This window comes from Cavia porcellus, unplaced genomic scaffold (genome assembly GCF_034190915.1).
Source record: "Cavia porcellus strain 051 isolate PalLab524CR breed Dunkin Hartley unplaced genomic scaffold, mCavPor4.1 scaffold_1, whole genome shotgun sequence".
In the NCBI taxonomy this organism is placed as follows: domain Eukaryota; kingdom Metazoa; phylum Chordata; class Mammalia; order Rodentia; family Caviidae; genus Cavia; species Cavia porcellus.
In genome coordinates, this window is record NW_026947484.1 from 212,257,386 (window position 1) to 212,379,281 (window position 121,896).

The 121,896-nt window shown below is 37.9% G+C and overlaps 1 protein-coding gene and 1 long non-coding RNA gene across 5 annotated transcripts; one reads left to right on the plus strand and one right to left on the minus strand.

Moving 5' to 3' along the window:
* Positions 1 to 13,285: 13,285 nt before the first annotated feature.
* Socs5 (suppressor of cytokine signaling 5) lies at positions 13,286 to 75,476 on the minus strand. Of its 4 annotated transcripts, none has more exons than XM_005005063.3 (2): positions 75,279 to 75,476; positions 13,286 to 16,366 (listed from the first exon to the last, which is right to left on the minus strand). In XM_005005063.3, exon 2 carries the CDS (start codon positions 16,352 to 16,354, stop codon positions 14,744 to 14,746), a length of 1,611 nt encoding a protein of 536 aa, XP_005005120.1. In that variant the 5' UTR covers positions 16,355 to 16,366; positions 75,279 to 75,476; the 3' UTR covers positions 13,286 to 14,743. The 4 variants fall into 4 exon arrangements, with proteins under 4 accessions (XP_005005120.1, XP_023422138.1, XP_005005119.1 ...); XM_023566370.2 differs by having other exon boundaries at positions 75,223 to 75,475; XM_005005062.3 differs by lacking the exon at positions 75,279 to 75,476 and adding an exon at positions 74,658 to 74,973.
* Positions 75,477 to 75,560: 84 nt separating this feature from the next.
* Positions 75,561 to 115,931, plus strand: LOC111757735 (uncharacterized). Its single transcript, XR_010040457.1, has 4 exons — positions 75,561 to 76,355; positions 90,405 to 90,825; positions 110,255 to 110,297; positions 114,170 to 115,931. It is a non-coding gene; the product is annotated as an uncharacterized LOC111757735 (long non-coding RNA).
* The last annotated feature ends 5,965 nt before the right edge of the window (positions 115,932 to 121,896 follow it).

Here is a 121,896-nt window from a genome sequence, read left to right on the forward strand (position 1 = left end):
CTGGGGTCCTGTATGCCTCATACATCTGAGTATCTTTACCTTTTGCTAAATTAGGAAAATTCTCCTGGATTATTTCTGTGAGTAGCTTTTGTAGTTCACTTGTTTGTGTCCCTACTTCTTCTTTTATGTTCTTAATCCTTAAGTTATGGATCCTCTTATCATCTTCTTGTCTTTGTATTATTGCTGTTTGTTTCTTTGTTATTTTTAAGAAGTTTTTCATTTCATTCTCCCATATCACAAGTCTGCCCTCCAGTTCAGATAGTCTGTCCTTAGTTTCTTTCAAGCTGTTATGCCAGTCTTCGATAGACTTCTTAGTATCTTGGTAGTCCCTTTGAACCTGCTTCACGTATTCTATGCTTTCTCTGTTTTCTCCATCAAACAATTCTCCCCTTTTTTTCTGTTCTTCCATTCCACCACCTGTTTTTTCTTGGGTGGTACTTAGCATTTCTCTAACTATTTTGCCTACTTCTAGCTTCAGGTCGTTGATAACTTCATTCCTGAATTGGTCTATGAGGCTCTCTATATGGCGCCTTATGTGTATTGGTGCGGTGTCTGCTATTGCCTGATTCTCAGAATTGGGGGCCGAGGAGCCTTTCTTGTTGCTGCCTCTTCCCATGCTGCCTCTTCTTCTCTGTTCCTTATATAAGTAAGCTTATATAAGAGGCCCAGCTTCTCTCCCAGTCAGCCACAGCCTGATCGAATTGCGCCAGTTAAGTGTTCCAGCTCACCGCTGCGCACCAGGGAGTTACGGACCAGGCAGCCTACGCGTCTCCCCTCCCGGCCACCGTCAGGCTCTGGGATCTGGGTTGGGACAGCCTACGGGATCCGCCAGCAGCGTCACGCAGGCCAGGCACTTTTCACCAATCCCGCCCGAGAGGGGAATGTGTGGCTGGAGTCGCCACCGCGCCCTGCTCCAGCAGGACTGCTCCGGCCCAGAAAGTCCGCTGGAGTCAAACTGTGGCTCAAACTGTGGCTGAGTGTCAGCCTCTCTCACTCACCTCGCCACAAGTCAGAACATGCCTCCCTGCCCGTCCTGTTTTCGACTCCGTTCGCAGACGCCCGCTCCCAGAGTTTCCGCGCGTCTCTCTCCTTGCCGAGCCGATGTAGAGGCAGCCAGCCACCGCGCGGCGGGAAACCCAAATCGCGGCTTCCAATGGCGCGGGGTCCAGCCTCGGCAGCAAGGCTTTTCTGTTCCTGTTTTAGCACCAGGACTGCATTCCAAGTTGGTTTCTCTCAGCCGAGTTCGTTCCTGAGTCAGCAGAGCATAACTCCACCAGCTTATGTCTCTTTAGTCCGCACCATACCTGGCTTCTGAGCCTAGTTTTTCAGAGAGCCTCCGGCAGTTGCTGTTATCTGTCCTCCATGTTCTCCCGGAAGTCCAGCTTTGCCTTTTCTATGAAACCCTTAAATCGCTTCCTGAATCCTAAATCCTATTTGTATCTCTCAAAATCTTCATTCAAGAATTTGATTATTTTTGAGGCAATATTTATACTTTTTCTTAAACTCTTTATTTCATGTAATGTCTTTCTGAAATGTCTTGCAAAAATTATAATTAAACGAGTAGTAATATGCACCATTTCTATTCCACAAAGTACCTAGATATATCAGATGTATGATATGTATTCATGCATTTCCAGTATAAGAAATGTTCAAAATGTAAAGATTTTAAATTCCAACCATATATATCACTTCTAGCTCCTACAGTTTCCTCTTTAAAGAAAAATAAGCAATCCTAAAATGATCTGGAGAAGCAAGTAGGAATCTAAATTCACTTATTTATCAAACAGCACAACAGCTAACTTATGCATTTTAATGAGGACTCAATGGGTTTCCAGAGTCACCCTGCAATGGAGGAAAGGATAAATGGATCCAAGTTAGTAGCCATGGCTCTTGACCTGTTAACTCTGGGAGTTAGCAAGTCTTCATTTGAAGCATCAGCAACTCCTGAAATTTAATTTTCAGTTTAAGGAGCATCAAATAAAGAAAATGTGATATACTCTCTCTTGGCATATTTAAAATAACTTAAACTTATTTAGAAGAGACAGTCCCTAGATCAGTGATCCATCAGTGATCCATACAGACCATTCTGGATCTGTATGAACTTCTTGGGCGGAAGGTGAGATCAAGACTATTTTATGTGAAGATAAAGACATTATTAATTTACTTTTTTCATGTTTATCTCTGCGAAGTACATAGTGGGGTTTTCCAAAGGCCACACTACATCTGATAGATAACACTGCCCTGCTGGCAACTTAAAGAACATGTGTTTTGTGTACTTTGGGTTCCCAGAATTTTTTAAAGTTGTAGGTGCACTTTCAGAGGTTAACTTATTTTTTCTTAGTAACTTGACTCTATTCTTATTATTCATTTTACCAATATGATTTCTGTAACCTCCTTTGCCCAGTGTGTCATTATTTTGAAATTCCAGTTTTTACACTGAAATAGCATCTATTTGAAACTCAATGAGAAACATGCATAGTGACTTTTGATATTTTGAATTTTTAAAAAACTTAAAAATCTGTCAAAAATTCTTCTTATAATTGGGTATTTTATTGGAAAATAGAAATTTTTATTGCATATTTTATCTTTATGGAATGCTTGCTTAAAAACAAGAGATAGAAAGATTAACTTTCTCAATTTACCCCTACACCACCTAAGATGATGAAACAAAAGATCAGATTTCCCTGAATCATACAATGGGAGTTAACTTTAAAGAAACTGGGTGAAGAAATGAAAATACAATGAAAGTTATCTTTTTCCCATTTCTATGATGCTAATAATTAATTCCCTTTATTGTATCATACGCAATGAACAACTCCAACTTATCATTTTGAGACTTACCAGAGTTTAAAGTAGAAGGAATTTAAATGTTATGATGATTGTTTTGTTTTTAGTGAGGATCAAACTGAAGGTCTCATACATGCTAGGCAAACACCCTACAACTGAGCTATATCCCAGCCTTTTAAAGGTTGAGACAGTCTGGTTAATTGCCTAGACAGTCAATTGTTACTTAAACTCATGATCCTCTTGCCTTAACCTCCTGCATACTGGGATTATAGATAGACACCTCACATCTCACTGTAATGGTGCATTAAACTGAAAGTTGCTTCAGGGTTACAACCTCGAAGGGAAAAAAGATACTGCATCTCACAGAGTGAGTGACCTATTTCATTGACTGGAGAAGTAGACATGCTTGAGCTCATATAAGTGTTGTTGCTGAAATTTGCTGGATAAAAATTAGTGAAATAAACAAGTGTTATTTCTCCAAAACATGGTAGCTTGTCAAATTTCAGATTTCACTGTAAATATGAAGACTAAGTTAATTTATCACTAATAGATTTGCTCCTGTGTTTCAAAACTGAAGACATCTACAGATATGGCTGAATGTGCTGTTCTACTTCTATTTGTCCATATTAATCCCAATTAATCACTAATGTCCTTTTATTATAGGAAACTGTCAAAGTGTTGAATAACCTTTTGAAATTTCATGGTTTACTGTGACAGAACAGAGCCAAACTTTGCATTAATGGTGCGTAGACAATGGTGGACAAAATTGGTGCCTCAGCATCAACCAAAGCAGTGTACTGGATATTACTACTATATTGCTTGCTTCTATGCCTTGGCAAAAACGAAGAGATCCTTGATGGGTTGGGGGTGGAGGGTGGGGTGGAGGTGTATCTTTAGCTGTTGAACTCAGCAGTAGAGCATAACATATGTAAAGTCCTGGGTTCAATTCCCAGCAACTGCTACAAAAACAAAAGTCCTTGACACAGCAGTAAAAATTACTGATTTCATTAAATTTCAACCCTTGAGTACACATCTTTTAAAATTTCTGTACTACAAAATAGGAAGTTGGCATAAAGCATCTTGGTTGCATCCTGAAGTATAATGGCTAATTCAAAGCAAAGTACTTTTGTGATTTTGAACTATAAGTTGGAGTAGCTACTTTTTAATACAAAGCCATTTTTATCTGAAGGAATGAATGAAAAACTATGGTCATTCAGACTTGGGTATCTGGAAGACATTTTCTTCAAAAGTCCACTTTAAAAAAACTGCCAGTATTGGTTGCTATTGATACAATTTGAGTTTTCATGCAATACTTAGAATTTTGGAAAACTTTTATCCAATATTATAATAAGGATGAGATCAGTAGTATTATTATCAAATTGAATTTAAATTTTATACTGGAATGAGTAAAAATCTGGAAGACTGCTTAACTCAGTGAACCAGTAGTTTCCAAATGACCTATTTATGATGGTACAAAAATTTAATTCAGTATACAAAACAGACCAATGGATTTTAATACGATTTTTTAGAGTTCATTGATAGGGCTTCAGATTCTATTTTGCAAACAGCCCTAAAGAGACTACAAATTGCCAAGTTTTGCTGTAGTATGACTAAGGCATATCCATAATTATTTAAAAAGGATATTAAAATACGACTCTCCTTTTCCAACATGTGTATGTAAAGGCAGGGTTTTCTTCATATTTTTTAACCAAAGCAACATACTGGAGCAGATTGAATGCAGAGGCAGATGAAAATATCCAGCTGTCTTTCATTAAGCCAGATACTTTGTCGTTAAAATGACAAAGATTCAAACGACACTGCTTTTCTCACTAAACTTTGTTTTATAGAAATTTTCTCCCACAAAGGGCTTATTTATGTTAATGCATAATGGGTTTACTGTGATTTTGTAAAAAATTAACAAGTATATATTTTCTAATTTGTGACTTCATTTCTCATATGGTAAATATCAATAGATAAAGCCACAAATGTTTTCTGGGCCATTAACAACTTTATAGAGTAACATGGGATTTTTGAGACTAAAGCATTTAAAAAATGTTGCTGTTAAACTGATCGGAACCCAGAAAAGTTGGGAAACTGGCTAAAGTGACCTGAGGTCTGCATCAGTTAATGCAGGGAAGAGAATCTGCCTAATTTCACAGACAACGAGAAACAGGCACAGGTAAGAGGCCCCACAACCACACACCTGAATGTCAGGCTGGTTCTTGCCCTTTCTGGGAGGAGTCATTTAACAGACATAGATTTCTTGGTAAGCATGGAGATATTTTTTTCCAAAGAGTGGGGTTGGAAAATCTCAAACATATTTTCTTAACCACTTGATACACTTAAAAAAACTCAAATTCAGTATATTTGAGGGCATTAGATGTTATGCTTTCATCCCACAAAATATCCATAGAATCAAAAATTGTATAAAGTTTTTAGACCTAAGGGAACCATAGAGCAAACTGATAGATTGAGTGATTAAAAAAACAGATTTACCTCTTTCCTCAAACATCTTTGGTTTGATTCCATATTAGCTTTCTTGAAATGAAAGAATCAAATGACCTAAGGTAGAACTAAATGTGCTCTCTGGAGGCCATAGTGTGATTTGGGGTGCCTTCCCTCAACCTCCCTCCTTAAGCTGACGGAATGGGGAGAAATGTGTCCCTGCACAGAGAAGCAAGCCCCTCCACACAGCCTGGCCCATGCAATCCCAGAATTCAGAAATGACCAAAATCGAAACACTAATTCCTCTTGATTTGTCAGTATTTGGGTGTTCAGAGTTTAATGGAGTTTTCAAAATGTTCTGTTAGGAACTTTCTAGTGCAAGTACCAAGGACAAGACTCAAAACTGCCTGGTAGGATGGAAGCACTACTCTGGCGAAAAGGAAACATTCACAAGTAACCCCTCTGGGGGCTTTTACCTATGCTCCACTGCTCCTTTGTCTCTGGGAGGAAAACACAATCAGTGTTCTTCTTATGAAATCTAATCGTAAACAGCTTTTTAGTTTCAGATACAGCGTACTTCCAATTTTAATGAAAAATCTTACTGTGCACTCCTTTAAATATCATTTTTTTTAGCACTTACAGTATTTTATCTTAAAGTGCAAGCTTTTAGATTCACCTTTTTTTTTGCTAGACAGCTGTGACATGTTTAAAAGAAGATGATCTAAATATAGTGCTAAAAATATCTGATCTTACTACCAGGAAAGCATTTTGATTTCACACACGCACATGCACACGCACATGCACACACATACAGAGTTATGGTTGAGATGCCCAATGAATAAATAGTAAATGGTATATTAATAGATGATAAGAAAGCTCAGCTACCCAGTTTATACTACACTTCTACCCTTTCTGGAAAAAAAAAAGATAGAACAAATAAATGCTGGCACAAAGGAATCAATGGTTGAAGAAACAGAAAGGAACATGGTTGCTGTAAATATGTACAATATTCTGGTCTCCGTTATTTTCAAGACCAAAGCAGGCTTCAAGTAAGGTATCTGACAGCTGAATTGCCAGAGGAAATGAGGCAAATGAAGTGCACGCTGTAAGACTGGAGAGAAGTGATTTCTATCTTTAAATACAGGAAGTCAGGTGGTTCTGCAAACTGCAGAGCAGTAAATCTGATATAATCCTGGGTAACGTTCTGGGCTGGAGTACTAACTATAAAGCCTGAGAGAATTTGGAAGAGAAAGTGTAATCTTCAGGAGTCAACATAGGTTTACCAAGAGCAATTCATGTCAGATTAACTTCACCTTTTTTATAGAATGAAACAAATAAATGGATGATTATGGAAATATTAGATTTTTGAAGCACATACAGTAAGATTTTCATGACTTTTGGGCTAGAATGAAGAAAAATACAAGTGGATTTGTAGTTCATGAATTTAGCAAATACTAAATACCTACTCTGTATTTATGCACTATCCTAGGCACTGAGGTCAAACAGCAAACAAGAAAGAAAGGCCCTTGGTTCTCAGTTTCCCAAGGAGTCAAAACCCAAGAGCCCAAATATAATACAAATTATAAAAACTAGAAAGAAAACAAAGCAAGGCACAGTGACAGAATGCGGGAGCGGGGTGTGTGTGTGTGTGTGTGTGTGTGTGTGTGTGTGTGTGTGTTCTCCTTTAATGGGCATGATCAGGAATCCCTGGAGAGGTACAAAGAATAAGAAGAATCTGTCGTGGTGTGAGCAAGAGTGGGGTGATGACAATTTCTGGAGGTGGTAGCATGAAAAACGCCCTGAGGCGGGAAAGAGTTAGTGTCGGAGCACTTGAAAACGCAGATGAATGACAAGAAAGCCATGAGAAAGAGGGAGACCTGATAAATGGCATGAGTACTCCCTGAATAACAAAATGAAGACTCTAAATTAAGGAATAGTCTAGCAGCTTATTCTTTTGATGCTTTTACCAATGATTTAGAATCCACTTTTGTCAGTTATTTAAAGTCTACTGTCATCTTGAAATACACCAAAAGAACAAAAAATGTAATTTGGCTGACAAAATTAGGATCTCAAAAGCATAGTACAGTAGGTAAAAGCTTAGGTTCTAGTCTCAGACCTATGTTCAAATCTAGCTCTGACATTCTCTCTGCTCTTGCACAAATTACTTAATCTGTGAAAGCCAGGTATCAAAGACAAATAGAGGACCACACCCAGCTAGCTAAGGTAACTCTTGCATATAACCCTCCTTGTGCACAGGTTACATATGGTTTATTTCCTGGCCCAGGGAAGTATGCGGGCAGCTTCCCCCCTACATTTGTTTCAGGTACATTGGCCAGCTTCTGACAAAATCACTTCTTTATGGACCAAATGCAGACTTTACATTTCTTTTGTTTATATCACCAATAAACTATACTGTCTCTCAGCTTATTCAAAGGATTAAGAAATTTAGCATAGCCAAATTTTAGAAAATATTTTAGCCTTTAGTTTTGTTATCACTGCTAGGAGAGAAACTGCTAAGGCAACATCTTCAAGACACAATTTACAAATTTCTATCATTCACAGTGTTGGGACTACCACACCAAAATTTTCTCTTTCTATAATGCTATTAAAATTCAATACTGTTGGGTTGGGAATTTAGCTCAGTGGCATAAGTGCCTGCCTGACAAGTGTGAGGCTGTGAGTTCGATTTCCCTCCCAGTATAAAAAAAAATCAATACTGTCTTAATTATATCCAAAGGCACCTAAAAGATTTATAAAATTAGGTGATAAATCTTTATAAAGTATTTTAGGCAAATTTTTACAAATGACCTAAAGTGTTAAAGCACAATAACTTTTGTATATTTTAAAACAGATGACTAAAGATCAGTCAGAATGATACATTTACAGTATACTGTTAAAAACTTTGGGTTTCTAGTTAGAAAGGGATAGTCAGAAAATGAAATGTTAGTCAGTGATGCTATATATTTCTGAATGTAATGCTACCTACTAAACAAAATCTCAAATCAGTTTTTACTTACTGAAGTTGAGAAATGAGAAAAACTGCAATTATATTAGCATTCGAGGTGTTAAATTTAGTAACTGCCTCTTTAAATTTTGTTAACTTTTCATATCACTTTTGTCAAATAATTTTTTTTATGCTGCTTTAGATTTGGCCAAATTCTATTTTCTCTATGTAAATATAGCTATTTGATTCAGTATTAATTTTTTGCATTAAAAGGTACCTTTCAAAGACATTGCTTTATTTTAAATTTTATTTATGTAGTTTTTTTGAGACAAGGTTTCACTATGGGATTCAGGGTAGCCTTGAACTCACTTCATAGCTCAGGCTGGGTTTGAACTCATCACATCCCTCCTGCCTCCGGGTCCTGAGAGCTGGGGATTACATGCATGTGCCACCATGCCTGTATGTTTTATTTTAAAACTAAATGGATATTCAGCTTGGCTTACGATTTGATACAACATGAAGAAATGATGACATATGTAAGTATAAATCTTGGTCAACAATCACTTGCTTTTCCTTTCCCAAAACTGTTTTTTTTTTTTTTTTCAACTTTCCCAACGATGTTTAATTCTAGTGTTCTGTCTGCTCTAGGTGAATTTTACAGGTTTTTCTGATTTCGTTCTCTCTTGATTATATTTTATCTTATAGCAACTAGCGTAATTTTCCCTTCCTTAAGAACCTTTTACAACTGGGGTTGGGGATTTAGCTCAGTGGCATGAGCACCTGCCTTGCAAGCAGGCAGTCGTGAGTTTGATCCCCGGTACCGATAAAAAGGAAAAAAAAAAGTGTAAAAAAAAGAACCTTTCACCTCAGTCCAGCATACTTAAGTGCTTAAAGGGGCCCCCATCTCAATCCCGCCCTTCCTTGGTTCCTTTTGTCCCAGTGTTTTCTGCTAAACCCAACTCTTAAGGCATTCTTGGGATGAAGTAATTTCCGGACCTTTTTCTTGACTCTGCTGTCACTTCTGTCTCTCCATATCACAAATGAAAAGTTAATTACTTTTAATCTATTTCCATAAATTACACCTTCACGCTGTTGTTTGCGGCCCCACCAGTTTTTTTGGAGATTAGAGTCCTCATCTTCCACTGAAATTTTACTGAAAACAAACAAAACAACAAACAAACAAAAAAACAGGTGCCTTAAAAAAAAAAAAAGACAGTGATGAAGTCCACAATAATCAGGCCTTTCTGCTTCATTTAATCATGAGCTCCTGGCCCCAGGACCTAAGAAAGACAGGCCCATGCAGCTTCAGGAAACGCCCTTTTTGGAGCCTGTGCGTGTAAACTGTCTAAAGTGACTCAAAGCCTATTCTTCTCCGTACCTATCATCTAATTAGGTAATCTTCACTAAATTTGATCCTTCATCTATTAAAAAGACAGGGAGAGTAACTGAGGGAATATACTGCAACCCAGTTATTTACAACAGCACTGGAAGATTTAAAAATGGGTGTTGGAAGGGGCAGAGTATGGGTAGCAGAGAAAATGACATGATAGCCTTTAAGTAGATTTCCTAGTCTTTTCTAAATATTCCATTATGAGCTTCTATTTACTCTATGAACATTCATGCTAAAGATACACAAGCAAATCTGACATGGAAAGTGTAACAACCAAATTTGACATGGGTAATTTAAAAATTCAGTGTAAGGTCTATGATTTATTTTCAGCATTTTGAAAGGCACATCCTTAACTCAGGAGACTTTTAAAAAACCGGATGTAGAACCTTGAATCGACAGACTGAGGCAAATGTTGCCTTAGTATTTTCCCCAAAGGTATACTTAACCCCATGCCAAATCCCTAGCTGTTGCCATCCTGTCCATGGAACTCCACACATTTTATTTCCTGAACTTCACTCCTACATTCAACTGCATCTTCACAATCTCCAGTGGGATAAATGAGATTCTAAACATATGCAAGGCAGGATTTGATTCATACCCACCTTCTAACTTGATCTCTCACTGCTTTTCTGAAATCTCAGTCAATGGTATCATTTTTTGCCCACATCAAAAACTGTAGTCACTGTTTTTGCCTTCTCTTCTTCAGATCAAATTCACCACCAAATCCTGTCAGCTTTGCCACAAAAAATGTTCTGACCCTGACATCCTCCCCATGACCACCATGCTAGTCCAGGCTCCTAGAATCTCTCACTTGAATGGCTGCCAAGTCTTTCTTATTTTACCTCGCTGCCATCCTCCAACTACCAAAGGAATACAAAGCAGACCAAGTCACTCCCTTGTTTAAAACCCTCTAATGCCTCCCACTATCCTTGAAGTTCTTTGCTGTGGACTCATAGCCTTTACCAGTCTCCACGACTTCATCACCTACCATTCCTCACCACACTCACTGGATTCAGCTTACTGGCAGGTTCCTTTCCAGCCTGTAAATTTGTTCCTGTTTTGAGAATTTTGGGTTGTTGTTCTCATTAGTTGGAAAGCTTAATTCTTTTATTTTGGTGAAACTGGCTCATTCTCCAGTGATGCTAGAGATTATGCTTCTGTTCTATCACCATAGCTTGCCCTATGTTATTGTTTGTGAGATTTTGTATTTTCTTGCAGTTATTACTAACACACAAGCTCCAGAAGGCTAAATAGCTTTCTCTTGTACACCACCTCTTACCCTTTACAGTGACTGGCATATGGGTCTCAGTAAACATTTGTTAAAGGAATGGCTGAAAATCTACCCAATCAAGATTCCCAGATATGAAAACAAGTTGTCCCAATGTTACAACAGAAACTTTCAAATCCTCACCCCAACAACCAATTTCCACAAAAAAAAAAAAAAAAACCAACCAAACCAAAAAACCTCCTACCTCAAATCTCCTTAAAAAGTCTGTTTCTCCTTTCAAAAGTCTGTTCTGTATCAGTGATTGCAAAAGTAAGAAGCAAAAGCTGGGCCTCTTACACATGCATTTATTTATGTGCACCCACCAAGCAGAATCATCTCTGGAAACTTCTCTCATCTCTAACTAGGCCCTTTGTGTGCATTTTTACCAAATTCCAAGGGACAGAGCAGGTGCTAGAGCAGAGTAAACAGATGACCTGGCACGGTTTGTCCTTTGCTAATACTCTGTGATGGGTGTGATTCTTCATCTTTTAAGATTCTGGCTCAGTCTTGGGCTCTTCACCGCTATCAAAAGCAACTTTTGCTCTTTGCTATAAATATCAGAGTAAAAGGCCAGTCTCCATAAGACTCACCAGATCAGTGTTTAGTGTCAGGCAGTAAATGAAGCTTTGGGATGAAAATGAACAATTAGAAGATTAAAATGTCAAATAAAAATGTACATAAACTTTGGACTTTGTCAAAATAAAGCTTGGGATCCAAGGATCACTTTTTGTAGTTCAAATCATTCTAAATCTTATAAAACCTTCCAAAAGACCGTAAGAACACAGACTTGTTTGTGAAAAATGATGATTTGTGCTCAATTTTTTGTCTAAGAAATATAAATTTAATTATGATTCTTAAAATTGTAAACCAAGTTGTTTTGATTTCTGATTAGCCAGAAAAAAAAAAAATACGCTGCTATGCACATTCATGTGAAAAAAAATACTGATGAACTTTCTACATGGTGACTGTATTATAAATTAGACTATAGTAGCAAAGCTAAACTTTAGAGCAGATAAAAAAGTCTGAATGGTCCAATATTCCTCAGATAACTGCTACTGAATGAGGCCTCTAAATGATTTTTATAGCACACGGTATATTTTCTAAAGTAATGTTAACACCATATACGAATATATGTATACATGTATATATATATTAACATACAGATACATGTATACACCCCAATGTGGGGAAGACGGAAACGAAGGGGAAGAGGATGATGGAGGGGATGGAGGAAGGGAAAAGTGTGTGGATAAAGGAAAGGAAAGAATAAATGAATGAAACTGGGTATAAATTAAAATAATCCTTATTTGGGTTATTTCACTATACAACATGTCTCAACTTCTAAGTAATTTCCTGGTTTGTAATAAAATGCAAACAGACCACAAAAACACATTTAGTTGACAGGCTACAATGGGATTCATAAAAGACACAGTGAATATAGACTTAGGTGTACTCCCATGCTGGTGATTTTTTTTTTTTTAAATGTAAGTCACTAATATTTTAAGAAAAAAATGTGAAACAAAAGCCATATATTAATATTACATGCAAGTTGAAACGTGACTTTTAGCAGTGTATACAAGCTTACATAAACTCAAATAGGTACACATTTAAAACAATTTCCATTTAACATACGAAATTTCCGAAATACACAAAAGCACTAATACTATCTATAAAACTAAAGTTAGAACATCAATTTGCTACAAGAATATAAGAACATCAACTGTTTTCTTCAAGTTACCTCTTCAAAACACCATTTGGTTGCATATATAGTCCTTTCCCAATAATCAGTATGGGACTTTTTTTCTCAAGAGGTTTATTTTCCAGGTACATTGTAAGCTCAAGAAAACGAACTCAACAATTATGCAGTATAATTATGTCATAACAACTGAATTGCACATAATGCTTTAAAGTAGGTTTGGATGAAGTTCTCAAACACTTTGGTATATATTCTTTAGGGACTTCTACTAGAAATAACAAATTTTAGGTACTTCAATCCCCATTTGCACTAAAGTGGATAATCTTTGGTTACAAAGTTCTACATTTTGGGCATTTATTATCAATAAAATGGTCCCAAGCCAATAAATAGTGCTGATGTATTATTAGTTCACAAGACTTCATTTAACCTGTTTCTAATGCAGCTATAAATACTCATTTACTGTATCACTGGTAGTTTCAATTTTTCACTTACAAGCAGAGAAGTCAACACTGTTTAATCATTTCTCTGTGAAGTTTCTGTTATAAACTGTACAGTAATTTTCAGTAACTATACTGCTCCACAGTGTATGTGATTATTAGAAAAGCATTAAATTTAACTAGCTTATTCTGGTAAGTTAATATTAGACTACAGGTAAATCTGCATTAAATACAGTAGGTTGTCAGATAATGCTTATTTTAAACCCCGAACCATTCTATGTACAGGAGAAACTGTTGCAAATGTATAAAACAGCAGATATACAAGGAGAACACCAAACATACTTTATTAGCACAAAAAAGCAGCCATAACAAGGCACAGCAAGCAGAAACATACATTAGCAGTCAAAGAGTTAGTGTTGCATACAAATATAGCTTTTCTCTTTTGTAGCCTTGGCAATAGCCAGAGGGATATAAAATGACCTTCTGTAGCAACTGGGAAGGAAACTAAGGACACTCGCCAGCGGTACAGAGCACATTAACAAAAGGACACAATGGATTAGGCTACTGTAGTGCAAATGTCTACGACAGAACTGACGGTTCAGTTCAATACTAAGCAAACACTAGAACTTGGTAGTACTTCCCAAAGCGCTCACTCAAGTTGTATTACATACTATTCTAAGTGACAAAAAGGTGCTAAGTAAATTATTTACAGATACAATGGTTGTACAGTACCTTTAAATCCACAATTTAGGTTTCAGATTTTTCCATGAAGAATTAACTGCACTGAAGTTCTATAAATTATACTTAAACAATTTTGCTCTAAGTTTACAACAAAGACAAATACTGCCATCCAAATTATTAATTATAGTTTAATATTAATCTCAACATCAGCAACCATTGTAGTTACTACTCTCTGATTTGCTGGGGCAATTTCTACTCTTATTTTCTTCATGGTTCATAAACTCATTTTGGGCACAGGAAGCGATCCAATTTAATGAAACAATGTTTAGACTGCACATGTCAACATAAAAAAAATCACACACAGTACTACAAATGCAGCAGCTATCCAAATGCCTGTTTTAAGTTAAAGCACTCATTGGAAACAACTGATACCTAGGATCTTTAAATAAAATTCTACTACTACGCTTTTAAGTCTGAAATTTTAAGAATGACTATTTAGAAAACTTGGTTTACTTAACAGTACCTTTCGAAGAAGGGAAAAGGAGGCTGACTATAAACTATATCAACACATAAGTGAACTGCACTATGCCCTTGTGGCCAGAAAGTTGCATTTTTTTTTTCCTAAAAGGAAGGCAGTCTTTTATGTTTTTGGACTTCCAAAGCTTGGATTATAATAACTACAAACATCACTAACTTTTGGAAGGTTATAGAAAAATTCCTAGAAAAAATAATTTCAAATATTAGTCACACTGTTGGAATACTCATCCAATATTAATAATTTGTTCTTTAGTAAGAAATAGAATTCTTCATAGCAAATGCCCAGAGTTGCCTCACTAACTTACTATAGCCATTAAAAATCAAACTGTTAGCTAACCCGGCAAATGTTTTTCATAGCTTCACTAAACACCTGCAGCTCTATACTGTTGTTTCGATAGGCACCACATTTGTCTGAGTAACAGCAGACTGCATCTGACAGAGACTAATAACTAAACTTACAGACTGTATGAGAAAACCTAGCACTGCTACTGTGCTTCTGAAAAGTGTACTGATGCACATGAAAGCAAGGCTAGTTAATGCCCTTTGGGGACAGAAGAGTTTACTTTGCCTTGACTGGTTCTCGTTCTAACCAGCGAACCCTAACCTTTTGTTTATAATGATACTCTTTTAAAAAATCCTGTAAGATTGATGGGAGAGGGAGCCCATCAATTCCATCGTATGTAGTGCACCTGCAGATGACTGCTCGGCAGATGTACTGCAGACTAAAAGGAAAGGTCCTATTCAGAGAGATAGTGAGCAACGGTTCGAAAAACATGCAAGAACTGGGATCTTTATAATGTTCTAGAAGTCCTGTTACAGTGGAAGAGTGAAACACACATGGGTCATGGGCATCAAAACTGAAGTTGTGATTCCACTGTTCAATTCGAGCGTGCAGGGATCTGTTGTAGCGGCGGAAGCTCACAGAAAAGAGGTAGTCCTCCTGTGCAGAGTCCCTGAGCAAAAATGTCCCTTCGGGTTTCCCTTCCAGAAGGGCTTCTGCTTCATATCGATCCATCACTCCCCAATAACAGGGATTCCCTGTAATCTGAAGCAAATCCGGCACAAGGCAGTGTATGTAATCAATCTGTGTATGAACCTTCCAAGCTCCCTGTCTGCTAACATGGGCATGGCTGTCTCCAGACACCTGGCGCTGCTTCTGCCTCCGTGACTGCAAACACAGAGTGGTTGTGTCCTCTTCTGAGTCACAAGTAGCTTGTGGAACTGCAGAACTATCCCCACTCATCTCCGTCATCCCAGGAGCTAATTTTGGTCCCAGTTTATATAAGGGATTAACCTGTGCAGTAGCTTCAAATGTGTGTATTTGTGCATTTGGAGGGGGATCCACCCCTTCTTCAATACTCAGTCGTCTTCTTTCTCTAAGCCTGTCTTCTTCATCTTCTGTAGAAACCAAGGATGGATCAAATGTATCAAAAAAGGCTGAATGTGGGCTCACAGGAGCTGTATGCTGCTTAATCAAATGCCATTTTTGGGCTAAATCCGAGCCAGCAGGAAAAGGGCATTTCTCGAGCATTAATTCAGAAAGATGTATTTTTCTTTTATTGGAAAAGAGGGGCTTTGATTGCTTGCTGTAAGTTCTCATGGGAAAACACAACCCCACAGTGTCTTGCAGCCTCTGTCGCAGAGAGCGGCTCCCAATGGTTCTGCTGGAGACACCATCCATGTCGTGCACTGAGCTCACTCCATAACGCCTCTCTCGTCTTTGCAGTCCACTTCGAGTTCTACTAAATTTTTTATCACTATCTAAAGAACTCTGGGTCTTTGTGGAACAGGAATGCTTTTTCTTCCCACCCCAAGGGGCATGTCGAGAGTAGGAATCTCTTCGTGTGAGTCTTGTTCCTGGGGTGACACATGAATCACTATCTTTCTCAATACTTATTTCAACAATTTGAGGGATTTCGGTAGCACAGTTTTGGTTTCTCCTTGAAGAATTCTTTGAAGGACTTAATCCAAGCTGTAAGGCAACATTTTCTCTTAAGGAACTGTTTTGCTGCTGAGGAGCTGAGTCTCCCAGACTAATGTTTTTCTCTTTGATAGACAAACATCTGTTGGAGCTCATGTCCACATTTTCACTATGGCTTCCTCCCTCGTGACTGAAAAGATTTTGACATCTGTATTTGAAGGTATTCCACATTTTCCCCACTTTATCCATTGATTATAAGATCTAGAGATGAAACAGAGAAAGGAGAAAAGTTAATCAAAATGGCCATCTGAAGACAAAAGGCAAGGCTGGCTCTCTCCCCTTTCCACTGGGAATTTCAGTGACGTATAGGAACTCAAGTGGTGTTCCAAGCATTCTGGGTGGTAGTACTAAAGCCACTAGGCCCTGTTAGTGACATGGACCATTACCCAACTGTCCTCACTTTCCACTTCCTTGCAGAAGGAATACTCAAAACTCAGGTGAAAGAAAAGAATCCCTCAATTCAACTCTAGTTTCTTTTCTCCAGGGATCAAGTTAATTTCAAAATATTGGTTTTTGCTTACTTATTTTGAATAAATGAAATGTCTCAAGTTATTTCAAAGGAAAACTATATACTGTTGACACAATTATATTCAACTTCTCCAAAGTTGTAATGGTTAGGATGTTTGTGTTACACATTAAAATTAATTCAAAACCCAAATAATAATTTTCTCAACTTCACTTATCAACTCCTTCCCCAGCATTCTCAAGTTAACAGATTAAAACACTTTATCTTCCCTCCTCACTACATAATATCAAATTTTATTCATGATTTTGAAGAAGTGGTCTGAATGGCAAGGAAACTAGGAGGAAAACAAAGAGTATCACATTTAGGTTTAAATGACAAGTGCCTTTAAGCTTTCCAACTGTTAATCCTGGAAGACTGACACTAGAATATTAGGGAAAATAAAAGCTATGATACTGATTACCAAAACAAAAGCAAGAAGCAATGCAACTTGGCGTCCTTATTCTTGCTACTTAAAAGAAAAAACCTGAAAGCACTCTGTGGTACATAAAGAAGACTGTATCAATAGGCATCCAAGTAGAAACAGAAAGGCTAAACTTCAAATTCAACTTGTGACATCATGATAGTGGAGAAACCTTTAAGGAACACACATTCACTTTCCTTCTCCCCTCCTCCCTGTCTATAGTCTAGGCTGCTCTTGAATGACAAACTTCTTGAGTGGCAGGATTATAGGAGTGCACCACAACTCCTAGCAGAGAAACTTATAACAGTGTCTACCTTGTCATTTAATGAATATGGTGATTTTAACATTTTTCAGAATTTTTCTGTTCCTTCTCCACAACTGAAGACGGGTCTTGGAAAATGATCGTTTTCTTACAGTAGTGTCTCTTCAGAGCTGATACCCCATAATTTTGATAAATTTTTGTTACAAATACATTCTCAAGACAATGACAAAAGTTGAGAATACAGAATAAGCTTTTCTTACTCTGAACATACTTAACCCATCATTCTTCCATTTCTGAAGCAGTCCTGGAAGCCCTCATTATGACTGTCTTCAATTGTTCTGTCATAGCTGCCTTGATATCCTGAACTAAAAACACTGACATGATCATCTGACTTTGGGGAAGAGTCAAAGTCACACATAGCACATTTGATGAATAAGATGGATGAGGATACCATGATGTTTTTATAAGCCGGCTGCTAATTCAACAAATGGCAACTGGCAGCAGCATTCACCACACACACACACACACACACACACACACACACACACACACACACACGCAAGCGCGCACATGCGTGTGTGTATATGTATATATATTTAAAATAACTTTTAAAAATCACACCATGCAAAGACATGATAGTGGACTTCCAGGACTGCTTCAGAAATGGCAAGAATGTTTGAAGTGAGGTAGAGTATTCTGAAGGGGATTAATACCAATGTATTTTTTAGTGCAATACATTTTTAAAAATTTAAGCAATCTATTTTGATCACCCGTTGTTTATTTTCCCACTAGTTTCTCAGAAATGGGGCTCTTGGATTAACAACATTCTTCAACTAATGACAATACCAACAGAGAATTTACATCTATGACACCATGAATGTACTTTCAGATGATTTATTCTTTATTAAAAGTATAGTGTTAGGCACATGGGAGGTTTGAATATATTTCAATAAAAATATATTAGGTGCAACCATTAAATTTCATTAAGCTCTTAGAACATCAGCTTTCTCCCCACTGCAAAAATGTTTTTTTGTAAGCTTTGAAGTTTACATTTTCTGTACTTAGGGTTTGCAAGAAAATGGACTTAACACAGAACACATAATTTATAAGATTATTTTATAATATTCACCCAAAAAATCAAGCAGAGGAGTGAAAGAGATCTGGTCACATGCTAGAGACCCAAAGAATCCAGCTGACGGCCTGGATCCCTCGGCAATGTCCTGCACGAGTCCAGCTGAGGACTTAAGAATCCAAGGCAGCGTCTTCCATGAGTTTAGCTGGAGGCCTAAAGCTCACAGTCATGTCTCACACAAGTCTGTATCAATGGGAAGGCCCAAAGGTCAGTGGTGGAAGCCAGAAAGTCTGTGTCAGTGGGATAAAGAATCTATGCCAGCAGACTGAGGGATCTGCAATGGAGCCAGGAAGCGATTTTCAAAGTAAGAACCAGAGCTTCGCTGAAGAGAACAGCAGCCATCCTCAGTGACAGCGAGGACCCAACTTCCTTCAATGATGAGAACTGAGTTCCCATCAGGAAAGCCAGTGTGATAAGCTTCTCCAGCAACAGCATGCCATCTTCCTCTCCAGTTCTTTTATGCTGTTGGCAACAATCCTTAGGTAGATGGGTCTACCATACCCAAAACCACACTGACTCAATTCAGTGCGATAGTCCAAGGTGACCATTAGTTAATTCACCACACATCTGAACTTTTTGTTATCATTTATTCTTTAAAATTTTTTTTTCACTTATTCTTGATAAATTAAGATTGGAGTTCCTTGCTTATAATTTGTAATATATACCCTAATTCCAACTATATTCTTGGTAGCTCCATTATCTCTGTAGATATACAGTACTCTTTTAATATCCTAGTTCCTTTCTATCCTAATTTCTTTAAAAATTTTATTTTATTTTTACCTGATCCATATATAGTTCAAAGGTCAAATACTACTACTAACTTCTAACAAAAAACTGCATCACTCACCATACACTCTTGATCCTTGATTTCCATTCTCTGGGATCCCAGAAAATTAAGTTGTTTTAGTTATTTTTTCTGGTAATTTTTTTCTAGACAGTGTACTTATTGCCATTAATTAATTGTTTTGGTTTAAGATAGTAATTTCAAACATGGAAGCTGTCAAAAAGACATATTAAGCGCCTGCCTTGCAAGCGCGTGGTCATGAGTTCGATCCCTGGTACTGATAAAAAAAAAGAAGACCTATTTTGGTTAAATTAGTATTTATGGTTATCATTATACCCATGTGAATGTTGTAGGAAGTTAAACTGCTTTCCTTTCCTGCACAGTCATTTGTTCTTCCCAGAACTACTGCCTCTTTTTTGCTTGCTTGGTGTTTCATCTACTGCATTCTTTCTCAAAGTCTTTTATAGAATTTTAAAACAGCTTTCAAATAGGTCAAACACTGCCTACACATAGCCCTGTCCTTTGGCTTCCCCTTCTCACTATTCTAGCAACTCCCCTTTCTTTTATCATAAAAATGTTCTAGTTAATCCTCATGTTTTTTTATTGTCAGAATAGAACACTAGGTGGGAAATAACTTATCCCCTAGATTTCAAGGCCCACCATCACACTATTTTCTAGCTTCTAGTGTAGCTGTCTATTGAAAGGTCTCAAGCAACACCATCTTCTAGTCTGGTATATGTGATCTGCTTTGATTTTCTGAAAAATTGGAACTTGTTTTCCTCTTAATGTGGGCCTTTTTCATTCACTACGCTGAATGCCCCTTGCATGTCCTCCCCACTGCTTTCTTCCTCCCCTTTCAAAGTCATTTTCCTGAGAGACTACATGTCTTTCACTGCTCTTCTGTTATCTTTTATTTTGTTTCCATTTTGCATTTCTCCTCTTTGGTACTTTCTGGTAGATTTTATTAGCCTGAATTTCCTACATTTTTATTGCTGTTATAATTTTTTCTATCACAATTTTAATTTTTACAACTGCTTTTCTGTTCTCTGAGGTTTTTTTGTTTGTTTGTTTGGTACTGGGAATAATCAAACTCATGACCACACGCTTAACAGGCAGGCGCTGGGCCACTGAACTATATTCTCCCCCTGCAATGTATATTTAAATAGCATCCTATTCTCATTTCTTAAACATTTTATTTCTGAGAGTGCAAACTCTTAAAATATTTTCATCCTTTTTTTCTAAAAAAACTTTAAATATTTGTTTCTTCTCAGCATCTTTTTTTTCCCTTGAATCCACAGTCCTCTTGCTTTTCATTTTGGAGGCTTTCCCTCTGATTCCCTAGCTGCTCATCAGCACTAAAATGTCCATTAGAAGCTCTGTCTGCATGGGTGGGGTTTGTCAACTGGCAGACTTTACTACAAAGCAGTGAAGCAATGAGTTAAGTTTTTGTATCAGGGGATCCTCTAGAGTCAACTTGTCTTGTGGCTCGTAAATTATCCCTGCATGAAAAGGTCTGATCTCCTATCTAGGTAATATATACCTGACTGCCACCCTGTGAGAACAGAGGAAAGGGAATGATGAGATTTTATCTTTGATGCCCAGATTTTCACTTATTCTTTGTTTTTCAAAAAATATCCTTATTTTCAAAGGACATCTCAACTTCAGCTATGACTCAACCTCTCTGATTAAAGTTTTCCCCTTTCTAGTTTTATCCAAAGTAAAGGTGGTCTCCTGGCTGCTCGGGGTAAAGGAGGATAAGATGTGGCAGCCTAACACAAACAGATTTCCAGCTATTCCTGCCCTTAGCTTCTTGGAACTGGCACCAGTTCGCGGCCCACTTTGAGTAGCTCTGGTCCAGTGCAGTACTGATCAGTACATGACTACTGATTGTAGAATTGTGGTGTGTGCCACATACTGAAATGGTAATAGCTTGAAAATAATTGGTTAAATCTATTGTTATAATTAATTTCACTTTCTTCATTTTACTTTTAAGTGTGGCTATAGAGAATTTTAAAGTATATCTATTTGCAGTTCAGATTGCATTTCTACTGGAACTGGAGTTGGCAAACTACAGTCTGAGGGATGAATTTGATCCATGGTCAGTTTTTATGCAAATCCAGCTAAAAACTGCTGGGTTTTGTTCTTTTCTTTTTTTTAAAAAAAACATGTTTAAAACAAAATAAACACCTCCTGCCCCCACATATCCACACACGAAGACTATTTGACACACACGAAGACTATTTGACAGCTGCAATGCCTAAGTATTTCCTATCTGGTTCTTTTCAGAAAAAGTTTACTGACTCTTGCCTACAATATGTAAGACAATAAGCTATATAGACCACTCTACACACTAGATGAACCATGGTCAAGATATGTAAAAGTTTTTCTTCTCCGTTTATAGATGTTGTAGCTCTCTGAAGATATTTTTTTCCCATATAGTGATTGATTGATTGATTTTTCTGATACCAGAAGTCAAACTCACAACCTTGCCCTTGCCAGGCAGTCACTTGTGCTGCTGAGCTAAACTCCTGGCCTGAAGTTATATCTCAAAAGTGACTGGTTTAGAAAGTGGCCAATCTAAAATGCTCATTTTATAAACTATAGCAACAAGCAGAACACAGAAGATATATGTACTTACCAGGACACCAAGGGCAGTTTGTAACACTGAACCCTTGGTTTGGTTTCACAAATACACCATGAAATTTGAGCTCTCTATTCCTAATCTGGAGTATGTTACCAGATTACATAGTGACACAATAATTTAAAGAAAGGCTATTATGCTTCCACACTTCTTGGTGAAAGTAGACTTTTCTTGACATAGCAATAGAATGTGGGCATGGTAACACTGCTGAAAAAATACTAACATGTATTCATAGAGTAAGTCACCTAAGAACCAAGAAGACATTTAACTGTAACATTTACAATGCCAGATTGAGGTTCTTTTGTTAAAGTCTTTAGAAATGTTATCTGAGGACAGAGCTGAAACCCTTTGAGATCTAAATTACAACTCACTTTATAACACACACAGTGCTAAAATATTGACTTTCAACTGAATTCATCCAAGAGTTCATTATTCATACAATCTTTCTTGTACCCCTTTCACCCTAGTACTGGGAACTGAACCCAAGGCCTGCACATTGAGCTACATCCCAGCCCTTTTTGTTTGTATTTTGAAACAGAGTCTCACTAAACTGCTCAGGCTGCGCTTGAAATTGCAATCCTTCAGCCTCAGTCTCAGGTGTGCTGTGCCACCACTCAGCTAATCTTTTGCATTTTTACACATGCTTAGCTATCTTTAAAACTAACTCATTTTCTAAAGTGTTATTCCTTTCCCCAAGGAATCATAATTTGAAATTGGGTTTATAACGCTTTTGTAAGTAGATGGCTTTTGCTGAAAGTCTGTATTTTTCAGGATAAACTATAAAACAAAATTAAGGAAAATCAGGTTAAATTCCATTACAATAACTTGCATGTACAAAAAAAAAATACAGCCAGTGGCCCTCTCAATGCCAGATACTATTAATGACAAAATTTCCACAAAATAAAATACATCATAATTTCTGAAAGTTCATTTCAATGAGATTTAATCAAGTTTTATGAGAAATTCACAAGTTTTAAAAGATAACACTGGACGGCAGAGCAAATAAAAATGAAGACTATGACCCAATTTAAATGTTCCCACTACCATTTAGTCTACTCAACTATCTAACCAGGATAATATCTTCCCAATATAAAGTCATTCAGTGTCAAACTCTGGTACAAGAGGCAATGTAGGAGACTCATGTATTAATTGATATTTTGGTGCCATTTCAATGTTTGGAAAAAGAATCCAGTATTAGTAATATTTAGATAACTCAAAACTCAAGGGATGCACAGCCATCATAGTTACATCCTTTTCAAAGAATATGAGAATAATCTTTTTCAAATATTACTTAATTTCAATAATTTATTAACTATACTGTGATATTTTCTATTTATCCAGTTGGATGGTTATTTATCCTTAATACTGCTAGTTAATAGCTTGAACAACATAAAATGGAATTACACAAAACTGCTATCTGGTGAGTAAAAAAGAGGTCATATAATTTGACCTGAAAGTTATACTAATATAATGTATGTAATGTATTAATAGTAGATAGTCCATGTAACTGTGCACTCAGAAAAATGTAGATCCCATGAATGTAATATACCTAGATATTTGTCTTTCTGCTGGTTGAGTTATATTTTCATTAAGTTCCAAACTGTTTATACCACTTATAATTATTTGATTTAATCAAATGTTAATTAACATGATATATGAAAGTGTGGGAATTTGATTAAGTTGAATGACTTTGAAATATTTAATGAAAATAGTTGAAAAAATGAAAAAAAAAAAAACATGACAGAGATCTATAAGAATTCTAAATTCAGGGGCTGGGGATTTAGCTCAGTGGCATAAGCGCCTGCCTTGTGAGCAGGCAGTCGTGAGTTCAATCCCCGGTACCGATAAAAAGGAAAAAGACCAAAAAAAAAAAAAAAAAAAAAAAGAATTCTAAATTCAGAATGTATCAGAACACTTTAAATTCTTGTTTTACCTGAAAAGCCCTAATTGGAATCGGGTATAGTTTCACAGGTATACTTTCTGCAACATAGGCAATCTAGATCTGCATGCAACTACTGGAACTCTGTAAAGAAAAGGCCTTGGCTTATTACTCAAAGAACTGACAAATAAACACACAATTATGTATATCCCTTTTTATAGTTAGACTTAGCAAACAACTGTCTGGGCTGTATCAGACACAAATGAGGTCTGTTGTATTCTCAACAACCATTTAAAATTTATAATAATGCCAAGAGTTAGTATAAAGTCCTAACATTAACAAAAAGGCATGATCTAGTTTGGAGTCTGAAATCTCTGAGGTGATATTTCAAAATTTTGTCCTGAAGAATAAGTAGAAATGAGTTAAGACAGTGTTCTATGGGCAAAGAGAAAGAACAGCACTTGCAAATGTCTTGAAGCCAGAAACCACAGGGCATGAACAATGGCTGAGTTAACCGAGTGTAGGAAGTAAGAAGAGTGCCCACGTGGAGTTCCACAGACAGCTCCTGTGATCTACAGTAAGAGAACAAAAACAGATGTTTATACTGCATTAAAAGACCATTGCAAAAGTCTTAATAAGAGCTCAATTAGGGTGATGAAAGACCAATATGAAATGTTTCAATGTCAAATCTGCAGGATCGATACAGAGTGGAACTATGGACTGAGAAAGAGGGAGTTTTCAAAAATCACATCTTGGACAAATTTCTGGCTTGAGCACATACATCAACAGAAATGCCAGTGCAGAGATAGGAAAAATAAAAGTCAGTGGTGAGGGGTTTGGAGAGTGTTAATTTCTGGAATTGTGCAGTTGAGGAAACATGGGAACACTGAAGGGAACATTTAGTCAACTGGTTTATGTTCTTAACAAAATACTATATAACAGAAACAATATACCACTAGCAGCAATACACATGATCTAAAAAACCTAATACTTAGAGAAAGAATAACAGAATATCCTTATTATTAATAAGCTTATCTTTTAAACAAGCAAAACCATTTAAATATACATAGTTAAAGATATACTACAGTGATACATGCATTCCTATGTTTATAGCAGCACAATGTATAATAGCTAAATCTTGGAACCAGTCTGTATATACGTCCCTCAACAGATGAATGGATAAAGAAAATGTATTTACACATAGGAGCACTATTCTGCCATAAAGAAAATCTTGAGGCATTTGTAGGAATATGAATGTACCTTGAGATCATGACCTTAAGTGTAACAAATCCATTACACAGGCCTCAGTATTGCAAGGTTTCTCTTGCAATGAAAGCATGAATAAAGAGGTAAATAAAAGGTAAGAGAAAGCAGACAGGTTAGATCTTTCTCAAAGGGCAAGAGGATGACGAGAAGGGAGGGGGAGGGAAAGAGGAATAAAAAAAGAAATTAAGGTACATATTCCATATGATGAATTATCATTATGTATACCTAAAATACATCAATACAATTTTTAAAAAAGGAATTAAGATGTGTTACATATATGTACCAACTCCATACAAAAAATGTAAACATTATATATTGCAAACATGTATCCAAAAGGGGATTAAAAGAAAGGATCAAGAGATGGATGGGGAAACGGAAAAAAGACAAAGGAGATGAAATAAGGAATTAAGATGTGTGGTGTACATTTACTAACTCCTCACAAGAAACAAACATTGTGCACTACACACATGTACTAATAAAATGATCTGGAAAAAATAAAAAGTATGATGATTTTTTTTTTTTTTTTTTTTTGGTAATGGGGATTGAATTCATGACCTCACACTTGCCAGGCAGGTGCTTATGCCTCTGAGCCAAATCCCCGGCCCTATGATGATTTTCTTAACAATTTAAAATATAAAATTCATTCTTAGTTCCTTGGTTGTATGAAAACACATGGTGGGCCATAGTTTGCCAGCTCCTGACACAGCAAAAAACCTTACCTTTACCAAAACTAATGTACACTCTATTCAACAGTCTGGGAACCCTTCTCTTACATGATCTTATGTGTGTGAAAGTAAAGGTATTTAGGTATTTAGGTGGTCACCAGAGCATAACAGGAGAAAGACTAGAAGCTGTTCCATACACATGATAGAAGAGTTAAAATACTATGCACATACAAAAGAATCTAACCTACTACCTAGAGAAATCCTACCACCCAGAGAAAAATCACTGGTATTTGGTGAATAACTTTCCCGATAGTCTGTTATAAAAAAATTGTGCATAATCATCTCTTCCACTTAAAAAAAATCCGTGTGTCTATATACTTATTTTTTTGTAAGCTTTGCCAGAGACGGGGTCAGACTAATTGTGGCTAGTATCTAGACATCCCCCTATGGATGTCTTACAGGTGGGGCTTTTCAGAGGTGGGTGGATTATTGGTTTGTGAATATGAGTTAAGGATGTATGATCACGTAGTCCACTGATTGGTTTGGCATAGTTCTGGGTATAGATGATGATAAAGCTTACCTTGGGTGTGGGTGGTATCACCCAAAAGGCTTGTAGTTTGGATGGGATAAAAGAGAAAGTGGGGCTTACAGCTTTGCTGCTTTCTGCCTGCCACACCATGAAACATTTCTCCTCTGTGATGCCCTCCAGAGTCATGCCATCCTGCTCTAGAGCCAGGTGACTATAGACTAAAACCTTAACAAACTGTGAGCTAAAACAAACCCGTCCTCCTGTAACTTTGGATGTCAGGTATTTTGTAACTGAGAAAAGTAACTCCGACAGACTAATAAAAAAATAGCCTGGTAATTATATTTTTGAAAATGATTAATATAGGCCAGGTGTGGTGGCACACATCTGTAATCCCAGCACTGGGGAGTCCACGGTGGGAGGATCTCCGTAAATTTGAAACCAGTTTAGGCTGCACAGTGAGTTCAAGGTCAGCCTGAAGTATGCAATGAGATCGTCTCCAAACAAACACCACCAATACAACAAAACCCCTCATATTAAAAGTGACAAAGGTAGCAGATGTCCACTCTAAAGAAAACTGTCCTATTCCATTTTTATTATAACAAAACAATACTCTGATGAAAAAAATCCAAAGTAAAAGGCATATGCTACTCAGAAATATGCTGGTATTGCAACTGTGATTAGGTTTTACAGCTTTTCTAGAATACCAGTTTTAAGGATTTTTTTTAAATTTTGAAGAGAATAAAACCATATGAAACAAAACAAAATAGAGTCAGTCAAAACAAAAGGACATAGTACATGACTTAAAAACAAAATATAAAGTGATCAATAATGGTTACCATAATGGCTCGTTATCTTCAAAAGAATTACTCATATCATATCAGGCATAATAAAATTGAACAAAACAATACAGAATAAAACCAATAAAAACAAAATACTGGAAACATTATAAGACTTCAAAAGAAGATAACAGTCAAACCACAATGGGTATCATAGTGAATCTTACTGTCTTCAAAGTAGTTGCCTGTACCCTCAGATTTGATACTATCAAACAAAACAGATTTGAATAAAATCAATCAAAACAAGACAGTGAAAGCAATACAGGGCTTCAAATCAAGTTAATAGGAAATAAAACATAGTTACCATAGTATATCCTGCTGTCTCTGGAATAGTTGTCTATGCCATCAAATCTAGTATAACTAGACAAACTAGAACAGAATAAAACCAAACTAAACAGAGTGATGGAAACAACATGGGTTTCAAATCATGATACAAGATTAACAAAGGCCACTGCCTTTCCTTTTTAGCAAATCCTCCCCTTTCACTTTCATAGGGTGCAATGTACATTTTGTATCCTAACTCCTTTAGCTTTTAAGTTAGGGAGGCAGCCCGCTATTCACCTAAGTGATTCTGAACCTTTTTTACCCCTGAGGATGATCTCAAGTTGTATCCATTTACCTACAAGAGCCTCAAAGTTTTCTTTCTTTATAGCTGAGTAGTTTTCCATTGTATAAAAGTGTCATGGCTTTCTAACCAATCTGCAGCTGATGGGCAAGCTACCCCCACTTTTTTCTGGTTCCCTGTCACATAGAGCATTGCTTTCTCATCTTTGACTTTCAGTCTCTAAACCCTCTTTCAGGTTAATTATGTTTCTTATATAGAGCATATTGATGGACCCTATCTCCTGATCCACTCTGCCTGTATTTCTTTTTATTGGTGTATCAAGGCCATCCGTATTAGTGACTATAGTCCTGATTAGTGATTATATTCACTGCCTCATCTCTGCCATGCTATTTTTCTGCTGTTGGTTGTCTACTTTTCTCTTTCATTCCACTGCCCCATTCAGTAGGCCCCCTCTGCCACTGTTCCTGAAACCATGGTCTTTTTTCTCTCTCTCTAGAATGTCCTTCAGTATTTTTTGTAGGGTTGGTTTGGTGGTTATTAACTCCCCCAGTTCTTCTTTGTCATGGAAGCATCTTATTTCTCCATTGATTTGAGAGATAGTTTTTCAGGGTACATCAATCTGGGTTGGAGGTTATTTTCTTTTAGCACTTGGAATATTTCACTCCACGCTCATCTTGATTTGATGGTTTGTGTTGAGAAGTCTGTCATGATTCTGATGGGTTTTCCTTTATAGGTAATCTGTTTCTTTTCTCTGACAGCTTTTAATGTTGTGTTCTTGTGTTGAATCTCTGGGATTTTGATTATTATATGTCAGAGTGTAGAACTATTGTGGTTATAGCTGGCTGAGGTTTTATATGCCTCATTTATCTGAGTATTATTTCCTTTTCCTATGCTTGGGAAGTTTTCTTTAATTATTTCTGTAAATTGCCTTTGTATTTTGTGTTTACCCCTGCTTCTTCACTCACATTTTTTATTCTTAAGTTATTCCTTTTGTCATCTTCTAGTCTTTTTTTTTTTTTTTTTTTTTTTTTTGGTACTTTGGAACTTATGACTGCACACTTGCAAGGCAGGTGCTAATGCCACTGAGCTAAATCCCCAGCCTGAGCCTTTGTACTGTTACGTCCTGGTTCTTTGTTATGTTTAAGAGATCTTTCCTTTTGTGATCACAAGCTGCAAACCTGTCTTCAAGGTTTGATGGTGTGTCTTTAGTTTCTTTTAAGTAGTTCTGCCAGCTTTCAATCAAGTTTTTAATTTCCTGGTAATCTCACTGAATCTGTTTCATGTACTCTAAATTATTTTTTATATTCATTAAAGGTTTCCCTTTTTCTGTGCTCCTCTATTCTTCCATCTGTGTCTTCTTTAGAGGCACTTAGCAATTCTTTCATTATGCTTTTTATATCTTCTTTTACCGTAATAGTATTTAAGTTCTTTTATAGCTTCATGGGGTTGTTTCTTTATTTCAGTTGTTGCTACTTCAGAAACTGCAGGTGTGCGACTCCCAACCTCTTCTGTGTTTACATCTCAAGGACCAGTATTGCTTGGGTTGGCGGTCAGAGACTGCCTTTTGCTTCTTCCTCTTGTCACGTCCCTGGTTTCTTCCACATAAGTGGGTAGTGGGGTTCCTGGCACTTCCTGTACTGGTTATAATTACTCTGAAGCGTGTTGGCTAGGTATTTCTGCTGTTTGTTGCTTTCTCCAGTCTTCTAGTGACTACCAGAGTGTAAGCAGGGTCATCTCAGGCTGACCTCTCCCTTTTGAGCTGGTCTTCACCATATTAGTGTGTGCTGGTGGGCAGGGATGGTTAGGCATAGCTTTAGGGAAACCTTGGCGGTGGCTATTGGACTGCGCACAGAGGCGGGACTCAGTCAAAGAATTTCTACCAGACTGCTTTGTGCTTATATGAAGCCATATGCAGCTCTGGTTCTGGGCTTATCCTGCCTGACTCCAAAATGGTGCCTGGCCAACTGCCCACTCCTGAAGGAGGACTGAGTACCCCGCACTTGCTGCCAGCCGGTGTAGTTCGCTGGTGCGCAGCTCCCCTCCACCACTGTGTCTCCCCTGCTCAGCCCTTCAGGCTTGCCGGCCACCCAGCTTCACTGTGACCATGCATCTCCAGATTCCAAAAGCGTTTCTTGCACAGTGGGACTGGTTCCAGTGAAAGCACCGCTGGCTACCGCCTTCTGTTTAAGTCTGTCTTTTTCTTTCTTTCTTTCTTTCTTTTCTCTGTGGGCTTCAGTTCTCACTTCAGTTTCTTCCTGGGTTGAGGGGACACACTTTTTTCCTTCTTGTTTTCTCCAGAATGCTATATTCCAGCATCTGGACTGTTTCTCTCAGACAGGCTGTTTACTCTGCTGCTTACTGTTCTGCCATCTTCCCAGACCCTCTTTCTAGAATACCAATTTTAAACACACCTCATTTGAAAGTTATTTTTCTCTCTGTACAGTAAAGGAAGTAATAGTAAGTGGTCAATTAAAAAAAAAAAAGCAAAAGGGAAGCATACACAGAAACAAAGAGCCACAGTGGTACATAAACTCTGTAATAATGTAAAAAAGACATTGTAATAATGTAAATGTGTAAATAATGTAAAAAAGACAATTTAAGGCCATTTTTCCAATAGAATGTAAGTACTTAATTCTATATTTTCACTTAAGATTTTAGTCACAATTCTAACGTTCAGTATTGGGTCATGGGTACCTGAGGCCTGGCTCAACTTTTCTTAGGTCCTAATACAGGGTCTGTGCTTTGCTCAGGACAACATACTGCAAAGGGCACAAGCAAGAAGGAATGACACTTTGGGGTAGATGGGAATGATTAAACCCAATATCACCATTTCATATAGTATTCCACAGATTTCTGAATATAAATTTGCATCATGGTATAAGAATGATAGTTATCTTGTACAGATCAGAAAGCGTGTAAACTGGCTCACAGGAAACATCTAAGTCAAAGGTTTTAAAAATTTCACCAGTATTATGTAGCATGTTAGCTTTGTGTGTGTGTGTGTGTGTGTGTGTGTGTGTGTGTGTGTGTGCACGCGTGCTGGGATTGAACCCAGGGTCTTCACACTGAGCTACATTCACCGCCCTTTTTATTATTTAAATTTTGAGACAGTGTCTTGTTTAGTTGGGATTCCCAAGTGGCCTAGGCTGGGCTCAAAGTTGTGATCCTTCTGCCTCAGCCCCACTGAATGCTGGGGTGATAAGTGCATATGCTGTCACATTCAGCTAGCTTTTTCTTCTTTTCAAAAATAACTTTCCCTTTCTATTTGTCTGAGTTATACCACAAATGTCTCTTCCTATACACAGTATCGGCCAGACTGAAAGTTCTGTCAATCATTTAAACCTCTAGATTAAACCTCTCTCAATTATTTTCTAGGAAATACTACAGAGGTGTCAGTGTTTCTTAGCAATGGAAACTACAGCACAAACTACAGACAGTTAACCAGTGTAGTAGTGACTTAAGTCCTGGAACACAGGCCTTACTTATTTGGGGGAGAGGGAGTCTTTAAAATTTACTCTATAAAACACAGCCACAATTTAAGTTTATTCTATAATATTATTCAGTAGAAAAGTGTAAAATCCTAAGATGTTATGCTTCATTTTCTATGGATAAAATATCTTAACATAGTAATTAACAAATATACCATTCACTGAAATGTTTATCTGACCAGCATTATTGGCAGACTGTGGGATATAATATAAATAACATTTGCTTTAGATTTAGTATGAACTAAAATCAAATTTAAGCACTCACTAGCTGTGAGACCTAAGCTTGAATCTTTCCATCTAAAAATAGAAACAATTGCGACCTCTTAGAAAGATAACATGATACCTACAAGACAAGTATAGCTCAAATACAGTATTTTTAAATATACAACCAATGTAAGGCAGGAAATTATATAGTGATAATAGCAAAAAGCAAAGTAGTTTGATGTCCGGGGAAGACTGTTGGTGAGTGGTCTTACCTTTATCTGCCACCTTTAGGGAAGCACGCAAAGCAACTTTCCTAAGCACTGTACCTGAACGTGCTGAGTACTGCAGCACTGCCTCTACAGGCCATGCTTCCCAGAGCGCCTGCCATCAAAGCTCCCCACAAATCTCTACACACAGAAAGGCAGTCACAACAAACGGAACAAACTAACAAAGCAAAACAACGCAGCCGAGGAACTTAGCGAACAGCTTAAATCCAAAAGTCTCTCTGACTTGGGAATGGTTAAACTAATTTACAAAATACAGTAAGCAAACATGATCTGGGCCATTTTATAACACCAGCAGTTTAAATAAGGTATCACAAGAAATACAAAGACTCTAAGGAATAAAAGTCTCTTTTTACCAAAAAATTCTTAGAATATATTTATTTACATTTACAAACTTCAGGACACTACTTTCTTCTGGCCAAATTTTAGGCCTAAAGAAAACAAACAAACTGTAAACAATTTTTCTTGTAATAAAATAAATCCAAGAAAAAAAAAAAGAAAAGAAAAGGGAAGGGAAAAGGTCAATTTCTCTTTTTTAAGCTAATTTCTCTATTATCATAAGGAAAAAGTTTCTCATAATTAGCCTATTCTTTGGAAAGAGATCAGAGAATGATACTGGCAGAGGTAAAAGCAAATAGATATTTTTAAGTCATTTAAGAAAATAAATGAAAATAAAAACACATTGGCCAAAATTGTAAGACTTCAAGTAATATACCTGTTTATTTTATGTATTATTACATAATATACAATTTTATTTTAAAATAGGACAAAAAAAGCATTAGTTTGTTAACGTAACTGAAATAAAACCTCACCTATCAAATGTGGAGAAACAAGTGACGTGTTTTAGAAATACTGTATTCACTTTAACAGGCACTCGATACCACAAGTGGAAAACATTCTAATAAAGTTCAAGCTCTCACCTGAGAATAGTAAAGGCCCTGGCTCTAAGCTTATTTACTCTAAATTGACCTGCAATTCAATTTTATTCTCTGGATACAAACTGCATCACAGCTAAGAAACTGAAAATTAGAAGGGGCTGGCTACAGAGAAGTGTTATGTACAGTACACTGACCTGAGCAAGTCAGGACCAAAGAAACCTATGCAGCATAATAGCCTGTGGCCACAAACCACACAGATCTGCACTTTAAGATGTAAAAACAGGGGGCACATGGAGACATAAAGATTTAAAAGATAAAAAGACTACTGTGAATAACTGTAAGCCAATACATTTTAAAACTAAAAAAATGGGTAGTTTTAGAAAAACATAAATTATCAAAACTGACCTGAGAATTAAAAAATATACCATAACCTTTAAAGATTTTGAATTGGTATTTAATAATCTTTGCAGAAGGAAGACACCAATCTAGACAAGTGTTCTAGGCAGAAGAAGCTTATCATCTAACAACTTTGACTTCTAATTACTGGTGCCACAACATGAGGTTAAGCAGGTGCAAATGCCAGGCATGTAAGGCAAGAAAAAGAGATAAAGGTAATTGGAAAAGAAGAAATAAAACTATTTATTTTGAAGTAGTATGACTGTCTACATAGAAAATCCAAAGAATTCTTAAAAAAAACCCACCCAATCTCTTGAATTGCACAATGTATCAGCTCAGAAGTGTCACTAGCTACGAGATCAGAACACAGAAATTATGTAACTTTATACCAACAACAAAAGTGGAAAGTGAAATTAAAAGAAAAACAAAGAATATGACCTGCAAGTATAAGGTGAAAGTTTGACAGGAAAATGTGCTAGTGCTCTTTAGAGTTACCACTTGCTGCTCCAGAACCACAGACCCAATTATCTCCACGGCCCCACCCTCCTCCAGAGCCAGCTTTCAGCATCACTTGCATAGACCAGCAGTATAAGGAGCCTACACAGTTTACCTTCTATTCTGGCTCCCCTCCAGAAGCTCTTCATAACAGTTACCTTAGGGTTTCAGGCATCAAAGAAAAAAAATTGAGAACTCTACTTTCTTCATAATTTTAACAACCATACAGAAAAGAAGCAAGAAGACAACAGTTGACAGAATTACAATTTAGAAACATGAAGATAATAGAAGTTACACTATCTGGAAAAATGTGACCCAATGATTCTTTTATGTAAGAGTCTTTCTCTAAAAGAAATCTGACTGGTTGCTCTTCTGAAGACTAAAACAAAGAAAACTCTCAGAAAACAAATTAATATTTCAAATGGTTAAAAATGTAAACAAACAACCAAAAAAGATTTGTGAGGAGTCTTTCACAGGAGACGTTAGAAGAGAATAAGCAAGGCTCTGTCCTAGCTAGTCCGGATAGTCCTTCCTCTACAAGCAACTGAACTGGCTCACCTCAAAGAGCTGTGAGTTATTTCATATGGAAATTTAAAAAGAAGGATAGACTTCAACAACTGACTCAAATCATTTAAGATACAACACAGCAAAACAGTGAATTCCAATCATTCTACTTTCCAATTAAAATTCTAACATGCAACAGAGTTATCCAGGCAGCCTCATGTTCTTTTTCTGTCTACTCAAGTGGTAATTTTGTTTTTTGCAGTACTGGGAATCGAACCCAGGGTCTTCACACTGAGCTACTTCCCTTACCCTTTTCAAAATTGTGAGACAGGATCTTGCTTAATAAATCACTGAAGTGCAGAGGTAGCACTCAATCTTTTAATCCTTCTGCCTCAGCCTCCCATAGTATTGGGATTACAGTTTTGCAAGATAATACCCACCTACTAGTCCTATTTCTGATCAGGTTCAAATTTAACATTTGATTTTAAAACTGTAAATTTAGTAGCTGGGTGTGCTGGAACATGCCAGTAACTGCAGCACTCAGGAGGTTGAGTGAGGAGGATCACAATGAGTTAGAGGCCATCCTAAACTACATAGTGAATTCAGGTCCAGCCTGAACTACATAGCAAGATTTTGTCTCTAAATATATAAATAAATACTAAATTTTTGTCAGCTACAAAAATACCTAATAGAAGCAAAACTATTCTTTGAACACAACCTTTCCCCTTCCTATCGCCCCATAAAGCAATTTTTTTTTTTTTTTGGGTACTAGGGATCAAACTCATGACCTTGTACTTGCCAGGAAGCCACTTGTGCCACTGAGCTAAACCCCTGGCCCAAAGCAAATTTTCTATTACAGTTTAAGGTACAGTTATTGCCCATAAACACAGCATACACCTAAGAGTTATTTTATAGGTAAAGAAAAGAATGGAAAAATTTTCAGAGATAAACTGAGCATCTTAATTAAGCCTCAGTATTTTTTAAAATGAAAAAAGAATAAAGACAATAATACAGAATTTCAAAATAGAATAGGGGATTAACAATGGTTAAAATGTTGTATATTGTTGTCTTCAAAGTTGTTGCTCATATTACCAGACATATGCATGAAACATTTCAAGTCCTAAAAACAACGACTTTCAACCCAGATCAAGGTACCCTGCAAAACTATCTTTTAATTCAAGTTCTTCCTTGATCATTTGTGTTGAGAGGTCTGTCATGATTCTAATGGGTTTTCCTTTATAGATGATCTGTTTCTTTTCTCTAACAGCTTGTAATATTTGATTCTTGTGCTGAATTTCTGGGATCTTGATTATTATATGTGTGGGTGTAGATTTATTTTGGTTATGGTAGTTAAGAGTTCTACATGTCTCACTTATCTGTATGTCAGATCCTTTCTTCATGCTTGGAAAGTTTTGTGCTATTACTTCTGTAAATAGTCTAATGTTACTTGTTTTGACTTCCGTTTCATTATTGACATCTGTCAGTCTTAAATTATTTGTCTTTGCATCATCTGGCAGCTGCTGAATTGTAATGGTTCCTTGTTATTTTTAAGAGATTTTTCCCTTTCACGATTGCTAGCTTCCTTCCTGTCTTTAAGGTCTGAAACTGTATCTTTAAGTTTGTTCAAGCAATTTTGCCAGCTTTCAATGGTGTTTTTAATTGCCTGCATATCTCTCTGAATCTGTTTCATGCATTCTAGTTCTTTCCTATACTGCTCATTCAAGAGTTCCTACGCTCCCTTTTTAAAAATCTGTCTTCTTTAGACATGTTCAGCAATTCTTTCACTATAGTTGTCATTTCTTCTTTACCTGAGACATTTCTGATCTAATTCCTTTTACAGTGTCCTGAAGTTGTTTCTTTACTTCAGTTGCTATCATTTCAGAACTTTCATGTGTGATTTCCAATTTCTTTCATGTCTGTGTCTCCTGGACTTATGTTGTATGGGCTGAAGATCTGAGATTGTATTTTGCTCCTTTGTCTTTGACATTTTCCAGGGTTCCTCTGAATGAACTAGTTATGGCATCCTGGGTGCTTCCAAGGTTGGCTGCCCATCCACAGTAGAGAGGAATAGGACAGGCACCTGGGTTTCTCTGAACCTAGGTTCCTGGGGAGGTGGTGGGATACAAGGTGGGCATCTTTTGACCCACACAGCTACACCAAAGCTTCTCTAGTGTGTTCCACAGCAGTTGTGTGGAAGTATGGCTGGCTGCTTTTTCCAACTTGTGCTGGCTTAATCCTCAGTATTTTTTGATAATCAAGAAGTAGCACTTCATGAAAATTCAAAAACTTTATATATGTTTGGCCAGATCTGAAATGAGGTTAGCAGTTCACACTACAACTGACTGAGGTATACCAGGTTTAAAAAAAAAAAAATCTGCTGTTTGCAGATATTAGAAACCCATGTACATGGGATAATTCTTCATCTTGTTAAATAACATACCCTCGAATTTTCCCTATGAAATGTCAGACTTCCTAAATACTTGGATCTAATGTGGATAACCACTTTATAACTGATTTTCCAAGTACTAATTAGGAGATTCAACTACATCTAAAAAAAAGAATCAGATTAAAAGCCTGATTATTACCTGACTGTTACCTTTATGAAGTTTAAGGAATATTCAACCATCCAAAAATATTTTCTATGTCCTATATAATTATGAAAGCATGTCACTGAAGATGCACATATAGTTTGTATTATTTTGGCTCCCTACACAATGTTTTACCAAAACTGTAACTTAATATTATGCCTTCAACTTTTGTTAAGAGTTTATAAAATACATAATCTTGTCATCCCATGTTTTATAAAAACACTATCAGACACATCATGCCACCCTGATATACACATGCAAATACATACACAAAATTCTCCTTGGTTTTGCTTCTAAATTTTTCCTCTCTAATATATCAACAACATAAACTAATTTGTTTCCTTTAAAATATAAAATGAGAAAAATGTAACTCACTGTGTTCCTTCTTTAAAATACTATAAACAACAGGAAAGCCAAATGGAAGGTCATAGTTTATAACTAATATACTTAAGGACCCTCTTTCCTAGTTCCTGTACAACTCTTAATTATCATACTACATGTTCACATTGGCCAAGATAAGTCTGCTAATCATCCTAATTTTCCTTTTTGCAATTGAACAGAAATAAGGTTAACGGTCAAGTTTTCTGATCTAAACAGCTATATTTCTGAGTCAGAAACTGAGTGACCGCAAATATTTTGCTAAGTGGAATGGGTGAGAATTTCAATGGATTATAAAAATAGACCAAACATCAAAAAAGTAGTGAATACAAAAAAACCACATGATTTATAAAAGATGAAAAGGTCTATTTAAAAAAAATGTGTTAGAAATAAAAAAGGAAATGGTCAAAAAGACTTAATGACACAAAATTTAAAGCTTCTGTATGTCAAAATGTACTATTAATAAAATTAAAAGATAATGATACTGAGTTAAACATGGGACAAAGTATTAATATATTTAATTTATAAGAAAAAGTAACATAAACCTCAATAGAAAGTAACAATAAACACACATCCAGAAAAAAAAAATCACGATGTATACTTGGCCAATAAGTACATGGGAAAAGGTTATTCTTGGAATTTATTTTTATTTTAAAGAGAGTAAAACCAAACACAAAAAAAACCAATCAAAACAAAACAGCATAAGTGATACAAGACCTCAAAACAGGATAACAGGAAATCAACAATTGCTATCATAATGCCTCTTGCTATTTTGAAAATAGCTGCCCATACCATCAGACACAATAACATCAAACAAAACAGAATAAAACCAAGCAAAAAAAAAAAAAAAGAATAAAAAAACCCAGTAAAACAGAGCAAAACAAAACCGTGAGAACAATTATGGGATTTCAGAAATAAGACAGAAGAAAATTCCCCCATAGCTTCTATATTGCATATTGCTATCCTCTTAAATAGATGCCCAGACTACTGGCTTTAGGCCTGTAAAGTCAATCCAACAAGACAAGCACTAAGTTGTTTTTGTACCTCAGTTGCTGTCAGTTCAGTCTGTTGGAATTTAGTAGAGATACTCAAAATGTGATATGTTTTTTCACTTATCAACTTGGTAAAATCTGACTTTGGCTTTATTTCTTTTACATTTTAATGGTACTTTCTAGCAAGGATAGTTGGAAAATAGTATTTTCATATACTGTGAAATTTAACCAATTGTGTCAACTTGAGTAAGAAATGCCCAACTAAATTGGATCAGAAAAGTTCTGGGTATTGCTGAAGGGATTTTCTCAAAACAGGAGATCTACCATGAATATGAGTAGTATCTATCAATAGATTTATCAAATGAATGGAATAAAGAGGAAGAGAAGAACAAAGGCTCCCCTTCTGTTTCTTCTGAGGAGCTCCAGTCTTCATCTTCACTTTTCTGGGGGGCAGGTACTGGGAATTGAACTCAGGACCTCACATTTGGTAGGCAGGCGCTGTGCCACTGAGCTATATCCATGGCCCTTCACCTTCACTTTGGACATCATCTTCTGGCTTCCAGTGCAGACTCTTTAGCCTCCAGCTTGGACCCTCTGGTCTCCTGATATGAACTTACAGGGGACACTATAGTGAGCTCTAGGCCTGTGACTAGATCCTCTGGACCTCTAGTGTCCTTTTGCACTCTTCCACACCTGACTCTATGGGCGGCCACTGTAAGTCAATCTTGTAAATTCTTATGTTTGTATATTATATTTTGCATTAAATTGTTTCTCTAGTGAGCACTGACTGATACTAACAGAAGAGCATAAATCCACATGACATTTCTAGGATATATGTATCAGAGATTTAGAACTACACATACTTTTTTATCCCAAGGTTTGATAATTAGAAATTTATTGCAAGAAAGTGAGTAGATAAAGATATAGATTTATATACAATAGACACCACAGCATAAGTTGTATTAGCAAAAAATTGGCAATAACTGTAGTTAAAAGAGGACTGGTTAAATTGAGGTACTTCCATGGGCTAGAATAATGAACATTAAAAGTCATGTATCTGCAGCATTTACTATATTGGAAATGTTCATGATATTAAATGAAAAAGTTATAAAATAATACACCTAAACTGACTTCAACACACACATTTTAGAAAGATTTTAGACAAGGAATACCACTGTATCTCTTGATAGTTTTTGATTACTATAATTTCTTTTCTTTCTTTACTGTGTTTTCCAAAACATATCAGTATTATTAATTTGTTACTTGGAAAAAAATGCTACTTAAGAAGCAGATCTTTAAATAAAGACCAATCTAATTTGGTATTATAAATCCTAAGTTATATGAAAGATGCAAAATAAAAAATAATGAAGTATTTAACTGTTAAAAGAAAAGGTAGAGCAACAGTGAGGTAAGAGACAAATAAATGAGGCATAAGAAGAATTCAATAAAACAATTTCAGAGAACTCTGATAAAGTCAGGCTGTCTCTCAAATAGTACTGGTGATTAGCAATAACACTGGATTGGCAAGTAGGAAATATCCTTTCCAAAACAGAGCAAATAATAGGTAATGTGTGTCCCTTTGTGCATAGAGACTATAGGTTAAGCAATAGAAATAGATTATATTATGCTATTAACCAGTACATTCCAGCTTAAACAGTGACACTTCCCAAAGTACAAATATACAAAAAGAAGAAAAGAGGGAAGCTATGGTCGGAATGATGGATATTCCATTGTGGTAAAAATGCTTCTGACTTGTTCATCTACACATCTGATAGGACTGCAACTCATATCAACCATTTATGAATACAACTCTTAACTTTACTCATTTATCATCTCTTCTGGTTGTAAGACTCTGTTACTCAGGTAGACATGTAGGTGTGTGTGGTGGGAGAGGACCCTGATGATAAAGATGAATTTGATAATAGAAGTAGGAATTCTCATAGGAATCCAAGAACAGTGGACCTGGTCCTTGAGGATACACGATTCTGAGAATCTAATCTAGTGCTCAGGCTGCCCTATGGAGTGGCCATAAGAGCCAGTGGACCCCCATTCTGGAACTCTGGTCATTACAAGGATTCAGTAACTCCATCTAATTCAGTTTTTGGCATCTGATTTGCCTCCAGCCACCAGCTGGTATTTGCTTCCAAGCTCTGTATTCTATTTTCTATTTCACAGGTGCTACTTTCCTATACCTTTCACTAATTCCTGGCTAATCTCTTTTTGAATCCTGTTTTCACCACTTAATTGGCATTGTTTTTGTGGTTTTTCTCACATACGATCATGTGTATACTTAGGGGAATCACCACTCCACCCTGTCCACCCTGAGTACATCCTGACAGGAAATTAAAAGAACATGAAATATGTATCTTTAGCCAATCATAAAGCCTATGGGACCCCAACTGGTAAAGCTCATTCCCAACTACATGAAACTTTCTCTGTGCTCATCCACTTGGCTGGCTAACAGCTGGGTGACGTATGACTGGTGTCTTTAATTTGGGTATTTATATACCAACCATTCAAGGCCAAGTCAGGTAATGTCATTAACATGTTGCTATGCTTGTACCACTGATGATACAAATGGATTTAATCACTTTAATCACTCTTTTTGGTAATAAAAATGAATAAGAATCATGTGATGGGACAGCCACACATGTATCACTGGTGGTTCAGGTTGTCAGGTAATGAGATTATGGATTATAGTTACATCATGGACATGGTACTGGCACAGAGCACAGCTGTCTCTCTATTCCCCTAGCAGGTGTCCTCTGGGACATGGCTTGAATAGAAGAGCTGAAATTATTCAGTGATAGCATTAGCAAGATGAATCAAGCAATATATAAAAATGATCAAATTAGATATAGTCTATAAATATAAGGTTGGATTAACATTAAAAAATAAATTAAACAATTTATGGATTAGCATTAGAAAATAAATTAAACAATTTACCATATTGATAAAAAATAAAAATATGCAACCACTCTTTGGAAAAAGCCCTTTACAAGACTCAGTATCCCTTTGTGATGAAAACTTTTAGCAACTGCTCATCTCATCCTTGATGAACCATTAAGATATTGACAAACCCTTGAGATATAAACATTCCTTAAAACAGGATGCCTTTTATCATTACTTCTATTCTACACTGCAATGAAGGTCCTCACCAACAGGATAAGAAACAAAAGGCATTCATTAACTTTATTCCTGTGTGTTTGAAAAGAAGAAAAAAAATCGACACTGTACCTAGATAGAATCACATATTTTAAAAATCCAAAATGACTTACACTTAAATTATAAAAATTAGCAAAAATCTGAAAAGTATGATGATTACAAATCAGTACGCAAAACATCCATTCTACTGATATGTTACCAACAAACAAAATGAAATGTAAAAAATATATATCATTTACCCCAAAATCCATGATATGGAGTGCCTAGGATAAATCTAAAAGATCTTTAAATTTTTGTAACGTGATCTGTAACGGAAAAAGGTAAGTAACACTATATTAAAATTAAGAACTTCTGTTCATCGACATCAACTTGGAAATATTTTCAATAAACATAATTGTTAAGAAAATAAAGACTTGCTTGGAATGGTGTGCACACCTGTAAGGACTCAGGAGGTGGGGGCAGGAGGATTGCAGCAAGTTCCAGGCCAGTCTGGGTTACAAAACAAGTTCAAGGCCAGTCTAGATTGCCTAGTAAAACCCTCTTCTTAGAAAAGAAAGAGAGAGAGAGAGAGAGAGAGAGAGAGAGAGAGAGAGAGAGAGAGAGAGAGAGAGAGAGAGAATAGACTAGCACACAGAAAATATGAAGTTTTCCTATAAAAATCAGAAAACAACAAAATGAGGAAATGGGTAAGGTTTTAATAGGTATTGCTAAAGAATAAATCAATATGAAAACAGGTTAATAGGTTCAACTTTCTCAATGAAGCCATGATGAGATACTGTTCTGTCCCAAGTAAGTACTTAAGTTTGTCAATACCATGTGGTAATCAGAATGTTCATATCCTGCTAGGGTGACTATAACCTAGTAGTACAACTGCTTTGAAAAACACTTTAGTATTATCAAAGAAATTTAAAGATAGCAGTTTCCTATGTCCCAGCAATTCCACATCTAAGTATAAATTCTTGAGATACTGGCTCCCATCTGCACCAAGAAAAATGTATCAGACTGGTCATAAATGAAGTTTTTGATATTGTAATACAGAAAAAAATACATGTATCATGGCATGTTTATACAATGAAACTATATATGCACACAATGGAAGAAAGAATATACATGAAAAAAACTGACATACACACCTATGTGTGTGCACATATGTACAAAAGAAAGATCATTCAGGGATGCACAAATAAGAGGTAAAATTTTACAAAGAAAGAGGGAAAAAAGATTTTTACCTAAGTATGAAAACAGTTACAAATGGGGGATGGTTTGAGAAATGGGATTCAACTGAGGACACATACATCAGGCTTTTTGGTACATCCCAAATGTTCTATTTCTTAATCTGGGTAGTAAATATGCTTTGTAACTACTCAAATTACATCTTTTTTCTTCTATTCCTGTTACATCTTAAAAGGGGGAAATAAATTAAGAAGTGGATACAGTGGAACAAACCTGTAACTCAAGCAATTCAGAAGGCTGAGGCTAGAAAAGTAGGTAAGTCTGAGATCAGCCCAGGCAACTTAGAGCCTGTCTCAGAAATAAAAAGTAAAAGGACCGGGATGTAGCTGAGTAAAGGTCCTGGGTTCAATCACCAGTACCACTAAAGGGGCGGGAGTGTCAAAAAAGCAGCATACAGAAAAGAAAGCAACAAACCAGAAAACAGCATTTGTTGCAGGCAACAGCAAAGTTCTCCTAAGATCACCTCAGGTGTCCTGGTAAATCCAAACAAAGGTTCATCCTTGTATTAGACTATTATTTCTATTACTTATATCATCACTGTAAGACACTACACCTTAGCTCAATTTCTCTTTCAATAATAACGAAAACAGCTTTCAGGCAATTTTTTTTACTTCACTCCATATGATCATAGACATTTTCATATCTACACAAAAAGCCATTTTGAGAGAAAGCAATAAATAGCTGGCACAGGAGATCTAATTAGATGTTTCACTAATAGAAAACATGAAACATTCAATTACAAGCCAGTAATGTTATAAAATCAAACAGTATCTTAATAGTTAATTCAGTAACTTTCAATAATATTTTAAAGAATATAAGTCTTGACAACAGTATTCTGCTATAATTATTTACTCTAATATGTCTTTCTTCATTAAAGCAATTTAAATTCTGCTCCTTTAACTGTACAGAGAAAAACCTGTTTTCTGGGTGTGCTTTATGAATTTCATATTAGGAGCAATGACCATGTGTTAAACTTCACATAAGGTACTGAAAACAAAAAAATGAAAACCATAGTCTCTGAGAAGTTCACAATGAAGTAGAGAGGCAAACCAGTTATAATGCAACCTAACTATGAATCTGCTAAAAGGCTGTGGGAAAGCAAAGCACAAAGCAAGTACCCTTAGCTGGGAAAGTGTGGCAGATTGACAGTGTGGCAGATTGATAGGTGTATTGTATACCTCCCCTTCCTCCATGTATTCCATAATAATATAATTAACTGGAACAAAGGCTACCCAGAATAAGACTGCATTTTTAAACCTTTTTTGGGATGCTAACTTCTGGCCAATGAGATGAAGCAGGTAGGTAGAGTGGAATCTTCAGTAAAGCTTTCTAAAAGATAGCAGTATATATCCCTTGTTTCTATTTTATTTCTTCCTGTATCTGCTGCCTAATATAAGGACACCTCAAAAAAATTTTTTTGGAGACACGATCTCACTAGTGCAGTTCAGGCTAGCCTTGAACTCAAGAGGATCCTCCTGCCTCTGTCTACCAAGTGCTAGGCTAGGATTACAAGCATTTGCTAACACACTCGGCCAAGACATCTCAATTTTACTTTTTTTTTCATTTTTTTATGTTAAAGAGAAAAAATAATGAAAACAAAAATACAAAATTTCAAAAACAAGATAATAGGAAATTGATGACAGTATATTGCGTATTGCTATCTTCAAAGTAGTTGCTCAGAATACAGGATATACACATGCATAACTGAGCAAACAATATAAGCACAAACTGCTCTCTTCAATAAACTAAGAGACATCAGTACTATAATTATCTTAGCTTTCTTTTTACATACTTATATACTTAAAACATTTGAAAGACAAAAAATAAAAATAATACAGAATTTCAAAATGAAATAATAGGAAATTAACACTAGTTAATACATTGTGTATTATCTTCAAAATAGTTGTTTCAATTACAAGATATAGACATGGAAAAAATGATCAGTCAAAAATGAAAGCAAATTGTTCTTTTTGATTAACCAACAGATTAGTAGTGTAGTTATCTAGTACACATATATATACACACACATATATATAATGTTTTCCTTTCCTCTAACAGTTGTTCTTTCCCTTTCATTTTCATGATATCTATTGTACATTTTGGATCTTACTCTTTCAGTTTTTATATACTAAGGAGACATTATAATATTTACACATGTGAGTTTGACTTATTTCACTTGTGAATTTGGTCTCAAGTTGTACCCATTTACCTATAAAAACCTCCTTTATCCTTCTTTATAGCTGAATAATACTCTATTATATAAAAATACCCCAGCTTTTTTTTAATTCATTTTGCAGTTGATGGGCATTTGGGTTGTTTCCAAGATTTAGCGGATACAAACTGTGCTGCTATAAACATGGGTGCTTATGTATTACTGTAGCATATTTTTAATTCTTCTGGGAAAATGCCAAGAAGGGGAATAGCTGGATTGAATGGGACTTTCAATCCTAGTTTTTTGAGGAATTTCCACAGTGATCTTACCAGCCTACACTCCCATCAACAGTGGAGAAGGGTTACTTTTTTCCCACAGCCCCACCAGCATTTGTCATTAGTTAATTTCTTGATGACAATCATTCTTTCTGGAGTGAGATGGAATCTCAAGTGTTTTGATTTCTTGAATGACCAGTGTTATTGAAAATTTCTTCATATATTTATTTACTATTTGTATTTCTTCATCTGAGAAGAGCATTTTCATCTCAGATACCTAATTTTGCTTTGGGTCTTTGAATTTTTTTTGGGGGGGGTCTGATTTTTTCCCCATTATTTATATGTTGTAGATGTAAGTCCTTTGTCTGAAGGACAACTGGTTAAATTTTTCCTTCTCTGTGTTGCCTTTTCACTCTGATTTCTTTTGATGTGCAAAAGCTTTAAATAAGAGGATGTCCAAGCTGTTAATTCTTTGAACTATTTCCTATGCAGTCTGGATTTTGTTCATTAACACTCTGCCTAAACCTATGTCTACTCTTACAGCAGATTTAGTGTTTCTGCTTAAAATTTACATCTTTGATCCACTTTGACTTCAGGTCAGTATATGGTGATAGATATAACTCTAGTTCTAATGTTTGGCATATTGAAATCCAGCTTTCCAGCACCATTTATTAAAGAGGCTATCTTCCTTCCAGTGAGCATGTTTGGCCCTCTGTCAAACATAAGGTGGTGGAGTGTCTTTGTAGTTGTGCCTGCATTCTTTAATCTGTTCCCACTCATGTTCAGGTCTATTTTTCTTGCTAGTACCATGATACTTTGTAGTATAATTTCAAGTCAGGGATGGTGACGCCTCCTGCCTTGCCTTTGTTGCCCCAATTGTCTTGCTATGCTATGTCTCTTTCACTTCCAAACATATTTTAGGAATGTTTTCTCTAGATCTGTGAGATATGCTAATGGAATTTTGATTGGGATTGCACTAAACTTATGGAACAGCTTTGGGAGTACAGCCATTTTTGCAATGTTGATTCTTACTATCCAAGAGCATAGGATATCTTTTCATTTTTGGATATCTTATTCAGTCTACTTTGTAGTTTTCAACATATACATCTTTCACATCCTCCACAGTTAGACTGATTCCTAAGTATTCCATTTTGGGGGGGATGCTGTTGAGAAAGGTGTTATTTTCCTAATTTCTCTGAGTTTGTGTGCAAGAATGCTAGACTTTTGAGTTGATTTTGTATCCAGCTGTGCTGCTGAATTTGCCTATTAACTCTAGTAGTCTTCTGGTGGTATTTTTGGGGTCTTCTATATGGAGTATCATATCATCTGCAAATAATGATAGTTTAACTTCTTCCTTTCCTATCTTTATTCCTTTTCTCTCTCTTGTCTAATTGCTCTGGCTATCATTTCCAGAACAATATTAATTAGGAGTGGTGATAATGGACATCCTTGTTTTGCTCCTGATTTTAGAGCGAAAGTTTTTAGGTTTTGACCATTTAATATGAAGTTAGCTGTTGGTTTGTGATAGATGGCTTTTATCAGGTTGAGGTAGAGACCATTTATTCCAATTTTTTGAAGCGTTTTTTATCATGAGGGATGGACTTTATCAAAAGCCTTTTCTGCTATTGAGATGCTCATTGTGATTTTTTTTTTTTTGGCTCTGTTGATGTGCTATACTACATTTACTGATTTGCATATACTGAACCATCCCTGCATTCATGGATGAATCCCACTTGGTCATGGTGTATAATCTTCTTAATGACTTGCTGCATTCTGTTTAACAATATTTTATTGTGAAGTTTTGTATCTATGTTCATTAAAGAGATTGGCCTGTAGCTCTTCTTTTTGGTTGGGTCTTTGTCTGGTTTTGGTATCAGAGTAATATTTGCCTCCAGGAATGAGTTAGGGACTAATGTTTCCCTTTCCATGTCATTAAAGAGTTTGAGAAATATGGGCGTTAAATCTTCTCTAAATTTTTTGTAGAATTCACCTGTGAATCATCAGTACTTGGACTTTTCTTTGCTGGTAAGTTTTTAATTACATTTTTAATTTCAGTAACTTAATCACCCACCCCAGCTCTTTAGTTTTGGGCTCTTCCCTTTCATGATATTTATTGTAGATAGGTGCAGGACACCCTGTAAAGTACCCAGGGGAAGGAGTGTAATATGCACTTGTAAGGACAGCATACATTGCAGTAAAGTCTAGATAGTGACAGTCCCAGAGCTGCAGCACTGTACAGGGTACTGTAGGTATCAAGTTAAGATGTCAGCTCCAGGTGCTAGAATCAGAGAAGGCTTAATGAGTGACTTGTATGGTAACCAGGCATTTTGCGCAACAGTGGGAGGAAGGTTTTGTGTCAGAAGCAGGCAAGTTAACAAATGCCATTCAGGGTATGAGAGGGCACAGCATCTCCTTGGAAATAAGATTTATAAGACACCAGAACACAAAGGAGAGCCAAGTCACCAAGGCAGTTTCCACAGGAATGTACACATGACATGCAGCCATGGAACTGAGGGTGGACATGTAAGGGCTGGGAAGAGGAAGAGGACATGTGGAAGGAGCAGAGGACACAAATGGAAAGGCAGAAAGGGAAGTGAAGTGCCAACATGGTAAGCGAGGCAGGATCAACACTGCTCTGCTGCATTCCCCGCCAAACCTCCTAATACTGGACAGAACTTATGAGATTCACACAAAAACTGAAAAAGGCAGGAGAGCAAATAACCAGTTCTAGAAAAGATGAAGTGACAGAGAATTGGTCCTGAGTCAGCAGAGCAAGTATCCCATAGCCAAGGGCCTCAGAGGTTCCCAAATGAGGCTCAGGAGATTCTAAATCAGGAAGAGTCACAGCCAGCACTGCAGGCAGATGGACAACCTGAAACTCTTCAGGACAATGATTTGCTGTAGCAGCTGAGTCAGAAGAGCTCAGAGGTAATCTGACAGGACCATGATGCCCAACTTCATGCCATGAAAGTCTCCACAGAGGTGAGTAGTGGAAGTGTTCATTTTCTCAGCCATCCTTTCGTGTCATGGGCTCACTATGATCGTGCCCATCTTGCTAGCCTCCAACACCTGGTACAGCTCAGCCATGAAGCCTTTCTGGATGGAGTAGGGCAGGAAGGGAAAGGGGAAATGGACGCCACCATCTTCTTGGGTTTTATCAGCCATGTTTCTTCTTCCTGCAAGGGAGGACTGCTGAGCTGGGTCCAGGCTGGAGAGAGATCCTGGGGACTGAAGGCTAAATTGCAACTGTGTACCTCCTCAGTGTCTCCTCAGAGTGGCATGGATCCAAGACATTTCAATTTTAGACCATGACAGTAAGCGTCAAGGCTGAGAGGTTTTGAAGCCATGTGCTAGGAATGACTTTTCTTACGACTTTTTGGAGCACAGCTGTCATATACCCTTTCACTGTAAACCCACATGATTCTCCACATATTCTGTAAGAGCTAAATATCCTAGTCACAAAAAAATCAAAATATATAGGGGGAAAGTCTTATTTCATGACAGAAAGTTACACTACTATTTTATTAAATGGTGAGATCTAGAAGAAACAATGTCTTGTATATGAAAAGACTGCAACTTCTGGGAGAGTTAGGAATATGGACAATATTGACAGCCATTTAACAAACGGCTGTCATATGTTGGCAACAGCTGAACAGTATTTTATCTATACTGCAGTAAGAACTCAGTACAGTATTTGATGAGTTGATCTCTATCTAAAGGAGGAAGAGAAAAGTCAGTACTATTAAAGGTTATTAAGAGCTTTAATTTTTAGCTAAGCAGGCAGTATTCTTTTATTGGTCTTTAGTGATCATGTTAGTTTTGTAAATTTTTTACTTTGTAATTTAAAAACTCAAAACAACCCAATGTCCTATCAGAAAAATAAAACAGTACCAACTACTACCTCACAGGAGAGACAAATTACAGCCAAACATGTGGTGCACACTTGTAACTCCAGCACTGAAGAGCTGAAGCAGGAGGATTTTGTAGTGAGTTAAAGGCCAGTCTGAATTACATAGTGAGAACCTTTTTTCAAAAATAATAAAAATAGGGTCAGGGCTTTAGCTCAGTATGGCACAATTGCCTGCCTGGCAAGTTCAAGGTCATGAGTTCAATCCCTGGTACCAATAATAGAAATAAAAATAAAAAAACCCAAATTACTGAGAAATCATATGGTGTCTGTGAATTCATAATCCATTACACTCTTTAAAACTTCTAAGATCAGAAAACTCATTTAAAAAACCTGCAATGTTCCCATTATTTTTGTCTCTAGCCTTCCCCAAATGTGCTATATATTTTTGGCTTTTAACAAATGTTACTGATCACATCCTATACACAGTGTGGGGTACTGGAGATTATTAACCGGAAACTGCAGGATGTTACATTTAACTTGATATTCTTGTTTTAAATTAGTTTTAGTGCACCTTTAGTATCTTCAATCAGATTATAAGTTTTATTAAATCATTTGCTAAGAAACACTTTGAGAAAATAATTTTTAAAGGACAGGATATATGGCTTTCTTAACTTAGACTTGTCACTCATACCATTTGTATATAAATATAGGTTTTTCTTGAAAGAATATATTTAACTCCTGAATTTCAGCTGGTATTCCTTTATCTCTTACAGTATTTACTTTTTTCTTATACAATATAATTGGGATTAAAAACAAGAAACTAGTAGGCAAAGAGACATTTGGTCCAAGTAAACATTTCTCAATGGATGTACATAAAGATGTTAGAACTTCAATGATGACTTACCACACCATTCTTAAACACTGTAAGAATAACACTAACAGTGAAATCAGCTGTTGTAAAGTTGGTTATAAATTTACCTGCTCAGTTACCATGATTCTGCCTTAAAATTGGGAAACAGAATTACAGTAATAATCATTACTATGAATACAGAGAGGTACAGTTGCCAGTAAGCAATGTTAGCTCTGACAATATTCTCAAGGTCAAACTTTGGAAAATACACACACATTTTTTTCTGACTTCACTAGACTCCAGATTGCGGGTTGACTCTATTTCACACTATATTCTACACTGTCAGCAAGGAATAGCAAATAAGTCAGTACTAGAAAATACAATTCTCTGTTCAAACTCTTCAGAGTCTCTATCCCTTTGAGTGATACAGTGTAATTTTTTTCAAGTGGTCAAGTGTAAATTCAGTCCCTGTCTAAATTTTATTGACAGAGTTTCTCTGTTCTTTCTTCTAAGTTTTAACTACATAAGAGGTTTTTTATTTATGGGTTGGGATTGTGTACTAGAGACTGAACCAAGGCTTTTACATTAAGCTATAGTCCTTTTTAGATTTTTTATTTTGAAACAAGACTCACTAAATTTTTTGAAGAAAAGTACAATTAGATAAAACAGGAGGAACAATTAGATAAAACAGGAGGAACTATGTTGGTTAGTTTTCTCTCATTGCTGAGACAAAATACACAATGTCTGAAATTAAGTAAGGAAAGGTGCTTGTAGAGTCCATATTCAGCTGGCTCCAAGGAAGGGTGGCGTGGCACAAGAGCAAACAGTTCAAGGCAACAGAAGACAGCAAAAGTGACAAGAGCAAAAAGGAAGGAACTTGGAGAGAAGACTCTGTCCTTTACATTGTATGTGGGTGTAGCACTCACACCCATAATCCCAGCATTGGACCATGAATCAATCACAAACACTAGAAACCTGCCCCCATAACTACATGAGGCTTTGGGGGGACATCTTGACACAAACCATAACAGGAACAATCTTTCAAACATGAACCACCTTCCAAACATGAACTACTTTATTCAACTGAATCTTAATCTCAAAGATACCCTAAAGTCTAGGGTCAACAATATTAATGTCCTGCAATTTAAAATACAAGGTACTATTTAATATAGTAGTTAAAAGGCTAAAAAGATTTATTGGCCAGAAACTATGTCTATTTTTAACTTCTTTACACATTCATACATTTTAATACATAGTATTTATAGATTTTTGACTACTGTTCCTTGAGTACAACAGAAAAGTGCAAATTTCATTGTGTCAGTGATCTAAGTAAAAAATTAGCACAACTAAGTTACTTTAGCTTATTAGCTTTGCTCAGAAACTAAGTAGCTAGTGCTTGTAAGTCAGAAGGCAGAGAGAGAGAAATGATTCTCAAAATTGGTACAGATTAGGATAACACAAGGGTTATCAAAACAAATTACTGGGCCCCATTCCCAGAATTCCTGATTTAGTAGATCTAAAGTGTGGCCAGAGACTGTGTATTTCTAAAATGTTCCCAGGTTGATTTTGGTAATACTAGTAGCTCTGAGATCACACTGTAGCAAAGCTTTTAAATCAGAAATTCCTATGTTCTAATACCTGCTTTTCACCTAATATTTATATTCTCTGGATATGGCTGGAAAGGTGATAGTTGTTAGACACTTAAACAATATACATAAAGTTACAAGTTATGGTAAGCACCAATAGCTACATATATTGGTTAACTATTGTAAATGAATAACATACTTAACAGTACATACTGCTCCAGAACAAAGTACCAAAGTACTTGCAGTGATCCTCTTGCCTCAGCTTCCCGAGTGCCAGGATTACAGGCATGTATCACCAAGTCTGGAACAGCACAATTCTTAACCTAAATAGTATTACTATAAACTTTAAAAATTGAAGTAAGAGAAGGATAGCCATTTATCTCAAATTGTTCAGTGGCAGGGGACACACAGGACAAACTGAAAAGAAAAAGGCACTGCAGGCTCTGAAAACCAAACTGACACTGAAATCACAAACCACAGAAATCTTGTAACTTGCAGGCTAGACCCAACAAAGCTGACTGACTGCTCAAATGAATATGAGCATTCCACTTAAAACTTAAGCAAAACTCAAGAGTTTCAAAATTAATATTGAAACTATCTAAAATGTAACCTAAGACAATATGGCATTTAAGGAAGCAGGAAAATCTCAACATGCAGGGAACCAAAAACAGCAATACTGAGAGGACACAATAATGCATTATCTAACAAAGACATTAAAGCAGCTATTAAAATAATACTCCAAGAAGGGAGAATACTTTTGAAATACCTTGCTGTCATCAGGGTTTACAAGAACAAGACAATACAGGGCCCATAATTTATAGTATTATTTATAGTGGTCACCAAGAAGTCAAAAACAAAGAAAGTGCAGGAAATCTGAACACACTTAAAGATGTAGAGAACCCAGTTGAGGGCCTGAATCCTATGGCAATATCCCTCCTACAACATCTAATCTGAAGACCTATAGTCCATGACAATGCCTCCCATGAGTCCAACTGGAGGCCTAGAGCCTACAACAATGATTCATGGAATCTATTTCACGGATTTGTTCTTGGAAAGCTCCAAGGACAGCAATGGAAGTTAGAAAGTCTATGCCAGCAAGGTAAAGGATCTGTCTCAGTAGTTTGAGGGTTCCACACAAGAGCCAGGAAGCAACGCTCAAAGTAAGAACCAGAGCTCTCCCAAAAAGTACCACTGCCATCCTCAGTGATGAGGTCCCGACCTCTTCTAACGATGAGAACAGCCAAGTTCATATCAGAAAGCTAGGGTGACAAGCTTCTCCTGGAGAGTGAAGAGCACACATCTTCCCCTCTGGAGCCAGGAGGTGATGCTCAAAGTAAGGACCAGAACTCCCCCAAAGGGAACCTCAATCATTTTCAGCGATAAAATCCGGAGCTCCTCTGGTGGTAACAGATGAGTTCCTATCAGGAAAGTCAGCATGACAATCTCCTCCAGGAGAACCAACAGCTCCACACAGTAACACTTAGGCCCACAATGCTATGTTTCCTCTCCAGGTCTCCTTTTTATGCTGGCAACTTTCCTCAGGTGTATCATCTACACTTAGCACCACACTGATTCAGTTCAGCTGGTGTTTAAATTGACCACCAATTTTTAATCCACCAGAGTATCTAATACAGAACTTCCCTCTTACCTGTAAGGTCTATATCCTGAGACCTCCATTAAATGCCTAAACCTGCATTAGTACCAAATTTCATGCACAATCACTGCAACAGTCAGTCTGAGATAATTATTAAGTGACTAATCAGTGAACAGTGTATGCTGCGTAAGATTTCAACACATTACTAAGAATGACACGATTTAAAACTTATAAACTATGTGTTTATCAAGTTTCCCATTTGTATTTTTTCAGCATATCAATGGCCTGTGGGTAAGTGAAACCATGGAAAGCAAAGTCATGGATAAGTGAGGACTACTGCAGAAACAAGCAAATTTTACAGCTGAAAAACAGTAACTGAAATTAAACACTGGCTGAGCTTAGTAAACAAAATGGAGGTGACAAAAGAAAGTAAACTTGAAGATAGACTGATGAAAATCATCTAGATTGAAAGCAGAAAAAAAAAAATGAACACAGCCTCAAAGACCACTGGGATATCAAAGGTCTAATAGTTGAGTTTTAGTATCCTGAAAAGAGTAAAAAAATGTAAATAATGGCTAAGATTTGGTAAAAGGCACAAGCATATCAGATTCTAGAAACTCAGGAAAATCAAACAGAATAAAACCAAAGAAATGTATGCCCAGACATATTGTGAAAAATAAAGACAAAAAATTTGAAAGTAGCAAGAAAAAATAAAAGTTACACATTACTCATAGGGGAGTAGCAGTTTGAATTAACTGTAAATTCCTTACTATAACCCATGGAGTCAAGAAGGAAATGGCACATTTTTAAAGGGCTCAAAGTCAAGAACTAACAACTCAAATTCTCTATAGCAAATGACAACAGCCTTTAGGAATGAGCTAAAATAAATATACTCTCCAGGAAAGATAAAAAAGAAGAGAATTTACCATCAACAGATCTGTGATAAAGGAATTACTAAAGGACAGAAAGGAAATGATATAACAGAAAAATGGAACACCAGTAATGAAGGAAGAACAATGAAATGGTAACCATCTGGGTAAATGCAATAAAGTATTTCACTTTAGAATTTGTACATCTAGCAGTTGGAAGCAAATTGCCAATACGGCATTCCATGTATTAAATATATAAGGTAATACAGCAAAAGGAAAGAGGTAAAGGAACATTTAAGATCTTAAGATTTCCACGTAAGTTGAAAAATGCTTTTAAGTAGAAGAATATAAATATGTATACTATAGCCCCTACCGCAATCACACACACACACACACACACACACACACACACACACAGAGTAATGAGATACGGATTTTTAAACCCACAATAAGTACAATTAAAATGAAATATGCAGTAAAGCCTTGCAATAACCCAAAAGAAGGTAGGAAAGAGAAAGAAAGAAGGAAACAATACACAAAATGAACAGACAGCAAATAACAAAATGGTAGAGCTAAATTTATGCATATATGTAATTATATTAAATGCAAATAAACTAAAACACCAAAGAAAAAGTTAGATTTTTAAAAAGAACAACTCAATTATATGTTACCTTCAAAGAATTCAAGTATGAAAAAAGAAGTAAAAGGATGAAAAAAATGCTAATCAAAATAAAGCTGGAGTGACTATATTCAAAGTGAATGACAATATCAAAGTAAATTTCAAAGCAAAGAAACTGACAGGCTTTAAAAAGACCATGAAACAATGATAAAGGAGTTGACTCATCAAGAAGACAAGACTCTCAATGTATATGCACCTGACAACAGAACTCCTAAAACAGGAAGTAAAAACAGACAGAACTACAAGAAATGGATACATCAGTAATTAAAATTGGAGATTTCAACATCCTAAGTAATATATGTAACAAAAATGTAGCACCCCAAAAAAGTCAATCAATCCATCAATGAGAACACAGAATGTATCATTACCACCATTAACCAACTAGATCTGACTGACACCTAACACTCCAGCCAATAAGAGCAAAGAATTTTCTTTTCTTGTACACAGAATGCTCACTAAGACAAATTACATCCTAGGTGACAGAACAAATCTTAACAAACTTAAAAGAAATGAAATAATACAGAATGTGGTCTCTGATCATGACAAATTCAAGCTAGAAATCAGTAACATGAAAAGCTTCAAAAATTTAAAAATTAAACAATGTACTTATAAATAGTCCAAGGTCAAAGAGGAAGTGTTATGGGCAGTTGGAAAATTAAAATACTTTAATACTTGTATGGTCCAGTTAAGCAAGGCTCAGAAGAATATTTATAGTCTTAAATGCTTATACTGACAAAAATCCTTAAATCTTAAGTAATTTTAGTACTCAATTTAAGAAACTGTAAAGTAAGTAAAGCAAAATGAGTCCAAGTAGAAGAAACGACATTCCTACAGCTAATTTCATACATAATGCTGAAAGACTATTTTCACCTTATGACTAAAAACAAGTCAATGATATTCACTTACACCATTTTTACTCAAAACTGTATCTGAAGTCTTAACCAGTAAGCAAAAACAAAGTGGGCTTGGGTTGGGGGAAGGAGCATACAGATTAGAAAGAAAAACAAAAACCCAGAGCTTAGAGTTGGTAGCCTACTGCGTAGCAAATGTAACGTCCTGAGTTTGATCCCTACTACTACAGTTATGAACATGGTGGTGATGACATGGATTTACATGTGAGTTAGAATTATAAACCCACACACCAAATAATCATTTTGGTTGTAGGTTAAATCTAAACATGCAAAAATTTTTGAAAGTACATGGCATAAATTATCTTAGAACTCTCCAATTCTTCACAAATTAAAGTTCAAAGTTGAATATGGGTATATCAGCAACACAGAAAAATGAAGACAGAGCTGAGAGGAAAGTTCAATGTGCAAAACTGCTTACCAAGATATGGCACATAAGTATATGTTCCAGATTCAGAAACAACTGTATTTCCGCTACAGTTTGGATCTGGAGTGTCCCCTGAAAGTGTGTATCTCAAGCCAAGGTCCCCAGGTTGGTGATACTGAAAGGTGGTAGGAATCAATAAGTAGGACCAACTCCGAAGTCTTAAGACACCGGAAATATGCAGGTGATGAGACCTCTGACACCTTTATCTCCTCCTCTTTCTTGTCCCTGACTATGAACAGGTTATTCTGCCAGGCATTTCCATCTTGATGTGCCATCACAGGCCCTGAAAGAACCAGGCTAACTGGTCATGCAATAAAACCTCCAAAACTGTGAGCAATTGCAAACCTTTCTTCTTTTCACACTATCTCAGGTATTTGATTTCAATAACTGACAACTAACACAAAACATCAAGCAATCTTAAAGGTCATAGATATGTAACGTAAACAAATACTTAATATCACCATATGAAAAAGATAAAAAAACAAACACAATATATTCAAATATAAATCTGAATGAATATTTCACATTCATACTAGATATTCATTAAAAAGAAATGGCTATACTGTACATTATCATAATATTTCCTTACTTAATATTAATATATCTTTATTTTTTCCATCTGATTCCTCATAAAACCAAAGACATGTACTTTCTGATTCCTCATGAAATCAAAGACAGGTACTAAAACTGGTCATAGTTGCACTACTCTATGCATGAAATAAAAGCTACACAAAATCAGGGCACCCACGGTACTTCTTAGGTTTATTTAAAAAACACATACATACACAACCAGATAACTAAGTCATTTATTTAAATAAATGATCTATCTCACTACACCAACTTTTTTTGATTCTTAATATAGTAAGTAAAGTTTAATGTGGAACACTAAATTCTTTTCAAAATGACAACAAAGCTTGCATAATCTTAAATCTGAAGATAAAAACCTTAAATAGGAAATCTGGCCTTTTCTATTTATGCTATTATGTTAAAATGTAAAATTTGGCATGATTAAATGATGATAAATATTTACTCACTAATTAACAAGTTAATTACTGATTGCTTAAAGTATTCCAAGCCCTAACAGTCAAATCAAAGAGAGATCAAAATTGTACAAATTCTCAGGAATTTAGCCAAGGCAAAAACACAAACCTGGGGGATAATTAGATATCAGACTATAAATAATATAAATACTACGTAGTACAATTAAGACATACCATCTAAACAGATTCAAAACAGTCTTTAATAAACCTCCCATATATGTCTGTTTCCCACCGAAGAGAAATTCACCTTATACAGAGGGAGGCACTGTGATATGCTAGAGTTAGAGATTTTTCTCAGCTCTGCCATTAAAAAGTGCTGGGTAAGTCTGCACTGCTCTACAGTACCTAGCCAGTAGACATGGCACCTGACACAAAAAGGACATTTGTTCCCTCACTTCTGATTTGGAATTCGCTAAGCAAGAAAGGAGAGGCAAGTAGGGACTCTTGATAGCAGGGACTCAATGAGGATGTTTACACCTTAAGACAGCCACCAATACCTTCTCACAAACATGTGAGGGGAAAAAAAAAAAAAAAGATGCTGACAACCAAAAGGAAGAACTATCTGCTCTCCTGCTCTCCAAGGGCCAAGGGCCTCCTGTCCTGGGTAGAGCTGCACCATAGTCCCAGGGATCCCCATCAGTTGTCTGGCTCAGTTTCACTCTGGCTCTGTGTGTCTCAGTAAGCTCATCTGAAAACCAGGAATTGGATCAGATCTCTTATAACATCACAGCCCACAAATACAATGAATTAGATACACTAATCACAGAACACAAATCTTACAAACTTGCCAGGTGCAAAGAAAAACAGCCTATTAAATTTATTTGAGTGTCACTCCTTTGTTTTATAAGAAATATCAAGCTGTTTTAGAAATACCAAATTGAATCCTGAATTCCTTGTAAGAAAAATTCTATGCCTCAGACATTAAAATGGCTAGATCTCACAGTAAAATATAATCTACCACAAACTCAATATGTTCTTCACTAGACTGAGTTAAACTTTCTACTCCAAACAATATCCTTGTAAATCAAATAATGTTACCAAAGTACCTCTATAACACCAAGACAGTAGAGTCCCTAACAACAGTTGAAAAGAGCAAAAAAAAAGATCAAATGCATCTTTAAGTCCTCAAATGTAGAAGAAAACAATCTTAACAATTACTGAATGGCAGTGATTGCTAAGCACTTTTTGAGGCACTTCACATGCATAGAGCCTTTAGTTTTCATAATCACCCTATGAAGTAACTTATTACACTATTTTAATGATTAGAAAACTGAGGCTCAAGAGGTTAAATAACTTGTCCATAAAAACAAAATCCTATTGAACAAAGTAAAAAACATGAACCAACATCTAATCATCTTTTTGATAGATACGGCTTTACAAGAAAGATGTAAACCACTAGATTTTTGCACCTGGATATTGTTTGATATCAATATAAAATTGAAAGTTAACTATTTTCTATATTACATTCCATAATTTTGCTTAGAATGAAATCAATTCCCCGAACCAAAATAGGTTTTTGAATCTGCAACTGCTTAGGAATAGATTATCAATATTCCCAATAAAATCACCGAGTAAGTGAGTGATGTATGAATGATGCCGCCCTGGAGCCCACTTCTTTGCTCATTAACTGCAACATTCTTTAACCTCCTGAATACTAACTTTCTTCTCTGGACTGCAAACATGTTATATGTATAGCAGAATATGCGAAGCTGAGTCACTACAGTGACTTCCTTGGGAGCAACAGTATATATGGTTGAGATGCCAGAGACAGAGACAGCAATTATGTTATTTAGAAGACTAGACCACGACTTCCACTCCTCTTTTAACATAAAGACATACATCCCTGCAAACAGGTGAGCAGTAACAGTGCCCAAAAAAGCAAAACCAAAGCTTCTTAAAATACAGTTTCAGGGTGGGGGGAAAGGAAGAAAGACGGCAGTATAAAACCTCTTACAGTGCATAAATAAGTACTTGATAGAAACTCATATTTATAGTATGAAATATGGGGAAACTATTTCAGGTAGGTAAGTATACAATATATATTATACACATTAAGAACAAATGCCCTATTAAACCTATAAAAATAAAGCTCAAGCTAAAGTATTTTTCAAAATGGAAAAAAGTCATCAAGAAAAACTAAAATTCACTTAAACTCTCTCCCCTTTTGTTAATCATTAATTTTATCAGTTTTAAAATTTAAAATACATTGTTATTTGATTATAAACACAGTATACACATTGTACTTACAATGTGAAAGATATTCAATAGTTGAGATACTTAACAATCATTCATAATCTCAGTATTCAAAATCAACATACCTTATATTTCATTTTTAAAATGTTTTCTTTTTAAGAAACAGAAGTATCACCCATTTTGCATTTATCTTTAAATATCCTAGAGCCCCATGATTTTACATTTCCCGCCAACTATTTTTATTATAATCAGTAAGCAAAAGTTTTAAGGAATATAATTTGTAATGTTTTATGGCATTTGGTTACACAAGTATGGCATAATTTGATCATTTACAAGGTTCTAATTTTTAATATTATAAATATCATTGTAATATATAAATAACATATACACATTTGTGTACATCCATTTCCCTGGACTAAATTCCTGAAAATGGAATTTTGGGGCAAAGAGTATGACAATTCTAAGGATTCTGAATATTGCCAAATTGCCACTTAAAAAGTTGTACCAATATAGGCCAACAGCTGACTCTCTGAGAGACCAATTAGAGCATGAAGTTAATGATTCTTTTAGATTTTTTTCTGTAATCTTATGCTTTAAAGAAAAGCAATTAGGAAGTAATAGCTCTTATACATATTTACCTGTATTTGAGCAATATTTTCCCCTTGTTTTTTGTTATGGCTTGTATTCACATGTCCTGTCTCTACCCCTCAAAGCCACATACTCTCCTACTGGTGAGCCTGTAGGAGCTGGCTGGATCCAGGGTGTGTAATTAACGATATGTAGTACTAAATGAGTTTGCTGATTGGTTTATCAGAGTTCTGGGTATGGATAATGGGAAGGCCCATCCTGGGTTTGGGTGGCACTACCCCCAACACAAGGCTTATTGCCTGGATGGGATTAAAAGGGAAAGGGAGGCTCACTTCACTGCCTTCCTTCTTGCACTGTCATGAACTGTTTCTTCACTGACATGCTCCTCTACCTCGCTGCCCTGCCTTAGAACCAGCCAGCTATGGACTGAAACCTCTACAAACTGTGAGGTACAATAACCTTCCCTCTTTTTTAGTTCTGGGTATCAGGTACTTTCTCCCAGCAATGAGAAAGTAATTAAGATACTTTCATTTAACAAATTTATCTCTGTTAACTTAAATACTTTCAATAATTAAAGAGACTATGTATTATATTTTTTAAAAACAAAATTTATCCTTCTATGCATATATTTGCAATAAAAAGATGTTTGAAATGACATTCAGATAACTGTTGTAAACTTTGAGTTTTGGGATTTTGAGTTATTTTTCTTCATTTAAATTTTTTTCCCTTTTAATCTCTATATTGCTTGAAAATTAAAACGTAAGGTGGTGCCACTTTTCAAAAATAAAGCCATGCTATAAAAAGGTCTGAGATTTGAAGGCAAATATTTTTATTACTGTTTTGCTCTATTCTGATTAATGGTACTGCTCTATTCAGTATTGTTTTGCTGTATTTCATCTCATTTTGATATACGTGATTGATAGAACAACTATTATAAAGATAACGAAATATACAGTGATACCTATTACCCTTATCCTGGTAACCTGCTGTGAAGTTCTGTACCAATTTCACTGTACAATCTTAGTTGACGTCATTCTCTTGTTCTGTTGTATTTTACTACTTTCAAAATAATATTTTTTAAAAAAAGGTATGAGATACTAAAAAGTATATAGAGTTCTTTTTTAAAAAGAAAAAATAAAACCAACTACTTTCATTTCCAGTTATGATGGGATAACTGATAACTAAAGCTCCTACCATGAACCATAAAACTGGCTAGTTTAGTTGATCCCGTTTGTGACAGTTGAACACAATTTTCTAACTTTACAATGGTGTTAAGTAATATGGCTTAACATAAGTAACATTCACAAGAATCCATACTTTGAGCTTTGATCTTTACTTTAGCTAATATGCAATACAGTACTCCCTTGTTGCTGCACAAGGACACTGAGCCTGGCTCCTCACTAGCAACTAGAGCAAACAAACAAAACTCCACAGTGTACTGTGTTGCAAAGGTATGATGCTCAGCAAGTTAAATGCATTAAATTCATTGAATTCATGACAATATTTTTGGTTTATGATTGTGATGTAAACTTGTCAAAAGTCAAGAGCACCTGTATAACATATGAAATATGGTATTTTCAGATACTGAATAAATTTTTAGATGCTGGAAAACAAGTAGTTCCTCTTCCTGAGCAAAGAGATACAGAATTACAGATGCCCTGGTGCTATGCTTATATCACAAAGAGGAAAACTTCCCTCCCCCACAAAAAAAGCACAAAAAGCTTAATGAGTTGAGCAAATCAGGGTTTACCATCTGATGATAAGGTACTGAGGCCACTGAAATTTGAGGATCTGAAACACTAATAGTAGGCTGCTGTGATAAGAAAGTTTCAGAAGTGTGTAGCAAGATCTCCTGACTTTGAATATGACACGGCCCACCTGTGTACAAAGCAATACTGCGCAAAGCCAAGCATAGAATTGTATCAGGGGAAAGAACCAGAGTGTGAGCTAAATAACTACTTGAGTTTGCAAAAGTCTACAGGTTTCAAGGATTTAAGAGTGGAGATCTCATTAAACTACTTGTATATTCAGTAGAGCCCCCAAGTAAAGGCAAGCCTCTGCATCAGGTCTAAATTAGTCCTAGCATTGATAAGACTGCCAAAACCTGAGATAAAAAATATATACATATATTTAAAGCAGTCAGAGAGGGAAAGAACATGTATAAATTATATCAAATGAACAATGGTAAGAATAACTACTGACTTCTCAACAAAAACAATCTAAGCTGGAAACAATGAATAACTTGGAAGTGTTAAAAAGAAAAACAAAGCTATTAAAATTCTATACTCAGTATAAATATCTGTCAATCGTGAAGGCAAAGACTCTTGACTTCTGGTAACAAGGCAGTAACAAGGTCCAGAACTGTCCTCCTGCTATAAACAAGTAGACAAGACATTAGAATAATGGGCACATGGAAACATGATCCTTGAAAGAAAAAAAAAATGTGAAGCGAGCCATATGATTGTCCTACCTTACCATCTTTCCCACACAGGGGAAAAGGAATCAAACAGCCAGTATTCTCACTGATTTGAGGTGCCAGAACTCAGAGCTGATGGAATTTGAGGCAGCTTGAATTTGCTGGGCAGAGTACCACAAAGAAAGAAATTCAACAGAAAAAGTGCTCCAAAAATTTACAAAAGAAGTCTTCTCAAGTTTCTAGCTAAATACCAATCTGCATATGTGTGGTATGCAACTCTACAAGGCTACACAGAGAAAATAATATTGGGTATCTCTCAAACAACTCAGTGTTCAAACAGGGTGAGGATCAGACTCCATCAGCTGGGATAAACAATCATGATAAATACATGGGAGCAATCAAGGAAGACACAAGAAAGGGCAGGCCTCAACAGTGAATTCAAACTACCTAAACTAAAAGTTACTCCAGAATCGCCCAATTTAATCCTTCCATAACAATCAAAACAAAAACCCTAAAAAGTAAAATTTGAAAGATCAAATTGACCCATAAACTGTCTACCAGGAAAAACACAACAATCAATAGGGGATATTGTGACTCAAAGAAAAAAGAAAAGACATCAACATCAAAAAAATTCATTTTATATGCCAGGAGTGGTGATATATACCTATAATCCTAGTACTTGGGAGGCTGAGGCAGTAGGATCCTAGAGAGTTCAAGGCCAGCCCAGGCTACAAAAAGAATTCAAGGCAGTCTGAACTGAATAGTGAAACTCTGTCTTAAAAAAACAACAAACAAAACACATTTTAAAAAATTAGGCAAAAGAAAAAGCAAAAAATTATAATCTAAAATCAAGACTCAGAAATGGCAACTATACAGAGAATTTGAATACAAAGATTTTAAAACAGCTATTAAAAAAAGTTTGAAGAGTTAAACATGAAAAATATGAAAACCAAAAAAGAGCAATTTCAAGAGTAGAAACTATGTATGAGAAAAGAACCACACAGAAATCTTAGAACTGAAAAAAATTATCTAATATTTAAAAATTAACTGAGTAGGCATAACAGCAAATTAGACAAAAGAAAAGTTAGAAAACAACAGATAAATGCATGAGTTCAGGGTAACAATATTTCAACTGAAAAAGAAAAAGAACTGGAAGAAAACCCAACAGATTTAGTAACCTGTAAATTAGTATTAAACAGCTATACAGATGTGGGATTAGAGTTTGATAAAGGGTACTTGGAAGTAAAAAATTTGAAGGTAAAAATTTTACAAATTTGATGAAAAAATGTGCCTAAAGTACTTAACAATGCTCAAGAATTATCAAAATGCACAGATACTGTTTTCATGAACTGAAAAACTATTGCAAAGATGTCAATTAGCTCCAACTCATAGGTTCAATGCAACTCTAATCAAAACTTCTGCAGGCTCTTTTTTGTAGATGTTGGTAAGATAATTCTAAATTCATATGTAAATAAGCAGTATCTAGAGAAGTACAAACAATCTTGAAAAGAACAAATTGGAAGCCTTATATTACCTTTCAAGACTCTAAAGTTATGATGATCAACACAGTATGACATTGGCATAAACACAGAACGTGGATTAAAACAGAATAAAGTCTAGAAATAGACCTACACTTACTCAGTTAACTGTTCTTTGACCAAGGCACCAATTAATGGGGAAAAGAAAGTCATCTGAACAAATTATTCTCAAAAGACTGGCTACTGATGAAAAATATTTAACCTCAACTATTACTTCCCCCAAATTAACCAAGATACTCACAGGCCTAAAAATAAAGATACCATCATAAAACATCTGGAAGGAAACACAGAATAGTTACAGAACTATGGAGTTCTTACACAGGACTTAGAAAACACTAATATAAAAGAATATATTGATAAAACATTCCATCACACTCAGAATTTTTGCTGAGAGTCACTGTAAAGACAATGGCAGACAAGCCAGAAACTGGTGGGAAAAGCTTTTAATATATATATTCTGTATGACAGGAACTCGTATCATGTCTGTGTGAATTATGGTATATACACATGTCCTGATAACCTAAAACACAGTAAAATGACAAACACGCATTAAAAGTGGTGACTGGCTGTCTTGAAGAGATATTTCACAAAAAAATATGTAAACAGCTTACAAGCACATTAGTAAGTGCTCAATATCAATAATCACCAGGAAATTCCAAATTCAAACCACAAGATACTCCAGCATGATAACTAGACTGAACACTGGTAAAGAAAAGAACAAACTGCAGTTTGATAGACTGCTGATAGGAATATAAAATGGTAAACTCATCTCAGAAACTGATCTATACATCTACCTCATAATCCACCAATTCCACTTGTAGGTATTCAGCTAAGAGAAAAGAAAGCATGTGTCACAAAAAGACTTGCACAAGAATGCTCATAGTTTTATCTTCTAATAGTTGAAAACTGAAAACAATCCTTTCCACAATAATTACCCATACTACGGATACATATAACATGGTAGATGAACCTTAAAAACATACTAATTAAAACAAGCCAGGTACAAAAGAGTTCCTGCTACATAACCCTATTTGAAAATCTAGAACAAAGTTAATTTTATAGTGAAAGAAATTAGAACAGTGGTTCAAGTATTAAAAGGAGGAAACAACAGGACTAAGGGAGAAGAGGCACAAGTGATTTTTTGGAGGGTGATAAAAATCATGAGTTACATGAACATCAACTGCCAAAAGTATGGAACTGTATGCTTATCAGCTATGTACCTCACTATACATAAATCATACAGAAGTTCTAACTTCTTAACTCTCTATCCACCCTCAAAAATAGTACTCTTTCAGGTTGAGCATCATACGTATCAGAATCATCTAGACTCTATTCCTTACTGAACCAAAATTCTGGGGTGGAGCTAGGGTCTAGAATTATATACAGAATTCTGAACAAGAGATCCATGTAATTCTCACACCCAGGAAAGTTTGAGGATCACTATTATAAAAGTACATAGGCAAACAAAAAGATACAAGGCACTTACTCATATATAAATTAAGTAATCAGAGCTGTTTCATCAACTACATATAAAGCTGTTATTGTTGTGCTAAGTTGCTATTTATGTTACCATCTCTGTTCAGGTTCAATTTTGTACTTCGTGCTTCAGTGATTTCCAAAGTCAAATTTTAGTCCTGAATCTAACTTCTCTAATTTCTTACTATCTCATTCAAACTGCTATAGATTAGGTTTTGAATGTTCCCTAAAAGCCCATGTGTCAAATGCTTGGCCCCCAATGCACAAATGGAAGCAGTAAAAACTTTGCGATTGCCCTGAAGAGAAACCAGGAACCCTGGTCTCATCCTCTTTCTCACTTCCTGGTCATGAGATGAGTGGTTTTGCTTTGCTTCACCACAGGCCCACACAAGGAGTCAAACCCAACAGTTTGGACTGAAACCTTCAAAACCTTGTGCCAAAAGAAACCTCTTCTCTTTGCAGGCTGCTTATCTCAAAGTGTCTCATAGTAATGGAAAGGTGACTAGCAGCATTCAATCATCTACTCCTATTAACACTAACTCAAATATGCATTTTTAGATATGGAATTCCTTTCACCATTTTTAGATACGGAGTTTTTTTTGTTTTTTCCCTTAATGCTCTAATATCCTGGTACTGTTTTCCTACCTCTAAATAGTATTATTCCTACTTTTCAATGGACACCCTTGTCTTTCTCTTTACAGTTGAACCAAAAATTCATCTTTCCGATTAAGTACTGAAGCACCTAACTTGAAATTCTTTCCACAAAATCCTCAGCATTGGAAGATCGTTCTCCTAACAGATGTATTTATCTTACCAAAACTGGATTTATCTTAATGACTCACCAACTGCATCCCATCGCATAGAGAGACTCTCTTCAGGGGAAAACTAAAAGTTGCAAGCTTCTTCAAGGTTCTTTACAAACTATCTTTATTTTTCCCTCATTGAGCAGCCAGGGACTTAGGCTCTAAGCAGCTAAAAGGGTAGGAGAAAAACAGACAAAATGCTGGTGGCTTAGGGATACTCTGAGCTAGATTTTAATGAAGGTGAAAGAAGCCTTTAAATTTTAGTCTCTGTTTAGATTACTGCAACAGTCCAAGAAAGCAAACAGGGATTTCAACATGAAATTACAGGTAAGGAATAAGGAAGGACACTCCTCAAAGCAGTCCCTGAATTGTTACTGGAAAGCAAGGCAGGTAGCAAAAGCAGGAAGGAAAACCTCAAATGATACACCACTGCAAAGACCCTAAAATATTTTGGTAAGCTTTTTGGTAGCAAGTATTTTTACACATGGGAAGTCTGATTTTTCAGATCTCCATATATTCTTTGCAAGCCTAGGTGGTAGAATTTTGGTGGCAATAGCTAACAGATAAACGTTTTATAATACACTGTTAACAAAGTGCCAATAATCTTTTCTTTTGAATGCACCATCAGAAATTATCATTATTCACCCAATTTCATGATTTTTAAGTATGAACTGTATGCCTTCTAAATGCTGTCTAAAATCTCAAATCATCTCCTGATCTCAGCTTCTATGTTCAACTATTATATTGGTCATATCACCACTTACATAAAAGGCATAATTAATCATCTGTGTGGGAACTGAATTAAATTCCCTCTCTCAAACTTATACTTCTTATCCCACTGCAAAACTAGGGGCCTTAGCCTCATCATCAGTCTTTTTTATCTCCAACACTAATCAAGTCTGGATGCTTAAACTCATAAATTTCTCAGAAATCAGGGATCTTGCTTTCACCTGCACTACAAACTCCTTAATTCAGACAGTCATATAATCCCTTCCTGAACTAGGGCAGAAGCTTAAATGGTATCCCTGTGAACTACCACCTAGAGCCCAGAGAAAACTGCCTCAATTCACTCACCCTGTCATATGTATTATGTGCCAAATAATTATTTGGCGAGTTAATGCCTCCAATTTCTTTTTCTTCATATTGTTTTTCTTATTACTGCTATGGTCAATATTCTAAAACATAAAATCTTATGTGTCATTTCCCTATATATAGAACTAAATACAACTTCAACTAGTATACTGTATATAGGACTCTCCACAGTTTGTTCCCATTCTGCCATGGTCCCAACCTAATTTTCTTTTATGCTCCTTTAGAAAGATTAGACTTTATCCTTCTTATACACACTATGCCCTTTCATTTTGAATAATCCAAAACAAATAGTAACTCAGGTCAGCTTACTTTAAAGAGCACGCTTATATCATTTAAAGCCATTAGCTAAACCTGTAAAGAAGTAATGAGTGAAGAAACAATCCAGCAGTGCAGCCAACTCTAAATTAGCCTATTTTCATGGTCTTATTAACAGTCAGTGTAGACTAAATGGAAAAGTGAGTGAAATGCTTCAACCACTTGCTTAGTTTCTTTCTTACTATAAATTAATATTAAAATTCTTCAGTGACAGAACTATTACCTATGACTGGCAGAGAGTGAACTACAATTTTCTTCACCTCTCTCTTCTTTCATCTTTAATACCTTTCTTCCCCACCTGTTTTTCCTCAACTTTCTTTTCTCTTCCAGTCACCTTCATTTTCACAATGTCTTCCTTTACACTGGTATTATTCTATCATTCTCATTCAGATGACATTTAAAATTTATCAACCATTTTCATAGATGCTTACTTGCAGACCTTACAAACTCATTTTTTGGACCCGCAAATCAGCAAATTGTTATACATGTAGTTGGTAACTGTGTTTTATATCAAAGTTGGGGAAAATGAAATTCAAAAAGGTTAAATGATTCATCTAATATGTTGCTGTTATTCTCTCTGCCTCAGAACCTCACAAATTCTTCTTTACCTGCTCATCTCTCAACAGGTCTTAAGCATTTCTCCACTCTAACAACAAAAATGTGATAGCTGTTCAAATACTATCCTGATGTTTTACACGTTGCTATTTTATTCCAAAAGAAAAATCTAGGTCTTTGGACTGCTACCCTTGTGACCTTTTCTACTAAATACTATTCTTCTTGTTAATTAATGTCACTTTTATTAATGAACATTAATGATCCAGCATTAAGTAAAGAGGTGAAATGTTTTATGAGCAGCCTAAATAACTAAGTCTCATAACTAAGTTATGAGACTGCTAACTAACTTAGCAGTCTCCACGGGTAAAACTAAACACCAAAACATCCATAGGTTTTTTTTTTTTTTTAATAAAGAACTTAAATTATGCCTCTAAATTCCCTCAGAGTATTTCGATATCATCCTTGTAATGACATCTAAAGCAGAAGATAGCGAGGATTTAAAGGTACTGTACTTCATAAGCTCTGAACCATTACAAGTTTTAAGAGCTGCCTTCTAACATCCTGGAAAATGTCCAGGATTAGCAATCAAAAGACTAGAGCCTAGTTTCAAATCCACCACATATTGGCTGATTTGGAAAAGTTGCTTATCAGCGCTGAATCAAATTTCCTCTTCTACAAAACTGAATACCACCTACGTTTCATAATTGTTAAGAAAATTAAATAAATGAATAGCTATAAATCATTTAGTCTGGAACACAACAGTGAAAAAATGGCCACCCTTTTTATAATTATCCTTACGTAAAACATGAGGGTTTTTTTCCAGAACGAGGCTCAACAATCCTCAGCAAACTCTTTTAAGACTTTCTGTTCAGTAGCAACCACAACAAATACCTTCAAGGAAGCTATCTCTCAAACTCCTGGATTCCTTCCTGGGTCACAACTCAGGTACTATAAATACAACTTGGAATATCTTCTCATAAATGCATTATCTCGTTCTGTGCCACAAGAAAACTCATCAAAGGATGTTCCTGTAGCTTTTCTTTGTTGGCTTGGCTTTTAACTACCTGGAACAATACACAAAGTCAGCTACAAATCTGGCAACTTTCACTGCCAGTATGTCTTTTAAATCATTTATAAAAATATTAAACAAAACCAGTCTTAGCCTGATTACCTGAAGGGCAATGGGCCCAAACTGCTATCTCAAGTAAACAGCCAAAACCAAAGCATAAATAATTAGATAAACCAGCTCCTCTTTGGTGTCATGCATATTTAACCCTTAAAAAGGTAACTGACTTCTCTGACATCATATTTAATGTTTAGCAAATTAATCCTTTAACTTTTGAATAAACCTTAGACCCTTGCTATCAGAAGAAGGTTGGTTCCAGGGCACTCAAACCTCATTAAGATACAAAAGTCTGTACACGCTTAGACCTTAGTATTTGCATATAAATGTATGACACTCTCCCATATTATATATAAGTGGTATATAAATGGATGTTATACAGTATTGTCTGGGGGGAACAATAACAAGAAAAATGGTCTGTATATGTTCAGTACTACATTTTTTTTCCAGGTACAGTATATTCAATCTGAGGTTGGCTGAATCCATAGTTGAAGACTGTACATGAATATGCACATGCACAAGACAAAATATAACTCCAAGGAGGACCAAAAGATTAAAAAGTTTACATGGTACCCTAACTGCACAAAGAAATAACTGGAGCTTCTAGGTTGAAGCAGCAACAAGCTAGGGAGGACCGCACAGCTGTTCAGGGTGTTTTGGAGATAAGGTCTCTCCTGTAATAAGAGCTGCCTGGGGCAATCCCCGGCTGGGGAGGTGTAGACCTCTAATCTCTTTTCCTGTGATGTGATCTTTCTTAGACCTTTCTTTAGACAGATAAACTTGCATTCACTGTGTATTAATGTCAATTTCCTTTATAGTTGTAAATCTCTTTGACAACAGGGGAACTCTTTAGAATTATTCCAGAACCTACAGTTTCTCTGGATAGCCATCTTGAAATATGCCAAAGAAGTATATTTTCGAGTGGCAGATTTTGGTTTCCCCAGTACTAAACAATATATCAGAGCCAGTGGAAATATATTGTTGTTGTATTTCATAATACTGTCATTCATAATACAGCCTCTCTCAAATCATTCATTAGAACTTTTCACATACACTTAAAGGCAGGCAACTAATTTTCACTTAAAACTACTGTACTTAGAAACAAATTTCTCCAATTTTAACATGAGTCAACAATGAAGCCTAACTAACTACCCTTTCAAAATTACTTCTGCTCTAACCAGATTCAAATGCTAATCTAATGAAAAAATGAGCCACAATTGGTTATATTTTAGTATGACATATTTTTGATGTCTCCTAAAAATCAGATTTAAATAATTTAAGTAGACTATTGAACAGACTTCAAGAAAGTATCTGGATGTCTTGGTTCTACAAAATTTCCTAAAAGCCTACCACAAATCCAACAACTGATGAAGATTAGAATTTGGTCACTTTCCAAACATTAAAAGTAAAAATATGACCCTAGAAATTGTTTTGGTGGTGGTCCTGGGGATTGAGCCCATTGTAATCAGCAGGGCCAAATGAGCTTTAAAGTTTAGAATTTTTTTTAAAAAAAATCTAGAGTTCCAGACTTCCTCTGGCATACAGGAATTGGCCACCTGTCCTCAGCTCAGCAGAGCAATGGATAAAAGATGCTGGCTCCAAGAGTCAAGTTTCTCTTCTATGGGGAAGGGAAGGAGGGATGAAGCAAGCCTAGAGTTGTCTACTGTCTTCTTACATTCTTTCTTCTCTGTTTCTTACTTTTATAAAAGGCCCTTGCATACCCGGACACAGTAAGGTGATAATCTGTGGCAACTCCTCAGAGTCAGCTTTGAATAAAATTTCCTTCCTTCTCATCGTGCCTCCTGTGTGTATTTGGGGGATGGCAGGAGATAAAGACCTCCACTGTCAGTGACACTATTACCATCATCTTGGACTGAGTTGACCCATTTACTTATATGTGAAGTGCCACCAATAGTACACATGCCTGAAATCTAAAATAATAAAAAGACTCTGCTATTAATAAATATGCTCTGAAGCTACAATTTGCTTCTATTCTAAACTCACATGTGTAAAGTAGACTAAAAGTGCAATTAAAAGATAGTGGGGTACAGTTTAAAAAAATACTGTTAAAAAAGAGTCTAAAAAAGGTAGGGTTTTATGTGACAGGCAAGAAATTAAAGACTGGGGATGTAGCTCAGTGGTAGAGCACTTGCAGAGCAAGCACAAGGCCCTAAGTTCCATTCTCAGCAAAGAGAGAGAGAGAGCGCACGAGAGCAAGAGTGAAACAGAGACAGAGAGAAGAAAGAAAGGAAGGCAGGCAGGTAGACCAACCACATGGTCATAATACTAATTGAACCTGGGTTACAAAAGTTCTAATTTGTTGATTAGAACTTTGTTATACAATTGGAGTTGCACAATTTTTACCACTAAAACCTAAGAGTTTTAATGTATATTCACTGAAAAGTCACTTAATAGAAAACAAGATTCAATGATTTTCTCATGTTTCCACTGACAGAAATGATTTGAAATCAACAGGCATTATAAATTCCTCTTTTCTTACCTAAGTTTAACTAGTAGGCCTTGAAAACTCAATGAATTTTATCTGCAAATCAATAACTAGCATTTTTATTCTAGAATGAAACTGCAATAGAGTCCTCAATGTCATCCAAAGAAGGAAATTTCCCCTTCTCAAAGTTTGATATTTTAATCTAGAAAATTAACTGAAAATAGATTTAACAAGAGAAAAAGCTTACAAATTTATGATGTGGAAGCACATAGGTGCCCTGCAATATATGAGATTAGAAAAGGGGGCAGGTTGATGGTGCAGCCAATAGTAGAGCACTTATCTAGCTTTGCACAAGGCCCTAGGTTCCATGTCCAGCACCACAGAAAGCGGGTAGGGGCGATTAAATAGCACTCTGAGCTACCAAAAAGACAAAGACTCAGAAATCTGGGGCGGTGGGGGTTGGAGGGAGAGGTACCATACTCGTTGCAGATAAATTCTGTCAGGTACAAGCCTCAGAAAAATATGTGACATCCTGTGGCAATCTGCAGAAAGAATGGGGTACCTAGTAATCTTTGTTAGATCAGACAAGGGAAATAAGGTGACCTCAGAGCATGTAGCTGTTTATATCACTAATACAGATCTTTATATGCAGATTGAACTGTCCTCCACAAAAGGAGAGCTTTTCAGAGCTACTCATGTATCCCCCTACCACTCTGAACAGTCATCTGGAAATATGCCAAAGAGACACATTTTAGGGTGGCATATTTGATTTCCCATACAACATGTAGAAAAAATGGAAATACTATGTCTAATTTGATCTACAGACCTAATTAAGACCCAACGTAAGTAGGAGAGCATCATGAGATGCTCAAAACATGAGAGCATCATTTGTGCTAAGTGCCCTAAAGGCAGACAATTATTTGAGGATGAATTTATCTAGGAATTTGGGAGGAGTAGTATTGGGGTTTGAGCTTGGGACGGCTGCACTGAGCTTCATTCCCCAGCCTGTTCTACATTTTCTTTTGAGATAGGGTCTTGCTAAATTATGCAGGCAGGCCTCAAACCTGTGAGCCTCCTGCCTCAGCCTCCCAGAGTGCTAGAATTTCAGGTGTGCACCACTATGCCCATAGTAGTACATAAAAACATCTTTTGTATGCTGAAAGTGACAGTTTTAACAGAAAGGAAATAAATCACCATCAAGGACTTACTTCTATCTAATGAACCATAATAATTTCTAATACTTGTTGCACTCTTACCATGTGCTAGGCACAGTTACTCTTCACCATTATACCAGGAGGAGGTACTTTCAATAACCACACCACAGATGAGGAAGCCTAGAGACACACTGGTTAAATCACTTGCCTGAGACTCATGTTAAGTGCCTGAAATATAAAAACTCTTTTTCTAATACAATTATGATAGAGATTATGGTTCATAATTATCATGTAAGTCCACTACTGCTCTCTTCAAAAGATGCTCATGGCCATTTTAACATAACCAAATCCCCACACTAGAAGTAATTTTCGTGTAATTCATTATTGTAAGTAAGCCCTTTGAGTTATGAAAATCTTCAAAGCAAATTCTCTTGGCATAAAAATTATAAAATGCTAGCCTAATCTTATCTAATATCTTAATTTACATGATAGTTTGTCTCCAATGAGAAAGCTATCAGCATTTCCACTAATATAGCATTTTGTTTTAAACTTTTATATAAATGCTGATAGTTTTATATCATTTTACATATAAAAGTACTCAACCTTCTCCCCATCCTTACAAAGAAACAATATCACAAATAATCCAAAAACCATTTATAGTTGGCACTAGCATGTATGGTTTAGAAATAAACAATGTGAGTGTGATAAAACAGGAAACTCCGGACTGGAGTCCAGAGCATCTGCCCATCATTTTAGGTCCAGTACTAAACAGCAATTTAGTCCCTTCTACTACAGGTCTCTGGGCCTTGGTTTCCTGATGTGTGAAATAATCATCTCCTTGGCCAACTCTTCTAGCTCTAAAAGAAATGTGACTCATGCACATACATGTATCTTTTTCCAAGCTACCCATTCTCATTCTCTTTAATACCATTACTTTACAGCCAGTAAGCTTTATTTTTCTTTAGTTCTACAACAGAAGAAAAGAGTACAATCCAAACAAGGTGAGAAATGAAAGCGTTCCCAACAGCTGGTTTGTCAGAGATGATTCTCAAGGTGAGTAATGGAGAAGCCAGTACAATGTTTAAAAGGTGTTAGGTTTGGAGTATCTTAGGCTACTATTTTGTATTCCAATACATTCTTTGTAAGGACAAATAGTAAAATTCAAGGACAATAGGGACAAAAATGTAATTATCCACTAGTTATTCAAGGATTAAAGAGGCCAACTGAATACATTAGCACCTTTTTGCAGAAATGTTTTCTCTGGTCAATGAATTAACGGGCAAAGCATGATCTAGGAATTTTTCTAAATTATGTTTAAGTACTCCCTAATCAAACAAGCTTTCATTTCATAAACTGTACAGTACTCAGCAAATGAAAGAACTTAGTAAATATAAGACCAAGAAAATATTTAAAAGATGAAACATAAAACTGTGCAATTCTTAACATATTCTCTTCAGTGAAATGAAAACCCTTCATGGACTGTCATGAAAGTGGATTGTATGGACAGTCACTATTGGTAGCTAATCCTGGTGTGCCTTTCTCTGTTCCTAACTCATTTTCAAAAGGATTATGTAAATGTAAGATTTAGATTAAATTATGCATCTGACACAAGACTCCCAACTGCTAGAAACTCAAGCTGAGTATTTTTTAGTATTACTTTCTAGAGATACTAGCCTACTAACATTTCCTTCCCGGTTCGATTCTTAAAGCATATTAAAACTTCTATAAAACATGTAATTCATTTTGCATGACCTTGTTTTTTAAAAAAGCCACAGATTTGTTAACCTTATAAAATAAAACTCAACAGCAAATTATAATAGCACAGTCGAGCCTAAATGTTAAATTGGGAAGTAAACCAGCAGTATAGATGGAGAGGCTGCCACAAGAATTCCCAAAACAATTAGTAACTGACAAAATACAATCAAATATATACATACAATTTTATTTAGAGGATCACTGACAAAGTCCAAGTGGTGAGCCACCTTTCGGTTGGAACACCAAAGATGTCAAAACCTCTTCGTGACTCTGGATTCCTCAAGCCTTTCAAAGTTCAGGTCCAAACCGTGATATGCTTACTTACACTGCTTCTTAGCATCCTTTAAATGCAACACCTTCCACACAAAGTCTCTTCGCTTCAGCTACTCTGATGCCTAAAGAATCTTAGGAGCCCAAGGAGTAGCAGCGGGGTCTTCCTTGCGCCCGCCTCCGCATCCTTTCCTTAGCTACCTCGGATTAAAGCCCCGGAGGTGCCGGGTCCTTTCGCCATACATGCTCCCTATTGCCCTCCCTTATCTCGCACTGAATCTTTTCTCGTCGACCTTGAGGAACCCCCACATGCATGCCTCAGAGCCCCAAGTGACTTGGCCGGTGCCCTCTTGCCTGCACCCCATGCCCGGTCACCTCCCCCTATCCATCCGGACCACGAATGCCTTCCCACTAGCCTGAGACGACCCCTTCCCCTTAGGTGCCCTACCTTCCTCCGACCAGAAAAGCAACTCTCCAGAAACGCCTCGGAGCCTACTACGCACCAGCTCCCACTACGCGCGGCGCAGCGTGCAGAGGCTCTGGGCCGGGAGTCGCCGTCCTCTTCTCGGCCGGCCCATCCCGACCTGAGGCCGGCGCTGCTAGCGCGGGGTTTAGGGTGCGGGGAGGGGGGGCCGGAGGCGGACTGCGCCAGGCGCGGGCACCGGGCAAGAGGCGGCCGCTAACGGCGGGGCGGGGGCCGGCGGCCGAGCCGGTGACGGAGGACACACTATCTGGCCGCGGCGCAGGGGACGGCCTCATTCAGGGCACCTGCGGCCAGGCAGGACCGGCCCACCCAGCGCAGCCACCAAGAGGGCAAGCGTGCCCTCCCGCCGGTAAGTCCCGTCCCTTCCGACCGCCCAGCCAGCGCGGCCTCGCTTCCTCCAGACAGATGCTGGAGACCCCAGCTCCGCCAGATGCCCCAGCCAGGTCCCCACCCCGGGTCCTCCACAACCTCCCCCTCTTCACCCTTTCCCCTCCCCCCTCCCCCCAGCCCCCACCGGAATGAAAAATACCTCCCGGAGAGGGGGCGGGGGCGAGCAGGGGCACGCCTCTCTGAAGGGCAGCCTACCGTGACCAATAACAGGCGGGACTTTGGAGGGGCGGGATTCCCAGCGGCCAATACAGAGGCGTGGAGGTGAAGGCCAATACAGAAGCGGGGAGGCCGGGAGGGAGAAGAGCCGAGCCTAGGAGTCAGTGAGGTCCGGCCACTGGGGTGCGCGCTGTGCGTGGCTGCCATTTTGGAGTCGGGCAGCTACGACTGTGGCCGGGTCCAGCCGGGGGAAAGGGAGGAGCCAGTCAGGTGGGAGAGAGGCGGTCACGTGGGTTTGAGGGGCGGGGCAAAGCGGGCTGCGGCCCGAGGGGCGGGGGCGATGAAGGCGAGTCACAAGGGCTGAGGCGGGTCACGTGGCGCCCGGAGGGCTACCGGTGGGCTTTGGGTTGGAAGGTCAGTCTGAAGTAGGATTTCTGAGAACGCTTTGTCCATAGTTTCGGCTCCGAGAGGGTGAAGAAAGGAAAACGCTGAATGGAAGGAGTGAGTGCTGGGTAGGAAAATGTGAATGAGTCTCTCTAGCTGTCTCCAGCATGGAGCTACCCTGTCACTAAATCCCAAGATCCACGGAAACGGGCAGATAGTCTCGCAAATTCACTGGCCGCTTTTTACTGTTAAACATAGTCACGTTTCAACGCGTGAAAACGCTGAATGCGTTCTAGTGTCCCTTACTGGGCCGTGGAAAGGGCTGCTCCCCAAGGATACTAGTGATATATATAAGACTAAGTTCAAAGGTCACTTTGTAGGCCTGAATCTTGCATGTTCTCTTGGAGTGGTTTCTGTGACCTACATTCTTGAAGGTTTTTCTTTTCCCCTGGCCCCACTGTTGCGGACACCATACACCCTCAGATGGTCTTTGTCTTCAGTTAATTTTTCTGAGTCTGGTCTTTGTCGATTACTTGAAAGAGCCGCAGGATCTGATCCTCAGACTTCTCCTTCTGAGCCTCATAATCCTCTGATGCACACTAGATGATCTAACCGTTCTGACGTCTGGACAGCTTGGTCTGAATCTGCATATATAAGTGCCTTTTAGACAGTTTGGCTTGCCTACCAACAAAATGTAACCAAGTTGAAATTCCTGTACACTCTGGAGTCCAGGTAACCTATTTCTTCTATATTCCTACCTTATTTGATAGTATCTTATCACTTATCCAGTGCTGAAACTCGGAATAATCCTCTACCTACTTGATGCTCCAGTATCTCATCGGCATTTTACATCTGGAATGTTCCCCGGGGTCCCAGGGGATTTGGGTTCCAGTTTGGCCATATTGAGAGCTAGTGGAAACTTGAAGACCTGGGACATAGAGATTTTAGGTTGAGGGATAAGCCCTCAAAGGGGATTATGAAACCTAGTCTTTCCTTTTTCTCTCTTTTACTTGATATGAGCGAATTTACTCCACTTCACTGTCAACATGGTACTCCCTAACCTCAGCGAAGTCTTAAAAGGAATAGATCCACCCTGTCAAGAATTGGAACCTCCAAAATTGTAAACTAAACCTTTTCTCTTAATAAGGTAATTATAACAGAAAACTAACACAGGATCCCTTCTCACTTTATTGTGTGATTATATTTAGTCAGTGCCTTTCCTGTCCCCTGCCACTGCAGCTCTTCTGTCATTTATTCATTAGGCCAATATAGGGGCTGGGGATTTAGCTCAGCGGCATAAGCGCCTGCTTTGCAAGTACATGGTCGTGAATTCGATCCCCGGTACCGATAAAAAAAAAAGTTTTAAAAAATCCATTCATTAGGCCAATATTTGTTAAATACTTTAGTATGTGTCACGTGTTGTTTGATATACTTGGGATATAGTGGTGAACAAAATGAGAGTTGCTGAAGGGAGAGAAACAAATAGTCTATGAATCAATTAACAAATTAAGGCACAGCAGAGGTGATAAATGTTCATGAAGACAAAAACGGAAACCTGTCAGAACCTCCAAAGTTGCTGCCCAGCTCTTACAGTTCCCCTGCCCCTCTTTTCATTCGTCTTTTCAAAGAGGAAATTACTCCGAGCCTTTCATCTGGAGTTCGCCTTTCATTCCCTTTCATCTACTAAGACTTTCCTTTCTCTTTATACTTTTATACTGCAGCTGCCTTAAACGTCAATCCCACAACTAGATAATAAACTTTGAGGTCAGGGATCATATCTTACACATCTTTGTAGCCCTTCAGTGCCTTGGCTCAGAATAGGTGCTCACAAATGAGTGTTAAATGAATTGGTGAGTTCCTTGACACCTAAATCAGGTTACCAGAGAGGCATATCTGGCCCAAATTAGCATGGAAAAGCCAATGAACTAATCAGTCTGGTTGTAGTGGCAGTGTAGAGACATGGGAGAGGGTTGTGATTGAGATTACCTGTGTTGGTACCTGGCTTCCAGGCCTGACATTCCAGGATCCTGTGCCCCATGGGTGGCAGTAGTTGCTTCATAAATACTACTTTACTGTATAGTGCCAAATACATGTGGGCAATTGAAAAGTACTCTTTGTTTCAGATGATGAGCTTCAAACCCAGAAAACTCTGGGTCAACTGCCAGGATAGGCCCTGCAGGGGAAGGTTGCAGTTGCCACTTCACTTTGTACTTTCAGGCCTTTGGGTATTGCACCCCAACAGGGAGCAGAATGTTGCCAGTTCCATCATAGTCATTGTAATTAAATCCAAGTTCTGGCAAAGGACTGTATGTAATTATGAAGTATTATTATGGTTTTTATCATTATTAGGCACCCAGCTGCCCAGCCTATGAAACCACAGTAGTAAAATATTGAGAAGCCAAGCTCCTGTCCCAGCTGGCATGAATCAGTACCAGGTGTATTGGCAGATCCTTTTGCAGCTCCGCATTCATCAAGATGAAACCTTCTGTCCCTTCTTTTTGGCAAGATAAAATTTTTAGATGAATGGAAAGAGGAAATGTAAAGAAAGACCTTTGCCATTACCTCTGAATCAAATTCCTTTTTTTGTTCATCTCCCTAGAACAGTCTCTCCTCATCTACATATTTATTACATAAGTCTTCTTCAACTTTATCCTTGACCTGCTCACTTCCTAAATATAATTCTTCAGTGTCTCCTGAGGATATATGGTACTGAATTAGTGAAGGTGAGAGTACAAAATCCAAGAAAGACAGCTCTTACTTTCATGAAACAGACCAAATAATTCAGAAAGCAGAGTCAGGTTTGACAAGAAATCTGCTATTTACTGCCTATTCGGTACCATCTTTAGGATTTTTTACTTATGTTATTTCATTCCTCACTCCCCTAAGATAGGGGAGTTTTGTTATCCCCATTTTATTCAAGGTCACAAAGACTTCATATATGACAGAACTGAGATTCTACTATAAATACCTAAATTTAGTGAATGTATACTCATAGTGAATTTGTCCATGCTGTAACTGAGTATAAGTATCAGATTTCACCTTTTTCTGTCAGAAAATTTTTTTTGTATGAAATAGATTTTAAGCTGAGCACTGAAAGGACAATTCAGAAGTGATGCTGAAGGAATGGTGCCAGATGAGAAAGCCAAATTGGCCGTAAGCCTAAAATCAATAAGATTTCTTGTTTGAAGATGAGTCATGTTATACTCTCCAAGTACATTTATTGTCTTAGCTACTCCAAGTGGGGAAGTCAACCCATGTGGTCCTGGGTTGTGTGGAATGGGCCAGAGGCAGAGGCAGGTGTTTTAAGGAGAGAATATATCTTTGAATGCAGAACTCTCCAAATTGAAACACTGTAATGAAACATCCCTGTCACACACACACCCCCAAAGGCTCCTGTGCCCCTTCACAGTAGAAATTTTAATTTAATTTGGGATTTTTGTTTCTTTGCTGATGAGGATTAAACCCAGGGCCCCACGCTTGCTAGATAAGTGCTCTACCATGCTGTCAACTTGTATTTAGATGGTGTCAAAATTTAGATCTTTAGCTCGACCTTGCTTTCACAGTCTTAGCTATATCTGCTTCATGTGTAACTTAGGTGTTATAGAAGGACACCACAAACCACTCAGGACTCATGACACCTGCTTTCAGTTAACTGCAAGAAAAGTCTCACCTCCTATCTACCATTTCCTCCTCAGACAGGTTTGCTATACTCTCCAGCTTGGTTGAGGCAATCACAATCTACCAAGACATACTTGAGAAGTATTTTAGAGAATTTTTAAAAATCTTCTCTTGTTTCCACTTCACAGTATCAGTGATTCTAATGCATACAACCATTTCTGCTATCCTCCAGACACTTCTCTTACTTGCCTAATTAAAACACATGCTCCTCTTTTATCCTGTGCTCCAGTTTATCCTCCAACCTACCACTGTAATTTTTTTTTTTTTTTTGAAAACCCAGATTTGTCTTGACTGTTTTACTGCCCTGCTTTCCTGGACTGCTCAGCTGCAGGCAAAGTGGCCCTGAAGATCTTTTACAGAGTTCCACTGGTCTCCCCTTCTAGACTCCTGGGCTCCCTAAAGAGAGACCTCTAAACTTTTTTTTTTTTTTTTTTTTTTGGTATTGAGGATCAAACTCATGACCTTGTACTTACCAGGCAAGCACTTGAGTCGCTGAGCTAAATCCCTAGCCCCTCTAAACATTTTTATCTTTGCCTGCACTATGCCTCCTGTTCCACCACCTAAAAACTCTTTATTTCTCACAGCCCCATTTAAATAAATTTTCCTTGGTGAAGTCTTTCCAGACCTCTACCATAAAAAGTCTTTTTCTCTTTAGTGCTTAACTTCCCCCAACATGTTGCGTGTACATTTATCACACTGAGCAGATGGGATGGTGAAGGAGAACAGGACAGGTGACTCAGACTTCAATGCAAATGGAATATTTCATTGGTCATTCACTGTGCGATCTAATGCAAGTCACATAATTCCTCTGAGCTTTTTAGAGAATTGCAGTTTTAAAAACAACTATACAGCAAGTCGCTGATTTACAAACATTCAAGTTGGAAACTTTCACAGATACAAATAAATCTCAAATTACAAACATTTGTAAATTCAAACAAACTGTGGAAATAGTTCACATGTCTGTTGGACATCACAGCTGTGCTTCTGTGTGCTTACTGTACAGTGAGATATTGTGTATTGTACAGTATAGTCAGGGATTTAACTGTGTGTGTGTGTTTGGTTTTTTTTTTGTTTGTTTGTTTTACTTTGTATATTTGTGTCAAAGGTGTGAATGACTCACTTTGGTGGGCCTGTGAATGAATGTAGCTTATAAAACACTTTCCCAGAATGGAACTCATTCATAAGTTGGGGACTTACTATAATTACTGATGGATTTTGAGCACCTGTATGGAAAACCAACATCTGGTTGTGTTCTTACCCCTCCTCCTGACGTTGCACCTGTGCCTGCCTGCCACAGCTTGCTTATGAGGGAAGTTACTGCCTTTTGTAGAATCATATTCTCCCAGTTATTCCCACTTAGCCTACTTTCTATAATGTTTCTTCAAAAGCCAGTCATGAATGTATTCGTTTCTTTTTATAATCTTTTATTGCCTTTAAAATTTAGTACTCATATAAAAAGGTCTCTGAAGAAACAAAATAAACTTTTTGGTTTGTTTTTGAGGTAAGAGTTTGCCTATGTAGTTCAGGGTAGCCTCAAACTCACTGTATAGCCCAGGCTAGCCTCGAACTTGCAATGGTTCTCCTGCTTCAGCCCCCTAAGTGCTGGGATTACAAACATACACCATCACACCAGGCAAAAATGTATCTTACCCATGATTAGTTTTCCAATCCCTTACCTACTTGAGAGTCACTTTCTAGGACTATCATAGGCCCAGCCCTATTCTAGATATTTGAGCATACAAATATGAATAAGAGACTTTATCTTACTCAATTATAGTGGGAATAGTAAACACAAACAGAGATTCTAATCTAGTTAGTTAAAAGTCACTCTGAATAACATAAAACAGTAATTTAATTGTGGTCAGGGTAAGCCTTGCCGAGGAAGTAGTATTTGAGCACTGATGATTAAAAGATGCTGAAACACAAAACTGAAGTGGAAGAGTGTCCCAGGCAGAAGCAAGATCATTGATGAAGGCCTTGATATAGGAACAGGAACTGAAAGAGGGCCCAAGGGGTATGGAGAAAGCCAGGGCTGATGGTAGGCTTGAAATCAAAGAAGCAAATGGAGGCCAGATCACGGAGGGCTTTGAAGGTTAGGATAAAGACTTTAAATTTTCTTCTAACTATAATAGGATTGTTTTGAAGGCTTTAAATCCAGAATGTTAATATGATTTTATTTGTTTTTTAAAAGATCACTGTAGCTACAAATTCTGGGGATAGTAGGAGACAGATCAGAAGGCAGACCAGTTGCCAAGGTGCAGGTTACAAGGTGCAGGTTACAGATACTGGTGGTCTGGATAGGATGGTAGCACTGAACAGAGTAGGTTTCAAAGTATGTTTCCTATGTAGCACTGAATAGTCTTACTCATGGATCTCTTGAGGTAAGCCAGGGAAAGCCATTAAAGATAAGCAATTCATTGAGTCCCCGTTCTGTAGCAGGCACTGGGCTGGGCTCTAGGAATATAAACCTCAATGAATAAAACCTAGTCCTTGTACCTCAAAAAACCTACACTAGTGGGAAAGAGTGCCACATTTCTCATTAATTTCTGTGAAATATTTCAAGCTCAGTGACAAAACGGTGCCCTGATTACAATGAGAGCATCAAGAAGGAACCCCCACCCCAGTGTGAACCAGGAACCCCACTTCTTGGAAAGATGACTAGTGAACTTTCTTGGCATGTATGAATATGTGTGGCAATACACATTCTAGGCAATGCTTTATGAGTCAATAAAGCATAATTGTTGTCAGCAGCATATTTTAGGATCTCTGACTTATTTTAGAGAAGAAAGGGGATATAAAAAACAGCCAGGATATTAAAAATACTGGACAGAGGCAAGGTACTTAGCTAGGGAAAATGGTCTTCTGTTGGAGTGGCGTGCTCAAACCCTACCAACAGTATGCCTTTGGTAGAGCATTGATTCAGGTCTCTATTGTTACTAATCACAACTATAAGGTCTATGAAATTACCATATGACTCCTGAATTCTTGAGAGAGAGAGAGAGAGAGAGAGAGAGAGAGAGAGAGAGAGAGAGAGAGAGATTAACTGAATAAAATACAAAAAGTACAAAGTAAAAAGTCTCTTTCTCACCCTGACCTCTTACTCAGGTCTCACCCACTCTCATTGGTAGGCATAACTAATTATATTGGTTTCTCTATGTCTCTTTCCTGTTTCCTTAAGTGAATACAAGCAATTCTTGTGTATTATTTTCTTTCCTATTTCTTACAGAAGCGGTAGCATATTGTATCCCTTGATCTGTTACTTGCTTTTCCGCTTAGCAATGAATCTTGGATATCGTTCATATCAGCACTGACAGAGCTTCCTCGAGGATTCTTTTAAACAGCTGCACAGTGTTACAGTGCAGGATATGGCATAGTTATTTAACTGTTCTCCCATTGATAGACTTTTGAGTTATCTCCAATCTTTGCTATTTACTACAAACAATCCTGTAATGAATAACCTGGCATGTATGTAAACAAGAATATCCTTAGGATAAATTCCCAGAAGTCTTCCCCAACTTTAACAAAATCTTCCAAAGGAATGTTCTACAGTGATGTGACCAGATTTCCAAATTAAAGCCTCAAATTTCCAGGGATTAAATTTCACATTCCAGTAAGAGTAGTTCCTCATTCTTGACCTGAAAATTGTATCTTTGTATTTTTTTCAATAAGGATTTATTTTTTCCTTTTATCTGCTTTTCCTGTAACTAACAATACTTGGAATGATGGTTTTAAAAAAAAAGGTGGGGGAAAGAAAAGAAAAACCCCAGAGAATTTGGGGTTGATTCTGCCTGAGTTAATGAATTGTAAGTTGTATAAAATACTTGGATTTTTACAATTCATCATACAGCAGCCTTCTGGAATGAAGTCTCAGATAGAGATGGTGAGTTTGGAGTTTGAGAATTTGTAAGATGAACTTTGACCCAAACAGCTCAAGGGCTGCTGTTGGCCTAAGGTCAGATACCTTTTGACCTTCTATTAACATTCTTTCTCATTTCCCCTAGTAATTCTTCATTTTTTCATGCTGCTTTTGGAAAACAGGCTTACTGACTCCCGGTAGGCTATTATAAATGTGCTTTATTGTTGCACCATGTAGAGTTAATATTCCACCTTACTCTAGTTCCCCCAGTGCTGAGAAGACCTTTTTTGTCTGTTAGATTCCAGATACATGAAAAAAAAAAAATCCTAGGACTCTTAATGCAAGGTTTTTAGGAGAATATATTCAAGTATGGAAACATGAATGAGTGATGTAGCATTGAAGGTTGCTGCTTTAAGAAAAATGTACATCTTAGGAAGCTACCCCAGTTACAATCCTATGATTTTTAGAAAATCAAACTCTCTTTCCACATTGAACTTCTCTTTGGTTCTGTCCCATATGTGTGCGAAGGGTTCTTGTTTCTTGTTTGTTTGTTTGATTACAGCATAAGAGAAACTTTAAAAATAAAACATGAAATTAACAAGGTGCAGCAAATAACCATTCAGAAAGCTTTTACTTGTCCTTACCAAATCTACAAATTGTACAACTCTCAGTATTGAGTCCTAGCTCTAGTTGAAGAAGTCTTCCATTTTTTAAAAATTTAACTGAAAGAGTCCACAGTCTCATTTTTGGCCATTTTTCCCTCTTAATTGTCATTATGTGGACTCTAATCTTAGATATTATATATCAAGAATTTCTTCTAAGTGGAAAAATAATTTGAAATTATTTGGTCCCTGAGTATCTGTAGAGAACATCAGACTAGTGATTACACTCTCATTTTCTTCTGGGAATTTATGACCTCCTTTATTCTTAGTTCATTGCCTTGGGGACCACAGTGATTCCCTTTTCCCCATCTCCATACCTCAGGAGTGAAGCATGTGATCAAGGTCTAGACCATCTTGTATTTCCTATTCTCGTGACCACAGTAAGTGATTCTTTTTTTTTTTTTTACTTTTTTTTTTTTTTTTTTGGTCTTTTTCTTTTTTATCGGTACCAGGGATCGAACTCACGACTTGCAAGGCAGGCGCTTATGCTACTGAGCTAAATCCCCAGCCCCCAGTAATTGATTCTAAACCTACTAGCAATTGATTCTAAACCTACTAGAAAATGTCATCTCTGAATTTGGGCTTAGATACAAACAATTCCTGGAGCAAATTGCACACAAAGTGAGAGCTTGCTTCAGAATGGAACTAGCTGTAAATGGTGGCACAAACCTATAATCCTGGCATGCTGAGGCAGGAAGATTGCAAGATTGAACCCAATCTGGGTACTTAGCAATTTAGTGAGACCCTGTCTTGAAATTAAAAAAAAAAAAAAATTTAAAGGGGGCTGAGGATATAGCTGTATCTACAGTAAAGCACACACACACTCACATACACACATAGAATGGTACCAATATGAAAAATGCTTAACAGAGAAATATCTAACAGAATGACTATTGAAGATGCTGAATTGAAAGATGCAAAGGAGAAAAATCATGTCCTCGGTCACACTCTTTGAGCACTGGATCAAGCTTCACCTGCACCAGATAATTTAAATTATTCAGTTTTGTAGACCAATAAGGTTACCTTTTTGATTAAGCTAATGTAAAATGCAAATAATTTTAACTGATTGGATATCTTTACATTAAAATTGTGTTGTTCTCATGGTTTGAAATTGACAGTCTTCCATTTAATTCCCAGATTCCTCTATTCTTGGTAAGAATAATGCTACCATGGCAGCATTCCTGTGGACTGACCACCAGATCAGAGTTCTCGTCCCTTTTCCCCAAACACTCCCTGGGTCTGTACTTAAATCCATGGCAACCTAAGAGGAATAAGGCCCTATATCAAGGGGTCAATTCCAGTTCACTTTCAGCAGTGAATGAAGCTATTTGAGTCCATTTCTGGTTTAAGCCAGTAGTCATCTGGACTGATCCAAAGTTCACACAGGAAGAATATTTAGAGAGTTTAAGTTTTGTTTTAGCTTGAGAAAATTATGTGACATAAAGTTGCACTCATCTTAGTAGGCCTTTTGTACTAAGAAGAATCCTATAAGGCAGACTGGGGAGAGGTTGATTAATAATATTTCCTTAATTCTAAAAGATCTAGACTTCATCCAAAACAAGCAGCACCATATAACCTACCCTTAGGATTTACTTTTAATATTTCTAATCCACACAAGAGTAAATTTCAAAATATATATGTATCAGTATTTATTAAAGAAATAGATTTAATGCAAGAGGTACAAATACATAAGAATTTACAAGATTTTTTACACACACAGTTTTGCACACAGTCAGGTGTGGGAAAGTGAGAAAAGGCTACTTGTGTGCTGGAGATCCTTCCATAGGACTGGAGTTCACTGTAGTGTCCCCTGTGAGTTCATATCAGGAGGCCACATGGTCTGTATTGGAGGCTGAAGACCATGTCCAAAGTGAAGGTGAAGACGAGCTCATCAGAAGAAACAGAAGGGAGCATTCCTTCTTCATTTCTCCTTTATACTCTTCTGGTGACAGTCCCCCATGGTGGGTCTTCCACACCCAGAACTATGCTTGAGTCAATTAAGTGTCTTACTCAAGTTGACACAGTTAACTATCACAATATAGTATCTACTACATCACTAAAGTAAAGGTTAAAATATCTTCTGCAGTTCTTAGCTCTTTTAGACAAACAAGGTGCTTTTCGTCTGGTTTGCTTGTCTTTTTGGTAGTATTGGGGATTGAACCTAAGGCCTTCACAACGAGCTACATCTTTATTGCTTGCTTGCTTGTTTATTTATTTATTTATTTATTTATTTATTTATTTAGAAACAGTATCTCACTAAGTCACTAAATCACCCAGGCTTGCTTTAATTTGTGGTTTTCCTGCTCAGCCTCCTAGAATGCTGGGCTTACAGGCATGTGTTATTATGCCTTGCTGAAGAACATTTTTTTTTTTTTTGTCTTTTTCTTTTGTATCAGTACCAGGAATCGAACTCACGACTGCCTGCTTGCAAGGCAGGCGGTTATGCTGCTGAGCTAAATCCCCAGCCCCAAGAACAAGTTTTTATAGGCAAAACATTTATGGCCTCTGTTCAAAAATTAGCCTTTAATTAGAGTGACATTGTGTCACTGTCTTAAGACCCTAATATGTATGTGGCAGTCTTGAAACTGAATTTTCTCTGGAAAATGGCATTAAAAGTATAGGCTCAGAATACCAACTGGGCCATTTTAAATGCCTTAGGTAATCTAGTTGCTACAAGGTTTCCTTTGTTACCCCCATATCCATTATGCTTCCACAATTTTTTCAATTTTAAAACACAAAATGCTCAGCTTGCTCTAGTGTATATTTTTCAAATGAGAGGTATGCAAACAAAAGATAAAGTGACAGATGTCATCTATATATTTTACAGAAACACCTACCTCTTGTTTATGCCTGTGTAAGCAGAGAGAGGGAGATGACAAGTTGAAAAGAAATGTCTTATACAGATGGCACACGAGAGTAGAACAGGTCTTCCAAATGATTGGAACCATAAGAGCAGTTGTCATGAGTATGTGTACATTGGTTAGGTTACACCTGTTAGTTTGCAGAGAAATTCCCTCTTATAAATATGACCAGATCTTCAGAATCAGATTCCAAGACTTGGTGAGCTTTTAGGTTCTTTATCCATCAGTTCAAGAAAGACTTCAGACATTTAAGTGAATTGCATATCTTTTTGTGGTCCTTCTGAGATTTTAATGTTTCCCCCAATTATGTTATTCAAAATTAAAGTTTAATTTTTAGATCCTTTTACTTACTCTGAAAAAAAATCTTATAGCATTAAATTCATTGGCATTGTGCTTTGAGGGGGGAATAAATTCATGTTCTGCAAAAGGGCTTGGATATACAGAATTTCAATGTTTCAAATGATGTAATTTTCTATAATATTTAGCCTGCCATTTTTAGTTTGTTATTTGGATAATAGGAGACTTTGAAGAAAAAACTAAAGAGAGGCTGATTTGCCTAGTAGAATTTCTATTCTTTTGTTCTTTTAGAATCTAAAATTAAACAACATCTGCAGTGTCAACAAGGACTCCATATGGCATTCAAGTTTGTACTTTTCCTAAATAATAAATTTGAGGCAATGTAATCTGAGAGGCATCCTGAGGTAATAATGAATAGAATGTCTTATATTCTACAGCTTTATAGTTTCAAAGCATTCTTACAGCTAGGACTTTATCTGAGCCCCACAGTAATTAAGAGACAAAGAGATCAAGTATTTCTTATTCCCACGGGCCAGATTAAAAAAACAGAGGTCCAGAGTGTCAGTGAGACACAATCATAGTCATAAACCTGGTAAGTATATAGCATTGTAAGAGTAAAACCGAAGCCATCAGGTTCCTACCCAGTACCCTCTGTACTGTATTACCTAAATCAGATCATTGATATCCCAAGTTAAAATAGCATTTCAAAATAATCGTTTCTACAAACAAATCCATAGGAAAATAAAAAGAACTCTGTACTAGAAACTAAATGGTAAACATGCATGTTTGATTTCTACAAGTTTAGTGGGTTTCATTTGCTCAAGTTGTAGATGAATTTCTAGAGAAGTTCACTTAATTGCTTTTGTGATTTTCTGTTTTGCATTAAAAAGTTTTCACCAAAATGATTTTTCTCTTGTGAAATTCTAATTCATGAGTCTTTACGAGTCATATCTAGAAAATTCAAAAACTTTCCAGTAAAAGATGTTGAAACTAAAAGTCTTTTCTTCACAGTAATAAGAATAATTTATGTCTACCTGAATTTCAAAACATTTTGTTTCAGTTTAAACTACTGTAAATTTCTGTATAACAGTAATCATTCAGAATTCCTGGGGCAAAAACTAAAGTGGTTTGAGGTTAGAGAATGGATTACAAACAGCTTAAGACGAGTATACAGGTGTAAAGTTAGGAGGAGCCCATTTTGGGGAGTATAAATTTATAAAAAGTATAAATAATAGTACTGCAAATCTGTAGCTATGTAATTTTGCCATTTCTACTTTAAAATGCAATATAATTCAATAGCTTCCCTTTCTTAAAAGTTGGAGGCTTAAAAATGATGAATGCTGGCATTGTTGAAGTGAAACCCTGAATTTGTAGTATCCAAAAGGCGCAATTCTATCCAATATTGACAGGCAGATATATTTCCAACAAATGGAAACACAGAACCAAAAAGAGACAGTAAGAATTTTAATCATGTTTTGGCCCAGTGTAGATTGGTTCTATAGAGACTTCACAAAAGTGCATCGACAGAAGCATCTTCTATAAAGCGGAGAGCTGCCAAAACTTGACATTCAACAATAGTGACAGCAGAGCAACCAGAGCTTCCTTAAAACTTAAAAAACAAAACAAAACAAAAAACAGTTGCCATTAGTTATTTGGATATGTCTCAAAGAACCACACACAGCAAAGCAATATTTAAATCTTACACTGTTCAAGCATTCTTGCACTCTAATAGCCTATCCACTCTGTGTCCAGGATTAATAGAATACACTCAACAGTTTTGGAAAGGTCATCTAACCTATGTGTAAATGGAACGTTCTCTCTATACACAGAAAGATTCCTGCACATGTGAGCCATTAAAAGATAGAGATACAGATAGAGACACACGGAATACACAAGTAAGTGGGGGTAATTGAGAGCTGGAGAGTTAGGGTAATAAAGGCTTAAAAGAGAGGAGGTTTAAAGTCATTTGAGAAGGCAGTGAAACACAGGAAAAGGGGTTGTGGGTGTGGTAGGTAGGGACTGTGGGTGACAAGGCAGAGTAACCTGACTGTGGAGAGGTGGTGAATGAGAGATGGTCAGAAGCAGCCACATGCAGAAGGGAAGACCTCAGAGTCCCATTCTCTGATAGTATTCTCTTCACTACTTTAGCCATATCTCATGTTTCATCCCTGTCCTTCACCATTGCCACACCTCTGCCCTCCACTGCAAGAAGTCTGTGTTCACAGACTTCGTTTCACTTGGGTCTTATTCATCCACAGAGTCACTTGTGAATTTGGGAACTGGTAATCATTATTTAGCGACGACTTCAACATTAATCAATCAGAACTGGAGTGATAGAAATTTATTCCTGCTCACAGCCACAGACCTTTTTGTGATGCAATGAAATACTGTGTTCCTTTGGCTATTCTGCTGATTAATAGACTGGACAGAAAAGTGCTGGAAGGGTTCATGCAACTCCCACAACAATCCAACTCTTTTCTGCCAGATTGTCTTAAAAACAAAAAAAAAGGCTGTTGATTATGTCTAACCAAGTTAGCCAATACCTGTATGTATGCCTGAATTATAAATCTCAAGGGACATCCTGTTTTCTTGAAATTCATTATTAGAAGAATACGAGAAAATTTTAAACCAGGCCTATACCATATGACATAACCAGGAAGCCCAAGGGCATTCCTGTGTTTGGCACTGAAACATGTTGTTGCAGTAATGATTATTCTCAAAATGAGACACAGTTATCAAAAACCATGGGAGAAAGACATGGCTTGTCAGCTGATGATGAGAAAGACCAAAGACTCAGCTGCACACAAACATCCAGTCCCTGTGTGTCATTGCCACAAGAGGAATTGGCTGGAGCCCTGAGGCTTTGTCAGGAAGAATGGAACATAGTATGATTTATTCCTGAATCCTCATCCTGCTGGTTGTATCCCAGAATGGAATAATTAATTATTGCTATCACAAGCAAATCAACTCTGAGTGGATCAACATGTTTAAAAAATGATTCTAAATATGTCTAAAACTCTTGGTACAGAAACTGAAGTCTCAGTGAACAAAGCAGATTTAGACTAAAACAGAAGTTGGAAATTAGAAAAATGAGGCACTGGGGCTGGGGATTTAGCTCAGCGGCATAAGCGCCTGCCTTGCAAGCAGGCAGTCGTGAGTTCGATCCCTGGTACCGATAAAAACGAAAAAGACAAAAAAAAAGAAAAATGAGGCACTATGATATAGTAGAAAGACTCAACACTGTCATTATCAAGTTGTGCATTGGTCATTATGCCCAAGTCTTGGTGGCCTCAACTTTAAAATGAGCATTACAATGAAAGGAATTTCATTTTAGAAAATTCTTCTGAGAAAAACTTTTGCAGTATATGTTTGTGTTCTTTCTTTCCCTTTTCCATTCTAGCTGATTCTCTGTGTCTTTGCCCCATAGGAGGTTTGTGGCTGAATGTTTCTGCCTTGTCAATGAAGAACAGGATTTGAGGCTAACAGAAGACTCAGATTTGAAGAGAGCCATATTTTCTCAAACTAGAAAGAACTAAAATTCCAGAGATAACAAGAATGTATTGGCAGCACCCTTTGCTATATTATATGCCTCCAGGAGGCTGGGATCTTTGCTAAAGTCCTTCTATTCTAGAAAACAGCAAAGGGATGAATCCCCAAAGAACCTACGTTTGGGACTCATCTATGTGGTCTAGTGACAAGAAGAGCTACCAGTTGTTCTAGTCCTTCGGAAGTCACCTGATCCCTGCAGAACCCTCTCAATATCAGTGTTCAATTTCCAACAGTCCAGTGGGATTGGGGTTCCAAGATTAATCGGAATTATACTTTAAAGATCTTAAGGTGCTATCATGGTGAGTTGACCATTAGTTTATTTAATTTGTGTCTGTTATTTATTGAAACTAAGCCCAGATGAATCTTGTTACTGGGGTTGAATGCACAGAGGGTTGGCATTTGTCAGCATTTTTGTCCTCTTTTACCCCTTACCAGCTCGTTCTGGGCTCCATGTTTTCCCATGGCACATGTTTTATTAAGAAAGACTGTTGATACCTCAAAATCCATCATGTGTCCTTTCCTATGTCTCTGAATAATTTTTTCAAGGTTGGAAAGGACTATCTTTCATGCCCAGTAACATCTGATACCAGAAGGGCAATTTAAAGTCACACCATATGACAAGAGGACCTGGTCTTTGGGTTTTAATTTTTTGGGGCCATGTCTCTTTTTGAAGTTGGTAGTAAAACAAAACAAAAATTTAAATATCTTTTAAGCAGTTGTATTTGTTGTTGTTGCTGCTGCTGTGGTTTGATGGTGAATGATATGTTATAATATTAAGACTCTGCTATGACTGGAAAGGGATTTATTCAGTGCAAATGAAAGCCTAGGACAGGAAATGACAGCTTTTTTGATCTCTGAAAGCATTTGTTTAACATTATCTCCTATATCTATTCCTTTTGGTAGAAGACATAAGTAATTGCCATGTTCCTTTAAAGCTATTATCCTGCTGTGCCTTTCTTCTCTTATTAAATATTTTAGGAGGAAAAACAATGTGTTGGGTTTTTTTGTTATTCCTTTTTATTTCTTCCTTCTCTTCTCCCTACTCTTCCCCTGTCCTGCCCCCACCCCCAGCTGTCTCCTTCTGTTTTTTCTTCTTTTTGGTAATTTAGAAAACCTATGGTCTTAAGTGAAAATAACCTACAGATCACTTTGTATTTCATACCAAACTTCTCAGAACTTGGGGGCAGTATTAGAATGGTACTTAAAAAATTCTTTCCTTTCCTCTGATCCTTTTATGTTCACTTAGTTAAACAAGAGATCAGCACTCTGTGGGGAAAGGGGAGGTTTCACCCTCTAATTCAATCCTAAATTTGGATTACTCACTTTGTTCAATGAGCTAACTAATCTGAAATTTCTACAAGAAGTATTTCAAGAGTCTCCCAATAGAAATCCCTAAAAGTAATCACATGATGTATTTCTTAAACTGTTTCATTCAACAAGAAACAAAAAGTCATGCAAAGTGTTCAGGGCAATGGCCTTAATATTTTAAAAATGTAGTTCTAGGAAAAAAATGTTGAAAATGGAAGCAACACAAGGTCTCATTCAAACTGAACCTTATCCTCCAGCCAAAAGCTGAAGGAAGGATGAAAAAAAGTTCTACAGAAAGGTAAAGAAATACAGATGTAAAGAAAGGCAGAGGTGCATAGAAGATAATTATAAGCATATAAAATAAAGTCCAGGATGATTCTCACCAAAATTGCTTTCAAATTAAAGTTTTCTAATAAAATACAAGTTTGAAAAACTCAGAAAAGGGAAGGGAAAAAAAAGCTTTTGAGGAGTGTCTTGGTTACTTTTTTCTAGTTGCTGAGACAAAATACCTGACTCCCAAAATTAAGGAAGGAAATTAGCTCACAGTTTGTGGAGGTTTCAGTCCATAACCAGCTGGCTCCAAACCAGGGTGGCTTGGCACAGAGGCAACATTTCAAAAGCAGTAAGAGCAAAAAAGAGGAAGCACAAGTCTCTATTTCTTCCTTATATTGTATTCAGGGCAGGTATAGCGCTTACACCTCCTTGTCCTCCTTTTGCACAGGCTCTGGATGTTTATAAAGTAAGGATTTTGGCCCCCTGCTAAATCAGTTAAACTTCTAAACTTCTCAAATTGACACAAGGTATCAACCGTAACAGAGTAGGGAATATAAATTTTGACTAAGAGTCTTCTGGGGTAAGATCATCGTTGAAAAAAAGCAAAATGACATGACAACCTTGCCACATCTATCTGTGTGCCAGGTAACACTCTCAAAGTTAAGTATCTACCCTTGTATGGCTTACTCCCAAAGGGGAATGATGAGGTAACCTATTCGGAGCCCCTCCTGTCTCAGGAGCTATTCCTATTCCCCGTTCCTTTTCTCCAGTAAATTTTTCAACTCTTAAAAAAGGGAGGATGGTAAGGATGGCTTAGTCAACCATCGTAATTCTATAAGTTGCTGTGTAACAACCTCAAGCCTAAAAGCTTAAGATGACAACATTCTTGTTTCTGCTAGGAATCTAGGTGCAGTTTAACTAGTGCTCCTGCTGAGCACTGAGCAATTGCAATCAAGATGTCAGCTGGGGTATTACAGTTATCCCAAGGGTCCAAGTAGGGCAGGATCCATCACCTAGCTCATGTAAGCTTTCAATCCCTCATGGGCTGTTGGACTGAAGACCTCAGCTCCTCACTGGTTGTTGGCCAGAGGCTGTAAACCATAAGGGCTTCTCAGCTCCCAATGTAGTGCCATTGGCCTGTCTCCAAGCAGGTGAGTATGCAAGAAAGATAGAAGTTAAATGATCTTCTGCAACCTAATCTCACAATTGACATCCCATCACTTTCAGGGTTTTAGGTATTAGAATCAAGTCACTGGGGCTAGCTTACACTCAAGAGGAGGGAATCTTGTGTGGGTTTGAATACCAGGAAACTAATATGAGAATCATCTTCAAGGCTGCCTATTACATCAATCTTAATTTTATAACAAAGTAATAAAACATTGTTATTGTTAAAATTTAGAAAGTGCTCAAAAAATCTATATGGTGTGTGTGTGTCTCTTGTATTTATCACTAAAGGGTTTTGTTTGTTTGCATGATTTCTATGCCAGAGATATCCAGACCATCTTAGCTAATAAGAAAATTATTTTAATTAATGAAGTATTCATTCACATGTTTGTTTGGCATGTCTGCTCTATGAGGGCAGGAACTTTATCTGCCATGTTTGTTGTATCTTGAGTGTACTAAGGTTTGTCCTACATACAATAGATTCCCCACAATAGCTAAATAAATGGCTACAACTATATTTGTTGTGAATCTACTGTGATAGCAGGCATCACTGTGAAATGCAGTCCTTGACTGTATTACTTCAGAAGCCAAGCGTCTGAAATACTTGCATACGTATCCAAAAGCAGAAGGAGAAAATTTTTAAGACTTGGAATTTCCAAGAGCAGCCTTTATCTGCTTTGTAACAATCTATTAAAAAAGGTGCTGACTCCACTTTCTTATTAAAGGAGTTTTAGTCCTTTTTTCCTTTAACAAAATTTTTTATTCCCTTCATTGTATGAGATGACTGTGAAGGGCCATAATTTTTTGTTTTATTTTATATTTTAAGGCCATAATTTTTCAAAAAATTTAAGCCTGAAATTTATAATATTTAAAAATTATAAAACAAAAATAAACGAAAAGGGACAAGCAAACTTACATCCTATCTCCAATTCTACCCCACCTCAAGAAGTAGTGAGTATAACAGTTTCTTAGCCTTCTAAATATTTTCAACACAAATAAAACATGTATTTTCTTTTTAACATTGGTATCAAAATAATATTCTACAGTGTGTACTTTTTGTTTTGTTTTGTTTTTTTTGAGACAACATTTTGCTATACAGTTCAGGCTGGTCTTGAGCTCACTTTGTAGCCCAGACTAGTTTTGACTTACAATGATCCTTCTGCTTCAGCCTTCCAAATTGTGGGATTACAGGTGTGCGCTACTATCCCCAGCTTAGTGTGTTCTTTTATCTTTGACGTTCTCAGTTTCTTTGGCTGTGTAATATTCCAGTGGGCAGATGTACTTTGATTTAAGAGTCTTCATCTAATAGGCATTTATTTCCATCTCCACCCTGAATGCCTTAGTTACTAAAAATTATGCTGACTGGAGATAGAGCTTAGCAGCACAGCACCTGCCTGGCAAGTGTAAGGTCCTGAGTTTGATTCCCAGTATCAAAAAAAAAAAAAAAAAAAAAAAGATGCTGTACTAGAAGCACCTATCTTTGTATATTTGGAGGAATTCATCTTATATACAAATTTTTAGCAGTTGTCAGGCCAAAAGATATATTTGCACATTGTCAATATTAAAGCCTCTTTGTATTACCTGCATCAAAAGGCCTCCATGTAATCTGTGGTGATCACAAATGTCTCCCTCTTCCTGAAAGTAACAACTATACTGGTTCTGTTTGTTATTTGTTGATGATACTGGAGTCAGAGTCTCTTGGATGCTAGACAAATATTCCAGCACTGAGCTACATCTCCACTGCTTTTATTTTTTATTTTTTGCACAAGGTCTCTCTAAGTTTCTTAGGCTAGAATTTAACTTGTGTTCCCTCCTGCTTCAGCCCCTAGAGTAGCAGGGGATAGCAGGTGTGGGCCACCATGTCTGGCTTATACTGACTTTAGAAGTTACTTCCTTCTGTAATTTTACAGACTTTCTAACCAATTAGCATGCCTAACCACTAGTTTAATTTTGTGCGTTAACAAACCTTTCATATGTCTTTTAAATCTCTTTAAACCTGCAGTTTTCCCCTCTACACTTTTATTTTCCATACAGTCTATCTGCTGAAGAACTCAGTATTTGAGCAAAAATATGGATTATGTTGATTGTTTATTCCTGATATTGCTCAACATGTTCCTCTGTTCTCCATGTTTCCCACACACTGGTAATGTGTGTGGAAGCTTCATGAGACTCAGGTTTGATCTCCGTGGGAAGACAATGGAGGGTGGAGTGTCAGAGGCTCTAGATGTCCTATTGTCTGTCTGCCTTTGTGACTTGGTAGTAGACATTGATGCTCAACACCTAGATCTATTAATTTATCATGAGCTGTAAAATATTTAAATTCTCTCATTTCTTCTTCACTTGCCAGTTAGAATAGTTCTATAAAAAGATACTTCTCTTTATCTAATTTGGTGTTTAGTTAGCAGTACAATTCAGATAGGAAAGGCAAAGTAATAGCTGCTTTTTATCTCCTCTACTTACCAGTTTTCAAGATAATAAATAATTCCCAGCATCCTACGAAGGAGACTGCAGTTTAGTTACCTTAACTTATATATTTAACATATGTTATAGGTTTGGCCATTGCAATCATTGTATTCATTGCAGCTTCATCTGTCTCATCTTTGGCTCATGAGAAGTCTCCCACCAGCCCTTGAATCCTTCTGATGTGACCTAAGGTCTTTGATAGCTTTCTTGCTATCTGATAGAACCAGATATTCCAGACTCACTTTTTACACCTCATGCTTCAGACTTGGAATATGCCATTTTTCCAACAAGCCATGGCCTGTTTCAATGGGAAACAATATCTCAGCATTCAAACTTAGGCAAGTAGTATGTTCACCACTTCTGGGTTGGTCGTGGCTCCTAGGCCTTTGCAGTGGAAAGGTTCACAGGAACAAAATTCCCTGAGTTCTTACATGTTTATAATAATCTGTGTCCTTTTGCACCTAGAACTCATTTTTTCTGCATGTAAGACACGTGGCTCATATTTTCTTGTGAATCTTAATTGTTACTTCCTTCAGATATATAAACACAGTTGTTGAAGTATCTGGTGCTAAACCAATTTTATTTCTCATGTAAGTCACTGTATTTTAAAATTATAGGCCCAAAGGACTCATTTGTTTCCTTAAAAGTCAGTAATTTTTACTAGAATGTGACTTAGATCATCACTCAAGTCAAAATTCTAGGTACATTGTGTACTCTTTCTGTCCTACATGTATCTTCTTTAATTTCAGGAGAGTTTGGTGAATATTTTCAAAATATTCTGTTCCCTTGCAATGAGTTTCTTCTTTAGGGTTTCCTATTATTGTATGTTGGGTCTTCTTAGCCTACCATCAATATTTGTTACTTTCTCTTGAATCTTTTATTTTTTTAATTTCATATAGATTTCTAAAAGATTTTATTTCCTTTTAAATTTTATGTCTTAAAATATTTGTGTTTTTCACTCTTGCATTTATTCTAGTTGAATTTCTGAACTAATTTTTTTTAAATGTCTAATTCTTTCCTAAATTCTGTCCCCTCATTTTCAAGTATACCAAGTTAGGATTTATTTTGTCTTTTTTTAAACATCTTTCTTTGAATTTTGAAATAAATTATAGTCCTGACTTTTTTGAAGACTTGCCTTATTTCTTATTCTCTTTTATCAACGTGATTCTGTGGGACCTGATCTTTATCCTTTTCTGTTGTGTATATGAAAATTAGTTTTCCTGAACTTTCAGAAGCAGGCCTGGCTTAGTTAAAGGTCATAACTCAGAAGTCAAAAAAGCTAACTTCATAGAGGTCTCTGTTTTGTAGCTTTTGTGAAGTATTTTAAAAGATGGTTGACTTTTTAAAATATCCTTATTCTTTCCCCCTGTGTCACATTGGGCCCCAATCCACATGCTTTCCAGTGAATATTTTGGCTATTGGGGGGCTTTCCTGTTCCCTGATCTTTTAGATACATTATTCCTTTCCTCTCCTTCTTCCTGCATAGGTGGTGATGGCACATGGGTCTTGTGGCTGTCTCCTTCTCTAGTGTTCTGAAATTTAAGGAGGAGACACTTTGTCATCTAGCTTTATCATAAATATTTCCAAGAAATTTTGGTGTTCATATTTAAGTGCTCTTTTTGTAAAGGAATTTAAAGATTTTTTTTTAAAAAAGCCTCCTACTCTACTATCTTTTCAGAGTTCTCTTCTCATTTTTAAATTTGATAGGCCCTACTATATCTCTCAGAGGATTATATGCTTCATTTTTTTCTTTTCTTTTTCTTTTTCTTTTTTTTTTTTTTCTGGTACCAGGACTCAAACTCACAACCTCGTGCTTAGCAGGCAGGTACCTGTGCCACTAAGCTAAATCTCTAGCCCTCATATAGACATTTTGCTTTAAGATAATAAAGCCTTCCTATTCCTAAGTAGCAAGTGGAAATTGATGAACATTCCTGGAACACGGTCTACCTCCTATACATTTCTTGTTCTGAATCAAAAGTCTGTGAATAGTAATCAGAGAACCTTGTAAATAAGAGGTGATGGGTTTTAAAAATTCTGTAGGATCTTGACGGAATCTTTATGGGCTACTTGAAGACAGTTAATGCAGCCAGAGAACAGGGGAGCATACTGACTTTTGGAGACAGAATCAGGGGACAGATGCCAATGAATCTTCCCATAATCCATGGTATCTTTGAAGGAGAAACTATAGGCTCCGTAGGCCAAATTTGGATCTAGGTGTGCTGGAGGAGTTTATTTGGGAATTTCTCAAACCACAGGTCATATGTCTGTTTCATCAGCCTTCCCCAAAAATCAAGTCAGCTGGGAAAGACAGTTGGTTTTTATTTAGTCCTCTATTTCAACAGGATTTTAATTAATAACAAGCAGCTTCTGGTAGTGACTTCAGTAATGTTATTAAGAAACAAAATCGTGGTTTTTGTGTGACCTCATGTTCAGTTCATGAATGTACTATAAAAATAAATACAAATTCTCTAAAACTAAGAACTGGTATAGTATTGTCTAATGAAATGACAGACTTTTTTTTTTGAGACAAGGTCTCACTATGTAGTCTGGGTTGGCCTTGAATTCACTGCATAGGCCAGGCTGGCCTCAAACTCATGGCAACCCTCCTGCCTCACCCTCCTGATTGCTGGGATTATAGATGTTTGATACAGACATTTAAGGTAGAAAAGAAAATGTTCTTTTCTTGACTTGCCTTTCCAGATTGGAGTGAGGATGAATTCCCAAGTTATTGACTAAATAAATATTTTAGTATTAGATTAAGCAATCCTTGTGTTTCAGTCAACACATGTCCTTGTGAATTTTGTGTCCACTGTGAACTCACTGAAATGTGATTCCATATACACAGTGCCTGATCTTGTAAAGGTGAGGATCCTATCTACATCTCCATGCAGCCCTGTTGGCACTGAACTCATCACTAGAAAATTCAAGGTAAAAACTTAGTAGAGGATTCATTTGAGGAGTTCTAGGCCAAAGATGATTTTCTAAACTAGACTAAATGTACTTAGAGTGGATCGGTTTGGTGAAAGATTAAAGACTCCCTTGATCATCCACTACTTTCAACTTTCTCTCTCTCTTTCTCTCTCTCTCTCTCTCTCTCTCTCTCTCTCTCTCTCTCTCTCTCTCATAAATAGATATAATACTCCCTTTTTGATATATGAAACATTAAAAATTAAGCATTAAAAAGTATAATTTTCTAAAGCTCATTAATTGTATGTGGATTGCTACCAGATTCACGAAATTTTTATAAAATATTAGCCCACAGCCATCTAGATGGTTCCAAAGGATTATTATCCCTAAAAACTTAAACTCATAAATATATTACATCTTATTCCTCACCCATCTTCCACATGCTTTCATCCACCTATTAAAAGCAATCATAGAGCCAAGTAAACTTTCACCTGACTTCTATATTAAAAAGTACAACCCACGGATGCACGATTTCTCATATAGTCATCACAGTAAAGACCCATCAAGTATTTACTATTTCTTATGTGCAAGCCATCAAAATAAATCATGTCCAATATTGTAGGGTCTAGTCTTAAAGTAGTTATTTTCAATGTGAATTTTTACAGTTGGCATTTGTAAAATATGATAATGCCAACATATATTTTTAAGTTTTCTACACAAATGATACCATTAATTGCTAAAATTTATTTGGCTTAAGATGCCTATTTACTCTTCGTTGTGTTAGCTACACACTAGCTGGGGAATGAAAGGTACTTTTTTTGCTATATTTTAAACCCCTACTGTGTAAAACAAACCAAAGAAATGAGAACCCAGCGCAGAAGATAAAATGCAATTTAGTGAGGGAACAGAAGCAGATTAAAGGGGAAAACAGGGTTACGCAGGGAAGGACAGAATTTGTTATTTCTTTTCAGGAGGAAAGGTGAGCTATGCTGTTTTGTTTTGCTTTGTGTGTTGTTCTGAGCATCTACAATGTTTTCTGGTGCAATATTTTAAAAAAGCAAAATCAGGTAAGGAAATGCAGTAGCAGACAATCTTAAAGGAGCATGCCAAGATGTCTGTGACAATAGGGGATTTTATTTGTCTCTACAATAAGGAACATCATACAGTAAGGAAATGTCTGGATAAGAAACATGGATTGATAATAAATGATAGTGCAAAATACTGACCTAATTATTAATCATACCTATGCAAATTTCAATCATGATATGGTTGGCTACATCCATGTTTACTGCCTATTCTTTGGCAAATAGGCACATCAATAAAAACATGAAGAACCAAAAAAGATCTAGAAAGTCCACAGAAGTAACAGAGATAATGATGACTTACTGCAGTGGGTAAAATACTGTGAAAAGAAGAGTGAATAGGAGCATGAATACATTTTATGAAAATGCAAACCTTTATACTATACAATCAGGGAAATTAAAAGGGAGATAGAGCCCATGAACTTTAAAAAGAGTTGTTTTAGACATCTAAAAAAAAACTACTACTTTACTCTTGGGTTATAAATTCACCATAGCAGGACATGAACGAAATAAATGCTGTAGGGATTTTGGTAACTGCATAGATAAAATACTTATAATGAGTTGTTAAAGGGAGTTAGAACTTTGTTGGGCAGTTCCATGATTTGTAAAGCTAGTCTACTTTTTTATCTTTCTACTAGATGTTTCTTGATTTGTCTGTCGGTGTAAAGTTCTGAATGAAACACAGAAGATCTTACACTGTAACGTCTAGCACAGTGTCTAGTGGGATGTAGGTTTTGCTCTTTGTTTGATTGTTGAATTCCTTTTGTACTTCAGAGAATTATGTCCTGATGAAAACTGATGTTGCTGACTTAATAATATCCTAACACTTAATTTGGATGAGGAAGTTGTGTGAGTAATGCAGATAATTGTCAATAAGAAATAAATACATAGAATGAACTGCTATTGGCAGTGTTGGCAGTGGAATATTAACGTATAGGGCACGAGCCTGGGTTAAGACTCCTGAGTTCCACTGTGGCTTCTGCTAATGCTCAACTAATGGTTCATTCCTTTTGATAAGTAAATGGACACAAATAAACAAGGTCTGACCAAGACAGCTGTCTTAACAGGACAATTTGTGGGGGCCCAAGATATAGCTTAGTGGGTATAAGTGCCTGCCTGGTAAGCACAAGGTCCTGAGTTCAATCCTGGTACAAAAAAAAGAAAGACAATTTGATATTGCTGCAAACCCATATTCTTTAAATATGGGCTTATTATTTATTTAAGGCAGCTTGAGAAGGATAGCGGAGAAGGAATACGATCAGCCTCTTTTCTACGGGTTCGAACAATTTAGCTGTGACCAAGCAGAACATGACCCTGCAGTTAATCATACCTCCAGCCCTCCTTGAAGGCAAATGAGTAAACATCCATTCATTCATTCATCCCTTGTTACTTGAGCAGCCCATTGGGAGCCTCAGCTTCTCACTGCTATCCCAAGTGGTTCCTGAGAGGCTCTGAGGAAGCATGTTCATGTCTATTTTATTATATTTTTGTACAATTGGATTTGGTAAAGAGTATACAGATATCATGCATATTTCATTACAGAATGATGCTTGGAGTCTCATCCTTAATTCAGCTCTTACAGCTGATTCAAAAAGAAGCCTAAAAATTATTCTTCAAATTTGAGATTTTTTACTTAAATTATTTGCAGTGGCCACCGATGGTCACTAAGTTGGTGCTCTATGAGGGTAGTGATTTATGTTATGTTTGTATCCACTTCAACTAGCCCAGTGTAGGCAGACAGTGCTTATGGAAATGACGGCTGGATGATTGGAGGAAGCTATCACTGGGTTACTCCTTCGTTTTCCTCTTGGTTTAGTCTGTGAAGGCACCTTCTGATTACTATCTTTATTATCATACTCTTCAGGATGAGAATGGAACACAAGCTTGTGAAAGGAGGGAGTACCTTGTGATAGTTAACTGAGTGTGTCAGCTTGAGTAAGAAACACCCAACTAAACTGGATCAGCATAGTTTGAGTGTGGCTGAGGGCATTTCCTGAAGATAGAAGACCCACACTACGGCAGCTTGTCACCTGAGTGGTATAAGGGGGGCATGAAGAAGGAAGACTCACTTCTGTTTCTTCACCTTGGATGTCATCTTCAGCCTTCCTGCGCAGGCTCTTCTGCCTCTAGCACAGACCCTTCAACTTTCCACTGAAGACCCTTTGGCCTCCTGATACGGAGTCACATGGGACACTATAGTGAGCTCAGGCCTTCAGTTGGATCCTTTGGATCTCCAGCATGCAGACAGATATTTTGGACTCTTCCACCCACTCTGTGGGTGGCCACTGTAAGCCAATCTTGTAAATTCCTATACATTTGTTTTTCTTACATTAAATCTGTTTCTCAAGTAAGTACTGACTGATACACACCCATAGACAGAGCTGTTCATTTTGTGCTAGCCAATACTACAGGAAGTCAATTTTTCAGGTCCAGCCATTCAAATAACTCTGTTCTTTCTGATGACTTGATCTGCACTGGAATAGATTGCGCTATGGGTGTTAGCCTATTTCCAGCCGTGTTGGCCTCCAGAGTGGCTAATCCTAGTGGAAACTGCACTGCTCATAGCTAGCTTAGTGTAAAGAGTTCTCAATTCATGTTACAACCACGTGAAACCTTGGAGAAGCCACTTTCCCTTCTCAAGTCTCATTTGCTGATTCAGTATGGATCTTATATGTAAGACTGAGGAAAATATAAATGCATGAAACACGGTTTCTGGTTTCTTCAAACACACATTTTATTTGAGGATATTAAAATGCACCTTCTAAACACTGCTGTCCAAGGCAGGAGTTGGGGGCCTGACAGTTGCTCTTTCCTTATTAACTGCACTCCAAGCAAAAAGAATTACCTCCTGCTGCAATAATAAGGGAGGAAATATGAAAGGGAGGACAGTTGAACTTGGGATTAAAGAATGATTACATTTCATTAAGCAGAAAACTGGGGGAAGGCAGTTCAAGGGCAGGGCAGGCACAGAGGTGTGGGGCTGGAAAACATTGCTGGTTTGGTGTGGTTGGACAGGTGGTCTGTGTGAGAGATAAGACCAGAAAGAAACCTGCTTCTTCCATGGCACACAGTAGGCATTTTAACATTTAATGTCTGCACTGAATAAATGAGGAGATAGGGAAGAGAGGTAGAAAGAACTCCAGCGTGGACACCAGGACCTCACATAACACCTCGTTCCCAATACTCTGGACTCCTTTGAACATGTCACAGAAGAGATGCATTATCCTCAGCTGTCACGTGGGGAAATATGATTCATCCCTCTATAGTTCTGAGAATTACCAGGACAAAATGAATAATGCAAAGAATAAGTCTCAGAAAAGAAAACTGCTGTGTCTGACAAGATTGGATAGAATTGGATACAGATTCAAGTGAAGTAAGACACTCTTGGTCACAGTAAGTGTGTAAAGTTATTTTTAGAGTTCTTATTGTATAGTAATATAATTCCTCAGTAGGTAAGAGAGGGTGGGGGAAAAGCCAAGACTCATTACCTGGATCGACCAAAAGTACAGCAAACTCACTGGGGATGTAGCTCAGTGGTGGAGCGCTTGTCTAGCACATTCAATTCCCTGTGTCCAGCCCCAGTACTGAAAAAGAGAAAAGAACATAACAGTGTCATAGATGGGCATACAGCGACAGATAAGTTAGAAATAGCTGTTCAGTATCAAGAGAAAAATAATGAGGCACCTGGAGAGAAGCCAAGAAAGGAAGCCTCTTGGAATCAGGAAACTGAATGGAAGAATCCAGCGAGTCCCAGGAATATAATGAGATGCAAGAGCCTCCTGGTACCCTTCCAGTTCTATATTGTATCCTTGCTGCAGCACTCCTGACCCAGGCACAGGCTACTGATGCAGAGCAGGAAGAGCTCCTTTCTTTGCCAGGGACTTACCTGGAGCCAATCTACTTTGGCAGCTAGCCACCAGGGCAGGGTGGGTGTGCCTTCATGACAGCTTCTTGGACAAGTCTTGCTCTTTTCAGCCAAATTTCCTGAGCTCTTAGATTTCAAAATGAATTTGACCAGAATGACCTCATTCATAATCCCCAACCCATCCTCCTACCACATTTGGTTTGACAGATTCACCTCTGCTGATCCAAATCAAGTTGGATACTTGCTGAGACATCTCATAAGCAGGTCCCAGAGTCTATGGCTTCTTGTGGTGTTTACACTCTGAGGGTAAGAGGAGGCCACTGGGTGGACAGACCCATCAGTGTGGCACTACTATGAAAGCTACAGGGAAGAACAGCAATCTTCTGAAGAGTCTTCCTTGTCTCCTGGTCAGAGTCACCTCCATCTGTTTCCTTAATGACGGGGTGAGCTTGCTCCCTTCAGTGCAGTAAGCTGGAAAATTTGGGCCATTCCCTGTGACTAAAGTGGAGCCTGAAGGGACTCCTCTGTTTCTGTCTCAGAGTTGCTCCCAGACATCTGCTTTCTAAGACAGTGCTGGAGGCTCTTCTTCAAGAGAGCTCACAGGCAGTTGCAGGAAAGGGAATTACTAGTGTCACTGTGGTTTCAGAAAGATGCAGGGTTGCATCTTCCTACACTGTGGGCACCTATTGTATTGGTTGCCTAGGCAGAATGATTAAGGTCCAATTTCAAGTGTCTCTGGGAGATCCTGTGCTTCCTCCTCTAACCTGGGCCACATTATGGAAATGCAGGAGTCACAAGGGAGAAGTCCAGCCATAGAGGAAAGGCACATAACACTACACAATGGACTAGAGCTGTCATTCATTAGGCACTGGCATGATGAGACAATAGCATTGTTCCATGTTAAAAAAAAATAGAGAAAAATGACACTCATCTGGACTGCATGAAAAATTTGAGTGAGAAAGCAACTGCTAGTCCAAAAAAATTTCTCTCCTTGAAATTTGGAGGCATAAATTTTTTGTCATTTCCTTGGCAGCCTGTCAGGATTGGCAGGTTCTCATGATGTGTTTCTACTATCACCAGGTGAATGAATTTTGGAGAACTGTTTGTGGGAGTTGAGCATCTGTCAGTGTTCAACTACAGTAAAATAAAGATAGAGGTTAGACCTGAATTCTTACTCCATATTGTCGAGCACAGAGCACCTGAGTCTTTAGCAAGGCTCACATTTCACAGCAGAGCAGCCACGTGCAGCATCAGCACTGATTAACAATACTCTGGCATGTAGCAAGGAGGTGGGGTTGTTTGGAAACTGAGAAAAGCCCTGTCAAGACAGGCAAGAGTCTGAACCTGGGGGAGGTTAGAGATTTGTATGCTGAGGTATCCAAGAAGACCAAGGTCGAATTAGGTCTCTGAATAACAGGGACAAGGGTGCTCTCACATGACTTCCAAGGACATAAACTAAATAGTTAGGAATGTGTGGATATGTCCCACAGTGGTATAATGCTACATGTTTTCAGTATATGATTTGTCTTTCTGTAATGATATATTTGTAGTAAACATTTATGTACTAAATGACATCATTTTCTTCCAATGTGGGCTAGGATACAAGTTTTTGGAAACACTTTTTTTAAAAAATCATCATTGGTATCTTACAGAATTGGGAGGTATAAAGTAGATCCCCTTAGCTTTGTGGGATATGTTCCGAGATCCACCATGGATGCCTGAAACTGAAGATAGCACCATTTCCTATTACAGTGCTCCAGTAGTCAATCTGATAACTGAGACGGCAGCTCAGAGACTAATGGGAAGGTAGCATATACAGTGTGGATACACTATACATAGGGATAATTCATGTCCTAGAAGAGATGGAATACACAATGCTGTATTTTATCATACTCCTTAGAACCAGAATAATATGGGTTTTAAAATTTATGAATTGCTCATTTCAGGAATTTTCCATTTACTATTTTCAGATCTCAGTTGACCATGGGTAACTAAAACTATGGAAAATAAAACTGGATAAAAGACGACTACTATATACATAAGACATTTCCATTCTGCAAGCAAGAAAACTAAGGAGGATTAATTGGATGTATAAGATTTTAATCCTCTGACCTGTGTCCAATATCATTTTCCTGAAGTGAAATTCAAAAGCAACAGGATAGAAACCAGAAGATTGGGCAAGATTGTTCCTTTGCATATGACTGTTGGGTTAGAAAGGGATTTCTCTTGATTTTTTCCCTTCCAAATAACCCTGACTTACTCTGTTCACTTCTCACTGTATTCCCTCAATACTTTATGGATTTCTTTTCCTTTGGTTTTGTCTCACACATGCTGCTTTGTGATTGTCCTTTTTTTCTAGAAGCTCCCCAGCCCTGGCTCCTGATATGTGTAAGCCAGTATTTCCTAAAGGCAGAGAAGGTTTCCAAACATGGACACTCATGGGGAGAGGCTCCTGTCTTCCCCAACCCCACTCCTTTGGAGAAAGGATGGCTGTTTATCTAACTGAACTCAGGTGACCATCCAGCCACCCGAGGGCAAATCAGCTTGCTCGTCACAGTGAGGAATTTTATCATGGTCTGATCAGATTCACAAAATAGAGTCCCCTGGGGACTTTCAAGTGGCTCATGGATCTGTTTCTTCTCTTTGCTCTGTCACATACTCTTCTTGTCCCTTCTCTTTCTCATGCTTATTTTCTGTAACCTAGTCTGAAAAGCTCAAACATGGAAGAAAATCTTCCACATCTGCCTTGTATATTTTTTCACAGGCTAAAATAAAAACCAAACAGTAAAATATATTGCACAGTCCTGGCATTGCCCTGGAGTGTCTGCACGGGGTGGTGTCATTGCTAACTGATGGAGCTGGATGGTGGGAATATGGTGATGACTGAATGCCTACTAGAAGTTTCAGAGCCCCTTCTCATGAGCTTCCTCATATCATATAGACCAATAATTTGAATCTGTTTGGAGTAACTTCTTGGCCTGGAATTGTCCTCCAAATGCTTTTTTTAAAAAAATGAATTGGCTGTTTTAGCAGAATAGTGTTTTTAATAGCTTGAAAAACGATATCCAGATGCTCAACACAAAGGAGGAGGCCAATTCCCTTTAACTCAGAGCCTGCCACAGTGATCCTTAGCCTGGTCCCTCCCATCTGGACAGTTGCCCTGAGTCCTCTGGGGAGCTCCAACTGGCCCCAGCTCCAAGGAAGGCAGGCAGGCAAACCATCTGGAATGCATCGTCCAGCTTGGCTCCATGCTGCCCAGGCACCCTGACAGCTTTCTGGGTCCTTGTAAGGCTTGGATTTCATCCATCAGCCTTCTCCAGAGACCTCCAGACTTCTCTTTGACTCCTTCCAGAATTTGGATTCCACAGAGGCACAATTAGACCAGCTAGTCACTTCCAAGTTTGGCTGTCCCAGGAAAAGAACCAAGATATACTCTGAGAGACACTTTCCAGCAGCTTTTGGTCCAGGAACAGATAAAGATGTGGAGCATTTTCTGCAAGAACCATTTCCCCATCTCTCTTTATTCCCACTGAACTATCCCAGTCATCCACACAAGCCCTGTTGATTGACATTTATTTGGGAAGGAATTTATCCCAATCAGGTGCTTTGGGGGGTCTTTTAGAAATGGCAACGTGGCTCTCCAAATTATCTCCACACCATGCAGAGTTTCCTTGAGAGAAATAAGAAGATCAAATCCACGAAGAAGGGAAGGGATTGGGAAGAGGTTTGGTATTATCCTCAAATCAAATCTGTAGAAAATGATTGATGTTACCATGGATTTATTGCAATTATTTCTTTAGGGTGACAAACATTTTGTTAGTATGCAGAAAGTACAGATTGGTCCCTTACAAAGTCTGAAGCTCTTCCTTCTACTTTGTTTCTACTCCTAATTGTTTTCCTTTTCCTCGAATTCCTGACTAGGGGAGCAGATTCCAAATTCACTGGATCTAAATGAAAGAGTCTAGTGTGTCTCCTATCGAGCTCATTCTCTCAATTGGCTAGAGTGGAAAAAAATACCAGGTTTACCTAGTGCCATAATTTCAAAGTTTCCTCGTATCTCTTTGCACACCCCTCACCTGGCAATTTCATCAAGGATTCCTCTCTGTGTCACCAGCCCCCTTTAGCTGTGGCTCTCAACTCTGATGATGATCAGCTGGAACTAGCAGATTACAGCCTGAGACCAAGATATAATGCTTGGTCAGGTGCTCAGGCAGCTCAGTAGACCAGAGAGGAGCAGGTTGCCTTTCTGAGCACTATCCTGCTCTCTCAACCTCAAGCTATCACCACATGATAGACAAACATAACAAGACTTGGAGCAGAGAGGGGGGTCACATTGTCCACTGCATTTAAACTGAGCAGGAAGAGTACTCTCACCACTATGTGTAAGAATCTCTTATTGGCTGCCCTATCTCCCCACCAACTTCTGCCCCTTGGGGCACTCCAACCACTCCAACCTTCTCCAGGATCCTCTCTTCCATTTTCCTCATCACCTCCACTATCTACCAATTCTTCAGAACCATTTAGTACTCTGTCTACTTCCAGACCATCACTTTCCCTATCAAAGAAGGCCTGCAGGGCCTTGCTGTCACGGGTCCTGGATTCCCAGAAAGGAAGAACTTTCCCTCAGTAGGATCTCTTTCTGCTAGATCTCACTTGCAGAATGCAGCAATGTGGCAAGGGTGAGATGGAGCTGGGAAACTGGTCAACACAAAAGCTGGCCCTAGAGATGCCAGGGGCAGGCAGACAGGCAGCTTGAGGGCAGGTTTTAGCTTGGTTTCGTATCTGTTGGGACTGAGGTTCCCAATTTGTTGGAGAGAGCGTAGCCCCAAGGAATTCAAAAGGCAGTCAGAGCTCAGGAGCCCTGGGTCACTAGGAGGTAGGCTGTGGACTGCAGGATGTAACCGTCTGCTGTGAGTAGAGGTCAACACTCCATCCCAGGAATGAGGACACCCACAACACACCCATACACACACACACACACACACACACACACACACACACACACACACACGAGTGGATCATGCAGAGCAAAGTTTCAGTATCAGAAGAGGCAGGACAAGGACGTGAAAAACACTAATGTCAAAGTATTTGTGAGTGTGGAAGATAAACAAAGGGTCACAACTCAGGGCCAGTGTGCATACCCAGTGTCACTGCTGAGGCCTCAGATCTCTGGCTCTTTTACCAATGAGGACACTGGTTGAGTCAAAAAGACACAAAGCCTTTAAGAGTGGGCACCTGGCTGTGGGACTATGATCTGATGGTAGGTGAGTGGGCTGGGCTATTTCTGTCTTGAGCAGGCAGGGCCAGTTCTGTTGGACTTGGAAAGGCAGAAGAAACAACATGGACACTGGTACTCATCAGTCATAAAGAAAAACATGTTTATTATTAGAATAGCACCTCCCTGGCATCCTGGCCACAAGCCAGCCTGACGTGGTGGGGGAAAGCACTGGAGAAGGAGTCTTGGAGACTCTGGTCTATTCTGGCTCTAACCAGTAACCTACTGGGAACCTTGGATATGTATTGTCATGAACTACTGGCCTTTGATTTCCTCATTTGTGAAATCAGGAAGTTGGGCTCAATCGGTGGTTTTCAAAATATGGTCCTGAGATTGACAGCATCAGTGTCACCTGACAATTGAAATGTTCTAGTTATTTCTACTATGAGAAAGGCAGATTTCCAGGCCAGACCCAGACCTATTGAATCAGAAACTCTGGGAGTGGAAGCCAGAAATCTGTGCTTTAACAAGCCTGCAGTTGATATCAATGCACAGCAAGGTCTGAGAAGAAATGGGCTAAATAATTTCCAGGTCTTTGTATGGGTCTGTTAGGAGAGATGAAATCAATCTGCCTGTTTCCCTTTCTCTGTCTCTTCATCTCTCTATATGTCTCTGTCTGTCCGTCTGTCTGTCTGCCCCCATACCCCAGAACCTTCCCACAAGCCACACATAAGTTGGCCGGTAAAACCACCAGCCTTCTATTCTGGTAGTTAAAATTCTCCCCTTCCCCCAGCTCTGTCCTCTTTCTCCTCAGCCGTCCCTAATCTCAGAGCCTGCCTCTCTGCAAGAGATGCATTAGTGTTCTAGTCACCAGGTGGCAAATTGTACCATAAATTCTTGTCTCCTCTACCTCCTGCCCAATTAGCCAGGGGTAAGATAGGAAGATTTACTCTTTCCCACAAGCAAGGTCACAACCTGAAGTCGTCATGGAAGCCAGTTTCCATCCCAGCTCTCTGTTGGCTGCTGCAGCGGATTGGCTCATAGGCAGATGGCTCTGCCTGGTAGCAGGGATTTCATAGGCAAGGCAATACAGGGAGGGTAACCCAAAGGGAAGAATAGCTGTGCTAAGCCTGTTGCCTTCTGGTTAAAAAAAATTATAGATCTATTTATAACTTGTCTTGCTCCACAAAGGATTTGAAGCGGCTGCCTTCTTTGTTGGAAAATCCTTGATGCCAATACTTGGCATCTTCTACCATGGAGTTCCTGGCCCAGAGGAAGGGGCCAAGTCTTTCTTGTTCACTCAGATTCTGTCTGTGGAAGACATAATAGGTACTCCAAGCAACCTATTCTAGAATATTCTCCCTTGTTTATCTCCACAGAGAAAATGCAGTCACCATAATCCTGTTTTTGTTTTTAAAAGGTATAACATGGCTTTACATTTTTCCTTACAGGTCACATAAACAAGAGTCACTAGGAAAGGCCCAAAAGCCCAGGGTGAGTACTGATTGTCAAAGATCTTATATAAAAGGAATTCTTCAGTTTTCTGTGGTGATCTATTCCTGCTAGGAAAGTGCCCACTGATCAGTTATCAGTTGGATGAATACTTAGGAGCTGATTTGGGTTGTAGGTGCATTTAAATCAGTTAATACATGTTACATATTTAGAAGAAGGCTGGAACCACAGTAAATGCCAGTGATTAGAGAATTACCTCTCTGTCTCTGTCTCTGTCTCTTTCACTCTGTCTGTCTCTCAGCATAAACATATCCAAGTCCTTATAGCCTCTCCAAGGAGGCTAATGGTAAAGGTTTAGTATTTTCATGCTGTCCTCAGGCCAGTAGGTTAGCAGAGACAGCCACAAACCACACTTTGACATGGGCTGAGCTTCCTTCCTCATACAAGGCATCATGCTTGAGACTGTGGGCCTGCCCTGGACTGCAGACATGGCTGAACCCAGGCACCAGCTGTCCAAGTTTGGGCCCTACTGTGCCCAGCACAGGCACATCAGTGACACTAATCTGCATGCTTGATGTTTACCCCTAACAATCTTTTTGGAATCTGATTATTAAAAAATTTTTGTAAGAAAGAACCAAGAGCAAAGACTATTCAACATAATTCTAGAGAAGAAAAGAGACTTACCAGAGATCAAGATTTGTCATTAATCTATGGAAATTAGAATTGTGCTATTAGTGCTATTATACCAGTGGACTAGAGAACCCTGAAACACACCACACCTATATTATATATACAAGACAGGGAAAGCATAAAAATGGCCAAAGAGGAAGATAGTCCACTCAATAAGTGGAAATGGAAAGTTGGTATAAAAAGATAAAGTGGATTTCTACCATACACCAATTTTTTAAAAAAAGGAAACTTAAAAGTAAAAGGTGCAATTTTAAATCTTCTAAAAGAAGCTACAGAATTCAGAATAGGAAATAATGTCTCAGATAAGTAATAAAAGATACTGGAAAGGAAATGATTCATATACTTCACATTAAAAATTTAAACTTACACTCATCAGAATTCATTATAAAGTCAGTCTGGGAGAAATATTTGCAACATATGTAACTGGCTAAATGTTAGTTTTCAGAAAATAGAAATCAATACGAAAAAGTAAAACACACTAATAAGAAATGGACAAAAATTCATACACAGGCATTCAAAGAACAGGAGACTCGAATAACCAATAAGTAAGCAAAGAGGTACTTAACCAGCCAATAATAAGCAAAAGGAAAATCAAATCTCCAATGAGATACTTTTTTTTTATACCTGTCAGATGGGCAAGAATTTAAGCCTGAAGATAACAAATTGTACCCTCTTGGTGTGAGTACAAAATAACTTGGCATTTCCTGGTAAGGAGAAAAGGGGGCCGGATTTCCACCCAGTTCTGCTACCAGGTATATGCACCAGAAATTTGCTCTATGTATATGAATATGTATGTCTATCTGTATCTAAAAAAAAAAATTTAAACCAGGACATATATAAAAGAATGCTTTGTGTTTCCTGTTCAGACTAACCAACCCAAAACTAGGCCTGGTAGCACATGCCTGTAATCCCAGAACTCAAGAGGCTGAGGCAGGAGGATTGCTGTGAGTTCGAGGCCAGCCTGTACTCTGTCTCAAAACAAAACAAAAACAGAATAACTAACCCAAATATCCATCACCACAGAATTAACAATAAATAAATAAATTTTGATATGTTCAGTGAAATACTGTATAGAAGTAATAACTACAAAGAAGTAACTGCAAAGAAATAATAACTATACACATCATTATGGGTAAATCTCACAAATATGGAGTGAACTAAGTAAGACAAAGAAAGATATTCTGTTGTTTCATCTGCTTAAAAATAAACATCTGGAAAATTAAGGTGATATGGTTTAGTGGCATCAGGTGATAATAAGAAAAAGGTTGAAAAAACACTAGGCTTGGGAAATCCACAGGACTGGTGCAGTATCCTAGAACTAGCAGTCCATTCAGGGAGCTTTACCATTCCAAGGCCTACGGGAGCCCAGGGAGGACACAGCTGTTTGGAGGGTGGCCTGCCTGGAGTCTGGTGGCTCCGTAGGGAAGGCACAGAGGAGCAAAGCCTCAACCTCATTTTCCTTGTCCTTTGTTCTGGCTTTGCTTCGGCAAAACCTCTTAGGGAATCAGGAATCAAGGGAGCCCCAGTGCAATTGGAATGGGTGAGCCTTAGGAGCACAGGGCAGGGTACAAAAGGTTGGAAAATGGATCTAGAGGTGAAAATGGAGATTACACAGCAAAATACATGTGAAGACATCATAAAAGGTAAAAGGGTCACTAGCACACATCTCAGCAGTGCCGTCTCTAGGAACAAGAACAGGGGAGTTGAAATCAGAGACAGATACCTGCGAGCTCCCAAAGTGATAATATTCTCTGCCTTGGGCCTGGGGATATAGCTCAGCGGCACAAGTGCCTGCCTTGCAAATGCGAAGTCATGGGTTCAATTTCTGGTACCAGAATATCCTGTGCCGTAAGCTGGGATGTGGAGTCATGAGTGCTTCTTTTACTTTTTCAAATATGTATGCATAAATTTATATTTCCATGCAGGTATCCATTTCATAGAAAAATTTTAGGAAGTTGACAATGTATTAGGTAGATGAGATAAAATGAGAAGAAGAGCATCCATTGGTTCTGGAGACAAAGGGGGCCTGGAATCTCTGCTTCACCACTAGCTGGCTCAGAGTAAGCAAATAAATTAGCTTCTTTGATGAACCCTGCAGGGGCTTGGGAATCATTGTCCCAATGTCAAGTACTGCTGTATGAACAGGCTCTCTCAGGCTTTGCCCTCATTCGTAAATCAAGATAATACTACCCTTCTCACTGACCAGGCACAGAGCCTGCTTGGCAATTTTGAGGCCCTGAGTTTGAGTTCTGATACAAAAAAAGCCCACAAAAAACAACAAGAAAAAGAACAACAAACAAACAAACAAACAACAACAACCAAACTACCATCCTCATGTGGTCATTAGGATTCACTAAAGTCACGCATAGGGTGTAAACTCACAGGCTACACTAAAATCTTTTCTTCTCTAGCCTTCCTCTCCAAGTCTACGTTCTCTTCCTTACTCTTGTATGAATTCCTGTGAGCTGACCACCCTGGTGTCCTTGACCTCTGGCATTCCCTTCCTTGGTCCTGCACCCAGATATGTGCCTATGCTCTATGTCTTTTCCAGCCTGGTCCTTCCCTTTGTCAGTCTCCTGGCTGAAACTGCACCGCTCCAGGAAGTTCAGCATAGTGTCTCCAGAGCTCCTTACAAACCAGATGCTAACAAAGACGGAAATTACAGTATCAGCACAGAAGCTCTCAACAAATACACTTGGGAACACAACCTCCCCCCCATCCATGAGAGCCATGTTCCAAGACCCAGGGGAGGCCTGAAACTGCAGACAGTGTCAAACTCTCTGTACACTGTTTTTCTCCTGTACATGCATACTGATGACAAAGTTTAATTTATAACGTAAGCTTAGTAAGAGAGTAACAGCAATAATAACAAAATAGAGCCATAATGGTACACTACAATCACAACTATTTAAAAGCATATGAATTGTTTATTTCTGGAATTTTCCATTTAATACTTTCAGACCACAGTTGGCTGCTAGTAAATAAAGCAGCGGGACGCTAAACCACAGATGGGGGCACTGCTGTATTGTTCATCTCATTGAAAAGCTGTTTCGAGCAGGATAATCCTTGCAGGCGATATAACAAGACCCCTGCCTCAGAAAAATAGAATGAAATGAAATCTTTTTCAAACTTAAAACATACAGGTGTGGATTTCTTTGCCAGTCTTTGCAGCCTAGGATTTTTTATGTCTGATTGAGTTCCTTGTCTTTCTTGTATCCTTCCAGTTTCAGTAAGATGGAGCAAGAACACAGTCACTTGAGAAGCCTAAGGTCACAGAGCTTTGCAGCAGACCTGGGTCCAGTGTCTTTATATTTCTCAGCATGGCGCCAAGTGGCATAGTGTCCTATAAATTTAGTTGAATTGCACAGAGCTGCCTGGCTCGGATCCGGAGGAGGCTTGGGATGGGAACAAAGAGGATGAGCAGTGAGATGCGGCGAGCCAAAGAAAACTTGACCCAAACTGTAACACTGCCTCTGGTGGTCATCCCCAGATCAAGAGCAAGACATGGTTTCCTGAACAAATGCTTCAACTAGTGTCTGACTCATTCTGCAACTCAGTCCTTTTCTGGTGTGTGAGATGGGGAGCTGGGGAGCAGGGTCACGGGCTGAGAGAAACCAGCTTTGACTTCTCCGGTCACCCAGTTTCCCTGGCTTCTCCTTTTGTCCAGTCTGTGCTCTGAGGTCAGAATCTAGTCCATAGTTATTTAAAAGTTTTGTCTTGGCCCTGGAATGCTGGCATGCTCTAGTGGAATTAGATTTGCTAAATGCAATTTTCTAGGGCTGTTGAGGCTTCACTAAGAGGTTGGGTAGGTTCCCAGGAGACAGTCAGTAGACATGCATTCATGTATGTGTGTGTGTGTGGGTGTGTGTGTGTTCATGTGTGTACATGGTGTGATCTTTTTCACCGAGACTAAGCAAGCACAGATTGTACAGAGAGTAAGGAAAAGAGCTTACAGGCAAATTTTGGCCCTTGGAGCTTCACGGTGTATACATGCTGCTGCAGACTTTACTGTCTACCATAAATATTGTCTTAGTTCTTCCACAGAGATCAGGATCTCCCAGGGTGCAAGGGAAACTATGCAAGTTCAGCCTACACGTCTGGCTGGACTTGCCCAGGGACAGCACATGGTGAGACCTACTGTTCTCCATCTTCCTGCCTATCCACAGACCCTGATTTAGAAAAGCTACTGCCCAACAGGAAAAAAGGGGCAATGCTGGACGTATTCCTGATTAGTGCTCCCTGTGTCATCTATTTCCTGGTAGTATGATTCAGGTCCTTGAGAGATTTGGACTGGACAGAAGTCATTTGTTTCATAACAGGGACAATTAAAACATGTCTCAGAAGTTCCTAGGACCCTCTAAAGCAGCTTCTCAATTCTAAAGAAGTTCAAACTATATCCCAGAGAGTTCTGTGACTTCCCAAAATCACACAGCCCAATTGGCGGTCTGGCTTATGAAGCATTTTTTTGAAGGACTAAAACGTCCTAAAGTTCACATGAATTTTTACACTAAATAAAGAGCGAATTAACAACTAGCTCCCTGCCAACTAGCTTTGAAGCTTTGTTCAAATTATTTAATCCCCTTTTCCTTCTCCATGAAATGCTGTAAATGATCATTGTGTATCAGGAGTATGCTAAAGGTATGAGGCATTTACCTTGAGAGGTCTCTCAGACATAGTATACAAAGGGTGATCTAAATACACAGTGAATGTTTACACTGTAAAGATTTATCTCTTCCAAAGAGCTTAAAACATCACCCTACAATGATACATGCATACCAATGTCTGTAGCAGCACAATCCATAATAGCTAAACCCTAGAGGCAGCCTGTATAACCCTCAACAGACGATTGGATAAAGGAAATGTGGTATCTGTATATAGGGTAATACTACTTGGCTATAAAAAGGACAAATTTGAGACATTTTAGCAAAATGTATGCACCTGGCAAATGTTATATTGAATGAAATAAATCAGACACACAAGCTTGAATACCATATGGTATCTCTCATTTGAGTACGACAAAGAAACAAAAGAAGGATAGAAGGAGATACGGAAATGGATTGGGTCCAGGGGACCAGGGACAAGGGACAAGGGACAAGGGATGGGGAAATAGAGTGAAGATATGGCAGATATGTACCAGATCCTAAAAACCTCAGGGAATGCGGACATTATTTGCGGACATTATTTGCCATAAATATGAACTAAGGTTAACAATGTCAATAAGAATGACAAGGGGGAATAGGGAATTAGAGGAAGAAAGAGAGAAGAAGAGAGGAGAGGCGAGGAGAGGAGAGGGGAGAGGAGAGGAGAGGGGAGAGGAGAGGAGAGGGGAGAGGAGAGGAGAGGGGAGGGGAGGGGAGGGGAGGGAAGGGAAGGGGAGGAAAGGGATTAGAAAAGGAAGCTACATTACATCCAGGTACCAACTTCCCAAAATGACTGTAAAATGCACATACAGCAAACGTACTAATAAGAAAGTTACAGTAAGAGACGCATTACCCTTGACTCTCTCAGAACACCCTACTGCACTTCAAACGCACTGTCCTGTCACTCTTGCCACTTTCTGGAGCAGCTGCAGAAACCCTTTTGTGAGTGTCTTTCAGGGAGACATAAAAGAAAACACGATGAACGCTGCCATGGAGTAAAATCCAGCAGAACAGGCTCATCGGTCATTTCTGGGTGTCCGCATCTACTTTATTCACGGATGGAGCCAGCACACATGTCACTCTTCTGCCAAATCAAAAAGACCATAAAAAGTAAGTATTTTGAATCAATTCAGGACATCGAGGCAATTACAACAGTGCGACCAAAGACACAAAAGAGGATTTCAGAACTGTTCCCCAAAGTGGCAAGAACGATGGGGTAAATGTGTCTAAAGTGAGGAAAGGTTTTGAGGGGGATTAATAGCACTGTGTCTTTTATTTTATACATTATTAATTTAAACATCATACTTTTTCTTTTTTGAAATGGAGTTATGCTGTGTAGTTCAGGATGACCTTGAACTCATTACATCGCCTAGGCTGGCCTCAAACTCACGGCTATCCTGCTGCCTCAGCCTCTCAAGTGCTAGAATTGCAGATGTGTGCCACCGTGTCCTGCTCACCATGTTTTTGATCACACCACACATGTTGCTTCCCTTTTCCTTCTCTTAGCATGCATTTTCTCTGACTTGCCCTTAAAATAACAATAAGCAAAATTGAAATAAGTTGTTTCACGGACAGGATCAGCTCTGATCCACAGAAAGGCAGCATAAATAGAAATCTCCTGGGTGGTCCAGGTAACTCAGGGCTATTCGGTAAAGTAGTCGGGGCAGGGTTCTGGGAGGCAAGCATGAGGCTGGGGTGGTATGTGTACTGGTTAAGGAGAAAAGACTTCCAGCTGGAAGGTCAGTAGAGACCCTCTTCACAGCTTTTTTTTTAAACTAGAGAAGGAGAGACTCCTAACAGTGGGAGAAAGGAAGACTGCAGTCATTAGAAGAACCTTCTTGAATACACCCCGGCAAGTCAGGTTAACAAGGGGGCCCACAAATCCCAGGAGGGAGACAAGTGCGCATTCAGCTTCAGTCCACTGAAGCAGGCTTGTTGAATCTGAAAGGTGTGAGGCTGCCTGGCTGCAAAATCTGGAGTGGTTCCTCCCTCCTCTCAGTGCTGTCGGCAGAAGCTTGTTCCGGAAGCTTCCCTAGCTGAAAGGCACACGGTGAGTCTCCCCAACTGGGGCTCACTTCCTGACCAGGAAGACGCTCTTGACACTTGGCTTCTCATGAGTCTCCTGGTCATTGTGCTCCATGGTGCCCATGCTGGCTCCGCTGGGGAGCAGCCCAGAAACAACACCAAGATCCAAGGAGCCAGGATCAAAGTACACGGCCCTGCAGCTGCAGGTGCCTCATCTGAGTCCTCCGCACAGAACGGGGCTCCAAGGTATGGACCGGAAGCAGGTGCAACCCCCTGACAGGGGCACAGGAGACTTGCCAAACACTGATGCCAGGGAGGTTACAATCAGGCAACATGGAAATCCAAAACAGGTACTGTCCACTTCAGCTATCTGACGTGCTTGGGAGAGGCAGAGAATTGTTTGGAGAGCAAAGCAGTGCAGTTGAAAACAGTGAGACTCAGAGCGTAGCTCCTGGCCCTTTTTAAGTGATGGGAGAGGAGGGAAGAGACTGTGGCGTGGCTGGACAACCACTGCCCAGACAGTGCTTACTGCTCCTGCCAGTTGCCCTGAAGAAGGGTTCTTTTTCTAAGTAGTTGCCTCAATATGAAGGTGGGTGCTCCTTGCTGTGAATTACAGCTCTTACTAGGTTTCCAAAATGTAGCTCAGCACTCCATCCACTGAAGCGCTTTGTGAATTGCCACCATGTGTTTTATCACAGAGGTTTTTCTCACCCACCATGATTCCCCATCTCGGCCCTTTCCCCAACTCAGGGACAATGGAATGTCTTGCCTGGAATCAGAAGCACAATTAAAAATGGAGCAGGTGGAGGACAAGGACTGAGGCCAGTGAGCCAACACTGGGTCCAAATGGACAAAGCTGGGGAGATGCCAGGACAACGGCGTTTCAAGCTGGCAGGCAGGAAAGCAGCCAGGCCAGAGACCTGGTACTCTGCCCAGGCTTTCTCAGCCGGAGGTGAGAATGGACTGCATTTGTGGGCATCCCCAGGTGGCCCAGGGGCGACTCTTTTGGGTGCCTCAATTCTGTCTAGGCTGCTACAAGCTCCTCCCAGGTGAGGACTTTCTCTGGCTTCCCCTTAGTTCAAGAAAGTAAAGACTGGAGTTTGGGGACCAGTTGTCAGTCCTGAGTGTCCCCTTCACCATTTACCTCCATAGATCTGTGAGATCTGCCTGCAAACAGGATTGCCCTTCTCACAGCCTGCCCTTCTGTGCCACAGTCCCGTGGGGTTTCATGTACCTGCCCCACACTGGACTTTCAATACTCATTTATTTGGCCATTGTCTTAAACTGATAGTTAAATTTTTGGTAGTTATACAATATGTCTCATCCCTTCAATTAAGCAGTTAGCTATTTTGAGTTTGAGTATTTTTTATGATCTTTCACTAAGTACTTTGTGTCGCTTGTGTCATTTAATCTGCATAGTGACACATACATCATAGTGTCACTTCCTGGCTCCAGTGCAGAGCCTCCATCCACTGGCATGGACTTTCTAGCTTCTGCCACTGAACTTTGGGCCTTCCTAGTGCAGATTTGTGAAATAGACTTTCATGAGACACTGTCATGGGCTCCAGGCCTCCAGCTGGATTCTTTGGGTCTCTAGTGTATGGACAGATCTCCCACACTCCTTTGCATTTGACTTGTTGGGTGACTATTATAAAATAATCTTATAAGCTATGTGTACTGTACTAAATCTTTTCCCTTGAAAACCTGACTACAACAGCTGCCTTGGCCTAAATTATGTACAGATCTTGCCAGCCTGGTTGATTGCTAGGATGAACAATGGTTCTGAATTGCCTGGGAATGTCCTAATCTTAAAGCTAGAAGTCCTTTTTAGAAAGAAACCTCTTAGCCTTGTGGCTGTTTTCTGATCCAGTGATGTTTTAGTCTTTGGTGCTTAGTAATCCTTGCATTTTTCTATAGATTTCCAGAGAATATAATTTCAATTTAGCAGTAGCTATAACAGGTTTGAGGCCACAAAAGCATAAGGAGTATTATTAGGGATTTTTTTCTCCTGGTGGAGGAGATTGCTTGGGTTTATTTTTCTAGAATTGTGCCAGAGGAGCATAATTGGCAACATCAGCAGCTCTCTTTCTGCCCCTCACATATGACCTACTGAGCTATTTTTTATTTTCCCCTTGCAATTTCATTCTCTCCAAACACTTCACCTAATGGCTCCCTTTCTTCAGTATCATTCATTACACAAAACTGGGCATGCAGGGCATTCGAGGCACAGCAAGAACAAAGAAAAGGGCATGGACTTTGCTAGCAGAATGATCTGATAGGAATCTTGTTTCTGACGTTATTTTATGTCCATGTGCAAGTTCCTTAACCTCTCTGAACATCACCTTCCAAAGGATAAAGAGAAAATCAGCAATGACATATGTAAAGTGACCTGCAGAGAATGGGATATGATAAACAACAAATAGCTGGTGAAAGACACCATTTCAAAAGGGGAGTTCCCTATGGACTGGCCAGATGCTGCGCTTATGAGAGGTTGATATACACAAAGAGATGCTGATGGGTGGCCTGCACCTGCCTGGTGTGGCTTCTGAGCTAAATTCTGCTCTTCCCTGTCAAAGAAAAGCCAGATAGCACACTTGCAGGATCCTATGCTCCTTTGTATCACTTTCTACAATATGAATCTGAAATTTATTTTGGTAATTATTTATCTTCTCCACCTACTGAAAAAATCCCTTAAGGCAGGGACCACCGTCTTGCTCACGGTGGCAGCTTCATCTAAATCAGTGCCTGATACACAGCAGGCATGCAGAAGTATTTGTTGAACGAAATTGAGCAACCATTTAATGGTCCTGGAAGACTTGTCTGCAAAGCCGCCGAGGCAGCGGTTTACCACTAGATGGCTCTAATGCCACACAGGTAATTTATCCTCCTGTGTTTTCTCAAACTAGAGTAAGAGAGCAAAGACTCAAATTGCAATTCCGCTTGGAAGTGACTCTGCTGAAATTATAACATCTGTATTTCACTGAGCACCAGGCTAGACAATTTATAATGCATTACTGTAGCTCTTTTATCAGCCACAAGAAAAGGCATCCCTTATACAGATGAGCGAATGAATTTCCAGTGAGTTTAAGCAACTTTTCTCAAGCTATTCTACTTGTAAGGGATGGAATAAGGCTTGGGCCAGGGCTGTTGGCCTCCAAGTCAGTATTCTTCCCAGGGTATCCTACCGCTTTTACTTTGGTGGCCTGCTACAGGCCATGATCCTGCTCCCTACTGAGATCGCCCTCTAAATCCTTGTGGCCCAACAAAAACTACATAGACATTGATTTCTAAAAAGGCAACACATAGGAGAGGACAAATGATTCAGAGTAAGTTCAGTATCTCTTAGGCCACACCTGTTAGTCTTGAGCGCAAGGATGAGCTGTAGCATCTGAGGAAGAAGGAAGTAATTGGCAGTGAATAAAATCAGTCATGACCAGTGTTTCATTCAGCAACTATGTCCACACACAGGGCTGGCAAACATAGATGAGATGGGTTGGTGGTCTTACTCTAGTGTGGTCCAGCTGGGGACATCTGAATATACAGGTGTATCTCACAGTACAGTGCCACACCGATAGTGTCTATAACAACAGAATTAGAAATTTATAGAGCAGAAAGTTTTCTGCTTCTGCGATGTCGCAGATTTGAATATCAGGTTGACTTCCACGGAGACTACAAGTAACCAAGTCCCTTTCTCTTCAAGGTGTAACCCAAAGACCAGAGACATTGTCATCATCTGAGAGCCTGTTAAGACATGCAGACTTGTCCCAGATCTCCTGAGTCAAAATATGCTTTTTAGCAAGATCTTCAGGTGATTTACACACATTTAAAGATTTTAGGGGACCAAGTGTTTATATATCTAGGTCTCTTTAAAATGCACTAACATTTTTAATTCTTAAGTTTTAATTTTTAATGTTGATGTGCTTTTAAAAGAATAGTCTAACTGCTATAAGCTTCTGCCATTCTGCTCTATAAGAAAATAGGGTTTTCTTTGGAAACCATTAACAGCTAAACTTTTGTGGGCTGGTGATTTATTAACTGGAAAGAAAGGTCTTATCTAAAGCACTTTTGCATGCATGTATACAATGAGGATTATTCAAGAAACTGAGGCCTTGAGAAAAAGATACAGATAATTTTGGGTCACTAACAGAAATTTATCTTATATTCATTCAAATTGAGGTGTGTTCTAATTCTTTGCAAATTGCAAATCTACGGATATGTTGGAAGCATAACACTAAGCTCCTCAGGTGACTTCCTACCCTCTCCCACTATCCTCCTATCCATCCTTT

What these genes read in the sequence shown, in the direction of transcription:
- Socs5 (XM_005005063.3), bottom strand. Translation starts at nt 16,354, where the DNA reads ATGGATAAAGTGGGGAAAATGTGGAATACCTTCAAATACAGATGTCAA.